The sequence below is a fragment of the Akebia trifoliata genome, chromosome 11 (genome assembly GCF_017979445.1).
Source record: "Akebia trifoliata isolate Shusen 1 chromosome 11, ASM1797944v1, whole genome shotgun sequence".
Classification (NCBI taxonomy): Eukaryota; Viridiplantae; Streptophyta; class Magnoliopsida; order Ranunculales; family Lardizabalaceae; genus Akebia; species Akebia trifoliata.
The window spans coordinates 19,894,802-20,038,980 of NC_141385.1; the positions used below are offsets into that span (position 1 = coordinate 19,894,802).

The 144,179-nt window shown below is 34.8% G+C and overlaps 1 protein-coding gene across 1 annotated transcript; it reads left to right on the forward strand.

Moving 5' to 3' along the window:
- The first annotated feature begins 64,314 nt into the window (after positions 1 to 64,314).
- On the forward strand, positions 64,315 to 67,508 carry LOC147391098 (1-aminocyclopropane-1-carboxylate synthase-like). Its single transcript, XM_086459347.1, has 4 exons — positions 64,315 to 64,693; positions 64,785 to 64,916; positions 65,799 to 65,959; positions 66,286 to 67,508. Exons 1-4 carry the CDS (start codon positions 64,526 to 64,528, stop codon positions 67,280 to 67,282), a joined length of 1,458 nt encoding a protein of 485 aa, XP_086315473.1. The 5' UTR covers positions 64,315 to 64,525; the 3' UTR covers positions 67,283 to 67,508.
- Positions 67,509 to 144,179: the final 76,671 nt, after the last annotated feature.

The following is a 144,179-nucleotide window of genomic DNA, read 5'->3' on the forward strand; positions in this document are numbered from 1 at the left end:
AGACTATTTTTTATTTGGGTCTCGGGATTTGTAGAAAGATTTCGCCATTCACAATTTATATACTTGCCAGCCAAGAGTTCTCGATTTTTTTTGTTTGCCCTTATTGCTCCTAGCACCAGTAACGGTTTTCACCAGATCTGATTTTTACATTTTTGCACATCGATGCCCTTTTGGATTTTTATCGTGCTGGTGGTTTTGATCTTGCCATAGTCTGATTGTTTTACTCATAGCATCCTTTCGAGTTTTTACTGTGCCATTTTAGACTATGCTTGTCATTTTTTAGATTTTTACATTACAATTATTGCTCGGAGTCTCTGTGTCTTTGTGGCTTGATGACTCAAATTGAGTTGCGAGATCGACGACTCTACTCTTGTAATGGTGCTCTTTCTTGAGTGATCGATCTAGATTCTCCTCTCGAATTTGCTGATGACTTCTCATGGTTTGACAACTCAAGTTGAGCCGTGAGATCTGTTACTCTACGCTTCAAGACATTCTTTTTTTTTTAATATTTGATCTGGATTCCCCTATCGAGTCTTCCAACGAATAATAAGACTTTGAGGTCCGGACCAAGTCGCAAGATCATTGGTGCTACCATTGTCATTATATTATCCTAGAACATTCCCTGATCAAAAATGACTTTTGGTGAGACGAAACGTTGGCTTAGGTAAATGGTAGTGGAAGGATACAAAAAGGTTAAGGTTTGGGTCTATTTAGAGTGGGTTAGACATAGGGTTTGTCTATTTTTATTTCAAAAAGGTGATCTATGTCTCTTTCTGGCGTCTTTCGAACTTGTTTAGGCTAGAGATTTGGGTCGAGCTCAAGATCAAGTGTCCGAGTCTTTTGACTTTTTTTATTTTTTTTATTTTTAGCCATTCACAGTTTATCCTCATACGGACCAAGAGTATTTTGATATTTTATTTTTTTTTGTTTTCCTCTTTCTTTTTTTCATTTCTTTTTTCTCTTTTTTTTTTTTTAGTTTTGTATTATTGACTGACCTAGTCTTAGGTTTAAGAAATGAACGTGATGGCTCAAAAGGGTTGACTAAGGTAAGATAGTTATTTTCAAGATAGCAAAGAGGACATTTCGTCATCTCAGGATCAGATCTCAGGTGCAGTATTTCTTGACGGTCAACATTGATCAATTGAGGGAAGACTTGTCTGTCCATTTCTTTAAGAATTAGAGCTCCTTCAATCATCACTTTTTGTACGACAAATGGTCCCTCGTAATTTGGTCGAAACATTCCTCTAGCATCTTCTTGGATTAACAAGATTTTCTTCAAGACAAGGTCTCTTGGTGAGAAATCTCTAGGTTTGACCTTTTTGTTGTAGGCATGAGTTATTCGTCATAAATAGATCTATCCGTGGTAAATAGTTGCAAGACGTTTCTCCTCTATTAGTGTAGACACCCCATTTTTGTACTCGCCTGATTAATCAACTCGTCAACTCGATCGCAATGATTCCCAATGATGGATGTGTATTCCATTGCTTTATTTTGTTACCAGATGTGTTTCAGAAATCCAGATGAGGTATCTCGAACTGACAAAACCTTAGAAACCACGCTACGCTAGAAAAATACGACCTAGAAACATAGAAATCATCATCTTGCAGACCAAAAAGAAACTTCACGATAAAAATACTAAAAAATGACAAAATTACCAAAATACCCCTAACCTCAAAACAACCCTAGAGCCTACATTACGCTTAGGAAAACTCTCTCGAACATATAAAATAACAAATCGAAACCAAATAAATCATTTCACCAATTTTAAAAGAATTCGACAAAATTACGAAAATGCCCCTCATAAAGTTCACAACCATTTCACACAAAAAACTTCATAAATGACACAAAATAATATTTCCATTGAATTCCTTACGAAAAATCGATTCTAAAACATGCTAGAACATTAAAAACCGACTTAAAACGTGAAAAGTCCTCTCCGGGGGCAAAACAGTAATTTCACAATTTTCATAATTAAAAAATTCGAAATTAATAAATAAAATATTAAATAATTAAAGTGAAACATTGATGAAATTAATTTAAAATTTTGAATCTAAAAAATCGATTAATCGGACTTTCGGATAAAATTGTTGAGGGTTCGTGGGATATTTCTTTAAGGACCCCTCCATTTGGGGGTCCAAAGAATTAAAGAAATAATGGAAGGGGGTTCTCCAAAATTAAAAGTAAATCAAGCAAGACTGAAGTCAAGGTATTAAAGTCAATAAAGTGAGACTGAAGTCAAAATTAAAGTCAATTAAGCAAGACTGAAGTCAAAATATTAAAAGTCAATCAATTAAGACTAAAGTCAAAACATTGAAAGTCAATCAAATAAGACCAAAAGTCATAATAGAATTATAATTGATTAATAACTCTATCTAATAGAGTTCTAACTTAAAAATAATTCTACCTAAAACAATTCTAATTAAAACACAATTCTACCTAAAACAAAGTCAAATTAAAACACAACTTTAATTAAAAGATCTCTAATTAAACACTAACTCTATCCAAATCAACCCCTAAAAACATCTATAAATAGAGGTGCTCACACCCTATTTTCGTATCAAATCATAAACCCTAAGAGAAGTAGGTCTAGAAGCTCCCCTAGCCCCCCATAAACCCTAGTTTTGGAGCCCCAACTCCTTACCTAACATCCCTCCTTCAATTTTAGTCTAGAAAACACATAAAATCCCTCCAAAAACACCCCCAAATCCGCAACAAACTTGAAGAGTTCAGATCAAAAAACAAAGAGATACCTTGATCTAGGAGATCCGAAGTCAAATCCGGAGACAGAAAGAAGCAAGGGAGTACAGTACAAGGAGCTCTTTTTGTCAGATCTGAGGGAACAAAATCCTTGCTATCGGAAAGGTATGTAATTTTTTTATTTTTATCTAGGTTTTTAGCAATGTGATATATTTGGGAAGTTAGTAGAGACCGGCTTTGGCCGGGCGGGGTTGGTACCTAACACCTTCCAACCCCGTAACATGATCCCCGAATTCAGATTTTTCATGGTAGATTAGTTCTTTTTATCCATGTTAGAGTCAGTTTGGTTCCTAGACCACAATAACTAGGTGGCGACTCCCAAACCTCAAGAGTCAAAAGCGGATCCGCGCACCCCGCGGATCGAGGGCGCTTTCAGTGGCGACTCCACTGGGGACTATTGAGGATCAGACTTGAAAAACCCCAAGTATCGGGACATTGCCAATGACCTAGTTTTATTTGTTTAGCTTATTTTATTTAATTTTTAGTTAGTTTCATGTTATTGTTTCTTTATTTTTTTATTCTTGTTGGTACGTCATTAATTGTTTGATTCTACTTGGAGCACTTTGATTTAACATATCATCTCTATGGTTTAATCAAGGGCCATTCGGAATGATCCTAAATAATATGAGATTTCAAAGGAATAATCTTATTGAGGATGGGATAAGGTTTTTAGACCATGATTTTTTTTACACGTGTAAGTATATTTCGATTAAAATTTAGGTACGTGCAAGCAATTTTTTTTAGCCTTTTAAATTTTTATTTTCTTTATGTATTAATTTGGTTGTTAATTTTTCAAAAAAAAATTTTAGTTTTTCTAGGCATGCTGCCCTTTTAACAGCAAGGAGAAATATAAAAAAATTTAAAAAAAAAAAAGAGGTTTTTGTGGGTTCTGTCAACAGCACAAGGTGCTGGAAGGATGGGGTGCCCCAAGTAAAAGGTGATTTTTATGATTTCCACACCGCATTAACAGTGCTGATATGAGTGGTGTGGTATAAGAAAAATTAATTTCTTATATACCCATATCGTCTTCTTAAAAGCACTGGTTCACTGTCGTTGAAGGAGATCGATTCATTCTCTCCATTCAGCCGGTTTGAATCGACTTAAAACGACTTGAAACTTCGCATAAATCGCAGATTTTTTCGATGGTTAAGCACAAAGCTACACATCAATGGCCCCTCAAGAGATCCACTCAAATCTCATTGTCTTCAATGGAGACCGACTGGTTTGAACCGGAAACCGATCGGTTCAACCACTCAAAACCGATCGATTTAAACGAGTATGATCCCAGCCTTCAAAGAAAACTCGAGTTTCTTTTCTGAAAATTTGGGATCATCAGCCCCTGTATAACCAACTCGACCTTGATCTCTTTGTGTTTCCTTAACATCATACATCGTTTTGATGCTCGGCAGTGGTTTTAAATCGGTTTTTGTTATTCAATCCATCGATAAGGTCCACGTTTTAGGCTGCAACTCTATTTTCTTCGGTTCTACTCTTCACCCCTTGCGTTGGATGCTTCTGATTTACCCATGGGTGGTGTAAAAGCATGATGAGTGGGTTCATTCGTTTGTTTTCCTTTGAATGGGATTCAATCAGCTGTTGTTCACTGAACCGCACCTAAAAACTGATCTCGATCTTATGGTGGTTGAGCTCGAATTGTCGTGATGGCAGTAGCATGTAGTTTTTTTCATAAAATCATTGTAATTGTTTTTTTTTTAAAAGGAGAGATGAAAAAAATAAAAGATTAAAAGGTTTTTTTAAAAAAAAATAATGAAGCAAATCATATTTTAAATGTTGCCGACAGCAACATATGGGTGGCCTTTGGTTGTGTTTTCTAAATTCCTTTTGATAGTGCTCAACCTTTTGTTTTAACAAAAAAAATAAAAAAATCAAAATAAGAACATCTTCTTTATCTCATCAATCACATTCGATATCCTTTAAAATTTTGGATTATTGTGGGTCACCCCAAAACAATCTTGATTGGACTATAAATTTTTTTGAAATCGTAGGCTTATTTCAATGATTCGGATCATATTGTTAAGTTATGTTGATTGCCTATCGAACATACCATAATCTTGCTTGAGATACATGATTGATGTTGATCGTAATGTCGATGTGCTTACGTGATTGGAATAGCATGATCTTGGTTGAATATCCATATGATTTGAATGGCCTTAGTTCTGATTAAATGTTTATGTAATCCAATGTATGATTGGCTTGATTGGACCCATGGGCCCATTTGTTTGAAAAAGGCCCCGGGCACACCCCACCCTGCTTTGCACACACCACATGCACGTTTACTGTTTTACTCACTTACACGTCCCATTTAGCCAACGTGGCACTAGTGCGTGGCCCGGTCTCTTCGGAGATGCGACGTCATTCATGAAACCCACAACTCCAGTCATGTACCTTAGGGTATATCAAACTGGGGGCATCAATACCGTCTGATCAGGTGATTCTGAGAAGTATGTTGATGCACCCAGGCTGGAGCGACCTAAGCCTTTGACCTATTGTAAGCCACACAGTCACATGTCTGCCAACGTAGTACTAGTACGTGGTCGGTCCCCTCGTGGGATGCCAAACCATTTATGAAAGCTACAACTCTTGACTCGTACCCGTAGGTATAAAAGATAGTCTAAGTATATCAATTGCACTTCTTGGTCAAAACCGGTGCCTAAGCAAGATCTTGCCCCGCTGTACCCTACTGTACGAGGGGGATAGACTACGTCTATTCTAGACGAGAGGTATTTAAGTGGGCCCTTGCTAAGCATTGTGCGCCACCTCTCAACTGGAGATCAAACTGGCTGTTTTTGGCTTCAGAGAAGTGAATTGAGGTTTTAGATTATCACCTATACGGTATATCAAACCAAGTTACCACGTATCGAAAGGTATATAGGTGTGCTTGGGCAAGGGTGGCCAGATAAAAACACATTGCACGTAGTAAGCTTAGAGTCTAGAAACCTTCCCAGTAGGTCACGACTCGAACTTATCGTGGGTGTTCCCGGGTTGTTCATTGAATGGAATCTTATGAGACTTTGTGATTGATATGAATGTATGTGAATGATGAGATCAGAATGCATGTGAATGTATGTAAGTGATGTGAATGATGAGATCCGAGTGCATAATTGATCTCAAGGATAAAAATGTTGCTTTTGAAAAGTAAAATGGGTGCACCGATCTAATAAAAAAATCCATTCTTTTACAATAATGACCCAGTCCATCCCGATCCAACAATCCTGATGGACTGGGCCATTTAAATCAAAATGGAAATCGAATTTTCAAAGAAGAAAAAGAAAGTATTTTCTAGGAAAAAATGTTTTTCAAAAGAAGTGTTTTCCAGAAAAGTGTTATTCTCTAGGAAAAATGTTTTCTAAGAAAAAATGTTTTCTAGAAAATATTTTCCATAAGAACAAGATTTTTCAAGAGAAAATGTTTTCCAAATAAAAACTATTTTTTAGAGAAAAAATGTTTTCCAGAAGAAAATATTTTCCAAAAAGAAAAGAAAATGAAGGAAAAATGATTTACAAAAGATATATATTGGTATGAAAAATTATTGAAATATGTTTGAAGTTGTTATTCAATGAAAATATTATTTGTCAATATTTTTCAAGAATGCAGTAAAATTATTTTTCTTCTGAATAATCATTAAATAGATGAACTTTTTAATGGATTGGTGCACAAAATTCAATAAAATCTCAGGGTTCATTTAAAATGTTATCAAAGGGGTGACACTGAAATTGGTTAAATTCACCTTCAAAGAGGTTTAAGGGTTATCATTGTATCTAAGCTCAATCGTCTAGGTAGGGTTGTAAATCCGATCAGTTAGAGTAAACGTCAATATCAAGTCAACAGTCAGAAATGACCTCGAAATTTCTCAACATCATTCAGTTGTTCTTTGAAGATCATAGTGCCTCAATCCTGTTGGTTGTAAGCAATGTCTCAGTCCTCAGTCCTAATCAAGCCTATTGTGGGTAGTTGTATTGAGTTTTCATGAGTTATTTGAGTTAGCTCGAGTCCAATTTTTCAATGTCATATTTTCTTTAGATCGAGTCTACTCTTTTCCTGTTGAGTCGAGTTAGTTTATTGAATTTATAGAGGTGTCTGTCGTCCCTTCTGAATTTGATTGAATAAAGAAAATTTTTGAATACCTCAAGCGCATTAAAGAATTAACTAATAATCTAGCTTCAAGGATATATTTTTCTCCTGAACAAGAAAGATAAGAGTCGGGCTCAAGAAAGCAAAGGTCATTGACCTCGGAACAGAAATAAATTCCTAAAGAAATTCAAATAGAAACCATCTTATCTCTAGAGGAACACAAGGGGATTATGAATTTTCTCAGAAATTTCAAAAGACTTGTTCGCGTGGGCCTATGAGGATATGTTAAGTGTAAGCTTGGGTGTTGTCTTACACGGATTAGATATTGAATTGATAAAATGATATCAAAGAAGATCTTACAAAATGTATCAGTGCTAGACTTTTCAACATGGAATAGATACTCGTCTATATCAATGGAATCAAAGAAAATGTTATAAAATGTATCAGCGTTATCCTCACTACATCTTGAGTTACAAATCACATATTATCAGTCGATATGGGGATACCTTTTGAACTGATAATGGGTCGTACTTCAAAGGATAAATCATTATTCTGTGTTTAAAGTTGAAGATTCGGAATCACAAATCATCCTCCTACTGTCCTTAGATCAATGGAACGGTTGAAGCAATCAATAAAATATCTCAAAACAATCGTCAAGGAAATGTGTCAATCACACCAGGATTAGTTAGAGAAGTTATCATTCACAATACAGTCTTCCACTGGAGCTATTCCCTACTTTCTAGTCTATGATATGGAAGTAATTTTATCAGGTGAAATGTAAATCCCGTATTTCAAGGCCTTCAAGGAAAGTCAATTGTCATAAGCAAATTGGATTTTTCAATGGTATGAAGAATTAAGTTTGATCGAAGAAAAACGACTAAGAGCTTTGTATCACGTGCAAGCTTATCAAAGAAGAGTCGCCCATGCGTTTGACAAAAAAAATCAAGGCTCGTCACTTACAAGTCGGGGATTTAGTACTCAAAGAGAATCGGGCACCTACTTTTGACCCTAGAGGGAAGTTCAAACCAAATTGGGGAGGTCCGTACATCATCAAGGAAATATTACCAGGAAATGCTGTCAGACTTCAAGATCATGATGGAATCGAATTACCGAAACCAATCAACCTTGACCAAATCAAACGGTACTACATTTAAGGAGGCTATTTTTGACCGAATCAATTTTCCTACTACCTAGTTCATTATTTCCTTTCTCAACCCCTTTGCAGCCTGTTCAAAAAGAGAAAAATATGCCTTTTACTTCTTAACCTGATTACCTAACCCAGGGGAGAGAAAAATTCGAACTACGTTTTGGTCTGATCCCAAAATTCTGGGGTACGTAGGCAACCTGAGAAGTTACTTCAGGCCCGACCACATCAATAAAAAAAATCTCTTTCCCCACATAATAATAAATGAAAAAATTCAAAAGAAAAAGAAATCCAAAATGGGGAAGAAAATTTAAGGAAAAAGAAAACAATTGAAAAGGAAATGCCACACAAGGGGCATTTTGGTTTTTGAGCCTCAAAATCCCTTTCTTTTTATACCCAGTCCCAAGCCTACCCATGAAAGTCCTCCTAAGTACCGTGCGAAAAGTCAAGGAAGATAGCAAAGCATGATCAGACAGTAACTCCAGAAGTGCAGAGGAGAAAAAGAAGATAAAGCCTGCTAAGTTGAAAACCCGAAAAGGGCAACTTAGGCAAAAATTAAGGCAAGCTCGCAAGGTTGAAAATCTGAAAGGACAACTTTGGCAACAATCAGAGCAAAGAAAAAAAAAGAGCTCGCTAGATCGAAAACCTGAAAAGGCGATCTAGGCAAAAACTAGAGCAAGCTCGCTAGATTGAAAACCTGAAAAGGCGATCTAGGCAAAAGTTAGAGCAACAAATAAAAATAGAAAAAGATCCCAAGCTGAGAGCGGTCCGAGCTGAAACATTAGAAGTCCGAATAACCAAGTTCAATACTTAGCTTAAGCCAGGCATAGACTCAGAAGCCACAAGTATCTTGTCTATGATTGATCTGAAAATGTTTACTTCCCCAAGTGAACCAAGGGAGATAAAGGTGAATTCTATGATGAGTCTCGAAAAGAAATAATTTTGTACTCTTGAGCCTGACTCAAAACCTTCAATAAAATTAATCAAAATTAAAAGTTGAGTCTTTATTGCGCTTGTGGTAATCAATTATTTCAAACCTTCATACAAGGGGCATTTTCTTTCTTTTTTAATGTAACTTTTCCCCCTTATACTAGGGCCATTTTTTTATGTGTTCAATTATTTTCAAGGCCATGGTCATTGTCAAACTAGAGGCATTTTGCTTTTGAGCAGTGAGATAATGAGAACCCCAAATTTAAGGTAACCCTCTTGATAACAGTTTTCCAAAAAACTCTTGAGGTTCGAAAGAAATAAAAATTCAGGTTTTAAATCTTTTTGATAAATCCTTGAGGTTCAAACAAAAGCATTTCGGATCTCACATAGGAGATATAACATTCTTTCAGTCTCCAGATTCTTTTCCAGATTCAATCATTCTTGGAATCAATCATTTCTCTTCCAGATTCATTATCTTCCAGATTTATTCGTTCTCCGGTTTGTTCTAATCAGTTTTCTCCAAAATTCATTCATTCCTCTACCAGTTTTGCTCAGTTGCCGCCAAGGGTTATCTTGGATTTTGCTCAGTTGCCGCCAAGGGTTATCTTGGATTTTGCTCAGTCTCCGCCAAGGGTTATCTTGGATTTTGCTCAGTTTCTGCCAAGGGTTATCTTGGATTTTGCTCAGTCTCCGCCAAGGGTTATCTTGGATTTTGCTCAGTTGCCGCCAAGGGTTATCTTGGATTTTACTCAGTTGCCGCCAAGGGTAATCTTGGATTTTACTCAGTTGCCGCCAAGGGTTATCTTGGATTTTGCTTAGTTTCTGCCAAGGGTTATCTTGGATTTTGCTCAGTTTCCGCCAAGGGTTATCTTGGATTTTGCTCAGTTTCTGCCAAGGGTTAACTTGGATTTTGCTCAGTTTCCGCCAAGGGTTATCTTGGATTTTGCTCAGTCTCCACCAAGGGTTATCTTGGATTTTGCTCAGTTGCCGCCAAGGGTTATCTTGGATTTTGCTCAGTTTTCACCAAGGGTTATCTTGGATTTTGCTCAGTTGCCGCCAAGGGTTATCTTGGATTTTGCTCAGTTGCCGCCAAGGGTTATCTTGGATTTTGCTCAGTTTCCGCCAAGGGTTAACTTGGATTTTGCTCAGTTGCCGCCATGGGTTATCTTGGATTTTGCTCAGTTGCCGCCAAGGGTTATCTTGGATTTTGCTCAGTCTCCGCCAAGGGTTATCTTGGATTTTGCTCAGTTTCCGCCAGGGGTTATCTTGGATTTTGCTCAGTTGCCGCCAAGGGTTATCTTGGATTTTGCTCAGTCTCCGCCAAGGGTTATCTTGGATTTTGCTCAGTTGCCGCCAAGGGTTATCTTGGATTTTGCTCAGTTTCCGCCAAGGGTTATCTTGGATTTTGCTCAGATGCCGCCAAGGGTTATCTTGGATTTTGCTCAGTTATCGTCGAGGGTTTTCTCGAAATTTTACTCAAATTATGCCCAGTTTATGCTCAGTTTATGCTCAATTTATGCTCAGGTTTTACTCAATTTTCACAGTACACACACTTGCACATTTTCACTTTTCAGTCAAGGAGAATTTTCTAAAACTCAAGGATCTGACACTGTCAGTGAGAGTTTGCGCTCAAGGACCTGACAACTTTTTGATTCGGGGAGAGCTTTACCCTCAAGGATCCGAACACCGTGACGAATTGCTAAATCAGGCTGCAAAATGAACTGTCACTAGCTTTGGCATTCAAATATCGCACTATCTACCAAAATAGATTTGCTATCTAGTTTGCTTCAAGCCTCTGCCAAAGAGGGGCATCTGTAAACACCCCATTTTTGCACTCGCCTGATTAATCAACTCGTCAACCCGATCACAATGATTCCCAATGATGGATGTGTATTCCATTGCTTTATTTTGTTACCAGATGTGTTTCAGAAATCCAGATGAGGTATCTCGAACTGACAAAACCTTAGAAACCACGCTACGCTAGGAAAATACGACCCAGAAACATAGAAATCATCATCTTGCAGACCAAAAAGAAACTTCACGATAAAAATACTAAAAAATGACAAAACTACCAAAATACCCATAACCTCAAAATAACCCTAGAGCCTACATTACGCTTAGGAAAACTCTCTCGAACATATAAAATAACAAATCGAAACCAAATAAATCATTTCACCAATTTTAAAAGAATTCGACAAAATTACGAAAATGCCCCTCATAAAGTTCACAACCATTTCACACAAAAAACTTCATAAATGACACAAAATAATATTTCCATTGAATTCCTTACGAAAAATCGATTCTAAAACATCCTAGAACATTAAAAACCGACTTAAAACGTGAAAAGTCCTCTCCGGGGGTAAAACAGTAATTTCATAATTTTCATAATTAAAAAATTCGAAATTAATAAATAAAATATTAAATAATTAAAGTGAAACATTGATGAAATTAATTTAAAATTTTGAACCTAAAAAATCTATCAATCGGACTTTCGGATAAAATTGTTGAGGGTTCGTGGGATATTTCTTTAAGGACCCCTCCATTTGGGGGTCCAAAGAATTAAAGAAATAATGGAAGGGGGTTCTCCAAAATTAAAAGTAAATCAAGCAAGACTGAAGTCAAGGTATTAAAGTCAATCAAGTGAGACTGAAGTCAAAATTAAAGTCAATTAAGCAAGACTGAAGTCAAAATATTAAAAGTCAATCAATTAAGACTAAAGTCAAAACATTGAAAGCCAATCAAATAAGACCAAAAGTCATAATAGAATTATAATTGATTAATAACTCTATCTAATAGAGTTCTAACTTAAAAATAATTCTACCTAAAACAATTCTAATTAAAACACAATTCTACCTAAAACAAAGTCAAATTAAAACACAACTTTAATTAAAAGATCTCTAATTAAACACTAACTCTATCCAAATCAACCCCTAAAAACATCTATAAATAGAGGTGCTCACACCCTATTTTCATATCAAATCATAAACCCTAAGAGAAGTAGGTCTAGAAGCTCCCCTAGCCCCCCATAAACCCTAGTTTTGGAGCCCCAACTCCTTACCTAACATCCCTCCTTCAATTTTAGTCTAGAAAACACATAAAATCCCTCCAAAAACACCCCCAAATCCGCAACAAACTTGAAGAGTTCAGATCAAAAAACAAAGAGATACCTTGATCTAGGAGATCCGAAGTCAAATCCGGAGACAGAAAGAAGCAAGGGAGTACAGTACAAGGAGCTCTTTTTGTCAGATCTGAGGGAACAAAATCCTTGCTATCGGAAAGGTATGTAATTTTTTTATTTTTATCTAGGTTTTTAGCAATGTGATATATTTGGGAAGTTAGTAGAGACCGGCTTTGGCCGGGCGGGGTTGGTGCCTAACACCTTCCAACCCCGTAACATGATCCCCGAATTCAGATTTTTCGTGGTAGATTAGTTCTTTTTATCCATGTTAGAGTCAGTTTGGTTCCTAGACCACAATAACTAGGTGGCGACTCCCAAACCTCAAGAGTCAAAAGCGGATCCGCGCACCCCGCTGATCAAGGGCGCTTTCAATTAGATTCAGTTGATCGAACCGAGCTTGAACTTATTCAACTTCATCCAACTCTACTTTTTTCAAGATTCGAAGGGAGGAGATCTGAACTTCTAGGGGCAACATTGCTTCCATTCTGTATACTAGTGAGTAAGGCATTACCCCAGTTGAAGTCCTGAATGAGGATCAATAGGTGTAAAGCGCAAAAGGAAACATATTGTACTAATCCTTGTATGTAACAGCCATCTTCTCGATAATCTTAATGTTCTTGCTGGCTGCCTCGACAGCTCCGTTCATTTTGGGTCTGTAGGATATCGAGCTGTGATGAGTGATCTGGAAGTTTTCGTACATCTTGATCATATCCTTGTTCTTAAAGTTTTTGACGTTATCAGTTACTATTTTACTGGGAAACCCATACCGACAGATGATGTTGCTCTTAACAAACTTCAGGACATTGCTTTTCGTGACGTTGCCATAGGATGCAGCTTATACCCACTTGATGAAGTAGTTGATAGCAACTAAGATGAAGCGATGCCTGCTTGCAGTTTTTGGTGAAATCTGCCCAATGACGTCCATGCCCCAGAGCGAGAAGGGCCAAGAGGTAGTCATGCTATGTAATTCTAAGGGCGGAGTATTAATCTTATTGGTATAAATCTGGCACATATGACATTTGTGAATATGTTAATAGTAGTCACTCTCATTGTTGACCAATAATATCCCATCTTCATGATCTTTTTGACTAGCATATGACCATTTATGTGGGGTCCACAGACTCTATCGTGCACAGTCTTGATTAATCATGTTTTCTTCTATTTCTGCTACACATCGGAGTAGGACTTCATGATGTGATTTCTTGTATAAAATACCATTGCTCAATAAGAATTGGCCTGCCAATTTCTTAATGGTCCTTCGATCATTTGGCGTTGCATCTGAGGGGACGGTTCAGTCTTCGAGGTATGCCTTGATGTTTGAATACCATGGCTTTTCTTCAGACTCTTCTATTTTGACGGGTAGACAATATACTGGCTCATCTTGAATTCTAATCTCAATAGGATCGATGATAAGGTCTTCTGAAATACTGATCATGGAAGCGAGTGTTGCTAGTGCATCTGCAAATTGATTCTTAGCTCTTGGCATATATGTGAATGAAATCATATTGAAGCTTGAGCTTAATTCTTCGAGATCTCATGGTAAGGGACTAATCTTTATTCTCGAGTCTTCCATTCTCCAGTCGTCTGATAGACTACCAGACTTGAATCTTCGAATACGTCAATTTCATCTACCTCGAGATCTAATGCTGCTTTCAACCCTGTTATGCACACTTCGTATTCCACCTTGTTATTAGAATATTAGAACTTCAATTTGATGGCAATTGACAAGTGGGATCCATCCAGTTTGATCAAGACTGCCCCTATTTTATTCCCTTTCTGATTAGCTACTCTGTCAAAATACATTTTCCAACCTGGTTCTTTGTCATCGTCCTCTATCTTAGTAAATAGTATGACTTCATCGTGGAAGTTTATCTTCAATGGCTCGTAGTCAGGCAACGGGTGCTCGGCTAAGTGATCAGCAATGGTTTGTCCTTTGATGGCCTTTTGGGTGACATAGGTGATGTCAAACTCAGATAACAATAATTATCATTTCACTGTGCGACCCATTAGCACTGATTTTTCAAAAAGATACTTCAGGGGGTTCATTCTGGCTACAAGCATAGTCGAGTAACTAAGCAAATAGTAGCGTAGTCATTGAGATGACCAGACTAATGCACAGCAAGTCTTTTTAAGCGTTGAATATTTTGCTTCGTACTCAATAAATTTCTGGCTGAGATAATAGATGGCCTGTTATTTTCATCCTGATTTATCATGTTGCCCTAGTACACACCCCATTGACATCTCTTGCACTGAGATATATATCGGTAGAAGTCGTCCTAGAATGGGAGGGACCAAGACTGGTGGATTGAGTAGATATTGCTTGATCTTGTCAAAAGCTTCTTGACAGTCCTTGTTCCACTTATTCGACGTATCCTTTCTGAGTAGCTTAAAATTGGCACACAAATAGGCGTGAGTTGGGCAATGAATCGATTGATATACTGTATTCTCCCCAAAAAGGCTCGAACATCTCTCTCCAAAATGGGTGCCTTCATTTCGAGGATATATTTGGTATTTGCCAGATCTATTTCAATGCCTCTTCTGTTGATGATGAACCCTAGTAGCTTGCCCGATATTGTCCCGAATACACATTTTACCAGGTTGAGCCTTAAACTATACTTCCTTAGTCTATCGAACAACTTCTTGAGATTTACCATATGATATTCTTCTATGCCCAGACTTAGCGATCATGTCGTTTACATAAACCTTCATTTCTTTATAGATCATGTCATGGAATAATGCGGTCATCGCTCGTTGATAAGTTGCCCTTGCGTTCTTTAACCCGAATGACATGACTTTGTAGTGGAAAATACCCCAAGGTGTGATGAATGTAGTATTTTCCTAGTGTTCTTCTACCATTTTTATCTGGTTATAGCTCGAGAAGTCATCCATGAACGAGAACATGCCATGCCATGTTATACTGTCGACCAAAGTATCAATGTGTGGTAGTTAAAAATCATCCTTAGGACAAACTTTGTTCAGGTCCCGATAGTCAACACAAATGTGTACCTTTTCATCTTTTTTAGGTACTGGAATGACGTTAGCTAGCCACTCGGGATACGTTGAACTACAAGGAATCCAATTTGGAACTGTTTCATGACCTCATCCTTGACCTTGAGGCTCCACTCTAGCTTCAGTCTTCTCAATTTTCACTTGATCAGCTTGCTTCCTGGAGTAATTGGTAGTTTGTGGATGAAAAGATCTGTATCTAACCCAAGCATGTCTCTGTATGACCATGTAAATACATCTTGATAATTGTGTAAGAGTTTAATCATTTCTTCATTTTGTTGTTGTGTCAATAAGACTCCGATTTTGACGATTCGTGGATCCTCTTTGGTACCAAGATTGATTGAATTTATATCCTCAATGTTTGGTTGAACACTTTTTTTGTGATGTTCTACCAAGTCTTTGATTTCTTTAGGTGGGTATTCCATTTCATCCTTAAACTCTTCTTCGATCCCCATGAGGTCAAAGTCGAGGTCAAGATCAAAATCATACTCGTCCCTTTCAAATTCTATTATACTTGGGTACTCATTTGATCAAGACAAATCTCTTTAAAAAAAATTTGGTTTTTGAAAAATATCTATTTTTTTTACAAATTTGAAAGATTTTTTATTTATTTTTATTTTTGAGGAATATTTATTTTCTTGTTGCTTTTTAAATATCTAAAATAAGAAGAACAGTCATGCAAATTCATTAGTAAGGATAGGGAGCTCTCAAAATAGTCTTTACCTAAGGACGAGGACTCATTATGGTCATTGAGCAAATTAGATTTATCTAACGTCATTTTTTTAGGCCCCCGTAGCCTCAAGGGTTAAAGGGAATTCTTCCCAATTGTATAGGACCTCTTCTTTTTTGATGGGGCGGATGAGGTGGGAAAATAGTGTCTTTTGTGGTTCGGAGATGACCATTATCATTGATTGATTAGGATCGGGTATAATTCCTCCCAGGCTTGGTAGGATGATGACTAATGCCCAGTTGATGCTGATGGGGAAAGTGATTCATTTTCTTTGCTCGTAATGATTTCCACTTTTCCAGGCTTTCAGGTTGTCTCTGGTAGACTCTCATTGGAATCCCCATTCAATAGGACATCAATGTCTTCCACGAGGGATAGTTGGGACTCAACAACTAAGTCTTGCTGAATGTGCTTGAGTTTGAAACTTATTGTTCTTGAGTTTCTGGATGGCTTTGTTGGCAGTTATTCTAATAGACTGTCGGATCTGACTTGAGATTTCAGAAGCTAACACTGATATGAGGAACCTTGCCCAAATTCAAAATATTTGGTTTACGATTTTGCTTTCTTGCTAGTCGAAGTTTTCTCTTCTTATCATTCATATCTGATATATCATTTTTCGTAAGTCTAAACCCCAAACCAAAATAAGGAGTGTGTTTCTTCGCTTCAACTGGTGTGGCTTTCCCTTTTCGTCTCGGTCCCAATCCTTGTCGGGGTCTATAACCTGCTTTCTTCAAGACCAGGCCAATCATCAGATTTGCCCTTGATAATTATGTTTTTACCTTCTCTTTCCCCTTTTCGACATGATTAACGGTAGCGAATTGGTAGGAATGGTATAGTGTCTAGTCCTTCATCATTTCTATGTCTATGAAAGGAACATTCGAAGCTCTCTCAGTCAGGATGAGGTTTTCTACTAAGACAAATATCATCCTTTGCCTCATTATAAACTTGATTCTTTGGTGCAAAAAGGAAGGTACTATTCCTGTAATTTGGATTCATGGCCTACCCAACAGCAAGTTGAATGTCATCGATATTTCCATGACCTTAAACGTTACCTCAAATGTAAAAGGGCTTATAGTGATCGATAAATCCACTTCTCCCAGATAATCCCTTCTTGAGCTATCAAAATCTCAAATGACCTTATTGTTGAGTTTGACATGCGACCAATCAATGTTGAACTTGTAGAAGGTTTTGAGAGGACAAACATTGAGAGCTAAGTCATTATCAATTAGTACTTTGGCAACTATCATGCCTTTGCTCATGACCATGATATTTAATGGTTCGATATGCCCCCTCCCTCTGGGATGAACTCGCTCTCTATGAAGATGATGGGATTGGGAGCCATGATCTTACCAACCGTTTGTTCTAGCTGTGCGAGTAAAGTTGTCGTAGGTACATGCAATTTTCCCAGAATTCTCAATAGTACTTCTTGATGTTCCTCTGATTTCTGTAGAAGACCCAGAATATTGATCTGAGCCATTGTTTATTTAGTTAGTCTACTATATTATGCTCACTCTTGCGAATAAGCTTAATGAAGTCTGTTGCCTCCTTATCTAATATTTTCCCCTTTTTTTCTTCCTTGTCATCTTCGTTCATTTTGCCTTTCCTTTTTTCTTTTCTTTTCTCTTCATCCTCTGTTCATTTTGTTATTTCTTTTATCTCTTCCTTGATGCTTACCCCTTTTACTGGTACTCTTTGGCATTTTCCTACTTTTGTCATGTGACCAATGTCAACTATTGTTGCCTTCTTCATTATCTTGACCCATGTTGATGTGGTGATAGTTGTCTTGTAGCTCCATGGGACTACTTGGTTAAAGTTATACGAGAATGGTTTAGGTGAGCGTATGGTCATTGAAGGTGAATCATGTTTTACATTGAGGATAAGGGGTGGTGGTTGTGATTTGGATGTCATGGTGGTGGGTGGAGTTACTTGAGGAGTCGATGAAGTATAAGGAATGATGAATAGTAGTCGTGAGGATGAGGTGTAAGGTATATGAAGGGGTGGTCAAGTTAAATTTTGAAGATTTGACGATGTACAAGGTATAATGAGAGGTGTTTAGGTAGTAGTATTGGGAATTTGATGAGTATGATGGATGGTGAGATCAGTTATTCTGAGTAGTAGTTGCGAGTTTTGAGGTGGGTTCGTTGTATACTAGAAAATAGTGCTAACTGTTAATGTCTCTGATTCCCTTGTTAAGTGGATTTTGATCTTTGTCCCGACAGGAGCTATCAAAGTTGATGGATTAAAATCTAATTATCCGAGAATGACATTTACTACATGCTCGTTTCCCCTTCCATGGTGGGTAGATAAGGGGTTTTAATTGATGTTCTACTATTGGGTGGGATTTACTGATCCATCCAATATGAGAGCTTTCTTGTCTATTAAGTTTTGTACCTAGTGTTTGAATTGCCAACACTAATCTATAGAGTGCCATGGTGCACCCATATGAAATTTACAAAACAAGCTAGGGTTGTACCCTGGTCCCTTTGTAGCCTCTAGATTTAGTGGTTGTTTCGTGAGGTACTCTCCCCTAAGTAGTATTGAGAGCAACTCTGATATTGTCATGGGTAAGCTGGTGAACACCCTATTAACTCTATTAGGTCGTGCTTGCTAACCCTGCCTGTACTGTGGTGCCTATTGTGCGATTGGTGGAGGGTTAGCTCGGAATGGGTTCTAAGGTACGGGAGTCTAGGTTAGTGAGGGCATCGGAGCCTAAAAGGTTGACGGAACTTGTGTCTTGGTACTGGTGTCAAGATGAAGAGGGGTTAGTTCGGTTGTACATTGTTAACTTGTGTTTCTTCCTTCCCACAGGTACCGATTTTGTTTGTAGGGATATCCCTGTCGCTGCACCTAGGCTTGTAAAGTCAAATATAAGACCCCCGTCTTTGACCCGATCTGCTACCTATATTAGATTTGAGAAAGTGCTTGTAGGGTGTCCTAACAAATGAGTATAAAAAGCGTGTCCTAATGTTGAGATGAACGTGGTGTTCATCTCTTGTTTAGTCATGGCTGGCCTCACTTGTGAAGCAGACTTTCACCACCTCTGAACGTACTCTTTCATCGTTTCTCTTTGTTTTCACGTCATCTTAGCCATGTCATTCCAGTCCAAACCCACATCTGTATTGAATCGGTAATTGTGCCAGAACATTTTCGTCAGGTCTTGCCAATTCTTGATGAGTGCATGGTCCAATCTTGAGAACTATTTGAGGGCCGGCCCTGTTAGGCTTCTTTGAAACAACTGTACCAGTAGTTTGTCATCTTCACCATACTGACACATAAATCCACAATACAACTTCAGATATGATAGAGGACACCCTACTCTATTATATTTCTCAAATTTCGGACACTTGAACTTGGCTGACAGTTGTGCATTAGGATAAAAACAAAGGTTTTTAAACTGAGTTCCGCTCATGGTGTTGAGGCTTCTGATTCTCCTCATTTCCTCTTGAAAAGCCTCAATTTGTTGGGCCATTTTTTCGCTTGTCATGTTTTTGGCCTCTAGGACCTTATACTCATACTCATCGTCAAGAATGACCACAGGGGGTGGCATATTCTATGGAATGTAGAGTAGGGACCCCTGGTATCCCAAAAGTGTGGGTGGCAGGGTGGTCTGTGGCCCTTGTGGAGGTTGCTCAAGTAGATCTTAGTTTGACCCTAATGCATGTTGTCGTACTGTCTGGGCATATATAAAGTTGGCATTCACTAACATGGCACTCAACATATTTTCTTACCTCTCAGTAGTTTTTAATAATGTTGCAATCCTTGCATCAACATCTGATGTTTCAGCCGTTGTAGGCTATGCTTCTTCAAATGTACTCATGGTAGTGATTGAAGATTTGAGAAAATATGAAGGCACCTCGGGCTATTTATATTTCTTTCGTTTGGCCACCTGTGGGTATAGAAGACCAAGCGTTGCCATCTTGTTTACAAAAAAAAAATGCATGATGTTTTATTAGGTCGGGTCATGTTATTTATTATAAAGTAAACGAGTTTTAAAGAAAAAGGGGTTTTTCGGCACGAAGTCGGCATCAACACGGAGTTAGCATCATCGCGAAGCTAGATTGTGTACTTTTGAAAATAATTACATCAACACGAAGCTAGAATCAACATGGAGTTGGCATCAATATGGAGTTGGATTGTATACTTTTGAAAATAATTACATCAGCACGGATCTGGCATCAACACGGAGTTGGCATCAACACGGAGCTAGATTGTATATTTTTGAAAATAATTACATCAGCACGGAGTTGGAATCAACACGGAGTTGGCATCAACACGAAACTGGATTTTAAAAGTAATTTCATCAGCACAGAGTTGTGTAACAGAATTGGTATCAGCCCAAAACTGGGTTTCGAAAATAATTTCATCAGTACAAAGCTGGCATCAACACGGAGTTGGCATCAGCATAGAGTTGGGTTTCAAAAATAATTTCATCATCACAAAGTTGGCATCAACACGAAGTTCGCATCAGCACGAAGATGGGTTGTGTACTTTTGAAAATAATTAGATCAACATGGAGCTGGTATCAACACGGATTTGGTATCAGCATAGAACTGGGTTTTGAAAATAATTTCATCAGTACGGAGCTAGCATCAACACGTAGTTGGCAAACATTTTGTAAAATCAAATTTTTGTGAAATTGAATTGGAAGAATACACGTTTTTTGTTAGCCTCTAATTCAGTAATGTAGACACCCCATTTTTGCAATCACCTGACTAATCAACTCGTCAACCCGATCGCAACGGTTCCAATTGATAGATGATCATTCTAAAGCTTATTTTGTTAGCAGATATGTTTTAGAAATCCGGATGAGGTATCTCGAACTAACAAAACTACAGAAATCACACTACGCTAGGAAAATATAACCTCAAAAACATAGATATCATCATATTGTAGACAAAAAGAAGCTTTACGATAAAAATCACTGAAAAATGACCAAATTACCGAAATAATACCCCTAACATCAAAATGTCCTTAAAGCCTACGTTACGCTTAGGAAAATCCATTGAAACACATAAAACAAAAAATCGAAATCAAATAAATAATTTCGTCAATTTTCACAAAATTTGATAAAATTACGAAAATGCCCTTCATAAAGTTCATGACCATTTCGCACAAAAAATTTCATAAATGACACAAATCAATATTCTCATTGAATTCCTTATGAAAAATCGATTCTAAAACATCCTAGAACATCAAAAACTGACTTAAAACGCAAAATGTCCTCTCCGAGGGTAAAATGGTAATTTTACAATTTTAATAATTAAAAATTTTAAATTAAAACATTTATTAAGGTATAATGAAATCCTAATTGAAATTAAAGTCAATCAAGTAAGACTAAAATTAAAATCTTAAAAGTCAATCAAGTAAGACTAAAGTCAAGATCTTAAAGTCAATCAATTAAGACTAAAGTCAAGAAATTAAAGTCAATCAATTAAGACTAAAGTCAAGATCTTAAAATCAATCAAGTAAGACCAAAGTCAAGATATTAAAGTCAATCAAGTAAGACTAAGGTCAAAATCTTAAAGTCAACCAAATAAGACTAAAGTCAAAATCTTAAAGTCAATCAAGTGAGACTAAAAGTCAAAACCCTAATAGAATTCTAATTAAAAAATAACTCTATTTAAAACAATCTTAATTAAATAATAACTCTTTTTAAAATAATTCTAATTAAAATATAACTCTACCTAAAACAATTCTAATTAAAATATAACTCTACCTAAAACAATTCTAATTAAAATCTAACTCTAACTAAAGGAATTATAATTAAACACTAATTATATCTAAACAAATACTTAAAAAATCTATAAATAGGGGTCCTCACAACCTATTTTTGTATGAAAAAATAAACCCTAGAAAAAATAAGTCAATGAGCCTCCCCAACCTCCCCAAAATCCTAATTTTGAAGTCATAACTCCTTACCTAACACCCATACCCCAACTTTAGCTCCAAAAACACTCAAAAACCCTTCTAAAATACCTTAAAATCCATTAAAAAAAAATCAGAAAACTCACAGATCCAAGAAGAAGATACCTCAACTTGGAGATCCGAAATCAGATCCGGCAATCGAAAGAAGTGAGAAATACTATACAAGGAGTTGTTCTATCAGATCTGAGGGAACAAAACCGTTGCGTTCGGAAAAGGTAACTATTTTTATTTTTTATTATTATTATTTAGGTTTTGTTAGCAATATAATTTTATTTGGGAATTAGTAGAGACCGACGTTTGCCGGGCGGAGTTGCTGCCTAACACCTTCCAACCCCGTAATTTGATCTCCGAACTCAGTTATTTTTTAAGTAGATTAGTTGTTATTTATCCGTTTAGAGTCGATATTCGGTTCCTAGACCATAATAACTAGGTGGTGACTCCCAAACCTCAAAAATCAAAAGCGGATCCGTACACCCCGCAGATCGAGGGTGCTTTTAGTGACGACTCCACTGGGAATTATTGAGGATCTGACTTGAAAAGTCCCAAGTGTGGGATGCATTGCCAATATGACCTTTTTTTATTTGATTTTTAGTTATTTGTTTATTTTATTTTTTTATCATTCTTTTTTATTTAATTATGGATCATTTGTTTGGATTCTGAATACTTTGTTTTGGCACATTTTCATGGGAATGACCCTAAATAATGCAGGATGTCAAGAGGATAATATTGTGAAAAAAATGGTTGTTGAACCATTCTCATTATTTGGTTTATTTTATATTTTTGGGTTGTATTATCTTTTCTGGGCATTATTTGGATTTTGGGTATGTCATTTTCGAGTATCACTTTTTATGATTCAATCTAGGGTCATTTTGGGATGACCCTAAATAATGATAGATTCAAATTGACATAAATTAAAGATGGAATGATGGTGGTTGGGATGTGAGTTACATAAATATATATATATTTTTAATTTTGGATGAATTATTTTTTAACACGTTACTAGGCATTAATTTTTTTGTAAAAATAAATTATTTGTGAGTGATGTGGTTGCAAATAAAAAAATTGTCTTTTTTAATGTTATTCGTGATAATAAGAGAATTCAAAAAAAAAACAAAACAAAACAAAACAAAAACAAAAAAAAGTAAAAAAAAATTAAAAAAAATGTTAATAAAAATTATTTAAAAAAATGTTAAAAAGTAAAAAAAACTAAAAAGAACGTTTAAATTTTAAAAAAACTTTTTTTTAAACGTTGAAAAAAAAAAGAAAAGAATTAAAAAATGTTAAAAAATAAAATAAAAAATATTATAAAAAAACATTAAAATTTTTTTTTAAAAAAGTTAAAAAGAAAAAAAAGAACGATCAAAATTTTTAAAAAAAAATTTAAAAAAAAACATAAAAAAATAAAATAAAATAAAAATTAAAACGTTAAAAAAAATAAAAGTTAAAAAAACGTTAAAAAAAGAGAAAATAAAAAAAAAACTTTAAATAGAAAAAAAAGATTAAAAAAATTAAAAAAAACCTTAAAAAAAGAAAAAAACGTAAAAAAATTTTAAAAATAAAACGTTAAAAAATAAAACATAAAAGAAAAATGTTAAAAAAAATTTAAAAGAAAATTAAAAATAAAATAAATTAAATTATAGAAAAAGATTAAAAAAAATTTTAAAAACGTTTAAATTTTTTTTAAAAAAATGTTAAAAAAAAACGTAAAAAATTAAAATAAATAAAATAAAATAAAATAAAAGTAAAAATAAAACGTTAAAAAAAAAGAGAAAATTAAAAAAAAAAACATAAAAAAATAAAATAAAATAAAAATTAAAACGTTAAAAAAAATAAAAGTTAAAAAAACGTTAAAAAAAAGAGAAAATTAAAAAAAAAACTTTAATAGAAAAAAAAGATTAAAAAAATTAAAAAAAACCTTAAAAAAAAAAAAAACGTAAAAAAATTTTAAAAATAAAACGTTAAAAAAAAACATAAAAGAAAAATGTTAAAAAAAATTTAAAAGAAATTAAAATAAAATAAATTAAATTATAGAAAAAGATTAAAAAAAATTTTAAAAACGTTTAAATTTTTTTTAAAAAAATGTTAAAAAAAAAACGTAAAAAAATTTAAAAAAAAATTTAAAAGAAATTAAAATAAAATAAAATAAAAGTAAAAATAAAACGTTAAAAAAACTTATAAAAAAACGTTAAAAAAAATAAAAGTTAAAAAAACGTTAAAAAATATTAAAAAAATGTTAAAAAAAAAACGTTTAAATTTTTTTTAAAAAAAGTTAAAAAATATTAAAAAAATGTTAAAAAATAAAAGAAAAACGTTAAAAAAACTTATAAAAAAACGTTAAAAAAGAAATAAAAATAAAAATAAAAAATAAAAAACGTTAAAAAAAAAGTAAATAAAAAAACCGTTTAAAAAAAAATAGAAAATAATAAAAAAGGTTATAACTTCTTATCTCTACAATTATCAATCTACCATCAATTTAATGTTCACATAAATCTCAAATTATTTTGAGTCACCCAAAATTATCCCCAATTGGACTATAAGGAAAACTTTTGTGCCTATCTCAATGATTGATATTATTGAAAACGTCATCGATCCGCGGGGTGCGCAGATCTGCTTTTGACCTTTGAGGTTTGGGAGTCGCCACCTAGTTATTACAGTCTAAGAAACGAATTTTAACTCAAAATGGATAAAAATAACTAATTTACTTTTTAAAAAAAATAATTGAGTTCGGGGATCAAGTTATGGGGTTGGAAGGTGTTAGGCACCAACCCCACCCGGCAAACGTCGGTCTCTACTAATTCTCAAATAAACTACATTGCTAAAAGACCTAAGTAATAAAAAAATTTAAGAAATTTATACCTTTCCGAAGACAACGGTCTTGTTCCCTCAGATCTAATAGAGCAGCTCCTTATACAGTACTCCTTACTTCGTTATGTCTCCAGATCTGATTTCTGATCTCCGAGGCAAGGTATCTCTTTCTTAGATCTGGATTCTTCGAATTTTTTTTATGAATTTTGGGGTGTTCTTGAAGAGTTTCTAGGTGTTTTTCAAGCTAAAATCAAAGTATGAGTGTTAGGTAAGAAGTTGGGGCTTCAAAATTAGGGTTTATGGGAGGCTAGGGAAGCTTTTTGACCTACTTCTCTTTGGATTTATTATTTGATACGAAAATAGGATATGGAGGCTCTTATTTATAGATTTTTAAGTGTTTGTTTAGATAGAATTAGTGTTTAATTATAATTCTTTTAGTTAGAGTTATATTTTAATTAGAATTATTTTAAGTGGAGTTATATTTTATTTAGAATTCTATTAAATAGAGTTATTATTTAATTAGGATTGTTAAATAGAATTTTTATTTAATTAGAACTCTATTAGGGTTTTGACTTTTGGTCTTATTTGATTGACTTTAAGATTTTGACTTTAGTCTTACTTCATTAACTTTAATATCTTGACTTTAGTCTTACTTGATTGACTTTAATATCTTGATTTTAGTCTTACTTGATTGACTTTAATTTTTTGGAGAACCCCTTTTATTAGATCTTTAAGTCTTTGGACCCCAAGATGGAAAGGCCCTTGAATAAATATCTTGGAACCATCAACAATTTTGCCTGAGAGCATGATTGATCGATTTTTTTGACTTAAATTTTTAAATTAATTTTATTAATGTTTCACTTTATATTATTTAATATTTTATTTATTAATTTCAAAATTTTAAAATTTTTTAATTGGAAAATTATCGTTTAGCCCCTGAAGAGAACTTTTGCGTTTCAAGTCGGTTTTTTATGTTCTACGATGTTTTAGAATCGATTTTTCGTAAGGAATTCAATGGGAATATTGATTTGTATCATTTATGAAGTTTTTTGTGCGGAATGGTCGTGTACTTTATGATGGGCATTTTCATAATTTTGTCGAATTTTGTGAAAATTGGCGAAATGATTTATTTGATTTTGATTTGTTGTTTTATGTGTTTAAATGAGTTTTCCTAAGCGTAACGTAGGCTCTAGGGATATTTTAAGGTTATGGATATCTTGATAATTTGATCATTTTTTAGTGATTTTTATCATAAAGCTTCTTTTTGTCTGCAAGATGATGATTTCTATGTTTCTAGGGTCATATTTTCCTAGTGTAGGATGGTTTCTACAGTTTTGTCAGTTCGAGATACCTCATCCGGATTTCTGAAACATATCTGGTAACAAAATAAAGTATTGGAATAAACATTCATCATTGGGAACCGTTGCAATCGGGTTGACGAGTTGATTAATCAGGCGAGTGCAAAAATGGGGTGTCTACAATTATTTCCATGCTATTCTAATTGATTGATCATCATTGCTCTTTGTTTCACTTCCCAGATTGATTGCTATTAGATATGCCATGATCTTGATTATTATACACTTTGATGTGTGTGTGTCTTGATGTGGATCTTGATGCTATGAAATTTCTAATATCCATATTTTAATGGTGTGATCAGGCCCATGGGCCCATTTGTTTGAAAAAGGCCCCGGACACACCCCACCCTGTATTGCACATACTACATGCACGTTTACTGCTTTGCACGCTTGTACGTCCCATATAGCCAGTGGCCGGTCTCTTCGGAAATGTGACGTCATTCATGAAAATCACAACTCCAGTCACGTACCTTAGGGTATATCAAATTGGAGCATCAGTACCGTCTGATCAGGTGACTCTGAAAGGTATATCGATGCACCCAGGCTAGAGCGACCTGAGCCTTTGACCTATTGTAAGCCACACAGTCACATTTTCCGTTTGCTAATGTAGTACTAGTACGTGGTCAGTCCCTTGTGGGATGTCAAACTATTTATGAAAGCTACAACTTTTGACTCGTACCTATAGAAATATCAAGGATAATCCAAGTACATCAATTGCACTTCTTGGTCAAAATTGGTGCCTAAGTGAGATCCTGCCCTGCTGTACCCTACTGTACGAGGGGGATAGACTACGTCTATTTTAGACGAGAGGTATTTAAGTGGGCCCTTGCTCAGCATCGCGCGCCACCTCTCAACTGGGGATCAAACTAACTGTTTTTTACTTCAGAGAAGTGAGTTGGAGTTTTAGATTATCACCTATACGGTATATCAAACCAAGTCACCACGTACCATCCGATTGAGTATGCTCGAGAGGTATATAGGTGTACTTGGGCAAGGGTGGCCAGATAAAAATGCATTGTAAGTAGTAAGCCTAAAGTCTAGAAACCTCCCTCATAGGACACGACCCGAACTTATCGAGGGTGTTCCAGGGTTGTTTATTGAATGGGACCTTGTGAATAATGAATGTCTATGAATGATGAATGTATGTGAATGATGATATCAAAATGTATGTGAATGTACGGTTTTGTCATCAAGGATCAAATCTTTTTGTTTAAACCCGATTTGAAACTACTGTATGACTGGGTGCACCGACCCAATAAAGAATCCATTCAAAATGTAGCAATAATTCATAATGACCCAGTCCATCTCGATCCAACGATCATGATGGGCCGGGCCATTTTTGCGTGAAATTTGAAAAATTACTAAAATATGTTTTTCTAAAGGAAAAAATTATTTAAATCAGGTATTTAATAATTCAGTAAGATTATTTTTCCTTTTGAAATGATCATTGCATAAATGAATTATTTAATGGCTTGGTGCACAAAATTCAATAAAATCTTAAGGTTCATTTAAAATGTTATCAAGGGGATAACACTGGAATTGATCAAATTCACATTTGATAGTGTCTCAAGGTTATCATTGCACTTAAGATCAATTGTTCATCTTTTGTTAGGGTTACTAGTCCGGTCAATTGGAACAAACATCAACGCCAAATCAATCTTTTAGAATATCTCAATATTTCCCAATTATTCCTTGAAGGTCACAATGTTTCAGTCTTGCCGGTTATAAGCAATGTCTCGAGTCCTCAGTCCATAATCAAGTCCGTTGTAGTTACTTGTCTTGAGTTTTCATGAGTCATTTGGGTTAGCTCGAGTCCATTTTTTTTATCAATCCAACAAGGTCATGTTTTCTTTAGATTGAGTCAACTCTTTTCTGTTGAGTCAGGTTAATTTGTCAAGTTTATAGAGGTATCTATCGCCCCATTTGAATAAATGAAATTTTTTAATACCTCGAGCGCATTAACAAATTAACCAATAATCTAACTTCAAGGATAGATTTCTTTCGTGATCAAGAAAGATAAAAATCGGGCTCAACTATTAATCAAGAAAGCAAATGTCATTGATCTCGGAACAGAAAATAATTCCTAAAGAGATTCAAATAGAAACCATCCTATCCCTAGAGGAACACAAGGGGATAATGAATTTTCTCAGAAATTTTAAAAGACTTGTTCGTGTGGGCCTATGAGGATATGTTAGGTGCAAGCTAGGGTGTTGTCTGACACAAAATAGATACTGGCTTGAGAAAATGAGATCAAGGAAGATGTTACAAAATGTATCAGTGCTACACTTCTCAAAATGGTAGAGCTCCCAGAATAGATTACCATTCTCAGACTAATGAAACAGTTGAAGCGGTAATTGATATCTGATAACGGGTCACACTTCAAAGCCGAGATTATTACTCTATGTTTAAGGTTTAAGATCCGACATCATCTATTTACCGTCTTCAGATTAATGGAAAGGTTGAAGCAGCCAATAAAATATCTCAAAACAATCATCAAGAAAATGGGTCAATCACACCAAGATTGGTTAGAGAAGTCACCATTTGCGCTATGGACATATCACACTTCAATTCGATCCTCTACTGGAGCTACTCCCTATTCCTTAGTGTATGGCATGGAAGCAATCTTACGAGTTGAAATGAAAATTCCGTCTCTCAGGGTCTTGTTGGAAAGTCAGTTGTCCGAAGCAAATTGGTTTCGTCAACGGTATGAAGAATTAAATCTGATCGAAGAAAAATGATTAAGAGTTTTGTACCACGTGCAGGCTTATCAAAGAAGAATCACCCGTGCGTTTGACAAAAAGATCAAGGCCCGTCACTTACAAGTTGAGGATTTAGTACTCAAGGATAATCGAGTACCTATCTTTGACCCTAGAGGGAAGTTCAAACCAAATTGGGGAAGCCCGTTCATCATCCAGAAAATATTACCAGGAAAAGTTGTCAGGCTTTAAGATCATGATGGAATCGAATTACCAGAACCAACCAACCTTGACCAGATCAAGTGGTACTACATTTAAGGAGGCCATCTTTGGTCGAATCAATTTTCGGTTACCCAGTTCAAAAGTTCAATATCTCCTTTTTCAGCCCTTTGTAGCCTTTTTCAAAAAATAAAGTTAAAAAAAAAATCTTTTTATTTCTCAGCCCGATCACTTAACCCAGAGGAGGGAAAAATTCGAACTACGTTTTGGTCTAATCCCAAAATTCTTGGGTACGTAGGCAACCTAAGAAGTTACTTCAGGCCCAACCACATCAAAATAAAAAATTTTATTTCCCCACACAAAAAATTAAAGAAAAAATCAAAAGAAAAAAAGAAATATCTTCAAAATGGGGAAGAAAATTCAAAGCAAAATAAAAGAATGCCACACAAGGGGCATTCGGATTTTTGAGCCTCAAAATCCCTTTCTTTTTATACCTAGTCCTAAGCTTACCCATGAAAGTCCTCCTAAATACCATGCGAAAAGGTAAGAAAGGTAGTAAAACATGATCAGACAGTAACTCCAGAAGTTTAGAAAGGAAGAAAAGAAAAAAAAAAAAAAGAAAGAGAGCTTGCTAGGTTGAAAATCTTAAAAGGGCAACTTAGGCAAAAATTAAAGCAAGCTCGCAAGGTTGAAAATCTGAAAGGGCGATCTTGACAACAATCAGAGCAAAGAAAAAAAGAAAAAGTTCGCTAGATCGAAAACCTGAAAAGGCGATGTAGGCAAAAGCTAGAACATGCTCGCTAGATCGAAAACCTGAAAAGGTGATCTAGGCAAAAGTTAGAGCAACAAAGAAAAATAGAAGAAAATCTCAGGAGGTTCGAGCCGAGACATTTGAAGTCAGAATAATTAAGTTCAACACTTAGCTTAAACCAGGCAGAGACTCAAAAGCCACAAGTATCTTGTCTACGATGGATCTGAAAATTTTCTACTTCTCTAAGTGAACCAAGGGGGAGAAGGGTGAATTCTATTATGAGTGTCAAAAGGAAATATTTTGTTCTCTTGAGCCTGACTCAAAATCTTTAATAAAATTAATCAAAATTAAAAGTTGGATCTTTATTGCACTTATGATAATCAAATATTTCAAACCTTCATACAAGGGACAGTTTCTTTCTTCTTTAATATGTAGTTTTTCCCGCTTATACTAGGGGCATTTTTTATTACATGATGTGTTCAATTATCTCCAATGCCATGTTTCCTGTCAAACTAGGGGCATTTTATTTTTAAGGTTGAGCAATATTAATCCTAAAAGATAAAAGGAATTCCAAACTTAAGGTTACCCTCTTGATAATAATTTTTCAAAAACCCTTAAAGTTCAAAAGAAATAAAAACTCAGGTTTTAAATTCATAAAACTTTTGAAAAAAAAAACCTTGCGGGTCAAACAAAAGCATTCCTGATCTCATATTTTGATTTTTGCCCAAAGAATAATTCATTTACCTAAAGTAGGAGATAGGGCATTCTTTCGTTCCCAGATTCATTAATCCTTTTTCAAATCTATTCATTCCTAGATTCAATCATTCTCTTCCAGATTCATTATCTTCCAGATTTATTTTTAATCATTCGTTCCCTGATTCAATCGTTATTCTCTAGATTCATTTTCAATCTCATCCAGATTCATTTTAATCATTCTTCTCCAGATTCATTCATTCTTTACCAAAATTCATTCATTCCTCAGCTAGTTTTGTTTAGTTACCGTCAAGAGTTATCTTAGATTTTGCTCAGTTGCCGCTAAGGGTTAACTTGGATTTTGCTTAGATATCGTCAAGGGTTAACTTGGATTTTGCTCAGTTGCCGCCAAGGGTTATCTTGGATTTTGCTCAGATATCGCCAAGGGTTAACTTGGATTTTGCTCAGTTGTCGCCAATGGTTATCTTGGATTTTGCTCAGATGCCGCCAAGGGTTAACTTGGATTTTGCTCAGTTGCCGCCAAGGGTTAATTTGGATTTTGCTCAATTGCCGCTAAGGGTTATCTTGGATTTTGCTCAGATGCTGCCAAGGGTTAACTTGGATTTTGCTCAGATGCCGCCGAGGGTTTTCTCGGATTTTGCTAGTTTATTACTCTTTCACCCTGAGTAGGTAAAGTAGAACTCCTAGAAAACAGTTCATTACTCTTTTACTCCGAGTAGGTAGAGTAGAACTTCCCAAAAAAAAAAAATTAATTCATCACTCTTTCACCCCGAGCAGGTAGAGTAGAACTTTCCAAAAAAAAATTGGTTCATTACTTTTTCACCCTGGGTAGGTAGAGTAGGACTCCCAAAAAACTTAGTTCATTACTCTTTCACTCAAAGTAGGTAGAGTAGAACTTCCCAAAAAAAAATTAGTTCATTACTCTTTCACCTCGAGCAGGTAGAGTAGAACTTCCCAAAAAAATTAGTTCATTACTCTTTTACCTTGGGTAGGTAGAGTAGGACTCTCAAAAAATTAGTTCATTACTCTTTCACCCTGGGCAGGTAGAATAGAACTTCCAAAAAAAAAAAATTAGTTCATTACTCTTTCACCCTGGGTAGGTAGAGTAGGACTTCAAAAAAAAATTAGTTCATTACTCTTTCACTCCGAATAGGTAGAGTAGAACTTCCCAAAAGACTTTGTTCATTACTCTTTCACCCTGAGCAGGTAGAGTAGAACTTCCCAAAAAAGATTAGTTCATTACTCTTTTACTTTGAGCAGGTAGAGTAGGACTCCCAAAAAAATTAGTTCATTACTCTTTTACTCTGAGTAGGTAGAGTAGAACTTCCCAAAAAGAAATTAGTTCATTAATCTTCCACCCTGGGCAGGTAGAGTAGGACTCCCAAAAAAATCAGTTCATTACTTTTTCATTCCAAGTAGGTAGAGTAAAACTTTCCAAAAAACAATTAGTTCATTACTCTTTCACCATGGGCAGATAGAGTAAGACTCCCAAAAAAATTAGTTCATTACTCTTTCACTCCGAGTAGGTAGAGTAGAACTTCTCAAAAAAATTAGTTCATTACTCTTTCACCTTGAGCAGGTAGAGTAGGACTCCCAAATGGCTTAATTTATTACTCTTTCACTTCGAGTAAGTATAGTAGAACTTTCCAAAAAAATTAGTTCATTACTCTTTCACCCTGGGTAGTTAGAGTAGAACTTCCCAAAAAGCTAAGTTCATTACTCTTTCACTCAGGATAGGTAGAGTAGGACAGTCAACTTTTGCTCGAATTTTTTTTAAATCTTATTTTTCTTTGTTCAAAGTCAAATTTTTTCTCAGGTTTTGCCCAAATTTCAAGTTTTACTTAGTCACCTTACTCAGTTTTTTCATGAATGCGTAAAATAGAAGCGCACTTTTCCAAAATTGGCATCACACCAATGCACACACGTGTACTTTTGTATTAGTCAGGGATAATTTTTTAAAATTCAAGGATCTGACACCGCCAATGAGAGCTCGCGCTCAAGGACCTGATATTTTTTTAGTTCGGGGAGAGTTTTACCCTCAAGTATCCGAATGCCTCGACGAATTGCTAAATCAAGCTGCAAAATGAACTGTCACTAGCTTTGGCATTCGGATATCGTACTATCTACCAAAATAGTTTACTATCTAGTTTACTTCAACCCTCTGTCAAAGAGGGGCATCTGTAGACACCCCATTTTTGCATTCGCCTGATTAATCAACTCGTCAACCCGATCGCAACGATTCCCAATGACGGATAATCATTCTAATGCTTATTTTGTTACCAGATATGTTTTAGAAATCTGGATGAGGTGTCTCAAACTAACAAAACTATAGAAACCACATTACGCTAGGAAAATATAACCTCAATAACATAGAAATCATCATCTTGCAGATAAAAAGAAACTTTACGATAAAAATCACTGAAAAATGACCAAATTATCGAAATAATACCCCTAACCTCAAAATGTCCTTCAAGCCTACGTTACGTTTAGAAAAATCCATTCAAACACATAAAACAACAAATCGAAACTAAATAAATCATTTCGCCAATTTTCACAAAATTCAACAAAATTACAAAAATGCCTTTCATAAAGTTCACGATCATTTCGAACAAAAAATTTCATAAATGATACAAACTAATATTCTCATTGAATTCATTATAAAAAATCTATTTTAAAACATCCTAGAACATCAAAAACTGACTTAAAACGCAAAAAATCCTCTCCGAGGGTAAAATGATAATTTTACAATTTTAATAATTAAAAATTCTGAATTAAAACATTAATTAAGGTATAGTGAAATCCTAATTGAAATTAAAGTAAATCAAGTAAGACTAAAGTTAAAATCTTAAAAGTCAATCAAGTAAGACTAAAATCAAGATCTTAAAGTCAATCAATTAAGACTAAAGTCAAGAAATTAAAGTCAATCAAGTAAGACTAAAGTCAAGATCTTAAAGTCAATCAAATAAGACTAAAGTCAAGAAATTAAAGTCAATCAAGTAAGACTAAAGTCAATCTTAAAGTCAATCAAGTAAGACTAAAGTCAAGATCTTAACATCAATCAAGTAATATCAAAGTCAAGATATTAAAGTTAATGAAGTAAGACTAAGGTCAAAATCTTAAAGTCAACCAAATAAGACTAAAGTCAAAATCTTAAAGTCAATCAAGTGAGACTAAAAGTCAAAATCCTAATAGAATTCTAATTAAATAATAACTCTATTTAAAATAATCCTAATTAAATAATAACTCTATTTAAAACAATTCTAATTAAAGTATAACTCTACCTAAAATAATTCTAATTAAAATATAACTCTAACTAAAGAAATTATAATTAAACACTAATTCTATCTAAACAAATACTTAAAAAATCTATAAATAAGGGTCCTCACAACTTATTTTCGTATGAAAAAATAAACCCTAGAAAAAGTAGGTCAAGAAGCCTCCCCAACCTCCCAAAACCCTAATTTTGAAGTCCTAACTCCTTACCTAACATCCATACCTCAACTTTAGCTCAAAAAATACTCAAAAACCCTTCTAAAATACTTTAGAATCCATAAAAAAAAAATCAGAAAACTCACAGATCCAAGAAAAATATACCTCAACTTGGAGATTCGAAATCAGATCCGACAAGAGAACGAAGTGAGGAATACTGTACAAGGAGTTGTTCTATCAAATCTGAGGGAACAAAACCATTGCATTCAGAAAAGGTAACTATTTTTATTTATTTTCATTATTATTTAGGTCTTGTTAGCAATGTAGTTTTATTTGAGAATTAGTAGAGATCGACGTTTGCCGGGCGGGGTTGGTGCCTAACACTTTCCAACCCCGTAATTTGATCCCCGAACTCAATTATTTTTTAAGTAGATTAGTTGTTTTTATCTGTTCAGAGTCGATATTCTGTTCCTAGACCGTAATAACTAGGTGGCGACTCCCAAACCTCAAAAATCAAAAGTGGATCCGTACACCCCGCGGATCGAGGGCGCTTTCATGTACTCTGAAACTAAGGTCAACCAATTAGATCCCTAAGGAAGAGGTGGTGCACGATGTTCTCGTAATAGCACTCTTAAATCACCTAATTTACTTAAATAGACGTAGTCTATTCCCTTCGTATCAACAAGGTAGGATCGTTTTTAGGCACCGACGTTGATCAAAAACTACAATTGGCGCCTTTGAAATTTTTTTTTTTTTGAAATATTTTATTAGAAAATGATTGAGTTCACTTGGTTTGTTAACATTATTGGGTCACATATGGATTCTAGACTCGGTTCAGGTCGAAATTGGATTGTGGACCCCATTCAAAATGGATAAGGGCCATGAACCTGATTTAGTATGGATTCGGGCCGTGGACCTGGTGGAATGGATACGATTCATAAACCCGATTTTAATGGATACGAGTCATGGACCCAGTTTAGTGTGAATTCGAGTCGTAGACCTGGTTTTGATAGATACGGGTCGTGGAGCCAATTTGGATGGATACGGGTAGTGGACCCATTTTGAATGGATACAGGTCGTGGATCGAGTTTAGTGTGGATTCAGGTCATGGACCCGGTTTGAATGGATATGGGTCATGGGCTCGATTTAAGTGGATGCGGGTCGTGGACCCGATTTGAATGGATAGGGTTCGTGGGCCCAATTCGAATGGATACGAGTCATGGACCCGATTTGAATAGATACAGGTTGTGGACCATGAGATTGATTTGATTTGAGTAAATCCACACATTTTTTTATGTTTATTTTTTTTTTTGTCTTTTTTAAAAATGGTCAATTTTTAAGGTACTAGATTGCACTTGTCCCCGAGTTTCGGTGTCGATTAGTTGGTGGGATGACTCCTCATGGTTGTATAGAGCGCAATGGGCCCGCTTGGGGTCCAAGGTCTCAAGCTATCTAAATTCCACCCGTCGACGGATGATTTGCTTTTTTTCCCCTTTTTTTGAAATTATTTTCTTTAGGGTGGCATTGATGTTTAAACCACAAGTGGGAATCCTAGTCTATGTCCATTCCATGTTCCAGATTCATATTGGTCCGTGTTTAGAGAACATATGAAATTGTCATTGTTTTATCCATGCTTTTAGCACGGATGAGGCTGTCATTGTTTTATTCGTGCTTTAAGAACAAATGAGACATTCATTGTTCTATCCGTGCTTCAAGCATGGATGAAAGACATTTTTGTCTATCTGTGTTATGAACATGGACTAGAAAGAAATCCAGTTCATAGAATCTGGATTCTTGGCCCTTATTTTGAATATCCCCCACCAGTTGTTGTTTTCCTTGTCACTCACTCATTGTTTTTTTTTTTTTTGAATATTATGTAATACACCCATTCCTCCCTTTTTACCTAAGGGGGAGGAAAAGGAGACTGAAAATAACCAACTAGCACCCTATAATACTCTTTACAAATATGCCTTCTTGGGCTTACAATTTGGGCTTCAAGGCCCGAAAACAATTTAAACAAATACAACTTTGTTCAGAGGCTGATATATTCTTGGACACTCGTATCCTAGATTTATCTAATCAAGCACATGCATGCGACTAATAGATGGGTTTATAGTTACCCAATCTTCAAACCTCGATGCATACCAGAATACACACGTCGTTGGTTGGTGATTAGATTTGATATATTCTTCCCCAACATTTGAAATAACGTTCTCAAGCCGTAGAACAACTAGGCATTGGGGCTAGATATATTGAAGGTGGGGTAGCTTGTGCAATGGGTTATGCTCGCAAGTACTTGTGCATTTGCTTAAAAAAAAATTCGAACCCCTTACAAACATGTAATGAACAAAAGTAAGTAAATATTACATGTTATGTGTAAAATAAAAAAACATAAACAACAAACAATGTTAGCTTGTAAATAAAAATATTTTGTATTTTTTTCAAAATGATCGAGTTGACACAAGGGTAAAACCTAGTCTCCCCAGCGAAGTCGCCAACTATAGATACGTGATTCTCAAATTTCCAAGATCACTTCTACTAAGGGTTGGAGTCGCCACCATTCATATCTGTAAAAGGGTATAAATGGTCACCCGATGTATATTTTTGGAAAAATTGACATTTTTGACATTTAGTGACTCGATGGGATAAGGTACTAATCAACTTGAGATCCGGGTAAGCGGTTCGATTGGAGAAAAGAAAAGGTGTTAAGCACCTTTTCTCCCTACCAAGTGGTGGTAACCTCAACTCAATTCGATCATTTTTTTATAAAAAGATAAAATAAAATAAAGTGTCAAGTATCGATAACTTGTGCCCTAAGGATTTACTGTCGGCTTTAGCTTATAAGGATCATCTCATCGATGGAGATGATGTGAATAAGCATTAGCCTTAATAATAACACATTTTTATAAAAAGTGTTGGCTTCGATAACGGGTCCATTCTCATAAGTCGAGAAGAACCCGAATGTCGAGTGCCTCAAAACAATTTAAAGGATTAAATTGATTTTGTTTTGAAAATAGTTACAACCCCTATACTTTCTACCAAATCGAGGTCCGATCTATCGAAGATTGGGAAGGGGAGCATTACATCTTAGAAGCTTTCTAATAAAAAAAATTAAAGAGAGAACGGGGATAGTAGAAGAGGGATATGGAGATGGTAGAGAAAAGGGGGTATGAATTCCTTTGACTCTACCTTTAGGCCTTAGCTTTTTTCCTTCTTTTTTTCTTCTTCTTCTTAAGTCCTTCTTGAGTCCTTAGTGAAGTATGAGAATATGAAATAGAGTAAAAGAGAGTTGAGAGTATAGAAATGAGTTGAGAATAGATTTTTTAGTTAGACTTGGGTACCCATTTTGAAAGGTGAGGGGTATTTATATGTGGTTAAAGGTTATTTTAGAAATATAATGAGGTAAATAAATGAAAGAGTAGATAATGGCATGGGTTTTGAAGGTGGGGGTATGAAATTTTGAGTTGGGATGAGGGTAATTGTGTAATGAGGGTAAATGGATAGTGTTTTAATCCAAATGATTTGGATCCTACCCAATCCATTTGGGTGGAGAGTTTGGTGAGATTAGATGAGTGATGTGAGATGGAGAGAATAGGAGATATAAGGGAGTGGTTTGTTGATTGAGTGTTAGGTAGGTTGAGGGGGATGGTGTTTAAGTCAGGAGAATGGGTTGTGTAAGGAGTTAGGTGTTTGAGTTTTTGGGAGGGTTAAAGAGATGATGACATGTATTAAAAGGAGATGGGGAAGTGAGGTGATTAGATGAGTTGATTGGTGAGAATGGGTGTTTGATTGGAGATGAGGGATGTGGGTTTAGTTTGTAAAAATGGGTTTGTAAGTGATGATGATGGTAGGTTAGAGAGGGGTATAGGTTGAGATGGGGGTAGATGATTTGTTTAGAGAAGAGATGATATGATAGGTTAGGGATGGATATAGGTTGAAATGATTTTAAAGAGAGGTGATGTGGGTAGATGGATTGTTAGATAAAGTTGATGGGGGTAAGTAGTTGGATGAAGGAGGTGAGTTGGGGGTGATGACATGTGTCCCTTTTGATGATCAAAGGGTGATTGGTTGATGTGGGTAGTGGTTTGTAGATTAGGGTTATGTGTTGGATGTGAATTTGATATGGATTTGGGCTTTGGAGTGTTAGGCTTGAGTTTTAGGAAAGATTTTGGAATTGGTTATGGTTATTTTGGAATGAGTTTTTTATAGTGAGAATGTTTTAGGGTTTAGGTGATGTGAGATTAAATTTAGGTTAGGGAGTTAGGTGAGAAATGCATTTTTGTGAATGGAAGGTTTGTGGGCTTTAAATGGACTTGGGGAATTTTTTATTTTGAAGGTGGAGCGGTGAAAGGTAGGGAAAGTAGGGTACGCCAAGTCTTTTTGGTGGGCCCACTAGACCCTTAGGGGGTCTTAGGGACCCTCGATTTGATAAAAATGACATGTTTTAGTGATTCGGGTTATTGAGGCCCGTTAACTGATCTTATTTGGAAAATTGATATTTTTGGGCCCTTTCAAGTATGAAGCTCATTGAAATTGGGGTGTCTACATAGTTTATTGGAGATAAGCCCCATAACATAAGCAAATGGGACACTTGAGTTTCCTTCAAACTTTGTATCTATTATAGGGTTACCAAGCACATATCCTTGGAACAAATTTTGGATACAATAATTTAGACACTGATTATAAGGCTCAAAACCTTGCTTTTCATTTTTCTATCTTTTTTTCCATGGGTGATCCTAATCTAACCATCTTGTTATGTTTATAATATAAGTCAAGATTTGTTATGGTGTGTATGCAACATCTACCACATATTGATAAACTTAAAAAATTAATTTCATGTACACTTTGAAGTATAATATGTTGACCTCCTCTATCATGATATGTGTTTCGAAGAATCACATACATACCTTAAGGTTCATGGTTGGTTTGTCCCCGACCTTGATTCCTGTAACATCATGAAATTAAACTTCAATAGAGGAGAAAAACTTAATGATATACTTGAAAGGCACTAATTATTCTTTAAGAAGATGGTTTTTTTGTTTATTAATTACGAAGGCAGATTTGTTTGTTTCTATATGGTTCATGCCTAAGCTAGCTAGTGATTGAGTTATCTGGATATAAAGGGCAATCAAATAAGAAATTACCAACCTAGAAAAGAGCCTCAAATTTGATCAAACATTTGATAAAAGAAATTGGATTGAGGGATTAATTACCATCTGATATATGTTGAACGATGACTGGAATAGTCTTGCCAGAATAGGAATTACCACCAATATAAAGAGGATTTGAGAGAAAAATAGCAAATTAAAATCAATCAACCATAGCTACTTATGAAAGACAAAAAATCAACAATAGCTAGATAGAACCCCCAGCCAGTCGGCCACCTTACATTGCAAGCAATCTGCCATTGATACCTGGAAGAAAAATCCATACATCCTAATAGGGTTAATATGGAAAATCATCATTGTAGGAAATCCATGAATCTCTGAAGCTGAAAAATGTTGAAATTATGACGAAAATATCAGATAAAAAACCAAAATCTTCAATCCAAATTCGAGGACATCAGATAAAAAATCCTAATACAATCTATATAAAGAAAAAAGAGGGATTAGAGAGAAACCTAGCTCGAAGTCGCGATTATCTTGGCTTCTCGCATGAGGTGATGCAACAGGTAACCGTGCCCTTGTGACCAATGTGATCGAGAGATGAAAGATCACTTCGAGATATTAGATACTGAAAGGGGGGAGATGAGATTTCTCAAGGAAAACAGATTGAGAGAGATCGATTGATCAGATAGAGGGGGATATAAGATCGATCGAGGGAGATAGAGAGAGATCGAGGGGTTGATCGAAAGAGACTATGAGAGAGGAATGAAGAGGTCGATCGAGAAACTATAGAGAGAAGTCAATTGAGAGAGACGAGATCGAGAGGTCGAGAGAGTGAGATCAGGTTGATCGAAAGAGACGAGATCGAGAGGCCGATCGAGGGAGAAACTGAGAGAGAGAGAGAGAGAGAGAGAGAGAAAGAGAGACTGAGAGAGTTCAGTTCGTTCCAAAAGAATGAGACGGGAATCTAGACGTTTAAAATAACGATTAAAATGGTTTTAAAATGTAAACCTATTTAATGCCATTTTTAAATAGAAATGGTTTAATGTCATTTTAAATGTCTGTTCCTATTTTGCAATTTTTTGTAGTGGTATTATTGTATTTAATCAACTTGGTAGTTTATATATCTATGTTATGATTTTAACCAATTCGACAATTATTGATACATGTTATGATTTTAACCAATTTAGTAATTATTGATACATGCTATGATTTTTCATCAATTCGACAATTATTGAAACATGTTATGACTTTTAACCGTTTTGGCAATATTTATGCATGTAATAGTATTTACCCATTTTGGTAATTATTCATGCAAGTGATTTTCATCCAATTTGATAATTATTTGTACTCACAAGGGTATTTGTCTAATTTGGTAATTATTGATGTTGCAGTATTTTTTTACACTAATTTGAAAATTATTCATTGCATGTGTAGAATATTTACCTATTTGAAAATTATGTGTGCATATGATATGATTACTGATTTGAAAATTTTATGCATTGATATGATTACTAATTTGATAATTTACTAATGCATGTGCTATTTTCACCGATTTGAAAATTTATTGATGTATGTGATATTTTTATCAATTTAAAAATTAATCTACACATGATGATACATTTATCAATTTAGACATAAATTTTCGTGTGATATTATTCTTACAAATTTGAAATTTTATTTGTGTACAGACCTTCATCACATCAATTATGCATAAGACTTGTTAATTGGATTCTACATTTTTCATAAGTCTTGCCATGTGAATATTAGGGCATCAAATATGATTTAGGCTTTTTCGAATTGTTCTTTCTCTCCTTGTATGCATAATTTGAGAAAATGTATAGTATTTGAGAAAATCATAGCCATAAGATTTATTTGGACAATCCAACATAAATTAATGATGATGATTGGACCTTAGCTTGACTATAGTCTTCCTCATTTTACCTATGGATTTTCTTGGATCGTAGTAGAGAACGATCACTTCAATCGAACGGGTCTGATGCCTAACATCTTCCGACATCCGTAATCTGATCCTTTACCCTAATCTCTTACTCGTGAACTACCTGATTCATTTTCGAAGTTATCTATAGTTACTATACCTAAACCAGGTAGTGACTCCTCATTTCCTAAAAATCCCCCAATTATCCATTGGATACTTTTTATTATTTATTAAAAAATGTCGAGACGCTTTCAAAGCAAAAGTAAATTACCACACCCCCTAGGCTCGTAGCTCAAGGTTGATCTCCTTCTTGTTCCTACAAAAAGTCTCAAATCTAAGAAGATTTCTAGATTAAATCGACGATTAAGTTAGTAGAAAAAGTAGAAGAGTTGAATTACAACACTAGAAAAAAGTCATTCACCTCTGTATTGATACTTATTATAATTTTTTAAAATCCTTTTTGCATAGGTAACTTTTTTCTTGACAATCCTGCATCTATTCTCATCTTATACTTGAATTAGGATCTTTGTATTTTTATCTTGTTAATTCCTTGTAGAATCACAATTCTTGCTTATGTTAATCTCCTTCAAAATTGGTTTAATAATCTCATTCTAATAAGAATCCTATAGTTCCTAGGAAATCTTCCACTAATTCTGTGATTTTTCCTCCATAGAACTAGCTCTTCAACCATGCTAAGCCAAGTACATCGAGTATTAACATGTATCACTTAGGCTAAGTCCCTTTAAGGAGTCAACTAAATTAAGGAATATGTGTCTTTGTTGAACCTCTCTCTTGTCGAATGATTCCTCCTACATCGAAGACAAGTCTCGTGTCACTTCTGATTTATCCTTACCTTGCATTCACTATGTGAAAATTGAAAATTTTAATAAGAAAATTCGATGGGCCAAAGACCACAAATTTTAAAATGTTAATTTTGACGTTCTATGGCCATTGAAATTTTTTATGATCTCCAATTCGACGGCTTAGAACTATCAAATTTTTCTCATCCTTTATTAATTTGTGATTTCGGCTTGTCAAATTTTTTTTTTTTTGATGTCCTAATCCATCAAATTTTATGAAATTCGATGACCTTAAACCATCAAATATAGGTTTTTTCCACGTTGTGACTAGTGATCCCTCCCCCCAAGTTGACTGATGCTCCCCCGCCCTAAGTTGACTGATCCGAGTCAAGTTCTTAAACTATGGGTTTGAATTTGAAAATTTAAGCTGATTGCATTGGAAGCTTCCACAAAGTCATGTCTCTTTGAAGAATGTTGGAGGCTGCAGGCATCCACGTGTCCAGATCATGATGTTTGACTTTGAAAAAGAATAGTTAGGGAAGATGATGACCTGACAAGAAAAGGCGGTCCAAATAGATACTCACACGTGGCTGACGAAGAAGCCACCATTATAATTGACCTGAATCTTAGACCTACGAGAAATACTTTAGTAGATCCGTTAGATTATTATCACGAAACTTCACACATTAGACTTTTGATGTACCCTTCTTATCATCGTACAATCTCTATTAGACCATCCGATCTCGTTGGATTATAATATTTTTCTTACAAGTAATAATAAATAAATAAAAACAGATACGGACAATAAAGTTATGAACTAGATCAGAATTATTCTCAAATATATACATAAGAAATGATTCAATTTTTTTTATTGTTTGAATTAGGAATGTGGTTAGACTGAATGGTTAGTGATGTCTAATAAATTTGACTTTTGGAACACCAAGAGGTTGTAGCCACTGATTTATTACATATCGGTAAGTTTTTTTATATTTTGTGGAGCGTATGGGTCAGACAACCTTTTAAAATATTTATCTAAATGTGCATATAACTATTTTGATATTTATCAATTTTTACTTAGAAAGGTATCTGCTTTTTGGACCACTCTTTCATTATTTTACTTTTGTGCTTTATTTTTCCCCAGGAATTAGTTTAAAGAGCTGTATTGGCACCACAACTTTAACTTATTACACCTCAATATCTTAAATTATTTATCACACCTAAATTAAAGATTAAAAACAATCTTACCACATTTCAAAGGTTTGGCTCAAATTATAATCTCAAATTAGAAATCGTTCAAATATTTTCAGTTGTTTACAATTATACTTAGGTTCATATAAAAGCTTAAATCCAAAAAAATAGAAATCTAGCAAAAAATAAAAATAAAACTTCTATTGGCACCCAAACTTTTATTTATTTTCAATGATTCACCTATTTTCTTTATTTTTTATTTGGATGTAATAAGTAAAATTTAGTTTATTTCTATGAAATATAAAATAGGGGTATAAAAATAAATTCAGTGAAAATGGCCCTTTAGTACGTTTTGATAAAAAAAAATGAAATAGCAAATTGGGTTTATGCCTTTTATGATAAATATTTTAGAAATGTGTATGGGCCAGTAATTCAGAGTTGTAGCCTTGTAGGTGCCCATTTTTGTACTTCTATGTGCTGTTTGGAACTACAGTTATATAAATAATAGGGTTACTTTCCATAAACATTCATAAAGGTATGTTTTGTAATATTATTGATGATCTTCATGTATTTTGTTCCACAAACAGGATATCTACATAAATAAACTATCAACAGCAATAATCCGATGTTTTCATGCAACAATGTCAAGAAATTCCAATTCTAGCTGACTGTTGGGATGAATCCATATATTATTTTATGGTGTATTTGGCTAGTGAGGAACCAAGTATTTTTTTTAAAATTCTAATTAAATATATTACTGATATAGTTAAGAGGTCTTAAAATGGTCGAAGCAGCTGAATGTTGTATGTATACCTCTCAAATCAAGTTCTCCATTGAAGAGGATCTTCGGGTGCAAGCATTGGGTATTGGCATCAAACATGTCTACACCTCAAAGGACGTTGATTACAGCGACGTGGTGCAAACATCCAGCTGGATGGATACAATTAAACGTTGATGGTGCAAGCAAACGAAATCCAGGAAGAATGAGAGGAGGATCTATTCTAAGAGGGAGTGATGTGGCGATTTTAAAAGGGTTGATAAGTTTGAATATTTTGCTCACAAAATCAAAATTGTAAATTAAGGGACTGATATCTTTGTATTTTTTTTTTCTGATTTTTTAATGGATTCTTTTGCTTACTTAGCAAAAAAAAATTAATCTTGAAGTTATACATCATGATTCAATTAATATTGCTCCTAAGTGGTTAAAAAAAGCATGCTACAGATTATTAAAATACTTAAGAGATACGTGATATTACATGAAAAAATGAGGTTATATTCGACCGATCTTGACGTTGAATTTACCCTTTTTTTCACATAAGGTGATATCCTCTATTTGAAAACATAATTTTCTTTTTTCAATACAAAATACCTGCTAAATGCATTTATTAAAATTTTCTTTTGTACCTTCAATGAATAGGTAGCATGTGCAAATGCACATATTTCAGAAAATGATTTTTTATACAAAGTTAATTTTTTTAATCATTTTCATTCAAAATTATTCATTGATATTTTTTTTATTTGTGATTTTGAATGAAATCCAAAAGCTGTGGTGTTGGATTAGATGGTCAATTTGTTAATCCATTTGAGCTCAACTATTCTTAGTAAGTTTTGAAATCCTATTGATTTAGTAAGCGAAGTGTTACTCTCTAATATATAAAAGAGAAACACGTTCCCTATTTACTTAGATTTCAAATCTTAATAAGTGGTTGTTGAACTTAAATGGGTTAAGAATTTACAATCCAACACCATGACACTCTAAATTTCATGGAAAAAACTCAGATTCAATAATAATAATAATAATAATAATAAAATATTAATAATAATTAAATCCTCTTCCCACGTCTCAGCACATGTCACATAAGCCACCATTCAAAGTAGTGGGATATCTCTTTTTTGAACTTGATTCAAGAAAATGATGTTTGGAGGCTTAATTCAAGGTTTTTGAAAATGAATTGTTATTGAACTAGCAAAGATCCCTCAAATTTAAAAGTTAAATTTAACAGTGGAAGATAACATTCTTAAGTAATTTTTTTTTCTTTTTAAAGTTCATAGATTTTTATCCTCAGTAACCCTGTGACATTGGATCATATTTTTGAATGAATTTCAAATATTACTAAGACTGATTAGACTTATTCCGTATAATATACGATACATCATTCAGTCCAGATTGTATGGAATCATGGTGGAGGGTTGAAATCCTCTTACCACACCTAAGCACATGTCACATAAGCCACTATCCAAGGTATTAATGCATCTTATATCTCCTTTTAAAAATATTGAATTATGGTTTAAGTTACATGTATTGAGGCATGGGAAGGTGCATAGGATTTGGACTTTACATCATTAATAAAATCTATAAAATCAATATAAATTTATCAGGTAATTCTATTCTTATTACGAGATTCCCATGAATATTTTACAACTCCAAAAGAATCTTACTTTATCAAATTGTTATTCAACAAAATTTGAACTAGATTCACATCATTTTTAAAATATTAAATACCTATAATACATCTAATTTTTTAAATCAATTAATATTTATTATATCATCTCACCTCTTAAATGTCAATTCTCCCTACTAAAATCATGGATAAAACTTCAAAATATTATATATATTTTTTAAATCCAAGTTTTACCATGAAATTTAGAGGGTTATATTACAGAGTTATATTAAATTAAATTTAATAATTTCCTAAGGTTTTAATAATTTTATTTTCACGTAATCTTAATTTAATAAAAATGAGATTTTCATTAACATAACTCTGACCAAACTTATATCAAATGAAAATTTTCATTATTATTTATGACGTTTTTACTAACACGACTCTCATTAATTGAATGTATTACTTATCTTGAGATATATATCACTATAAATCAATATACTTTAATACCATAAAGAGTTTCTCGTGAGAGTTTCTTTTATTAAAATCCTAATTTTTTCTTATTAAAAATTTTCAATCATAAAATGAGTTGTACATATTGAAACTTTGAAAAGTATTTTATACTTTTACTAAAATTTTAATTCTCTTTCATACAAAAAAAAAAAAAAAATTAATTTTTTTTCAAATATTTAGTATGTATTCATGTGCAAGGCACGTACATTTTACTGACGTATTATAAAAGTAAATTTGAACCAATAGTACTAGTTCAGTAGTACCAGATTAATTAATAATATTCATAACCCACCCATGGGTTGCCTAAGTGGTAAGGGCGAGCACGTGAAGTGTGGGTTAGGCGCACATCACGGGTTCGATCCCCTTCTTGGATTTTTTCTCATGATTTAACTGAGGGACCATGGCGGTGGGTTGCTGTGATAGTCCTCCCCGAGATTAGTTGTGGTGGGCGCAAGCTAGCCCGGACACTCGGTTAGCAAAAAAAAATATCTCTTTTATTTTAAATATTTAAATGAACGAAAATTTTGATTTCTCTTCTAACTTTTGCCCCTAGAGAAATTGCAACCAAAACTTTTCGTTAATGAATGTTAAAATAATATAAAGATGCCTTCATCATGCCGAATGATGAGATACATTGTATCATTCCTACTGAATGCGTGATGTGATGTGATGTGATGTTTTTACTACAAGGGTTTGGGTGATTGTTTGGGACAAATTGAAATCCTCATGCCTTAAATTCAAAGAAATGTTAATTTTCAATTTTTTTTTCTTTTCTTTATGTAAAATTGGAAACTTATCCACTTTCTACTCTCTCTCCAAACAAAAATTAGGACTGCAACTTACTCAATCTTACTGATAGGCGAGCCTAGGCCGAGTTACGTGGAATATGAATTTAGCATGGCTAGAATAACTCTATCCAACCTTAATTCGGGTTGAGTTCGAATTGTGCTCAATCTGGACTCAAGATTATAAAATAATATATAAATATTTTTTAGATTAACAATACATTTTATATTTTTTATTTAACCCATCCAAAACTACTTAGTTCGAGCTAATCCAAGTTCAATTCGAGTTTAGAAACTCATACTCGGGTTGAGCTTTGGATAGTGAACTCAGGCTCAATGTTGGGGTGTAGTTGAGCTTGGTCTACCCACCCACCACGCCTAAGTTGCAGCCATACATTTAATTTTAAAAGAAAAAAAAAAAAAAACTGTAATTGTAGATTTACCATCATCCTATATTCAAGTTATGCTTTGAAAAAACAATCAATAAATATTTAATGAAAAAAACATGATTTATGTGATTTGACCAAGTCTGGCCCAATAGATGAGAGATGAGCTAGTTTTATTTCATGTTGAGAATGAAAACAACCATATAACTTATATAATATAGGTTTCCTAATTCGAAACCATCTCTTGAAAGCAAAAATGTTAAGCATATCAACTTTGCACCCTGTGTGACATTATCAACTAGGACTTTACTTTGAGACATTTAATTCTAGATACATGTGGATTCTTAGCTACATTTTTATTGCCTTTTGGTGAAGTTGATTTTGACTCCTGTGATTTTTCTTTTGAGCTCAATTGTATTATTCAGGTTTATGTTATGGGTCATCCTTGATCGGTTGTATACCATTACGTAAAAATTGAAAAGAGAATTACAATGGTCTAGGGCCGTCAAAATTCTTCATGTTCCTCAGATTCAATGACTTAGAGCCAACAAATTTTTCCCATCTTTCATTAATTTGATAATTTCCATCCGTCGAAAAAATAATTTAACACCTTGATCCATTAAATTTTATGAAATTCAACTATCTTGGACCGTCAAATATAAATTTTTTTCATGTTCTGTAGATGTGAAGATGATAGTTCCTTGAAATCATTTATTAGACTCAATAATATCTATAGTCAAATCCCATGAATTAGATTATTAACTATGATCATCATTTTGATGTTTGAAATTTTTTTTTCCTTCAATTATTCACATAATTACTATGTTACCCTGCACGTTTTAGTGGTTTCTCTTCGCATTGATCCATCATGGAATCTTCGGGCTATGGTTGCTTTAACTATCATAATCATTTGATGTCTGAACATATATATACATATATATATATATATTGTTTTTTTTGCAATTATCCATATTCTTTCTGCGTTATCTTGCACCTTTACGTGGCTGCTTTACACATTGATCCATCATGGAATCTTTGGGCTATGGCCCATTTAATTATTGGCCTACCACTTGGACCATCCGGATTTGCCCAAATGTTTTGAAAAAGCATGGGCCAACTTTGAAGTTTACATGCCTCCCTTGTAATTATTTGAGTTACCCTTGTATTTTGAAACTAATTACATGCCTCCCTTAACTTATCTTTCTCTTGAAGAGAAATGGAAAATGATCAAAATACCCTGGCATTAAGCCCTAATAAAAACCCTTCATTTTTCTTTCCACAACTACTCATCCTCAATTAGGTAAAAATCTTTTAATCTTAAAATTTTGACATTTGAACCCTACAAATGGAGTTGCCAATGAAAGCATTGTATAGCCTAATAACTCAATCGAATAGCAGGTGTCAGTTAGCATAGTTGGTAAAGCCTATGGGTTATAATACCATAGACTTGGATTCAATTTCTGCCAACACCCAATTACTAATTGGAATAAAAATAGACTAATTGAACTATAAAGGAAAAAAAAATTCTTTGCCGTGAGTTTTTTAATTGGCTCAATGCATTTTCTAATTGACTCGGCTGAGTTTACAAGTTGTCTCCAATATTTGCCGAGTTGTTTCTATCAAGTTTAGGGGATAAGGTCACCTTGAAATCAAGTATAATCTTTGTTTATGTTTTTAGAACAACTCTGACCAAAGTCTTTAAATTTTTCTTCCAAATTGGCTTCTTTTCTAAATTTAGAGGAAATAATCACCTCTGAACCAATTTGAACTCCAACCGACCCCTTTAAAATACTATTCATTCACTTGAAAAAATTAAAAAGAGAAAAAATAAAAATGATATTTAAAATATGTTCAATAAATAAAATAAATAAATAAATAAAAAAGGTCAAAAATGATATTTATAGAAGAAAGGGGTAAAATGAGTATTTAAAAGACATGAATAATGATTTAGAGCGGCATTGTGGAATGATAAAACTGAGCTTCCAAAGGTCAGAATTGTAAATTAATCTGGGTTTTCCCCATGTATTTTTATTGTCTATTTAATCCATCTTTGCTTGCTTAGCAAAACAATGAATAGTAATTTAGATAGGCCCTCTAAAATTTCTCAAGATCTCAATATTTGTAACGTGAACAGTGATCCATTTTTTCAATATATATATATTTTAAATCGTGTTTTGTAACTATAACAATTAAAACAATAAAAACTCACCTTTAGAAAATAAAAATGGTTTTACCTTTAAAACACATTTTTTATGTTGTAAATGCCTTTTTACATTTTAAACACATTTTTAGTTCAAAATAAAAAATAATGGCAATAAAAACCTTTTTTTTTATAAATGCTATGGTTAATTTTTATAGCCTAATGGTTGTTTGTAATTTCATAAACTATTTTTTAAATTTGGGATTTGATGATAATGTCCAATGTTATGGTTTTTAAAACTTTCAAGTTCCTTGTTTTACTTGAAAGATACGTTGATTGTTACACTATTTTTAGCATCATAAATTGTATAATGTGTGAAAACATGTTATCAGGCATAGATATTTTATAGTATTTTTTTACTAAAAAAACATATTAGAAACTTAGAATAAATGTCTAATGTATTATATTTTGTTGTTTGCTAAGTTGTCTAATGTATTATATATATATATATATATATAGAGAGAGAGAGAGAGAGAGAGTTTATTTGTGCCTAGGACACACACATTCTCTTTCGTGTTAAAGGATGAAAGTAAAAAAGATAAAGTTGAAAGAGTATTAATATAAAATAAAAAATTGAGATTAAAAGGATAAAAGAGAAATATAATAAAGTTAGGGGAGGTGAAGAACAAATGAAATAAAGTGGTCCCAATAAACTATAGTTTGATAGAAGAGATATTATTAAAAAATAAGATTAAAGTGATAAGAGATAAAAAAATAAAAAAATAAATAAAGTATTTTAAAAGGGTAAAAGATAATATATATATAATAATAATAATGTTAGAGGAGGTTAGATTCTCTTTTGGGTTAAGGGATAAAAGTGAAACAAATTGAGTTGGAGGGATGTTATTAAAAAAATTAAAGACAAAATAAAGTGGATTAAACGGGTAAAAGAGAAAATATAGTAAATTAAAGGAGGTTAAAAATAAAGGAAATAAAGTGGATCCCATGAAATTATAACTTGATGGGAGGTTTAGCTCACAAAACTGTTATAAAAAATTTGAGATTAAAGGGGTAAAAGATGAAAAACAATAAAATGAATTAAAAGGGTAAAAGATACAATATAGTAAAGTTAGGGTACGTGAAGAATAAATGAAATAAAGTGAGTCCCAGGAAACTATATCTTGATGGAATGGGTATTATTAAAAAATTGAGAATAAAGGGATAAGAGATGAAAAATAATAAAGTGTATTAAATGGGAAAAAAAAGAAAATATAGTTAAGCTAGATGAGGGGGCATCCTCTTTCGGGTTAAGGGGGTAAAAGTAAAAAAAAATAGAGTTGGAAGGGAATTATTAAAAAACATTGAGATTAAAGATGTAAAAGATGCAAAATAATTAAATGAATTAAAGGGTAGAAGAGAAAATATAGTAAAATTAGAAAATGTGAAGAATAAAAGAAATAAAATGGGTCCCATAACACTATAGCTTGATAGGAGATTTGTGTCTCCCACAACACTGTAGTTGATTGGACGTTTATGTCACATGCAACTATTCCAACTCAGTTGTGTTTTATTATCTATATATATAGGGAGTTGTTCGGCACAAGTCTTAATATCAGACGTTTTAGCAAACGTCTTGGAGTCGTTAAATAAGACGCGGATGAACGGTGTAGATGAATTTTACGCTTAAGTTAAACGAAATCAATCGTTTTTACAATGCAATCCTTTATGTTTTACATATTTAGTGTTACCTTCCTAATGACTTAAAATCTAAAATAATAGAGATAGAGATTTTTCTCTTCTCCTTCACTGTCTTCCTACTCAACCCTCTTTCCCTTATTTGCTAAAAATCAACCTCTCTTTCACTCTCTCATTCTCTCTGGCTTTCACTACAACTCCTTCCTCTCGTTTTCGCTACAAAAATTCTCTCTCTCGCTTGCTGCAACTCGAACTCTCCTCCCTCTCCACTCTCAGTGAAGACATGTACTCTCTCTCTCTCTCTATCCTTCCATCACTCTTTTTATATTAATTTTGGGATCGACGATTTGATTTTCAATTTGATGAAGACAAAAATTCAAGAATTATTTAGGGTTTTATTTTTCGATTTGGTTTCCATTTTATTGATAATGAAACAATTTCACCAGGTGTTACTAATAATCTAGTCATTATACATTGAAGAAACCCTAATGAACCCTAACTTGTCGCTGGAACGTTGACTTTGAACGAAGACAGGTGTTATTTTTTTTCAATGAACTGCTAAAATTTTGAAATCATTTATCTTTGAATTAAAAAGGAATACCGAAATCCCAACACAACCTGATAGAACAATCATAGATAATAACACTATGAAGTGAACATACACGTGGCGGAATACTATATTAGACAATCTCAATTCAGAGTAGCGAAAGTTAAACAGTCATCAAGTAATTATATCAAAATCATAACATCATAACTATCTCCCAAGGGAAATGTTCAGCACCAAACATTTTGGCAAAACATTTTTCAAAATATGGGTTAGAAGTTTTGGAATTGGCTTATTTTTGGTGAGGATGATCTCTACGGTGAGGAGATCATCATCACCAAAAATCAGCCCATTCCAAAACTTTTAACCCCATCAAAAATGGTTTACAAAAAATGGACGATCCACGATTTTTCAACTTGTAAACATGGGGCTAGAAGTTTTGGAATGGGCTGATTTTTGGTGAGGATGATCTCCTCACCGTAGAGATCGTCCTCACCAAAAATCAGCCCATTCCAAAACTTCTAACCCATGTAGGATAAAAATGGTTGGCTAAAATATTGGCCAAAATGTTTGGTGCTGAACGGGACCCATCTCCCAAATATTACCTCTCAAAAAAGTATACATCAAGTTCTGCAAAATGAATTATAATACACTTACTGAACCACTAAGATAATCCTCAAACTGACGGAGGTTGCAGATCCTCAATTAACTCTCAACAGGGAACTCTTCGAATAACTCCTCATAGGTAAGGCTCCTAAAAAATTAAACAATCTGAAAAAGGGAAGGATAGGGTGAGTAATAGGAGAATGTTACTCAACAAGATGAACATCGTTCTAACAACGAGTCATACATGCACGAGTAATCATCTAAATAGTTAAATAATGTAGATTTTCATTATGCAACATACGATAAATGTCTAAACATACTAAAAAACAGTTATAAATAACTTCAATCTATCATTTATATTTTTTAAAGTAACATATACATCTTTTCAGTGGAAAACATCTATCAACATCACGAGATAAATAAAATACATAATAAGAACGCGACGGTGCAGTCGATAAGAGAGTAGAGGAACATGCCGATACAATGGCCTCGACATGGTAATTTGATATTCCAAACTTAACCTTCGATGTGGAATCCCATCATTAAAATATGATTTTGTAGTCGATCGGCATACCCCATTTTTGGGATCGTTTATGCAGTTCAGACTGACCGTTAGCCAAGAATCCAATATTGAGTTCACCTTACGGTGAGGCCTACCATTTGATGACTGCAGATTATCAATGATCACTAACTAACCCAAGAGACGAGGCCTCTACACACAACGATTCCCAAAAAAGAAGAAAAAATTTCCAGATCTTATAAGTTGTAGTATGCTTTAAGGCATCTCATACTACCAAAGAATATATGACATCTAGTGATGATCCTAGATTGACCCACCTCTTTCGGATATACAACAATGCATCACTCTTTGTAGGTTTTCCACGACTCTTCTCTAATAAACAAAATAATTTGTTTTATATATAATATATCATTTCTTTTTATCAAAAATACAAACAAGGTATGATAGTGTCCTCTAGTGACATCCATATGTCATTTTCATCAATCTATCTATCCATCATGTCTTACATAGTATGTCCATCATGTAGAATAGAGACACTGTCCCAACTATCAGTCGAAAACATACGTTTTCTCTATCCATGCATTAATCAATTGATCAATCCATCGTCTAACTTTCTACTTATCTATCAAAGTATTTTTATTTTTTATAATCATTCGAAATCCATAAGATGTAGAAATACTCAGAAAATGTGATAAAATCATTAGACGTAAAAATTTAAAAAGCTGTCAAAATTTGGCTAAGTATTGAAAAAAAGATTTTTCAAATTTGTCGGAATTGAAAACGGATTTCTGTAAATGAAAACCCTCGACAAAATGAGAAAGACCATGTAATTTTTATAACTTAATTAAAAGTAATACTAAAGATATCGCATTTTGAAAATCGAACGAAAACGTCAAAATTTACGTTTTGTTCTTTAAACCAAAAATTACATTTTGATATGATGAGATTTGGATCTCAAAACCATTTTCAAAATTCCCAAATGGGGGGTAAAACCTAAATTTTAATAAAGAACTTAAATTAAATAGATATTTACTTTAAGTTCTTAAATGAAAATTTTCATGTCTGACGGCGGTGCCGTCAACAATCAGGAGGTTCAAAACATTTTTCTTGTTTTCAAATTTTTTTCGTCGAAAAGTGTTCAAAATCACTAAAAAAAGGTATCGAATTGATCCTTAAACATTTTACCATTATAATATATTTAAAATACATCCAATGGGACAAAATCTATCGAAAACAATCAAGCAACCATGAATTAATCCATTTAAACATACATATGGTTAATGAAATGATCGATATTTGAAAAAACAATAGCAATCTAAATGATAACATAAAATTTTCTATGAACTTATTGTATAATTAAAATGTTGAAGGAAAGGCATCTTACCTTGAACTATATTCAACGGTTGAACGGAGTTTAAGATCGCCTCCGGCCAATCACATAAACTTTCTTCCGACGAAAATCATATTTTCTTATGTCCATACGTAACCCTTGACGAAGTCTACGATTTTTCTTTTTGCAGCAAGACTCGAATCGTTCTAGTTTGGTGTAAATCTAAGTTGTAAAGGTCAAGAAAAAATTAGGGCTAATATTTGTTTGGAGAGAAGAATGAGAAAAATTAGATTTTTCTTTAGAATTCAGATATTTATAACTTAAGTGGGACGTAAGCATCATTTCGGAAGTTATTTTTTCGAAATGTCGATTTGGACAATCTTATACTCTATTTCGGATGATTTTTCGACACAAACCTAATTGTATGATCAGATTCCTCAAATTACATCTCTAAATTATCATTTACCTACTTAGTAATTATTTGATGCGAAACTCGAGGATTTAATAACTTTTTTGTTCGAACTCGAATTTGAACGTGCTTACAAGCTAAAATATATTTTTCAACCATTTTGAATCCAATGGCAAAGTCAAATTTCTTTAAAAATTGACATAAAAAAATTTAAATATTTTACCTTAAGTCCCTCTCTTAGAATTTTCTCCAAATTTCACTATTTTATTTCCTTGAGAAACTAACTTGAATCCGGGGTATTATAGGGATTTCTTCCACTTTAATTGTGGAAATATTTCTTTGCTTCCGATTTTAGTATATTTCTGATTTCAATATCACTAGATGTTTTTTAAAAATTTTTGGTTTTTGAACTATGTAAGGATTTTTTATGGTTATAGATAAATTATATATTTCTAATTTGTAGGGTTTTTATTAGAGATTTTTTTGTGTTTCTAATTTTTAGGGTTAGGATTTTTTATTAAGGATTTTTGTTGTTTCTAATTTTAGGATTATGGTTTTTTATGGCTACAGATAGTTTATATATTTATAATTTATAGGATTTTTTATTACAAAAATTTTGGTTTCTGATTTTTAGGGTTAAATACAAATGGTTATTTAGGATATATAGGTTTCTAATTTGAAGGCTTAATTAAGGATAAATTGAGCAATATTTTACACGAGTTCTACGAATAAAACAGGAAAAAAAACATTGGTCACTAATATATTTAATTGACATGTCGGATGGCGTGCCCAATGGCCTACCCAATGGTCGAGAGGATGGCCTGTCCAATGGTCGAGAGGATGGCCTGTCCAATTGTTTTCAAGCATTTTTCATGATAGACTTTGAGAACAGCCATCTAAATTGTCACATTTTTTTGTTTTTATAGTTACGGACCCTAGAGTAGACTTTTAACAAATAGAGATTTCTCTTGATAGCATGGGTTAAGTTAACCCCTAGATTCAAAATCTCTAACCAATGAAATATTTCGATCAAGAAATATTACATGAAAATGATTTATTGATCTTGTTAAGTATGAAATATTCAATCCATTGAATTAAACTGGTTGATGTAAGGTGATTGGGACTATGTACCCATTTGAGTTTGGGCTGGTTCGACCCAATGGATCTGAATATTCCACTTGCATCATTTCATCCAGTATTTTTAAGCCAATTAGTTCAACTGATCCATATGTTGATCCATAAGATCCATTTACCAAATGGGCTAATTGGTTTAACTTGATATTAACCGGTATGTCTCATCAATTAAGTTTACTGGGTTGGACCGGTATTGCGGGTTGGATTGAAGTAGTGTGGATCGGTCCACCAACTTACCTTTTGGTTGGATTAAATAGAGCAACCTGGGAACACCCACGATAAGTTCGAGTCATGACCTATAGGGAGGTTTCTAGACTCTAGGTTCACTACGTGCAACGCAATTTTATCTGGCCACCCTTGCCCAAGTACACTTATATACCTCTCAAGCATACTCAATCAGATGGTACGTGGTGATTTGGTTTGATATACTGTATAGGTGATAATCTAAAACTTCAACTCACTTCTCTGAAGTCAAAATCAGCCAGTTTAATCCCTAAATCAGAGGTGGCGCGCGATGCTTGAGCAAAGGCACTCTTAAATCACCTCTTTTCTAGAATAAACGTAGTCTATCCTCTTAGTATCGTAGTACCTCGGAGCAGGATCTCGCTTAGGCATTGGTTTTGACCAAGAAGTGCAATTGATATACTTGGATCATCTTTGATATGCCTATGGGTACGAGTCAAGAGTTATAGCTTTCATAAATGGTTTGGCAACCCACAAGGGGACTGACCACGTACTAGTACTACGTTGGCAAACGGGACATGTGACTGTGCAGTTTACAATAGGTCAAAGGCTCAGGTCACTCCAGCCTGGGTGCATCGATATACCTTTCAGAGTCACCTGATCAGACGGTATTGATGCCTCAGTTTAATATATCCTAAGGTACATGATTGGAGTTGTGGTTTTCATGAATGACGTCGCATCTCTGAAGAGACCGTGCCACGCACTAGTGCCACATTGGCTATATGGGACATACAAGCGTGCAAAACAGTAAACATGCATGTGGTGTGTACAAAACAGGGTGGGGTGTGCCCGGGACCTTTTTCAAACAAATGGGCCCATGGGTCCTATTAAACCATATAAGCAAAGGTATACATTGATCAAGAAAGATTAAAACATATCCATATGGTTCAATTCAAAATTAAAACATGCACATCTCCTGCATACATAAATCATGGTAAATCAATAAATGAATATAGCATATGATAATTGATCAGATCCAATCACTCCAATAGGCACAACTTTTTTTAATATTTTTTACGGTCCAATCAAGGGTTACTTATGGGTGACCCCAAAATAAATCGAGATTCCAATAGATGTTACATTGATGATAAAATGATAATTGTTGAGATGAGGAGCGATGAACCCTTTTTATTTATTTTTTTAATTAGAAAAAAAACTAGAAACACATCCCAAAAGAAAATCAAAGAGAAAGATCCTATTGCCAAATGAGCTTGTTCTCACAAAATAAATCAGGAACATTAACTGTGCTAACATTAGATAAATTCAGATTTTCTGTGAATTAGAAAAATACAATCAGAACTTGCATCGATAATATCTAAGGCTCTTGATAAAGAAATCGAGAAAATTCAGGTTCTAAATTAATCTACTCGATAGGATCTACGTTTTATTAAAAGGTGCCCAGACCTAATTCTGACTAGAATGTTCTGTAACAATGTTTTAACATTGCTATCCCAACCTTCTTTCAACAACAATTCCAGATTTATAGATTAATCCGAACTTGCATCGATGATATCCAAGGTTCCCAATAATGAAATTGAGTGAATTCAGGTTCTAAATTAACCTATTCGATGAGATCTACATTTTATTAATAGGTGCCCAGACTTAATTCTTATTAGAATGTTCTGTAAAAATGTTTTAACATTGCTGTCCCAACCTTCATTCAACAACAATTCAGGATTTACAGATTAATCCGAACTTACATCGATGATATCCAAGGCTCCCGATAACGAAATTGAGTGAATTTAGGTTCTAAATTAATCTACTCGATGAGATCTACGTTTTATTAATAGGTGCCCAAACTTAATTCTCACTAGAATGTTTTATAAAAATATTTTAACATTACTATCCCAACCTTCATCATTCTATTCTTTTCATATGTCAATTTGAATCTTTCATTATTTAGGGGTCATAAAAAAGTGACCCTTAATTGGATAAAAAAATATATATAATATCCAAAATCATCCACAATCAAGTCACAAAAATAAATAAATAAATAAATAAATAAAATAAATCGAATTAAATAATATAAAAAAACTAGGTCATCCTGGCAATGCTCCCATACTTGGAGTTTTTCAAGTCTGATCCTCAATAATTCCCAGCGGAGTCGCCATTGAAAGCACCCTCGATCCGCGGCGTGCACGGATCAGCTTTTGACCTTTGAGGTTTGGGAGTCGCCACCTAATTATTACGGTCTAGGAACCGAACACTTACTCTGAAAGGTAAATAACACTAATCTACGAACAAAAAATACGGGTCCGGGGATCACATTACGAGGTTGGAAGGTGTAAGGCACCAACCCCTCCTAGCCAACACCGGTCTCTACTAATTTTCAAATAAATTACACTGCTAAAAGACCTAAATAATAATAAAAAAATAAAAATAGTCACCTTTTTTTAATACAACGGTTTTGTTCCCTCAGATCTGATAGAACAGCTCCTTGTACAGTGCTCCTCGCTTCGTTCTGTCACTAGATTCGCTTCAGACCTCCAAGGCGAAGTACCTCCTTCTTAGATCTGAATTTTTCTGATTTGTTTATGAATTTCTAGGTGTTTTTGAAGGACTTCTAGGTATTTTTTGAGTTAAAGTTGAGGTATGGGTGTTAGGTAAGGAGTTAGGGCTTCAAAATTAGGGTTTATGAGAGACTAGGAAAGTTTTTTGACCAACTTTTCTTAGGGTTTATTTTTTGATACGAAATTAGGGTGTAGAGACCCTTATTTATAGATTTTTTAGGTACTTTTTAAATAGAATTAGTGTTTAATTAGAATTGTAGAGTTAGTGTTTAATTAGAATTATTTTAAATAGAGTTATAGTTTAATTAGAATTGTTTTAAATAGAGTTATATTTTAATTAGAATTCTATTAGGGTTTTGACTTTTAGTCTCACTTGATTGACTTTAAGATTTTGACTTGAGTCTTACTTGATTGACTTTAATTAGAATTTCACTTTATATTAATTAATATTTTAATTATTAATTTCAGAATTTTTAATTATTAAAATTGTAAAATTTTCGTTTTACCCTCGGAGAGGATTTTTTGCGTTTTAAGTTGTTTTTCAATGTTCCAGGATGTTTTAGAATCGATTTTTCGTAAGGAATTCAACGGGATTATTGATTTGTATCATTTATGAAATTTTTTGTATGAAATGGTCGTGAACTTTATGAGGGGTATTTTGATAATTTTGTCAAATTTTGTGAAAATTGGCGAAATTATTTATTTGATTTCGATTTGTTGTTTTATGTGTTTGAAAGGATTTTTCTAAGTGTAATGTGGGCTCTAGGGATGTTTTGATGTTAAGGGTAATTTGGTAATTTGATAATTTTTTAGTGATTTTTACCATGAAGCTTCTTTTTGTTTGTGAGATGATAATTTTTATGTTTTTGGAGTTATATTTTCCTAGCGTAGCGTGGTTTCTACAGTTTTGTTAGTTCGAGATACTTTATCTGAATTTCTGAAACATATCTAGTAACGAATAAAGCCTTGGAATAATCATCCATCATTGGGAACCGTTGCAATCGGGTTGACGAGTTGATTAATCAGGCAAGTGCAAAAATGGGGTGTCTACAGTGACCCTAAGCAAGCCCCTCCTAAGATTACTCTCCGGGCCTACTGAGGGAATAAACCATTGATCATCGAACTTGCAGTTGCAGCAATGAAAGAGCTTATAAGAATGGCCCAACTAGGTGAATCGTTGTGGGTGCATAACCTTGATCATGCTTATGAGATCTTAAGTGAAGATGAGTACATGCAAACATTCCCGAGGGGAATAGGGCCAAAACCATTTGGATTGAAGTAAGAAGCTTCTCTAGAACTGCCATTGTTATCATGAATCACATTAATCTTGTTGAGATCCTCATGGATGTGAATCAATGGTCGAATATATTTTCTAAACATTATTTTAAGAGCTCGATATTGAGATGTCGAAGAAGGCCATCAGGTTGTTTAATCCAAGAAATGCCAATTGGTTACTCCAAGGTCATATGGGTCGAACATGTAGAAGTGGATGACAAAGCAGTTCATAGTATATATAGAACACTAGTTAACTCTGACCTTGGATTTGGAGCAAAACGATGGGTTGCTTCTTTAGATCGACAGTGCGAACGCCTTGCAAGTGTTACAGCTAGTAACATACCGGCCAGAGATATTGATGTGATAATGAATCAAGAAGGACGAAAGAGTATGTTGATATTGTAAGAGAATAGCATCGATGCAACAGGCTCTTTCGTAGTTTATGCTCCTATTGATATTGTTGCAATGAATGTGATTCTAAATGGGGGCGACTCAGACTATGTAGCCCTCCTACCTTTAGATCTTGGTTGATTCAATTCCAATAACAAAACTCTCTCTTGGATTTGTGGTAACTGTTAACAACCTTATTGCTTGCACAGTTGAAAGGATCACAGGCCTCATTACGAGGGACAATGCATGAATTGAGAAGGTTAACTTATGGTAGAAATAGAATAAGATCAACGAAAAAAAAAATCAAAAGAATTAAAAAAATCCTTTCGAGTTGCATTCAACTCTGATTTGTTAAAACACGACCAAAATTATCCAATTTCAAAACTTGTCAAATTTTCATCAAATCTGAAATCTTACATGAGCTCCGCGCTATCGAGATCAAGAAATTAATAAGGCAAAACTCTGTTAAACCCCGTGCTTGAGACGTCATTTTTCACAAAATTCATCAATTCAATCAGTAATCTAAAGTCGTGTTTTTACAAAGTTTTTCTAACCCGTACAAATAGGGGTTTAGTCTGTTCTTTGCAATTCTTTGCACGCAATTCCTGTACAGAAGGGCAGCTGTAGACACCTAAATTTGAACGGGCCCCCACTCAAAAGGGCCCAAAAGCAACAATCTTTCAATAAAATTGGCCAACGGGCCTTAAAAGCTCGAATCACTCAAATATAGCATTTTGATCGAACTGAGGCCCATGAGACCTCCTAGTGGTCTAGTAGGCCCACCAAAAGGACTTGACCTACCCTACACCTCTCCAACCTCCACCGTTCCACTCCCAAAGTAAAAATACTCGATTTTTCGAAAAATTCACCAACGGGCCTAAAAAGCCCGATTTGCCAACACGTGGCGTTTTGATCAATCCAATGATCACCAAAATCCCTAAAAGGATAAATAAATGCAAAATGAGACTTGGGATACTCACCACTTTCCACAATCTTCACCGCTCCGCTCTCGAATCAAATTATCCAAAATCCATCTAAAAACCCACGACCCTCAACACACACAAAATGCGTTTCTTACTTTAACCCCTAACCTAAATTTAATCCCACATCACCTAAAACATACCCACCCTTGAAAACCTAATCCAAAATGATTAACCAATTCTTAAAATCCAAAACCCTTCCTAAAACCCATCCCCAATACCCCTAAGCCCTTATCTATATCCATCCCATTTACCCTAACCCACAAACTACTACCCACATCAAACCAATCATTACTTTTTCATCAAAAATGACACATGTCATTATCTCATCTCACCTCAGTCATCAAACCACCAACTCCCATCTCCTTCTTTAAAAAATTAACTACCCCATTACTTTTTCTATAAAAAAATCACATCAACCCACACCCCCTAACCTACCATCATCACTCCCTACTAACCAACCATCACTTTCCTCTAATCTACCCTTATCATTACCTACAAACCCATCTCTACAACCTAAATCTACTCCCCTCCTCTCAAATCAAAAACTCATTCTCTCCCATCAATTAAATTTAAACCCCTAATCTTCATACATCTTGTCACGTGTCACCATCTCCCTCACCTTTCCAACTACCCTCTTACACCCTCCATTCTCTTAAACCAAACACCACTCAATTACAACCACCCTCTTAAACACCCATCATCTCACCTCACCAAACACTCCACCCAAATGATTTGGGTAAGATCCAAACCATTTGAATCAAAACACAACCCATGTACCTCCATTACATAATTACCCCTCTCCCAACTCCTAATTTCATACCCCCCACCCTCAAAACTCATGCCATTCTCTACTCTCCCAACATATCACCCCATCTTACCTCTAAACTAACTCCCAAACTCTATAAAACTCCCCTAATTCTCAACTCTCACTACCTAATGAAAATTTGAGAAAAATACTCTCTAAAAAAAAAACTCTCTACTCACCTCACTACTCTTAACTCTCAATCTCTCAACTCACCTCCATTACCTTCAACTCTCAACTCTCAACTCTCAACTTCTTCTCAAGTAAATCTAAGAAGGTCAAAAAGATTCACCAAGAAAAGTCGAAAAAAGTCAACAAAGGAGTAAGGTGGGTTTGGACAAGAGAACACCCCCTCCAACTCCCCTCTTCTACTCATCTCTTTCTACACACCTTCACACACACCACCATGGTTTGAACCATCAAAGGGACCCTTTTTCAATAAGGGTGCCCTCAATGGGTTGAACCAACATCAAAGCCCCTCATAGTTGAGGGCACATATCGGATTTTTTGATTCTTTTTCTTATTTTATTTTTATTTTCAAAATGGATCGAATTTGAGGTTACCACCATGGTGGATGGAGTAGGGTGCCTAACACCTTCCCTACTCCATAAAATGAGCCCCCTTACCTAAAATCAAAAGTTGGACTAAATGAGCCATATCCGTACGAGAGTCACCAAAATGCCAAAATTAACATATTTTTCAAAAAAATATAATCTGGATGACCATTCACACCCATTTCAAATATGAATAGTAGCGACTCAAAAATCTCCCAAAGTGGATCATATATTCAATTTTGAATAAATCATGTGTCTACACACCTTATTTTCGATCTCTAGATATTTTTAACATATCTAAATCTCAAACACCAGTTTACATTGGAACCAAATCAGGAACCGTAATTTTACTCTCATTTGGTGATGATTCTACTAAAAAATAATTTAAACTTATAACAAAAATGGTTTAAACCCTAAATAATTACATATTTTTCCACTTCAAATCAAAGCATACTTGCAATCTATAAAATGGAAACCAAATTGGAAAAAAAATCATTCCATACAAGAAAATTATATACCAGTAATTATTAAAGCCCTATTTTTGCTTCAAATATCCCAAAATTAATATAAAGAGAGTGATGGGAGGCGAGAGAGTACTTATCTTCGTTGAGTGAGAGAAAGTGTTAATTCGTCAACTACAAAAAGAGTTGCAGCGAGAGATAGTGTTGCAGCGAGCGAGAGAGAGAGAGAGAATTTTGCAGCTAGTTGCAACGAGAGAGATAGTGTTGTAGCGAGTGAGAGAGAGAGAGAGAGAGAGAGAGAGAAAAAAAAAAAGAGAGAGCGTTGCAGCGAAAGAGAGAAAAGGAAAGAGTTGCAGGGAGATTGTTTGTAGAGAGATTGAGAGAGAGAGAAAGAGTGGGTCGAGTTCAAAGCCATTCGAACAGGGATTCAACGAGAGCGAAAGAAAATGAGAGAGTTGTCTGTAGAACATAACTCTTTGTTCTTGTTATTTGGGTTTTAAGTTGAGGGGAGGTAACACTAAATATGTAAATCGTAAAGGATGGTGCTATAAATAACAGATAATTTGTAACTTAAACACAAGATCGACTAACTTTCAATCTGCACCGTCGATTTGCATCTTATCTAACGGCCTTATTTTGTTTGCTGAAACGTCTGGTATTTAAGCTAGTGCCGAACGGCTCCCATATTTATATATATGTATATAATTTTAATATATTTTTATATTTATCATTTTTTTCATTTTTTTTTTTTTGGAAGTTTTCCATACTCATATTTCAACTTGGTAATTATGATTTAGAGGGGGTTTCTGTAAAATAGAGATATGGGTTGGAATTAGGTTCAAATGTTTCTATCGGTAAATTTAAAGTTTTGGAGATCAGTTAGAGGAGTGCGGTTTTGGAGACCCGCATTTTGGGATTTCCCAATATTTCCCAAATTCCCATTGGTCAACATGTATTGAATGACATTCCAAGTTTATCAAAATACTCACATTCTTTCACTTTGGATGCTTTTTCACTAAACGTGGACGGATGGGAATTTGGGATCTCCAAAATGCAATTGGGGTTGGAGTTGCGCTTGAAGATCTAATATAGTATTGTCTTAGGATTTTAGTGATCCATGAACCAAGAAGAAGAAATTAAAGGAGTAATATGTACTTGGGTGGAGGGCTTATAATACTATGAATCCACAAAGTCGTTTGAGTCATGTTGGAGTGAGTCAAGATTGACCTCAATTCACACTTTGCCGACGTGGAGTGTGTATAGAATTATAGATTCTTTTGACTCATATCTTGATGAAAGCATCTACGGTTCTCTACACACCTCCATATCAACAAAGTGTGAATTGAGGTCACTCCACGAAAAGGAATTTGTTGGTTGAGAATTTTCTTTGGAATTTTAGTGTTTTTCAAAACAAGTGGCATCATGCCATTGGTTCACCACCTTAGTAAACAAAATTCTTGACAGTAAATTGGTACTCAGCATTGTTCAACCCCTTTTCATTTGGTAATAATGTATGACATGTGACCAATCAAAAAACTAATGTAAGAAATGGGACACATGTCATTTAATAGTGGTCCTGCCCTGGGGGTATTTAAGAATACTAATTTCTTTGTCATAAGCAGCCCCGATGAACAACCATACTCATGGAAGTCTACCCAACTAAAGCTATACAACAAAGGTTAAAAATAATAATATAAAAAAAAAAAAGTCAAAAAGCCGCCTACTAATCTATGGGTCAGCTACAAAATTCCTTCAAAATTACTTAATTTTAAAGGTGGTGGATTGCTTGACCCATCATATGAACCTTCATCTTGTACCAAATCTTCCACATTACAAGCAAAATTGAACAAACATGTTTCAGTTCTGAATTCTGAAACTCATGTTTTTAATGATCTTTGACTGACCAAACAAATTTTCCCTTCTTAGATGTAGTTCTTTGGTTCAACTTCGAAAACTTCCTCTGCTGCCTATATATCTCCTTGTTCCTCCATCTCCCTTGCCTATCTCTCATTGTTTCTCCTCCATCTCCCTTACCGATATATCTCTCATTGCTAGATCAGTAATCACTATTTACTTGTAACACTTGTACTGATTTTGAAGGATAATGGGTTTCATACTAAGAAATGGAGACCTTCTGTCTAAGATTGCAACCAGCACTGGACATGGTGAAGACTCACCATACTTCGATGGCTGGAAAGCCTACGATAACGATCCTTTTCACCTCTCCGAGAATCCTAATGGAGTTATCCAAATGGGTCTTGCGGAAAATCAGGTTTGATGAAAAACCCATTAATTGTGTTAATTTTGAAATTTTATTCGACAAAAAGGAATTAAACCGCGTGAAATGTTTGTTATACTTGCAGCTTTGTTTTGACTTGATTGAAGAGTGGACTATGATACATCCCCAGGCTTCGATTTGTACCACTGAAGGAGTTAACCAGTTCAAGGATATCGCCATCTTTCAGGACTATCATGGCTTGCGGACCTTTAGAAATGTACTAAACGCAGAGGCTTCTCCTCTCACTTTCATATTATTAGAGAGCTTATATTGCGACACCAACTTTTTTCTATTTATTTATCACATAAAAATATGAAGAAATTAAAACCAATAATTACCAATAAAAAATTACAGAAAATTAAACGACTTAAATTACTGTGGTGTCCAAGGCTTTAGTAACTGACAGCCCCAACACTTTATGTTGTTTTATGAATTTGAATAACAAAAATGCCAAAAGTCCTTGATATGTAGAGTCATGACATTTTCGGTGTTCTTATTTATGGTGGTAGAACGTTAAACGTTGCAAAGTCCAACTTTAATCGGGTTTTAGTCGATTTTAAAAGTTAGAGTTTTTAAAATAATAAAAAATTTAGCCCCTTAAAGAATGGTATGGGCATGCAGATAACTTACTTATTTATTTTTTTTATATAAATAATTAATATGAAATTTAGCCTTTAAAGTATGGTACGGGCATGGAGATAACCATTCTATATATATATATTTTAATATAATTAATAAGAAATTTAGCCTTTAAAGTATGGTATGGATATGGAGATAACCTTCCTATATTTTTAATGACTGTATCCCATTTCAATTTTCTTCTTCCATTTGGATGAAATTGAAGGTTGGGGTGTTATACATCACTAATTGGTTTGGTAATATAAGCTTTCCATAACTGTTATTTTTAGACAGCTTCTATTGCCACACCAACTTTTACTAAGAACACCACAGATGTATGCTACTTAATTCCTTTGTTGATATCCTATGAATTGGGGTATTCTTAGTAAAAGTTAGTGTGGCAATAGATTCTCTAATTTTATTCTAAGTTCTTTGGTCTGTGGTATTACTGTTGATACTAACGTTACGTATTAATCTCTAGGCCGTTGCAAGGTTTATGGGAAGAGTGAGAGGTGGTAAGGTCACATTCAATCCAGACCACATAGTTATGAGTGGTGGAGCGACTGGAGCGGCTGAGACGATTGCCTTTTGTCTGGCTGATCATGGTGATGCCTTCCTGGTTCCCTCACCTTATTATGCAGGGTAAGCATCGTTTACATTCCATAAAATTTTGCTTTAAAGTAAAGTTGGAAGTTGTAAATAATGTGATATTAGCTAAGAACATATTTAAATATGTTAAATAAATTGGGTTGGAAAAAAAAAAGAATTAAATGAAGTTAGCTTGGAAACATCTGTTTGTTACTAATTTCTTAACTAATATCATAGTTATTGAATTCCATATAGGGGAGCATCAGAGCATGAGATCCATCTTTTTCAATGAACCCTAACCCTATTGTGCCCTACATCTTCAATTTAGGAACTTATCTTGTCAGTTTTAATTTACTTATAAATTTGGAACTTTTTTGCAGATTCGATCGAGACTTCAAATGGCGAACAGGAGTGCAACTACTTCCTGTGGTCTGCCAGAGCTCTAACAATTTCAAGATCACAATAGCTGCATTAGAAGCGGCATATAATAAAGCACAAGAAGCCAACATCAAAGTAAAGGGTTTGGTCATCAACAATCCGTCAAACCCATTGGGAACTACCATAGATAGAGAGACACTAAAAGGCCTAGTGAGATTCATTAATGAAAAGAAAATCCATCTAGTCTGCGACGAGATATATGCCGCCACTGTCTTCAACCAGCCCAATTTCATAAGCATCTCTGAGATAATAGACGAAGAGAGAGACTGCAATAGAGATCTCATCCACATTTTGTACAGCCTCTCAAAGGATATGGGATTTCCAGGCTTCAGAGTTGGCATAATTTACTCCTATAACAAAACTGTAGTGAGTTGCGCTCGAAAGATGTCGAGTTTCGGACTAGTTTCTACGCAAACCCAACATCTAATTGCATCAATGCTTTCGGACGATGAGTTTGTTGATAGGTTCATTGTGGAGAGTGCAAGGAGGCTCGCAACAAGACATAAGGTTCTCACAACTCACCTTTCTCAAATAGGCATTGGAAGTTTAAAGAGCAATGCAGGTCTCTTTATCTGGATGGACTTGCGGCATCTTCTCAAAGACCCCACAATAGAAGCAGAGATGGAATTGTGGCGTGTTATAATTAAAGATGTCAAGCTCAATGTTTCACCTGGTTCGTCTTTCCGTTGCCTAGAGCCTGGTTGGTTTAGGGTTTGTTTTGCAAATATGGATCATGAGACCATGGAAGTTGCTCTTAGGAGGATTCAAAAATTTGTTCTTCAAGCCAAGGAGGAAAAGGTTCGTGAAAAGAACCAACGCTGGCAAAGAAATCTTCATCTCAGCTTCAACTCTCGACGATGTGAAGATGTGATCATGACACCGCGCATGTCGCCTCACTCTCCTCTTCCTCATTCACCCCTTGTTCGAGCAAGGACTTAAGTAGCATGCATGCAGCTACCACATCTTTTTTAAGAGAATAATGATGAATGCATTCGGTTGGGTACACGGTTGATGTGGTTGTTGATTAATTTATATATTCAAATCTCAACATGACTATTATTTTTTCCTATTAGAATCAATCAAACACATATCTCAAATAATCATTCATGAATAAAATCTAGTTCAAGTTATTGTTACTTATCTTGTGTCATCGCTAAACATTTAATCAAATGCTTTTGAAGATATTCTCTTTAATATCATTTTTCCTCGTGCTTTGTGAAATCTCAATCGGATTGATTTTTTTCTTCTAGACTCACCTTCTCCTTTTTCTCTATTTGGATTGGCTGAGTTTCTGTGATCGATGGATATCACTTCCTTTATCTTAACGTTTTCAACGTTTTGTGTCATTTCAACAATTCTAATATGAGGTTAGCCAAATCCCTTTTATAGATGAGGGTTGAGGACCTAAAATAATTCTATTAACAGGTTTCTTATTCATCAAGGTCTCCTACTAATTCGTTAAAGAATATAATTAAAATGTTATTAGGTTTCCATTTAAAATTAATATCTATTATATTATAGAATTCATAAGCAATTTAGAAATAAAAATCGTGGAGGTCAAAGATGCTGACGTCATATGGGTTCTAACATTCTCCCATTGGCCCATTAGATCGATTGTGCTAATAGTATATTCAAAATATTTAAAAAAATTGACTCAACTTTAAGATTTTATAATCGAAAACATTTTATACGTGATCACGATTTTTAAAATCATCAATATTCCAATATGTAATTAGATTCCTTAATGTCATATTTCGATTTAATATTAATGTGAGTCATGACGGTTATATGTCATCTATGCCATACTTTCTTTCATGTATCACGCCATCAATATACCCTATCTAATATAATATTTCATTGTGTCGCTTTCATTTTTTCTTGTCAAGACATTTCGTATATTACTTAAATCCAAATAAAATATGCATAATATAATTGGAAATAAGAAATAAGTTAAACAATCTTTATTTAGTACTAATGTTAATGTCAATTACATAACCACTTCAAAGTAATCTATTCCATATACATAAAAGATTTTCCCAAAATTCTATCCTGATAACATGTTCTTTGTAAACTTTTGGTGATGACTCTTTTGTTAATGGATCTGATATCATTTAGGTGGTACTAATATTTTCTAATGATACTAACTATTTCTGGATTCTTTCCCTAATTACTAAGTAATTGATTTCCATGTGTTTCGTACCATTCGAGTACTTTCCATTCTTAGAGAAAAACACATTTGCGGTATTATCACAATATATCTTCAACGACCTGACTATAGAATTGACAACCCCAAGTCTTGAGATAAAATTCCGCAACCAAAGTGTAGACACCCCAATTTGAATGGGCCCATACTCGAAAAGGGCCCATACTCGAAAAGGGCCCAAAACAACAGTTTTTCAACAAAATGTGCCAACGGGCCTCAAAGGCTCAAATCACAAAATTTTGGCATTTTGATCTAGTCGAGGCCCCTAAAACCTCCTAATGGTAATAGGCCCACATGGAAAGACTCGATATACTCTCATCTACCCCTCCAATCAAAATATCAATTTTTCGACAAAATTAGTCAACGGGCCTCATGGGCCCAAAACATTGAAAAATGGCATTTTGATTGAATCGAGGCCCTTAAGACCTCCCAATGGTTTAGGAGACCCACCAAAGGGGTTTGAATTACCCTACACCCTCCCAACCTTCACCGCTCCACTCTTGTACCTAAAAATATCATTTTTTTTAAAAATTCTCCAACGGGCCTAAAAAGCCCGATTTGCCTACACGTGCCATTTTTTTTTATCAAATCAATGATTTCAAAAATCTAAAAAAAATTAATAAATTAAAAAAAGTGAGACTTTGGATGCCTACCACTTCTTCAACCCCTACCATCCCACTTCCAAATCAACAAATACCCGAAACCCGTTTAAAGTCCATAAACCCTTAATTTTCCAAAAATCAACTTCCCACCTTACACCCCAACCTAAAATTAATCCCATATCACCTAAACCTTAAAACAAACCTACCCTCAAAAATCCAATCCAAAACAACCTACAACCCTCTTAAAACCTAAGCCCAATGCACTAAAAGCTCACAAGCCATTATCCATATCCAATCCACCTCCAATCCATAACCCATAACCCATTAACCACTAAGCACATCAACCAATCACCTTCTTCACATCAAAAGGTGACACATGTCCTCATCTCCTCACACATGTCCTCATCTAATCACCTACCCCTATCATCTTTCTTTAAACAACCTATCTAACTCCTCATCTCTCTTGAAAAATGACCTCAAACCATACCCTACCCTAACCTAACCTATTACTCTTTTCTAACATAATCAACAACCCACATCACAACCCATACCTTACCCTAACTTCTCACATTTCTCTAAATCAACCACCTACATCACAACCCATATCTCCTACACCCTAACCTATCACCATTTTCTAACACCATCAACCACCCACATCAGAACCCATATCTTCTACACCTCAACCTATCACTTTCTCTTAAAACACTCCAACAAAATCACCTCAACCCATACCTCCCACCATCATCACCAAACTAACTCATACCCTTCTCTCTAATCAAACAACCACCATCACCAATCAACCAATCTCATCACCTCCCCATTTGTCACATGTCATCACCCCCTCAATTCTCTCAAAATTCAAATAACCAACCTCTTACACAATCCATTATCATAATCTAATCACCTCACCTCCTCAACCAACCTAACACTCAATCAAATACCTAACACCTTACATCCCCATTCTCTCCATCAACCATCACTTATCTCATCTAACCAAACAATCTACCCAAATGGATTTAGGTAGTATCCAAACCATTTGGACCTAAACACCACCCATTTCCATTCATTACATAATGACCCTCCCTTTAATTCCAAATTTCATATCCTCCACCCCAAAAACCCATGCCATTATCCATTCTCCCAACTCTTCACCCCATTATACCCCTAAAATACCCTCTAAACATCTATAAATACCCCCTCCTCTTCCCAAAAGGGGTTACCAATTCTCCCTCACAAAAACTCTCTCTTACCAAGTCTTACCAATCATCTCTCCCAAATCTCACAAAAAATTATTACATTCCACTCAACTCTCTCATCATCTCTTCTTTACTCCTTCAATCATACAAAGAGTTACATTCTCATAACTCATTAAAGATTCAACTCAAGAAGACATAGAAGAAGAAGAAGGAAGGAAAGAAAAATAAAGAAAACTTGAAGCTTCAAGGTGGGTTCAACAAAACACCCCCCTCTCTCTCTCTACCCTCTCCGCTTCCCTCTTCTATTATCCCCTCATCTTTTTATTTTATTTTTAGATGGACTTAGGATGGATGCTCCCCCTCCCTTATCTCCGGTAGATCGGACCTTGGTTTGATTGAAAGTATAGGGGTTGTAATCCCTTTGAAAACAAAATCAATTTTAATCCCCAAATTATTTTTGAGGCAATTGGTATGGGGTTCATTCTCAACTCATGAGAATGAACCCTCAACCTTAGCCAATATTTTTCCAAATCATATGTAGTTCCTAAGGCAAAGGTTTATAAGAATCATTTCTATTGATGGGATGATCTTATAATCAAGCCGAGAGTAAATCCCTACTTAAGGTACAAACGCACAACATGTGACATTTTATTTTTTAATTTTTTTAATCGAATGATCGAGTTGTGTTGAGGTTACTACCACTTGGCGGGGAGAAAAGGGTGCCTAACACTTTCCCTTTTCTCCAATCGAGCCGCTTACCCTGATCTCTAGGTTGATCAATACTTTATCCATTGAGAGTCACTACGTGCCAAAAATGTCATTTTTTCTGAAAAATGTACATCGGGTGATCATTCACATCCACTTATAATATGAATGGTAGCGACTACAAATCTTAGTAACTGTGGCCATCGTAATCATGAAACCACGTATCTACACAAAGATTATGATTCATAACCTCAAAGCATGCCACAAATTCAATATCCATAGTGGATGAAACAGTAATGTTCTATTTCATGCTCCTCTATGAGATAGCTCCTCTTACTAGTAGAAATATAAAATTTGATGTAGATTTTCCACTATCAGAGCATCCGATAAAATTTGAATCCGAGTATCCGATTACCTCTAGATGATCTGATCTCTTGTAAGTTAGCATATAGTCCTTCGTCCCTTGTAGATACCTCATAATATTTTTTATAACTTTTCAATGATCTATTCTCCTTTGATATTTTCCTAACATTCCTACTACAAAACTGATATCTAATTTGGTATAGGTCTGAACATACATCAAACTCCCAATAACTGAAGTGTATGGAATATTCTTCATCTGCTCCCTTTTTAAATTATTCTTATAACTTTTCTAAGACAACCCCAAGAATCCTTAAGATTGATTCTTAGGGATTTCTATGCCAATGCTATATGTTGCTTCACCTATATCAACCATCCTAAAATTCTTAGTTAGATAATTCTTTGTTTCGCACAACAAGCCAAAATCACTAGTAGCTAACAAAAATATCATTTACATATAGAACTAATATAATAAACTTGCTCTCATTGATCTTTAGATATATATATTGGTTAACAATGTTTTCCTTAAATCCAAAAGAGGTAATGGTATCATTAATGTTTATGTACCATTACTTTGAAGCTTGTTTAAGTCTGTAAATGAATTTCTTAAGTCTATAGCCTAATTTCCTTTTTTTGTGAATCCTTCAAGTTGTTCCATATAGATTTCTTCATCTAAACTCTCATTTAAGATAGTTATTTTCACATCCATCTGGTATAACTCCAAATCATAATGAGCCACCAATGCCATAATAATTCTAAGTGAGTTTTTATTTGAAATTAGAGAAAAAATCTTAGTATAAGCAATGTTTTCCTTTTGAGTAAAATCTTTGGCAATAAGTCTGACTTTAAATCGTTCGATATTACCTTTTGCATCGTATTTGATTTTGAAAACTCACTTACAATCAACTTTCTTATATTTAGGAAACAATTCGACAAGATCTCAAACATAGTTCTAGTTCATACATTTTATTTTTTCTTTTGTGACATTTATCCTCTTGATAAAATCATCACTTTCCATTACTTGTGAAAATATAATTGACTATTTATTTATCCTAATATCAAAGTCAGATTCTTGTAGATACACCATATAATCATCTGAAATGACAGGTCTTCTTACTCTTAGAGATCTTCTCAAAACTACCGGTGGTGAATCTTTCATTACAATGGTTGAGTTTTGATGGAGTGGTGAACCAATTTGCTCAAACTATTGTCCATTCTCATCAAGTTGTTGAACATCTTGAGAGGTGGTATGATATCCACTCTTATTTCTTCGAAAGTTATTTTACGTGGTTCAATACTCCAACTAATCTTACCATTTTTAAGGAATCTGCATTTCTGGTGTCAACTATTCTCGTATTGTGGTTAGGACAATAGAATTTGTATCCTTTAGAATTTTCAAGATAACCAACAAAATATCTAGATATAGTTTTGGGATCTAATTTCCTTTCTTGTGGGTTATGGATTCTTGTTTCCGTTGGGTAGCTCCAAATATGTAAATGTCTTAAACCAAGTTTTCTATCGGTCCATAACTCGAATGGAGTTTTAAGAACTACTTTACAGGGAACTCTGTTTAAGATGTACATTACGATTTTTAATAATTTTCTCCATAAGAATTCTAAAATTGTTGAATCACTCAACATACTCCTAACCATGTCCATAAGTGTACGATTATACCATTCATCTACACTATTTTGTTGAGGTATTCCAGATATTGTATGCACAAATACTTAGCTTTTCTAAGAGTTTAGTAAAAGGGCCAGAGTTCTGATCTGATTCATTAAATCTACCATAATATTCACCTCTTTTATTTGACTTAACTATTTTAACCTTCCTGTTTAACTGTCTTTCTACCTCACTTATAAATATCTAGAGGATATCCACAAATTGAGATTTTTCATAAATTAGATAGATATAATCAAACCTAGAGAAATCATTTATATAGGTGATGAAATACCTTTCTCCACTCAAATATGTAGTAGGAAAATGTCCACAAATATTAGCGTGTATGATCTCAAAAAGTTATTTACTTCTTGTGGTTCTTTTCTTAGTATGTCTAGTTTGCTTTCCTTTAATGCAATTTATGCATACCGAGAAATTTGTGAAATCCAAATTGTCTAAAACTTTGTCTTTCATTAATCTTTCTATCCTAACTCTAAAGATGTGTCCCAACGTTTATGCCACAAGATTGAGAAATTTTTATTAATCAAGCCACATTTTAAATCATTATTTGAATACAAGGAAACTAAAAGATTGGACATAATCATAATTTAGATTTATTTTATATAAATCATTAATTAAAATCTCAAATCTAACTAAAACTAAATGAATAAACAACTTTAATTTTCTACATTTAGAAAAAACTGAATAATCCAAACTATTCAATCTATATAAGAGAAATTAAATTCCTAGATATGGTGGGAACATAAAAAGTACTCTCTAGATCCATTTGATGATTAATCTCCAATACCAAGCGATAGGTCCTTATAGCTAGCACTTGTACTCCGAGACTGTTTCTCATGAAGATAGATCTTTCACTTTGCATTGGTTTCCTACGTGAAAGGAATCCATACATCGAATTCATAATGTGAGTTGTGGCTCCAGAATCAATTCCCCAAGTGTTGAAAGCGCCCTCGATCCGCGGGGTGTGCGGATCCTCTTTTGACCTTTGAGGTTTGGGAGTCGCCACCTAGTTACTATGGTCTAGGAATCGAATTTTGACTCTAAAAGACAAATAAATTAATCTACGAAAGAAAAATACGGGTCCAAGGATCACGTTACGGGGTTGGAAGGTGTTAGGTACCAATCCCGCCCGGTAAACGTCGATCTTTACTAATTCCCAAATAAAACTACATTGCTAACAAGACCTAAATAATAATAAAAAAATAAAAATACTCACCTTTGAACGCAACGACTTTATCCCCTCAGATCTGATAGAATAGCTCCTTGTATAGTATTCCTCGCTTTGTTCTGTCTATGGATTTGATCTCTGAGCTCAGAGGCAATGTATCTCTTTCTTCGATCTGGATTCTTCGAATTTGTTATGGATTTTGGAGATTTTTGAAGGGTTTCTAAGTATTTTTTAAGCTAAAATCGAAGTATGGGTGTTAGGTAAGGAGTTGGGACTTCAAAATTAGGATTTATGGGAGGCTAGGGAAGCTTTTTGACCTACTTCTCTTAGGATTTATTATTTGATACGAAAATAGGGTGTGGAGGCTTCTATATATAAAGTTTTTTATAAGAATTAGGGTTTGATTAGGGTTTCTTTTAGGGTTTTAATTAGGATTTTAACTTTAGTCTTATGAGATTGACTTAGTCTTTAGGATTTTAATTTAGGGTTTTGACTTTAGTCTTATGAGATTGACTTGATTAGTTTTTTATTAGGGTTTTGACTTTAGTTGTATGAGATTGACTTTAATACTTTAACTTTAGTCTTTCTTGGTTGACTTTTAGTCTTACTTGATTGACTTTAGGATTGAATTTAGTCTTACTTGATTGACTTTAATTTTTGGAGAGCCCCCTTTTATTATATCTTTAATTCTTTGGGCCCCCAAATGGAGGGGTCTTTGAATAAATATCCTAACAACCATCAACAATTTTGCCTGAAAGCCTGATTGATCGATTTTTTGGTTTAAAATTTTAAATAAATTTTATTAATGTTTCACTTTACATTATTTAATATTTTATTTATTAATTTCAAAATTTTTAATTATTAAAATTGTAAAATTACTGTTTTGCCCTTGGAGAGGACTTTTTACGTTTTAAGTCATTTTTCAATGTTTCAGGATGTTTTAGAATCGATTTTTCATAAGGAATTCAATGAAAATATTGGTTTGTATCATTTATAAAAAATTTTGTGTGAAATGGTCGTGAACTTTATGAGGGGTATTTTCGTAATTTTATCGAATTATGTGAAAATTGGCAAAATAATTTATTTAGTTTCGATTTGTTATTTTATGTGTTTGAATGGGTTTTCCTAAGCGTAACGTAGGCTCTAGGGATGTTTTAAGATTAGGGGTATTTTGGTAATTTGATCATTTTTTAGTGATTTTTATCGTAAAGCTTCTTTTTGTCTGCAAGATGATGATTTCTATGTTTCTAGGGTCGTATTTTCCTAGCCTAGCGTGGTTTCTACAGCTTTGTTAGTTCGAGATACCTCATCCGGATTTTTGAAACACATCTAGTAACAAAATAAAGTAATGGAATAAACATCCATCATTGGGAATCGTTGCGATCGAGTTGAGGAGTTGATTAATCAGGCAAATGCAAAAATGGGGTGTCTACAGATGCCCCTCTTCGGCAGAGGGTTGACGCAAACTAGATAGCAAATCTATTTTGGTAGATAGTGCGATATCCGAATGCCAAAGCTAATGACAGTTCATTTTGCTGCCTGATTTAGCAATTCGTCAAGATGTTCAGATCCTTGAGCGTAAAACTTTCCCCGAACTAAAAAGTTGTCAAGTCATCGAACGAGAACTCTCATTGACAGTGTCAGATCCTTGAATTTAAAAAAATTCTCCTTGATTAATATGTGCAAGTGTGTACACTTGATCTGAGATAAATCTGAGAGGGTTTCAACAAAATCTGAGCATAAATTGAGTATAACTGAGCATAAATTTAGCATAATCTGAGCATAAAAAAGTTGAATGTCTTACTTTACCTACCCTGGGTGAAAGAGTAATGAATATTTTTTTTTTAGGGAGTCCTACTCTACCTACCCTGGGTGAAAGAGTAATGAACTAAGCTTTTTGGGAGTCCTACTCTACCTGTCCAAGGTGAAAGAGTAATGAACTAATTTTTTTTGGAAAGTTTTACTCTGCCTACTCGGAGTGAAAGAGTAATGAACTAATTTTTTGGGAGTCTTACTCTACTTGCCCATGGTGAAAGAGTAATGAACTAATTTTTTGAGAGTCTTACTCTACTTGCCCAGGGTGAAAGAGTAATGAACTAAGTTTTTTGGGAAGTTCTACTCTACTTACTCGGAGTGAAAGAGTAATGAACTAAGTTTTTTAGGAGTCCTACTTTACCTGCCCAGGGTGAAAGAGTAATGAACTAATTTTTTGGGAAGTTCTACTCTACCTACTCGGGGTGAAAGAGTAATGAACTATTTTTTCTAGGAGTCCTACTCTACCTGCCCAGGGTGAAAGAGTAATGAACTAATTTTTTGGGAAGTTCTACTCTACCTACTCGGGGTGAAAGAGTAATGAACTATTTTTTTTGGGAGTTCTACTCTACTTACTCGGGGTGAAAGAGTAATGGACTTATTTTCTAGGAGTTCTACTCTACCTACTCAGGGTAAAAGAGTAATGAACTATTTTTTCTGGGAGTCCTACTCTACATACTCGGGATGAAAGAGTAATGAACTATTTTCGGGAGTTCTACTCTACCTACTCGGGGTGAAAGAGTAATGAACTATTTTTTCTGGGAGTCCTACTCTACCTACTCACAGTGAAAGAGTAATGAACTTTTTTCTAGAGTTCTACTCTACTTACTCGGGGTAAAAGAGTAATGAACTATTTTTTCTAGGAGTCCTACTGTACCTACTCGGGGTGAAAGAGTAATGAACTTTTTTTGGGAGTTCTACTCTACCTACTTGGGGTGAAAGAGTAATGAACTATTTTTTCTGGGAATCCTACTCTACCTACTCAGGGTGAAAGAGTAATGAACTTTTTTCGGGAGTTCTACTCTACCTACTCAGGGTGAAAGAGTAATGAACTATTTTCGGGAGTTCTACTCTACCTACTCGGGGTGAAAGAGTAATGAACTATTTTTTCTGGGAGTTCTACTCTACATGCTCGGGGTGAAAGAGTAATGAACTATCTAAGTAAAATCTGAGAAAACCCTCAGCGGTATCTGGCTAAGCATAATCCGAGAAAGCCCTCGGTGGCAACTGGCTGAGCATTATCCGAAAAAATCCTTGGTGGCAATTGGTTGATCATAATCCGAGCAAACCCTTGGCGGCATATGGCTGAGCATAATCAGAGCAAACCCGCGGCGGCATCTGGCTGGGTATAATCCGAGCAAACCCTTGGCGACAACTAAGCAAAATCCAAGATAACCCTTGGTGGCAACTGAGCAAAATCCAAGTTAACCCTTGGCGGCAACTGAGCAAAATCAAAGATAACCCTTAGCGGCAACTTACCAAAATCAAAGTTAACCCTTGGCAGCAACTGACCAAAATCAAAGTTAACCCTTGGCGACAACTGAGCAAAATCCAAGATAACCCTTGGTGGCAGCTGAGCAAAATCCAAGTTAACCCTTGCCAGCAACTGAGAAAAATCCAAGATAACCCTTGGCGGCAACTGAGCAAAATTCAAGTTAACCCTTGGCGGCAATTGAACAAAACTGGTTGAGGAATGAATGACTTTTGGGAAAGAATGAATGAATTTGGAGAAGACTCATTAAAATGAATCAGGGGACGAACAAATCTGGAAGAATCTGGAAGAGAATGATCGAATCTAAGAATGAATGGATCTGAAAAAGAATCTGGGAATGAAAGAATGTCATATCTCCTAATGAGTTATTAGTTAATCTCTGGGCACAGTCAAATGTGAGATCCGAAGTGCTTTTGTCTTTTTACCTCAAGGTTTTATCCAAAAGTTTTTTTAAAACCCAAGTTTTTATTTCTTTTGAACCTCAAGGGTTTTTCAAAAAATTGTTATCACGAGGGTAACCTTAAGTTTGGAGTTCCCCTTATCTTTTAGGATTAACATTGCTCAAAAATAAAATGCCCCTAGTTTGACAATAAACATGGCATTGAAGATGATGCAAAAATTAAAAAAAGCCCTTAGTATAAAGGGGGAGACTACATATTTAGAGGAAAAAGAAAATGCCCCTTGTATGAAGGTTTGAAATATTTGATTACCACAAGCGCAATAAAGATCTAACTTTTAATTTTGATTAATTTTATTGAAGATTTTGAGTCAGGCTCAAGAGAACAAAATATTTCCTTTTGAGACTCATAATATAATTCACCTTTCTCTCCCTTGGTTTACTTGGAGAAGTAAAAAATTTCAGATCGATCGTAGACAAGATACTTGTGGCTTTTGAGTCTGTGCTTGATTTAAGCTAAGTATTGAACTTGATTATTCAAACTTCTGATGTTTCAGCTCGGACTGCTCTTAGTTTTTCTTTTGTTTTGCTTTGTTACTCTAACTTTTGCCTAGATTGCCTTTTCAGATTTTCAAACTAGCGGCATGCTCTAGCTTTTGCCTAGATTGCCTTTTCAGGTTTTCAATCTAGCGAGCTTTTTTACTTTCTCTTTGCTCTGATTGTTGCCAAGATCATCCTTTTAGATTTTCAACCTTGCGAGCTAGGCTTAGTTTTTGCCTAAGTCGTCCTTTTCGGGTTTTCAACCTAGTAGGCTTTTTTTTATTTTCTTTCTTATGGAATTGCTGTCTGATCATGCTTTGCTATCTTCCTTGACTTTTTTCGCACGGTACTTAGGAGGACTTTTATAGGTAGGCTTAAGACTGGGCATAAAAAGAAATGAATTTTGAAGCTCAAAAACCTAAATGCCCCTTGTGTGGCATTTCCTTTTAAATTATTTTCTTTTTTCTTGAATTTTCTTCCCCATTTTGGATGATATTTCTTTTTCTTTTGAATTTTTTTTCTTTTTAGATTTTTCTTTGTTAGTGAATCTATTTTTATTTTTATTTTGATGTGGTCGGGCTTGAAGTAACTTCCCAAGTTGCCTACGTAACCTAGACCAAAAACGTAGTTCGAATTTTTCCCTCCTTTGGGTTAGGTGATCGGGCTGAGAAAGAAAAAGGTAAAAAATATATATATATATATATATATATATATATATATATATATATATTTTAAATGGTTGCAAAGGGCTGAGAAATGAGATATTAAACTGGGTAGTAGGAAAATTGATTCGACCAAAGATGGCCTCCTTAAACATAGTACTTCTTGATCTGGTCAAGGTTGATTGGTTCTAGTAGTTCAATTATATCATGATTTTGAAGTCTGACGGCTTTTCAAGAATATTTTCTTTAATGATGAACGGATTTTCCCAATTAGGTTTGAACTTCCCTTTGGGGTTAAAAATAAAAGATAGGTGCTCGATTCTCTTTGAGTACCAAATCCCCGACTTGTAAGTGACGAGCCCTAACCTTCTTATCAAAAGTGAGAGTGACTCTTCTTTAATAAGTTTGCACGTGGCACAGAACTCTAAGTTGTTCCTTCAATTAAATTTAGTTCTTCGTATCCACGGACACAATCTACTTCTGACAACTGACTTTCCAACAAGACCTTGAGAGATAAGGTTTCCATTTTAACTGGCAAGACTACTTCCATATCATATATTAGAGAGTAGAGAATAGCTCCAGTGGAAGACTGCATTGAAGTATGATGTGCCCTTAGTGTGAATGAAAGCTTCTCTAACCATTCCCGGTGCAATCGACACATTTTCACGATAATTATTTTGAGACTCTTATTAGCTATTTGCTTCAACCATTCCATTAATCTGAGGACGGTAGGGAGATGATGCCGGATCTTGAAATTTGAACACAAAGTAATCCTTGACTTTGAAGTGTGACCCGTTATCAGATATCTATCCCAAAGGTACCCTGTATTGACTTATGATAGCTGCAGTGAGGACAACATTGAAACGTTTTGTAACATCTTCTTTGATTTCGTTGGTGTTTTCATTTCATCGAGCGAGTATATATTCCATGTCGGACAACACCCAAGCTTGCACCTAACATATCCTCACCAGACCACGTGAACAAGTCTTTTGAAATTTCTAAGTAAATTCATTATCCCTTCGTGTTCCTCTAGGGATAGGATGGTTTCTACTTGAATCTCTTTAGGACTTATTCTCTATTCCAAGGTTAATGACATTTGCTTTCTTGATTGAAAGTTGTTGAGTCCGACCCTTATCTTCTTGTTCAGGAGAAAAATATATCCTTGAAACCAGATTATTAGTTAATTCGTTAATGCGCTAGAGGTATTCAAAAATTTTCTTTATCCAATCAAATTCAGAAGGGGTGACAGACACCTTTATGACTCGACAAACTAACTCGACTCAACAGAAAAAAGAGTTGACTCAATCTAAAGAAAATATGACCTTGCTGGATTGATAAAAAAATAGACTCAAGCTAATCCAAATGACTCATGAAAACTCAAGACAAGTAACAACAACGGGCTAGATTGTAGACTGAGGACTCGAGACATTGCTTATAACCGGCAAAACTGAAACACTATGATCTTCAGGGAATAACTGTGTAATTTTGAGAAATTCTGAGATCATTTCTGACTGTTGACTTGATATTGACGTTTGTTCAACTGACTGGATTTACAACCCTAGTTAGACGATGGACGATTGAGTTTAGGTACAATGATAACCCTGAAATCTAATCAAATGTAGATTTAATCAACTTTAGTGTTACCCCCTTAATAACATTTTAAATGAACCCTAAGATTTTATTGAATTCTGTGCACCAATCCATAAAATAATTCATTCGTTCAATGATTATTCAGAAGGAAAATAATTTTATTGCACTCTTGAAAATTATTGGAAAAAATATTTTTATTATATAAAATTTTTCACAAATCTGATTATTTTTTGCAATTTATTTTGGTAACTTTTCAAGGCCCATTCAAAAATAGATTTTTTGTAAAAAACATATTTCAAAAATTTTCCATGCAAAAATAGATCTTTTGTAAATCATTTCCTTCATTTTCTTTTCTTTTGGAAAACATTTTTTCTTTGAAAAATATTTTTCATTTGGAAAACACTTTTTTTTAAAAACATTTTTCTCTTATTAAAATGGATTAAAACTCGAATTAGAAAAGAGTTTGAATTCCATTTTGATTCAAATGGATCGGCCCATAATAATCGTTGGATCGAGATGGATTGGGTCACTATGAATCATTGCAAAAAATGAATTATTTATTGGGTTGGTGCACTCATTTTAATCAAGTAAAACAAAACCTTAATCATTGAGGACAACAAAATATTTTGATCTCATACGTACATTTTGATCTCATCATTCACATCATCACATACATTTATCAATCACAAGTTCCCATTCAATAAATAACCTAGAAACACCCACGATAAGTTCCAATCGTGACCTATAGGGGAGGTTTATAGACTCTAAGCTTACTATATGCAATGCATTTTTATCTAGCCACCCTTGCCCAAGTACACCTATATACTAGACAGTACGTGGTGACTTGGTTTGATATACCGTATAGGTGATAATCTAAAACTTCAACTCACTTCTCTGAAGTCAAAAACAACCTGTTTGATCCCCAGTTGAGAGGTGGCGCACGATGCTGAGTAAGGACCCACTTAAATACCTCTCGTCTACAATAGATGATAAGGTCCCAATAATTTCATTTTGGGACCGTAATTTCACCAAAATTATCAAAAGTTTAAGTACTAGTTCCCTTAAAATAATAATAAATTTTATTAAATCCCAAATTAATGAGGCTAACAATACTTTGTTACTAATTTCAGGTGAAAATGGTATATTCGGAAACCAACAAACGGTGTAACAATTACTATTACAACATGCGAGCAAAAATGAAGCATCCGGCAAAATCTCGAGGATTTTGGGCGCCACGTCACCGCGCCGCGGCTAGCCAAGACCGCGTCGCTGTCATTTCGAGGAATTTGTCCTCAAGATTTTTATAGAAGCTTCGATGGTTGTAACTGATTGGGTCATTCGAATCGAATTATCCGTCAAATCACCCCGATTACCCGAATACGAACATTATAAATTGGGAGGTTGATTTCAAAGGAAGTGGCTCTTCTCTTCTTCCATAATTTTTTATTTTTTCTTCTTTTGATTCTCTGTAATTTTTCCTTTGGGTGAGCTTTTAAGTGTAGTGAGAACATCAAGAGTAAGCCATTGGCTCTATTGTAACTCTTTTGAGAGATCATCAAGAAAGGAATCAAGTTGCATTTCTATTTTACATTTTCTTTCCATCTATCATCTTTTTGCTTTTAGTATTGTTGCAATATGATCCTTGCGAGGATTGGCTAGATTCTCATTAGAGAAGTCAAGAGTGCCGGAGCAAGTTCACTCTATTAATGCTATTTTAATTCATTATTTCTGTTTTATATGTTAATTTTATGAATCTCTTCATGATAAGATCTTCCAATTTAGACTTCCATTTCAAGCTTTGATGAGTGTTACTTAGATAAGCTCAAGAACATTCATGCTCTGTGATGAATGGAAGCATAAGTCGGATAATCTTGCATAAACAAGAGACCTTCATGAAGACTTTTGGGTTCCAATCAATGGTTACACCGAATCATCTTCCGATCCACGAGCAATGACTTGCTACGTGGATTGAGTCATGGTTTAGAATTAATTAGCATTTTTGGGTAACTTGCAATGGTAAACTTGAATTTTCTAATCTCTCTTTCTTTTATCTTCAATCTTTATTTTCTGTTTTTAATTTCAATTGCAAGTAATTTTCTTTTCATTTGTGCAACAAATCAATTCTGTTTTAAAACCAATTTGTTTCTAACTTGTTTTTGGTTTCTAACCGAATGAATCTTTGAATCTTCATTGTCCCTGTGGAACGAATTCGACTTGCCCAAAGTCTTAGTTCATATCTTAATCTCTGCATTTATCTAGCAAGATTTACAATCGATCAAAATGGCGCCACTGCCGGGGACAGCGAATTAATTCATTTTCTAATTCAGAAAGTATCCGAAACAGAACTGAACGTGTTTTGCTTGAAACAGAAGCCAAACGAACAGAAAAAAAATTTGAAAAATTTTTCATTACAATCCTCAGGATATCAGAAATCATTTTCAATTTGAAAAATCGATTTTCATCAAAATTTTACCGCGTCGCGATTGCCCCTAGGTGCGCCGCGATGACGTGGCAATATTTTCTACTGATTTTTGTTGGACAAGTTTCTGACATCATGGACATTGTAATGGACATACTGGTTTTTCTGTAGCATTCTGATTGGAATAATTTTTGTTATTTTCAGGTGACGGACTTGACGGAAGTCGACAGAAATTGACGGAAGGTGACACGTGAAATTTTTATCCACTGAATTGATTCTATCACCAAGAAGATCAACAAATTCAATTTTTCTCTGCATTTTTTTTATTTTTTTCTTAGAAAACAACTTGTATTAGGAACTTGAACTTGTATTAAATTTTAATAGTATCCGAGAGGGCTCGGATTGTAATAGATTTAGGGACAGACGATAGTAGGACGAAACTATCTCAGCCCCTCGGGTTCGTACACCAAATTTGGTGTTGGTGGCCCGAGTCGACTCAACTTGATCATCCCCCGTCTAGAACGGGAGGTAAATTTCGAAACACTCATGCATCACTCACTAGTGAGTTTCTGTATTGCTTTTGAGTGACTAATCTGCACACATTGGATCGCACATAGTAATAAGGGCACCCTTACGAGGATGGCACCATAAGATAAGAATCGGAGTTCATTACCGATATCTTGCCCTTCTAGGAAAATCAAATTCACAGCAAATTAATTAATTAAAATTTGATTAGACTGGACTCCAGGTTCCATCGAGCTCATTAAGCAAAGCTAATCAAAAGTTGCACCAATTGCACTTCTTGATCGTGAACAGTGCCTAAGCGCAATCTTGCCCTGTAGTTCTACGTGAATTCAGGGGATAGACACACGTCTATTCAAGACGAGAGGTGATCTAAGAGTACCCTTGCTCAGCATTGTGCGCCACCTCTCCTCTGGAGATTAAACTAGCTGTTCCGATTTTAGAGATTTGGGTTGGAGGCTTTTGTTAATCCTCTGAACCAGTTAGGAGCTGTCTAGTAATAGGCACCCAGTTTTCACGTGTGAATTTCTCCCTCCTATTGTGTGCAATTTGGTAGTGTATGTTAGGTAGGAGATCGCAAAAAAATCCAATTATTTTTTATCCGGAGATCACAAGGTCTCACCCACTACCTAAGGTTAGACGAGAAAATAACACCGTTCTCACTCCACCAATCCCAGAAATGGATCCACATCCACTTCCACCTAATCACAACCATGATGATCAGCGAACTCTCAATGAGTTGTTCGCATCTATTACTGCCAACCCTCCATCATGTATAATTTTACCTGCTGCTAACGTGGCACAATTTGAAATTCGGGCAGTCACCTTCAATATGCTACCCAAATTTCATGGTTTCAAAAGCGAACAACCGTACAATCACCTCAATAAATTCTTGACCTTATGCCAGACATTCAAAAATGGTCACCTCGACGATAAGAATGTCAAGCTTAGATTATTTCCACTTTCTCTCAAAGACCATGCTGCAGCTTGGTTACACTCCTTGTCCTCCAACTCTATCACTACGTGGGATGAGTTGTCGAGAGTTCATGGCCAAATTCTTCCCTATGGCGAAGATGGAACAATTCAAAAATGCCATTCGGAACTTCAAGGGAAGACCGGATGAAGAATTCTCCCAGACTTGGGAAAGGTTCAATGACCTCCTTGTTAAGTGTCCGCACCGTGGGATAGACAAAGCCCAATTAGTTAATTTCTTTTATCGAGGTCTCCCAATAGCCTAACGTATTCTTCTCGATTCTGTGCATCAGGGTAACTTCATTAATCAAACTCCTAATCAAGCTTATGAATTCTTAGTCGAATTGGCTGAGAATGCTCAAAATTGGAGCAAAAACATAAGAGATTTCGATAGAGGAGATTTAGGAGTCAAAAAGCCGGACATGTATGAGGTTAAGTCTGATCCTGAACTCAAGAATGTCATGAATAGCCTGGTGAGTAGCTTACAAAGTCTTAACAAAAAGTTCGACGCTTTCAGTGTCAAAATCAACTTCCAAGAAGCCACTCCAATTCTTCAAGTCGCCACAGAGACATTTTCATCATGTCAGCTGTGTGAGAGTTTTAATTATTCTACGGAGAATTGTCCCACCTTGACTCTCTCGCAGTCAGAGCAAGCCAATGCTGTTGGAAATTACAGCACATATAGGAAACCCACTCCTAACTCCTATAGCCAGACGTACCATCCCGATAATAGGTTTCACCCCAATTTTTCATATCGACAAAGTGAACCTATCCAATCAGGAGGTCCTCCAGGGTTTCAAAAAAATTTCAATCGTCAAACTCATGCTAGTGCGAACCTATCTTTGGTTCCGTAGCCATCATATTCTTCACCTCAAAATTCTGATCAACGGACGATCATTGTTGACCCTATGACCAATTACTCTCCTCCTGTTGCTCAAACTAACTTAGCATTGGAATCAATGATGGCTGAGATATTAAAGCAACAACAGCAACAAATCCAAACTACTCAGAGCCAGTCTCAGACCAACCAGGTCACTGCACAGGCGATCAAAAATTTAGAGGTGCAGATGGGTCAGTTAGCTTCATCCATAGGAGAGAAAAACAAAGGCCAGTTTTCCAGTCAAACTGTGCCTAACCCAGCAGGAACTGTTCCAAGAGGACAGTATGAAATTAATAGTCAGGCAGGTCCCTCTAATTCTGTCCAAGTCTTCCACACCTTACAATCTGGTAAACTAGTGGACAATAAAGTTGAAATGCCTGAGGAGGTTCTATCCAAAGAAACAACCTCTAGAGCACCTGCCACAGAAAAATAAGACTAGTCTAAGGAAACACCTCCTCCTCTCAAGAGTTGAGTGATCGTTCCCAAAGCCCCGTTCCCTCATAGACTCATTGACAACAAAAAGGGAAAACAATTGGAAGGAATTCTAGAAGTGTTCAAAAACGTTCAAATCAATATTCCCTTCCTTGACGCAATTCGTCAAATTCCCTCGTATGCCAAATTTCTCAAGGATCTTACCACAGTGAAGAGAAAAACTCTTGTGCCAAGAGAAGCTGTGATGACAGCCCAGTCTTCTTGTCTGATTCAGCAGACAATTGTTCTAAAATTCAAGGACCTAGGCTGTTCTACAATTTCTGTGCACATTTGAGATACGATGATTGAGAAATGTCTATTAGATCTTGGGGCTAGTGTGGATCTTCTTCCTTTCTCAGTCTACCAGCAATTAGGTTTAGGAAAACTTAAACCTACGGATATCAATCTAACTCTAGCAGATAGATCGGTAAAGATTCCCAAGGGAATAATGGAGGATGTGATTATTAAAGTGAAGGATTTCTACTTTCCTGTCGACTTCGTAGTTCTTGACACTGAACCTGTCATTAACCAAAATTCTCATGTTTCAGTCATCTTAGGAAGACCTTTCTTAGCTACTTCTGATGCAGTCATCAAGTGTCGCAATGGTATCATGACCCTATCATTTGGGGACATGAAAGTTAAAATGAATGTCTTTCAAAATAAATTTCAATCTACTGACATGGATGATTTGGAAGAAGTCAACATGATCGACACCCTGGTCAGTAGCACTTTTGAGGAAGCGGAAAACAAGGATCCGTTCGAAGAGTATTTTGGCCAATTCGGCCTTGAGTTAGATATCGAGAAATCCATTAGAGAGGTGAATTCTCTTCTTGAATCTGTCCCTATGATGGATTGGCAGCCAAAAATTCAGAGTCTATCCTCTCTCTCGTCATCCCCAATAGTGGAAGAAATTCCAAAGTTTGAGTTAAAGTAATTGCCTGATACGCTGAAATACGCATTTTTGGGTAATGCTGAAACTTTTCCTGTCATTATCTCCCCTACTCTGGAAAAATCACAAGAAAATCGATTACTTGACGTTCTACACGAAAATCGAAAAGCTATTGGGTGGACCATAGCTGATATTAAAGGCATCAGTCCTTCTGTGGTCGTGCATCAAATTCATCTTGATGAAAATTTCAAACCATCGAGAGAACCACAGAGGCGACTCAATCCGGTGTTACAAGAGGTAGTCCGAAAAGAAGTCATCAAACTTTTAGATGCGGGTATTATATACCCCATCTCGGATAGTAAATGGGTTAGTCCAATTCAGGTTGTCCCCAAAAAGTCAGGTGTCACAGTTGTGACCAATCAAAACAATGAACTTATACCTACTCGAGTCCAAACCGGATGGAGAGTTTGTATAGACTACCGAAAACTGAATACGATGACACGTAAGGATCACTTCCCTCTCCTATTCATCAATAAGATGCTCGAACCTTTAGCCGGTCATGCCTATTATTATTTTCTTGATGGATATTCGGGATACAACCAGATCCCAATTACTCCTGAAGACCAAGAAAAAACAACGTTTACCTGTCCATTTGGGACCTTAGCCTATCGACGCATGCCCTTTGGGCTATGTAATGCTCCTGCCACCTTTCAAAGGTGCATGTTGAGTATATTTTCTGATATGATCGAAGACTTTCTTGAAGTCTTCATGGATGATTTTTCTGTATTTGGGTCGAGTTTTGATGACTATTTGGATCATTTGAAGCTAGTTTTGAAAAGATGTCGAGAGAAGCACCTCGTGCTAAATTAGGAGAAGTGTCATTTCATAGTCACATCTGGGATAGTTCTAGGGTATATTATTTCCCATAAAGGAATTGAGGTAGATAAAGGCAAGGTCGATCTTATAGAAAACTTGCCTCCACCTAGAATTGTGAAAGAAGTTCGTTCGTTCCTAGGGCATGCAAGATTTTACAGAAGGTTCATCAAAGACTTCGGAAAAATTCCAAAACCCCTGTGTGATTTGTTAGCCAAAGACATTTCTTTCAAGTTTTCTACCGCCTGCTTATCAGCCTTTGAGAAGCTGAAAACTGAGTTGACCTCAGCACCTATTATCCAACCACCCAATTGGGATCTCCCATTTGAGGTGATGTTTGATGCATCCGATTACGCTATAGGTGCTGTATTGGGACAACGAGTTGACAAACGCCCCTATGTCATCCAGTATGCCAGCAAGACACTTAATGATGCCCAGCTCAATTATTCCATCACAGAGAAGGAACTACTAACAGTAGTTTTTGCCTTAGATAAATTCCGTTCCTATCTTATAGGGTCCAAAGTAGTCATTTTCACTGACCACGCAGCGCTGAAATACCTTCTTGCCAAGAAGGATGCCAAAGCGAGGTTGATACGATGGATCCTTCTTCTTCAAGAGTTTGATCTCGAAATTCAAGACAAAAAGGGATGCGAGAATGTGGTTGCAGACCACCTATCTAGGCTAGTAGTTGAAACTCTTTCTGACTCTCTTCTAATTTTTGAAAATTTTCCTGACGAGCAAATCATGGCAATTTCCAATTCTGACACACCTTGGTACGCTGACATTGTCAACTACCTGGTGACAGGTCAAACTCCCATCTCTTGGAGTAAACAAAATCGTTTGCGTTTCCTTGCCCAAGCCAAATGGTTCTTTTGGGATGATCCGTATTTATTCAAATGCTGTCCAGACCAGATAATTCGTCGGTGTGTTGATGAGAGAGAACAGAGTGGGAGTCTCGAGTTCTGCCACAATCATGCTTGTGGTGGGCATTTTGGAGGAAAGAAAACAACAGCTAAAATCTTACAGTATGGTTTTTATTGGCCCACAATCTTTCATGACGCTCATCTCTTTGCTAAATCTTGTGATAGATGTCAACGTCTAGGAAAAATTAGTCGAAGAAATGAGATGCCCCAACAACCAATTTTGATCATCGAAATCTTCGATGTTTGGGGCATTGACTTCATGGGTCCCTTCCCTATTTCACACGGATTCTAATACATATTAGTCGCAGTCGACTACGTGTCAAAATGGGTTGAAGCCACAGCTTGTCGAACGAATGATCACAAGGTTGTTGTTCAATTTCTCAAAAATACTGTGTTTGCCCGATTCGGTACCCCTCGTGCTATCATTAGTGATGGAGGGAAACATTTCTGTAATCGAGTTTTCGAAAGTTTGATGCATAAATATTCAATCACTCATAAGGTAGCTACTCTGTATCACCCACAAACCAGTGGGCAGGTCGAAATTTTTAATCGTGAGATCAAAACCATTCTTGAAAAAATCGTCAATCCGACTTATAAAGATTGGTCCTTACGATTTATCTGATGCCTTGTGGGCCTACAGAACAACGTTCAAAACTCCTATAGGAATGTCCCCTTATCGATTAATCTTTGGTAGAGCTATCATCTGCCAGTCGAACTCGAGCATCGCGCTTATTGGGCAATAAAACATTTGAATTTTGATCTAGTGAAGGCTGAGGAGCTTAAAAAACTTCACCTCACTGAGTTGGAAGAATTAAGGAATGATGTTTACGATAGCGCAAAGCTATACAAAGATCGAACGAAAATTTGGCATGATAGGCACATTGAGAGAAAATCTTTTCACGTAGGGCAGAGAGTGCTCTTTTATAATTCTCGTTTTCATTTATTCCCAGGGAAGTTAAAGTCTCGTTGGACTGGACTGTAGACATGAGAATGTTCACTTTTGAACCTCAATGCTACGTGGTTTGGAGTCGCCACCATTCTTTTTTGGAAATGGGTGTGAATGGGCACCCGAATCAATTCTTTTGAAAATAATTTTTTCATGGCATTGTAGTGACTTTCAATCATGGAAAAGGTATGGTCTACCTAAGATCTAGGTAAGGGGATTCGGTTAGAGCATGGGGAAGGTGTTAAGCACCCCATTCTCTCCACCTAAGGTGGTTACCTTGAGAATTGGCCACTTTTTTAAAAGATTAACATAACAAAATTGCATGAAATGCATGGAACGGGTGTGTGCACTTAGTGAATATGTACCTCTTTGAAAGAAGATTTGATGTTAGTGTTGACATAAGAAATATCCTATGGAGAGGATATTCTATGGAGTCAACACACTTTTGCATGAGTTGAGATGTTGGTTTAAGATTTTAGAGAAATTCCATAGATGGAACTCCCTTAGATCCATAACCTTAATGTATGCATGCTTAGCTAGAAACTTAGTGTTTTAGCCCCATCAAGAGAGCCACACAATTATTTATCATGGCTAAAACATGTGTGATGTGTGTGCATAGTGTACATTATGAAGCATGCTATGAGAATGGGTTAAAAAAAGGGCTTCAACCTCCATCCTTTCGATCAAACCCCCTCAAGCATTCCATGCCCAAGGTTGAGGTTCAATCTACTCGGGATGAAGGAGGGTTCTCCATTACATCCTAAGGGTTTCTAAAAAGAAAAAAAAAGGGAGGGTTAGAGGAAGAAGATGCAAGTTAAAAAAATAAAAATAAATAAACAACTACTATCCCACCTTGTCCCCTAGGAGGTCTTGGATGATCTTGAGCTTGAGAAATGAATTTGAGAGTTGAAGGATATAGTTGAGGGTTGAGAGATGAGAGATGAGTAGAGATTTTGGTAGAGTTTTAGGTTGAAGGATGGGGGTTTTTGAGCATGAATTGTTCTTAGAAAATGAGGGTATTTATAGAGTTTTTGGAGGACTTTTGGGGATAAAGTGGTCCAACCCTAAAAATAATGAGAATGGACACAAGGTTTAGGTTATTTCTTTTTGGATTTTTCATTTGTATAAGGGAAAAGATGACAATTGTGAAGAAACCCAAAAAACATTCTTTGGTCCTTGGTTTTTTTGTAAATAGAGGTGAGAGAAGAAAAGTACTTTTAGGAGGGTGAATAAGGGAGTGACATGTGTAAAGGTGGAGTGGTAGGTAAAAAGTAGACCTTGGTTCATTTGTAAATAACACATAAAGCAAGGGTGGAAGTATATTTTTGAAATGGACCAATGGGAAAACAAAAGTACTTTTGGGAGGATGAGTAGAAGAATGACATGTGTAAAGGTGAAGTGGTAGGTGAAAAGTAGATCTTGGTTCATTTGTAAATAACAAATAAAGAAAGGGTGGAAGTATAATTTTGAAATTGACTAATAGGAGAACTCCATGTATGTACTTGAAGATTCCCACCTTTTAAGGGTATGATTGGAAGTTCTCTCAACTTTATGAATTATTACCAAAGACCCAAGAACCTTTTTAGTTTGACCAACCTTTTTGGGAAGGGCATTCTTGAATTTTCATAAGGAAGAGTTAACTCTCCAATTAGATGATGCATTGGGTATTAGGGGCTTATGAGGTATCAACATGTGTCATCTTGTGAAGGGATGAGAGAATGGAGTTAGAGAGGGCTTGGTGTTGGGCTTGGGTTTGGGTTAGGATATGGACTTGGGTTTTGGACTTGGAATGGACTTGGCTTTGGATATAGGATATGGATCTGGGTTTTGGACTTGGGTTGGACTTGCTTTGGATTTAGGATATGGACTTGGGTTTTGGACTTGGCTTTGGATTTAAGATATGGACTTGGGTTAGGTTGGAGGAGGAAATGAACCTTGGTTATGGTATGGGTGATGGAGCGGTGAATGGAGAATGGCTACGGGTTAGGGACAAGGTTGAACATGCAAACTATATGACATGATGTATGTATGCATGTATGCATGAATGATGATGCCAAGTGGCAATGCGGGTCCGTGATAGGCTTGAGTTCTTAGTTGGAATCAATTCGAGAAAATTTGAATTTTCCTACTGATTCGTGCAAATTGGGGTGTCTACATAGACCATTTCTGATCCACAATATTCACCCTCATGGAAACATCGAGGTGTTCAATCCAGCCAATGGAAATATTTTCCAAGTTAATGGCCAAAGGCTGAAGCCATTTCAGACTTTCCCTCATTCATCCGAAAAAGATTCATTTTTGAGTAATCCTGTGTACCAGGATTAGCTCTAGTTCCATGTCTAGCTGAAGACATTAAACTTAGCGCTATGTCGGGAGGCAACCCTTGATTTCTGTAAATATTCTGTAAATTCTTTATGTATTCACTCACTTTCTTTTAGGTGTACACCCTATGTAGTGTGCTTTTCACTTTTACACCCTGTATGGAACACTTCTTTTGGTTGTACCCACAACTTTTACAACGTAATGGCATCCATTTTCTGGTGTACTCTAAACCTCTACTCTTTAATTATTGAGGACAATGCTAAATTTAGGTTTGGGGGTGTGGGATAGCATATTTCAATTTCCAATTTTTGTACATTGTTTTCGGTACATTTTTAAAAATACCTTCATCAAAATTTTTATATGTACTGTCATCATACGAATTTTTAAACCAGACTCATGTCCAATTTGTTTATAAATTCTTATTCCTCAAAAACAAGATATTTTGAAAAACAAAATTCATGTCACTTCTGATTGTAGTGAAAAAGTTATTTTGGATTAAGAGTTGTCTTCTTCGCTGTCTAGAATGAGAGGGAAAGCTAGAAAAATACTGAACTTTGACATCATTGTCCTTTGGTTGGCTGAATAGAAGAAAAACAAAACTGTAGTTAATATTTTTGAGAAAGCAACCATAGGAATAGACTGGGTACCTTGAAAAGGGCTACCTGCTTTTTGAAAGAAAAAAGAATATTAAAAAAATGATAAAGCATGAAAAATGTTGAAAAGAAAAGCAGAAAGATGTGAAGGTTAGAACTGAAAAAGTGCAAATTGTGAAAAGAGTCCAATGAGACCAAAATAGTTCAGTAGGATGAAAGCCGTCAATGGTAAAAACGTGAGTACACTAGAATATCACAGATAAAGCCCCTTAGAGGTATTAAAGTGAACATCCATACTTCTCACAATCCCAGACAGGAGGGTCAGTTTCGAGTTAGAATTTAGGCAGACCCAAACATTTTAGTAGTTAAGAAGGGAAACCTTGTTCCGAAAAATATATGTTACAATTAGAAAAATTTGTGCACACACTTAGGATATCTCTAAAATGAGGAATAAAAAGAATTTTTGCTCAAATAGACCTTTGACTGGATTTTGAAAATTGGTGTGATGGCATTATATGCAATAATTTTGAAGTTGTTATCTTTCAAAATGTTAGAATTTTGTGGGTATATTCACTACAAAACCTCACGAGTCAAACTCGTCCACTAGGGGTAACCTAGGGGTAACCTAGGGGTTTAAGGGCTACTGCATAAGCTAAATGCAGTCGGGAACCTCACGAAAGAGGAGTTGTTTAGATTTAAGTTTTGCTCGGGACTAGCAAAATTGAGGTTTGGGGGTGTGATAAGGTCCCAATAATTTCATTTTGGGACCGTAATTTCACCAAAATTATCAAAAGTTTAAGTACTAGTTCCCTTAAAATAATAATAAATTTTATTAAATCCCAAATTAATGTGGCTAACAATAGTTAGTTACTAATTTCAGGTGAAAAGGGTATATTCGGAAACCAACAAACGGTGTAACAATTACTGTTATAACATGCGAGCAAAAATGAAGCATCCGGCAAAATCTCGAGGATTTTGGGCGCCACGTCACCGCGTCGCGGCTAGCCAAGACCGCGCCGCTGTCATTTCGAGGAATTTGTCCTCGAGATTTTTACATAAGCTTCTAGAAGCTTCGGTGATTGTAACTGATTGGGTCATTCGAATCAAATTATCCGCCAAATCACCCGATTACCCGAATACGAACATTACAAATTGGGAGGTTGATTTCAAAGGAAGTGGCTCTTCTCTTCTTCTCTTCTTCCATAATTTTTTATTTTTCCTTCTTTTGATTCTCTGTAATTTTTCCTTTGGGTGAGCTTTTGAGTGTAGTGAGAACATCAAGAGTAAGCCATTGACTCTATTGTAACTCCTTTTGAGAGATCATCAAGAAAGGAATCAAGTTGCATTTCTATTTTACATTTTCTTTCCATCTATCATCTTCTTGCTTTTAGTATTGTTGCAATATGATCCTTGCGATGATCGGCTAGATTCTCATTAGAGAAGTCAAGAATACCGGAGCAAGTTCACTCTATTAATGCTATTTTAATTCATTATTTCTATTTTATATGCTAATTTTATGAATCTCTTCATGATAAGATCTTCCAATTTAGACTTCCATTTCAAGCTTTGATGAGTGTTACTTAGATAAGCTCAAGAACATTCATGCTCTGTGATGAATGGAAGCATAAGTCGGATAATCTTGCATAAACAAGAGACCTTCATGAAGACTTTTGGGTTCCAATCAATGGTTACACCGAATCATCTTCCGATCCACGAGCAATGACTTGCTACGTGGATTGAGTCATGTTTTAGAATTAATTAGCATTTTTGGGTAACTTGCAATGGTAAACTTGAATTCTCTAATCTCTCTTTCTTTTATCTTCAATCTTTATTTTCTATTTTTAATTTCAATTGCAAGTAATTTTCATTTCATTTGTGCAACAAATCAATTCTGTTTTAAAATCAATTTGTTTCTAACTTGTTTTTGGTTTCTAACCGAATGAATCTTTGAATCTTCATTGTCCCTCTGGAACGAATTCGACTTGCCCAAAGTCTTAGTTCACATCTTAATCTCTGCATTTATTTAGCAAGATTTATAATCGATCAATAGACGTAGTCTATCCCCCTCGTACAATAGGGTACAGCGGGTCAGGATCTCGCTTAGGCACCGGTTATGACCAAAAAGTGCAATTAATGTACTTAGATTATCTTTGATATACCTATGGGTATGAGTCAAGAGTTGTAGTTTTCATAAATGGTTTGGCATCCCTCGAAGGGACCGACCACATACTAGTACTACGTTGGCAATAGGGACATGTGACTGTGTGGCTTACAATAGGTCAAAGGCTCAGGTCGCTCCAGCCTGGGTGCATCGATATACCTTTCAAAGTCACCTGATCAGACGGTACTGATGCCCCAGTTTGATATACCCTAAGGTACGTGACTGGAGTTGTGGTTTTCATGAATGACGTCGCATCTTTGAAGAGACCGGGCCACCCACTAGTGCCATATTGGCTATATGGGACGTGCAAGCATGTAAAGCAATAAACGTGCTAGTGGTGTATGCAAAACAGGGTGGGGTGTTCCCGGGGCCTTTTCCAAACATTGGGCCCATGGGCCTGATCATACCATCATAACATTGATACCACATAAATATGAATCAAAATAAACATTATTCCAATCACATTATTAAAGATACGCACATCAGACCTATCAAAATCATGGCGACGTTAGATAGGCAATTGAGACAACGAATAATAATTGGATCCAATCGTTGGCACAAGCTCATTATTTTTACTCCAAACCGAGGAGATTCTTTCTATGATCCAATCAAGGGTGGTTTTGGGTGACCCAAAATAAATCGAGGCTTCAATGAACATTAAATTGAAGATAGCATGATAGTTGTTGTGATTTGGAGTGATGAATCCCTTTTTTATTTTTATTTTTTTTTAACTTAAAAAAAAACTAATTGATTTTAAAGAAAAGAAATTCTTTTTTTTTTTTTGGGTTGCCAACACACAATTTTTTATTGCTGCCAAAACATCCAACATGGCGTCAGCACACACAACACTCATTTTTTTTTGTATATGTTGCTGCCTAGCAACACACAACAACAACAGCAACACACAACACGCAACAACAACACCCAACAGTAACAACAACACACAACAGCAACACCCAACAGTAACAACAACACAACAGCAACACCCAACAACAACAGCAACACACAACAGCAACACCCAACAGCACCAGCATATTTTTTTTTTTTGTTGCTGCCAACAACACACAACAACACTTTTTTTTTTAGAAGAAAGGAAAAGAAAATAAAATGCTTCAAAAGTCAAATCGACACGTACCTAATGAACAACCAATAAAATTTTCTTCTCTTATGTATACCATCAAGGAACAAATCGGCACACACCCAAAACTTTTTTTTTTATTTATAAAAAGGATAGATTATTCTATCATCAACAAAAATCACCTCTTTGCAATCTTGCATTATTTTGGGTCATCTTAAACGACTCTCAATTGAACCACAAAAATAATACTTGATTGAACCAAAATAATATGCTAAAAAAATACCGAGAGAATATAATACAAACCTAAAAAATAAATGAGTCAAATAAACTAAAAAAAATAAAAATTTAGGTCTAAATGGCAATGGTCCCATACTTGGGACTTTTCAAGTTTGATCCTTAAAAGTCTCCAGCGGAGTCGCCACTGAAAGCGTCCTCGATCCGCGGGGTGCACGGATCTGCTTTTGACCTTTGAGGTTTGGGAGTCGCCACCCAGTTATTATAGTCTAGGAACCAAATTTTGACTTTAAAAGACAAATAAACTAATCTACGAGTCCGGGGATCATGTTACGGGGTTGGAAGGTGTTAGGCACCAATCCCGTCCGGCAAACGCCGGTCTCTACTAATTCTCAAGTAAAATTACATTGCTAATAAGACCTAAATAATAATAAAAAAATAAAAATACTCACTTTTGAATGCAACGATTTTATCCCCTCAGATCTGATAGAATAGCTCCTCGTATAGTATTTCTCGCTTTGTTCTGTCTCCAGATCTGATCTCTGAGCTTCGAGGTAAGGTATCTTTTTCTTAGATCTGGATTCTTCGAATTTGTTATGGATTTTGAGGTGTTTTTGAAGGGTTTCTAAGTGTTTTTCAAGTTAAAATCGAAGTATGGGTGTTAGGTAAGGAGTTGGGATTTCAAAATTAAGGTTTATGGGAGGCTATGGAAGCTTTTTGACCTACTTCTCTTAGGGTTTATTATTTGATACGAAAATAAGGTGTGGAGACTCCTATTTATAAAGTTTTTTAGAAGAATTAAGATTTGATTAGGGTTTCTTTTAGGGTTTTAATTAGGGTTTTGAATTTAGTCTTATGAGATTGACTTAGTCTTTAGGGTTTTAATTTAGGGTTTTGACTTTAGTCTTATGAGATTGACTTGATTAGTTTAGATTAGGGTTTTGACTTTAGTCGTATGAGATTGACTTTAATATTTTGACTTTAGTCTTTCTTGGTTGACTTTTAATCTTACTTGATTGACTTTAATTTTTGGAGAGCCCCTTTTTATTATATCTTTATTTCTTTGGGCCCCCAGATGGAGGGGTCTTTAAATAAATATCCTGGCAACCATCAACAATTTTGCCTGAAAGCCTGATTGATCAATTTTTTGGTTTAAAATTTTAAATTAATTTTATTAATATTTTAATTTACATTATTTAATAATTTATTTATTAATTTCAAAATTTTTAATTATTAAAATTGTAAAATTACTGTTTTACCCTCGAAGAGGATTTTTTGCGTTTTAAGTCGTTTTTCAATGTTCCAGGATGTTTTAGAATCGATTTTTCGTAAGGAATTCAATGAAAATATTGTTTTGTATCATTTATAAAAAATTTTGTGTGGAATGGTCGTGAACTTTATGAGGGGCATTTTCGTAATTTTGTCGAGTTCTGTGAAAATTGGCGAAATGATTTATTTAGTTTTGATTTGTTGTTTTATGTGTTTGAATGGGTTTTCCTAAGCGTAACGTAGGTTCTAGGGATGTTTTAAGGTTAGGGGTATTTTGATAATTTGGTCATTTTTTTAGTGATTTTTATAGTAAAACTTTTTTTTGTCTGCAAGATGATGATTTCTATGTTTCTGGGGTCATGTTTTCCTAGCGTAGCGTGGTTTCTACAATTTTGTCAGATCAAGATACCTCATCCGGATTTCTGAAACACATCTGGTAACAAAATAAAACAATGAAATAAACATCCATCATTGAGAATTGTTGCGATCGAGTTGACGAGTTGATTAATCAGGCGAATGCAAAAATGGGGTGTCTACAAGTGTTAGAAGGTATTTCAGCTAAATTTGATTCATAACATACAAAAGAAAAATACATACTTTTTTTTTCGAACCAACTAATGAGTTTTACACAGTCTTTCTTTATGTGTCCCGTCTTACCACAAAAATAGTACTTGACACCATTGTCGTTCTTTCCTTTAGCCTGATTTGTATTTCTAGGCGCTTTATTTTTTCTTGATGAATTATTTTTCCATTTCCTTGATATTCCTCCATTCTTTTTTACTTCTTGAATCATCACATAAGCAGACTGCTTCCCTTCGTATCTTAATCTCATCTCCTCTTGAATACACATGTTAGTTATTTCGTTCACATTCCACTTATCTTTATTAGTGTTGTAGTAAATCTTAAAAGGTTTGACATGAGTCGAGAGAGAGTTAAGAATGAACTAAACTAAGAAGGAATCATTTACGCTCATTCCTAATGCTTTTAACTTTGTAATCTTGTTCGTTATGTTGTGGATATAGTCTTGTATTCCTTATGCGTCATCTTACTTCATAGTTGTCAACTAGCCATCAGTGTGTTCACAAGTGATTTATTAGTAGATTTAAATTTTTTTTCATGTTCTTCAAGTACTCTTACGCGCTATCAATCGAAGGTAAGGAGGTCTTGATGTTGTTAGCGATAGTCATCTTCATGAATATCAAACTATGCCTATTCAATCTTTCCCAAGCGAGAAACAATTTTTCTTATTCTATCGTGTTACTCTTAATTAGGCCTGCATGTCTTACAAGATGAGCGCTAGGTCAAGATCTTGAACTCCTAGAGTGAATTAGATGTGCTCATACCATTCTGAAAAATTTGATCCAATAAAGATTAAGACGATGGATGCATGAGAATACAACAAATTGGGAACTAAAATTTTATAAGGATAATGCTCTAATTAGTACTTTGAGTTATATTAAATAATGATGAACTCATTAATATCACTTAGATTTATCTTTTGAGTTAAATTAAATATATTCATTGTTCACTCATCTAAGGGTAAAGACTAATTTTATTCATCCTATAAAGCTAACATAATTTATATAATTTATTCAATCAGTTTTGTTAACTTTGGGTATCCAATCCTAGCTCTGTTAAATTATGTAGATTATATTACCTTACTCAGAGTTCAATTAGTTAAATGAAAATTTTTTTTTGGGCCAATCTCATTTTCCTAATTGAGTTTGTAATTGTAAACATTATTGTTTTTTAATGTCATCCCGATGACAAAATTTAATACAATTAGAAAATTCATAAATATTGCTAATTAAGGCCACTTTGACGGCTACAGAATTAAGAAATTTATGTTTATTTAAATTGTTTAATAATATTTACTAGATTGGTTAAATCAAACTTTAATGTTTCACTAATATGATATGACATAATATTTTTTTATAATAAAAGTCCAATGCCAAAACTAAAGTTCATTTGGTCAAGAATCTTAAAATAAAATATCAATTTATTTTATCTAAATCTTGTATCAAAATAAAACAATGCCAATAATCAAAATTGGAATTGTGTGCACATCACATCAAAATCCCAAAATTTAAATTAGTAACTTAACATACATATATTAACCGAATTGAAAATTAAACATACATGCATAAACCAAAATTGAAAATTATATATATATATATAAAACCAAAACTTAAAAATTAACATACATGTAAAACCAAAGTTAGAAATCAAATATACATGTAAAATCGAAATTGAAAATTAACATACATGTAAAATCAAATTTAGAAATTAGTTATATATGTAGAATCGAAATTAGAAATTAAAAATACATGTAAAACCGAATTGAAAATTAACATACATGTAAAATTGAAATTCCAATAACAATAATAAATTAAAAAAATTGAAAACATCCAAACAAATATCAAATTTAAATTTTAACTAATATTAAATCAGAAATTCAAATTGATATGTGATTGAATTCTAAAATAAAATAAAAATAAATTCATATATAAACATGTAAAAGAAAACTATGAAAAGTTCAATAATTATGGTTACATAGTAAGTCCAATAAATTGTCACAAGAATTTTATAAGTCATTGAAATCTTTTATTCATGAATGGTAGCCAAGATATAGAGAGTCAAAACCTATGCTCTAATACCACATGTTGATTATTTTATACATTCAAATCTTAACACGACTATTATTTTATTCTAATAGAATCAATCAATTACATATCTCAAACAATCATTCATGAACAAAATCTAGTTCAAGTTATTATTACATACATTATGCAAGTGTTAAACCTTTAATCCAATGCTTTTGAAGATGATACCTTTAATCTCCTATTTCCTCGTGTTTTGTAAAATCTCAATCGGATTGATTTTTTCTTCTAGACTCACCTTCTCCATTCTCTTTATTTTGATTGACTGAGTTTTTGTGATCGATGGATATCACTTTTTTAACCTCAACGTTTTTAACATTTCATGTCCTTTTAACAACTCTAATATGAGATTAACAAATCCCTTTTATAAAAGAATGTTGAGGGTCTAGATTAATTCTTTTAGTAGGTTTCCTATCCATCAAGATCTCCTACTAATTCCTTAAAGAATATAATTCTAATGATATTAGATTTTCATTTAAAATTGATATCTATTATATTATAGAATCCAAGTGCAATATAGAAATTAAAATCGTAGAGGTCAATGAGGCCAAAACTTCACATGGGTTCTAATAGTGGCAAGGGTAGAGAACCACACAATTTTTTTTGTATCCCATAAACACCTCATTTTTACACTTGCTTAATTAATCAACTCGTCAACTCAATTGCGATCGTTCTCAATGATGGATGAATATTTTAAACTTTTATTTGTTACTAGATGTGTTTTTTATTTTGGATTTTGATCATTTGAGATTTAGATTTTGAAACCATTCCCATTGTTTCGAAATGGGCGGTAAAACTTAAATTTCATTAAAGAACTTAAAGTAAATAGAAAGCAACAATTACTCAAATATTTTTAATGAAATAAAGGGTAGGAAAACACTTAGAAGGTGTGAGGAGAGCAACAAAAAAGTCAAAATTCATTTTTGATCAAAAAAGTTTTGACGGCAACGCCGTCAAGAAGCTCCAACTTGCTTGAAATTTTTGTTTTTTGACCAAATTTTTGGGTTTCTCCTCCGATCCATGAATCCGTCAAATTTATTGTTAAAACATTGATAAAAACACATCAAATATCTAATTCTAACATAAATTGAAAATCAAATAAAGGATTTCTACAATTTATAAATACAACACATATTCGATAAAAATTCCTAAATGCATGTTTCGAAATCTACAATTACCACTAGGAATTGAAAGTCCCCTACTGAAGATTGTGATTTTCAAAAGTTGGACAGCAAGAAACTCAAGGTTGGACTGATTTGGGTGCAACATGAACGGGGGTTTGCAAAGCTTTCGATGACAGCACTCTTCTTCTCTTTTAAAATGCAAGACGAGTCTCCTTCTAATGAGATGAAGTTCTGAGTTGGTGGTATCGAAATTCACTTATTATTTGTGATGAGATATGGAAAGAAAGAAAGGAAAGTGATGATCAAAGGTGGTGAGAATGTGGTGCTCGTCGATGCCGATGACTTTTTCTTCTTCGTCGACAATCAACTCGGACTCGTTAAGCGATAAATTTTGATGAGAATGGGTCGAAACCCTTGAGTTGAGAATGGGCTGGTATTTGATTCTTTGAAAAAAAAGAGAAAATAATAAAAAAAAAGCCAACTTTCTTTTATATACAAAAGGTTGAGGGCATCTTTTGTAATTTTTCCATTTGTTTCGATGGTTGATGATATCTCGACTTTTCAGACTCAAAAATTGACGAATGAATACTCTATCTTTAATAATTTTTCATTACGGACATATTGGTGTAATCGAATTTTATTAATTCTTGCTATAACAAAAATTCACCTTTTTAGGTTTTGCTTGACACGAAATTCAAGGAATTTATAACTTTTTCATCCGAACTCAATTTGAGTGTGCTTACAAGCTAAAGTATATTTTCAACCATTTTGAATCTAATGGTAAAGTCATTTTTCATTGAAAATGAACGTAACATGATCCGAGTATTTTATATTAAGTCTTTCTTTTAGAATTTTCTTAAAATTTCACTATTAGATTTTCTTGAGATACGAAATAAAAACTCAGGGTATTACACTTAATTTCCCATTGGAGCGTCAAGTTGTAGATACGTGAGCTTCGAAATCTTGTGAAAATTTTAGCTCATCTACTTAGATTTTGGAGTCGCCACCATTCAATTAAGGTATGAATGGGCACCATAAAAATTATTTTGAAATTAACCTTTTTTTGACTTGTAGTAACTCTCATATCCAAATGGATAAGGGGATTAAGTCTACTAGAGTTCTACGTAAGGGAGTTCTGTTGAAGGTCAAAGAAGGTGTTAGGCACTTTGTCCCTCCCATCCATTTATGGTTATCAATTTGACCATAAATGAAGCCTTTAAAAAAATTGGATTTTTGAAGATAAAGGGAGTTGTAAAGAGAATTAGAAAAAACTAACTATAGTTTATTTTGGAAAACGACTAAATTGGGATGATGAGGTAGCCAATACTAGAAGTAGGCACTTGTTGGATTTTTTTGTGAGCATGGGACTTTGATAAAAATCTACTTGAATTTCATTATTTTCAGTTCTAAAGCTTTGAAACTACTGTATGTGATCCATTAGGATACTTTATTTGTTAGTTGGGTCCTTAACTGATGTTCATGGGTTGAAGAAAATCAAGTTGAGCCAAACCTTATGCAAGAAGTTTTTGTCTATTTTTTGGATTATTTTTGTTGGCTCTAAAGGTTGAATATAGATCTATAGGAACCTACACTCTTTCTTGGAGCCATTTTTATAAGTGGGTATGTACAAATTATATACATGTGATGGACTCATCAAGAGAACATTACCTCCTAAGAAGGTTTACTCTCTAACTCTATTGTCATCAAAGAACAAGAAGTAAAGCACCATTATTCTAGAATTGAAATCGCATTAAAGTAAATCAAAATAAAAACAAAAACATCCTATGTATGAATTTAAATTGCATGAAAAATAAATGAAAGTAAAAAAATCTAATATAATGCTCTCAGGGAGCTTATGGAGGACTTATTGGGGAAGATAACCTCTATGAGGGATTACTCTCTCTCTCTCTCTCACTCTCTCACCAAGCCTATAACTAAGAGATTTAATGAACTACATTATTAAACTATAAAGCAAGTAAATAAAGGAGAGATTGCTTAAAATAAATAAAGGGTAGATTAGATGGGAAAAATGGAGGCTTTAACCCCAACTAAGTCTTCTTCTTCTTCTCTCCTTTTGTTGTTCTTCTTCTTGATTTTGGATTCTTGAGATAATAAGTGGCTATTTTGACAGAATTTTGTGAAGACTTAAGAGCTTTGAAAAAGAATTTTAAAACTCTAATATTTTTTCCCTTTTTGTCTTAGATAGGTCTCTTATTTATAGGATTTTGGGAGGCTATTTAGGATAGTTTGGTCACAAAAACTAGATCTCTCAATATTTTCACTAAAACCTTGATAAAATAACATAATTATCTCTCCTCTCTTGGGCCTTGATGGTCTTTCACTCACTTATGGATCTCACCAATCAAGATAATCAAGGGATAAGTTAGTAAAAGCCAATAGTTTCTAGATAATTCTTTTAAGAGGGTAAAGTGGTCCTAAACCTTAGGCTTTGAGTCAATTATGAGAGAACCAAACCAAACAGAATGTAATTTGGTGGTAGGTTTTTATCCTCTTTAGTCACTTTCCTTGAGGGAGTCTCCAACAAATAAAGAGAAGGTTGGTAATTAGGTAGAAATTCTAGAAAATTCTCTAAGGTAAACAAAAGGGTCATAGGCTTTGGAAAGTAGTCAATTTACATGGAATGTCATGGATTCTCTTTGGGCTTTAAAGAAGAATGAAACATTTGAAAGGGGAATCTACTCTAATGAGTCATAATAAACTTAGCTTAGAGGAGGTAATTATCCTTGAATAGGGACCAAATAAGACTTAAAGTCAAGTTTAGGAGATTGATTAGATTACAAAAAAAAATCCTTAGTGGGTGTGACGCCCCGCCAAACGCTAACACAAATCCCAAGGCTACCTCAAAAATTTAGACATGGCTCCCCCTATTTATGTTAGCGTTCCATGGAACTCGAAAACATTGTAATCTAATATACCACAAATTCTGACAATATATAAAGGCAACATGGGAATAATAGCGGAAGACTGAAAATATCTAACACATATATATATCAGAGCGCGAAAGTTTACAATATACAGGATTACAAAAATACTCTCACTCTAACATAGACCTAAACTCTCAATCCAAAGACTACATACATCTTGGATTAAACTGACAATACTACGGGATGTAGCCCTAGTGCTCACCATGCAATAGACTCTGATCATCGATCTGACCGACTAGATACTCCTCACTTAACGACTTTGCACCTGTCTCGGTAATTGCAAGTGTTAAAACTAAAAAAAATAGGAAGGAAAGGGTGAGTAACAATGGTTACCCAATAAGTCCACAACCAATTCCTACTAATAACTTCCCCTAAACATGGTCGAGTAAGCATACTGAACTGTTTAATATATGCAAAGTTTTACAAGAAAAAAATACGATTAACTGGTACATATAGCCAGGGATGAGCAGCTAAACAATATAAAAGTTTACATCACATCAATCATCAGTACTCATTATACATTTTCATTTTTATATAAATCTAAATAACAACATTTGAACAGTAAACATGCTTTTCAGTTTATAACTCAAAATAAAACAACAGGTACATAATACAAGTGGTTGAGTATTGGAATTAAAGAGTTAGGATTCACGATTGGATCGCTCCTAGTCGGGACATAATATTCCTCAATAAATTATAGTTCCTGATTTTGTGACTGGTCGCTGTTTACCACGCTTGCGGGATCATTTATCCGGCTCAGACTAGCACTTTGACGTGACCGTAAGTAATGGGTCTCTTTTCGATGTGTCAAAACGTTTGACTACTACTAGATTGTTAGTGATCACTGACTAATTATCTTCGTCTATGCCTATCAGGCGTACATGTAATTCCCAAAATAAACACTCCATTCGTATACGACCACCTTTACAATACAAGTTTACTGATAAAGATAAGAAAGAAATGGACCTGGATTCCAGTTGTGACTCCACTCTCATATGCGTCCCATACCACGTATGAGCTTGGTGGTCCCTAACGTACATCCCAAGATAGTACATCCCTCTGGCTGATGTGACGGTGAAAACGTCCTCGATCCGCGGGGTGCGCGGATCCGTTTTTGACCCTTGAGGTTTGGGAGTCGCCACCTAGTTATTTACGATCTAGGAACCGATCAAAGACTCTAAACAGATAAAGGACTAATATAGAACAGAAAAAATTGAATTCGGGGATCATGTTACGGGGTTGGAAGGTGTTAGGCACCAACCCCACCCGGTCAAAGCCGGTCTCTACTAATTTCCTAAATAAGTTACATTGCTAAAAAAACCTAGATAATAATAAAATAAAAATAAGAAGTTATACATTTCCGATAGCAAAGACTTTTGTTCCCTCAGATCCGACAAAAATTACTCCTTATACCATACTTCTTGTTTCTTTGTCTCCGGATTTGATTTTCGATCTTCGAGGCAAGGTATCTCTTCTTTCTTGGATCTGAATTCTTCGAGTTTGTTAATGAATTTTGGGGTGTTCTTGAAGGGCTTTTAAGTGTTTTTTAGGCTAAAATCGAAGAAGGGATGTTAGGTAAGGAGTTGGGGCTCCAAAACTAGGGTTTATGGGAGCCTAGGGGGACTTTTAGACCTACTTTTCTTAAGGTTTATGATTTGATACGAAAATAGAGTGTGAGCACCCCTATTTATAGATTTTTTAGGGGTTGATTTTGATGGAATTAGTGTTTAATTAGAGTTCTTTTAATTAGAATTGTGTTTTAATTATACTTGTTTTAGGTAGAGTTGTGTTTTAATTAGAATTATTTTTGGTGGAGTTGTATTTTAGTTAGAACTTTATTAAATAGAGTTATTATTTAATTAGAACTCTATTAGGGTTTTGAATTTTGATCTTATTTGATTGATTTTTAATATTTTGACTTTAGTCTTAATTGATTGACTTTTAATATCTTGACTTTAGTCTTGCTTAATTGACTTTAATTTTGATTTTAGTCTTACTTGATTGACTTTAATACCTTGACTTTAGTCTTGCTTGATTAACTTTAAATTTTTGGAGAACCCCCCTCTATTATATCTTTAATTCTTTGGACCCCCTAATGGAGGGGACCTTAAAGAAATATCTCACGAACCCTCAACAATTTTTCATGAGAGTCCAATTAATCGATTTTTTTAGTTCAAATTTTTAAATTAATTTCATTAATGTTTCACTTTAATTATTTAATGTTTTATTTATTAATTTCAAAATTTTTAATTATGAAAATTATGAAATTACCGTTTTGCCCCCGAAGAGGACTTTTCATGTTTTAAGTCGATTTTTAATGTTCTAGGATGTTTTAGAATCTATTTTTCGTAAGGAATTCAATGGAAATATTAGTTTGTGTCATTTATAAAATTTTTTGTGTGAAATAGTCATGAACTTTATGAGGGGTATTTTCGTAATTTTATCAAATTCTGTGAAAATTGGAAAAATGATTTATTTGGTTTCGATTTGTTATTTTATGTGTTCGAAAGGGTTTTCCTAATCGTAACGTAGGCTCTAGGGTTGTTTTGATGTTAGGGATATTTTGGTAATTTGATAACTTTTTAGTGATTTTTATCGTGAAACTTCTTTTTGGGTCTGCAAGATGATGATTTCTATGTTTCTGGAGTCATATTTTCCTAGCGTAGCGTGGTTTATAAGGTTTTGTCAGTTCGAGATACCTCATCCGGATTTCTGAAACACATCTAGTAACAAAATAAAGCAATGGAATACACATCTATCATTGGGAATCATTACGATCGGGTTGACGAGTTGATTAATCAGGCGAGTGCAAAAATATGGTGTCTACAGATGCCCCTCTTTGCCAGAGGGTTGAAGCAAACCAGATAGCAAATCTATTTTGATAGATAGTGCGATATCTGAATGCTAAAGCTAGTGACAGTTCATTTTGCAGCCTGATTTAGCCATTCGTCGGGGTGTTCGGATCCTTGAGGGTAAAGCTCTCCTCGAATTAAAAGATTGTCAGGTCCTTGAGCGCAAACTCTCACTAACGGTGTCAGATCCTTGAATTTTAGAAAATTCTCCTTGACTGATGTAACAACTATGCAAGTGTGTGATTTAAAATCAAAGAGTTTAAGTTGGAACTGAGTAAAAATTTAGCATAAACTGAGCATAATTTGAATATGAACTGAGCATAATTCCAAGAAAACCCTCGGCGGCATCTGAGCATAATTCCGAGAAAACCCTCGGCGGTACCTAAGCGTAATTCCGAGAAAACCGTCGACGGCATCTGAGCATAACTCCAAGAAAACCCTCGGCGGTAACTGAGCATAGCTCCGAGAAAACCCTCAGCGGCATCTGAGCATAATTCTGAGAAGACCCTCGGCGGTAACTGAGCATAGTTCCGAGAAAACCCTCGGCAGTAACTGAGCATAGTTCCGAGAAAACCTCGGCGGCATCTGAGCATAATTCCTAGAAAACCCTCGGCGGCATCTGAGCATAATTCCGAGAAAACCCTCGGTGGCATCTGAGCATAATTCCGAGAAAACCCTCGGCGGCATCTGAGCATAGTTTCGAGAAAACCTTCGGCGGCATCTGAGCATAATTTCGAGAAAACCCTCGGCGACATCTGAGCATAGTTCCGAGAAAACCCTCGGCAGCATCTGAGCATAGTTCCGAGAAAATCCTCGGCGGTAACTGAGCAAAATTCTGAGAAAACCCTCGGCGGCATCTGAGCATTATTCCGAGAAAACCTTAGGCGGTAACTGAGCATAATTCCGATAAAATCCTCGGCGGTAACTGAGCATAGTTCCGAGAAAACCCTCGGCGGTAACTGACTGAGTAAAACTGAGACTAAAGGAATAAATCTGGGAAAGAGCGATTGAAAATGAATCTGGAAAAGAGGGGTTGGATCTTTAAATGAAGAGATCTGAGACAGAATGAATGTCCTATCTCCTACGTGAGATCCAAAATGCTTTTGTTTGAACCTCGAGGTTTTACCCCAAAAGTTTTATGAATTTAAAACCCAAGTTTAAAAGTTTTTCGAAAATTGTTATCAAGAGGGTAACCTTAAGTTCGGGGTTCTAATTATCATTGTTCACAAACAAAATGCCCCTAGTTTGACAATGAACATGGCATTGAAGATAATTGGACACATCATGCAAAAATTTAAAAAAATGCCCCGGGTATAAGGGGGAAAAGTTATATTAAATAAGAAAGAAAATGCCTCTTTTATGAAGGTTTGAAATATTTGATTACCACAAGCGCAATAAAGATCCAACTTTTAATTTTGATTAATTTTATTGAAGGTTTTGAGTCAGGCTCAAGAGAACAAAATTATTTCCTTTCGAGACTCATCATAGAATTCACCCTTATCTTCCTTGGTTAACTTGGGGAAGTAAGAATTTTCAGATTGATCGTAGACAAGATACTTGTGACTTCTGAGTCTATGCCTGATTTAAGCTAAGTATTGAACTTGATTATTCGGACTTCTGATGTTTCAGCTCGGACAGCTCTCATCTTAGGATTTTCTTCTATTTTTCTTTGTTGCTCTAACTTTTGCCTAGATCGCTTTTTCAGGTTTTCAATCTATCGAGCTTGTTCTAGCTTTTGCCTAGATCACCTTTTCAGGTTTTCGATCTAGCGAGCTTTCAATTTTTTCTCTTTTCTTTTATCTAATTGTTGCCAAGGTCGTCCTTTCGGATTTTCACCCTTGCGAGCTTGTCTTAATTTTTGCCTAAGTTGCCCTTTTCAGGTTTTCAACCTAGCAGGTATTTTTTCTTTTTTTTTTCTTCCCTTCTGAACTTCTGGAGTGACTGTCTAATCATGCTTTCCTACCTTCCTTGACTTTTCACACAGTACTTAGGAGGACTTTTATAGGTAGGCTTAGGACTTGGCATAAAAAGAAAGGAATTTTGAGGCTCAAAAACCCAAATGCCCCTTGTGTGGCATTTCTTTTAAAAAATTTCTTTTTTTTTTTTTTGAATTTTCTTCCCTGCTTTGGATTTCTTTTTTTCCTTTGAATTTTTTTTCCTTTTAGATTTTTTCTTTGTCGGGGAATCTATTTTTTTTTATTTTGATGTGGTCAGGCCTGAAGTAACTTCTCAAGTTGCCTACATACCCCAGAATTTTGGGATCAGACCAAAATATAGTTCGAATCTTCCCTCCCCTAGGTTAGGTGATCGGGCTGAGAAAGAAAAAAAGGCTTCATTTTTTTGTTGAAAAAACTGCAAAGGGCTGAGAAAGGAGATATTGAACTAGGTAAGAGGAAAATTGATTCGACCAAAGATGACCTCCTTAAATGCAGTACCGTTTGATCTGGTCAAGGTTGGTTGACTCTGGTAGTTCAATCATGATCTTGAAATCTGACAGCTTTTCCTGGTAATATTTCCTTGATGATGAACGGACCTCCCCAATTTGATTTGAACTTCCCTCTAGGGTCAAAGATAGGTGCTCGATTTTTTTTGAAATCTGATGGTTTTCCAAAGTAGTATTTTCTTGTTGATAGATGAATTTCTCCAATTAAGTTCAGACTTCCTCCTATGGTCGAGGAGGAGTACTTAGTTTTCTTTGAAGTCTAATGGTTAAATCCTTGACTTGTAAGTAGCGAACTTTAACCTTTGAGTTATTTTTCTTCAATCAAGTTTAGCTCTTCGTACCCAATGACGAACCTAGTCTGCTTCTGACAACTGACTTTCTAACAAGACCCCGAGGAATGGAATTTCCATTTCAACTGGCAAGACTGCTTCCATGCCATACACTAGAAAGTAGGGAATAACGCTAGCGGAAGACTGCATTGAAGTATGATGTGCCCCTAGTGTGAATGATAACTTCTTTAACTAATCCTGGTGTGATTGATACATTGTCTTGGTGATTGTTTTGAGATTTTTTACTAGCTACTTCAACCTTTTCATTAGTTTGAGAACATAGGGAGATGATTTGTGTTGTCGGATCCTGAACTTTGAATATAGAGTAACAACTTAAGCTTTGATGTACGACCCATTATCAAAGATTAATACCGCTTCTACTATTTCATTAGTCTGAGAATGTAATCTATTTTGGGAGCTCTACCATGTTGAGAAGTCTAGCACTGATACATTTTGTAAGATCTTTCTTGATCTCATTTTCTTAAGCCAGTATCTATCCTGTGTCAGATAACACCCAAGCTTGCACTTAACATATCCTCATAGGCCCACACGAACAAGTCTTTTGAAATTTCTGAGAAAATTCATTATCCCCTTGTGTTCCTCTATGGATAGGATGGTTTTTATTTGAATCTCTTTAGGAATTATTTTATATTCCGAGCCTGACTTTTATCTTCTTATCCTTGAAGCTAGATTATTAGTTAATTCGTTAATGCGCTCGAGGTATTCAGAAATTTCCTTTGTCCGATCAATTTCAGATGGGGTGACAGACACCTCTATAGACTTGATAAACTAACTCGACTCAACAGGAAAAAAGTAGACTCGATCTAAAGAAAACATGATATTGTTGAAAAAAAAGGACTCGAGCTAACCCAAATGACTCATGAAAACTCAAGACTATCTACAACGGGCTTGATTAAGACTGAGGACTGAGACATTACTTACAACTGGCATGACGGAGGCACTATGATCTTCAAAGAACAACTGGAAAATGTTGAGATATTCTAAAGGATTTCTAATGATTGATTTGGTGTTGACATTCGTTCTAACTGACTGGACTAGTAATCCTAACAAAACGATGAACGATTGAGCTTAGGTACAATGATAACCTTGAGACCCCATCAAATGTGAATCTGATCAATTCCATCATTACCCCCTTGATAATATTTTAAATGAACCCTTAGATTTTATTGAATTATGTACACCAATCCATTAAACAATTCATCCATAAAAGGAAAATAATTTTATTGCACTCTTGAAAATTATTGTAAAATAATATTTTAATTGAGTAATAATTTTCACAAACATTTTTCAATAATTTTTCATGCAAAAATAGATCTTCTATAAATCATTTTTTTCTTTGAAAAATACTTTTCTTCCTTTTCTTTTTTTTTTGGAAAACATTTTATTTTAGAAAACTTTTTTTTGGGAAAGCATATTCTTTTGAAAAATCTTATTCTTCTGGAAAACATTTTACTTTTGGAAAGTATTTCTTTTCTGGAAAATATTTTTCTTCTTTTAAAATAGGTTAAAAATCCAAATTAGAAAAAAGTTTGAATTTCATTTTGATTCAAATGGCTCGGTCCATAATGATCGTTGGATCGAGATGGACTGGGTCAAGTTTAAAATGGATTTTTTATTGGGTTGGTGTACCCAGTGATACTGTAATTTCAAATCAGGTTAAACAACAAAAAATTTATCCTTGAGGACAAATCCGCACATTCCTGATCTCATCATTCATATACATTCATCTCATCATTCACATGCATTCTGATTTCATCATTCACATACATTCATCATTCACAATGTCTCATTCAATGAACAACCCGGGAACACCCACGATAAGTTTGAGTCGTGACCTACAGGGAAGATTTCTAGACTCTAAGCTTACTACGTGCAATGCATTTTTATCTGGCCACCCTTGCCCAAGCACACCTATATACTTCTCGATACGTGGTGATTTTGTTTGATATACCGTATAGGTGATAATCTAAAATCTCAACTCACTTCTCTGAAGTCAAAAACAACCAGTTTGATCCCTAGTTGAGAGGTGGCGCACAATGCTGAGCAAGGGCCCACTTAAATACCTCTCGTCTAGAATAGACGTAGTCTATCCCCCTCGTACAGTAGGGTACAACGGGGCAGGATCTCGCTTAGGCACTGGTTTTGACCAAGAAGTGCAATTGATATACTTGGATCATCTTTTATATGCCTACGGGTACGAGTCAAGAGTTGTAGCTTTCATAAATGGTTTGGCATCCCACGAGGGGACCGACCACGTACTAGTACTACATTGGCAATCGAGACATGTGACTGTGTGGCTCACAATAGGTCAAAGGCTCAGGTCGCTCCAGCCTGGGTGCATCAATATACCTCTCAGAATCACCTGATCAGACAGTATTGATGTCCTAGTTTGATATACCCTAAGGTACGTGACTGGAGTTGTGATTTTCATGAATGACGTCGCATCTCCGAAGAGACCGAGTCACGCACTAGTGCCACGTCGGTTATATGGGATGTGCAAGCGTGTAAAACAGTAAACGTGCATGTGGTGTGTGCAAAATAGGGTGGGGTGTGCCCGGGGCCTTTTCAAACAAATGGACCCATGGGCCTAATTAAACCATACAAGCAAAGGTCTTATACCACACAGGTAAAGGCATACATTGATCATAAACATATTCATATGGTTCAATTTAAGATTTAAACATGCACATCTCTAGCATTCATCAATTATAACAAATCAATTAATGAATAATGGCCTATAATAATTAATTAGATCCAATCGTCGCAATAGACTCAAATTTTGTAATTTTCATGGTCCAATCAAAAGTTATTTTAGGTGGCCCGAAATAATTTAGATTTTCCAAGGATGTTAAATTGAAAATATAATGATTTTTGAGGATGGGGAGATATATATATATATTTTTTTTATAAAAAACACTAAAAGAAAAAGTCTAATATAATAATAATAATAATAATAATAATAATAATAAAAAATAAATAATAAAAAAAATACGTAACCAACAAATGATTCGTTATTGCTGTAGCACCTTTTATTAAGGTCACACCATTTCATAGTTTGCGATCATAAACAACATTAGTCAATAATTAAATATGGTGTACTATATGTAAAAGTTGGTGTGACAATAGCGACTTGGGGAGGAAAAAAAAAATGAGTAACCCATCTGTTTACCAATGAAATAAATAAATCACTAGAATAAACAAGTAAGTCTCCCTAATTCAATTTTATCCAATTTAATAGTTTGGGCGCCAAAACCCCCAACTGCAGATTCCGAATCTCATTCAAATGATGTCTCCCCACTTGAGTTAACTCAATGTATTATAAAGTGGTTGTTATCTGTCATCAAAATAGAGAAAAAAATTCATTTTTTAAGGATCACCGACTCAGATCCGTAGATGTAACAGCAAGAACTTGGTCTGAACTGATCGAGATGAACAAGCCGATTTAATCCTTCCCCGATTCGTTTTGAAAATCAGCGAAATTCCTGATTTCAATTAACGTTTTAACCCGATAGATCCAGCAAATCAAACCACGATTCACTCATTCTAAGATTAGATTCAGACGTGGCATCATCAAATCCACTTTAAGATAGTAAGGATGATCAGAATTAACTCATAAATCTGGGTTTATCTGTGTGTGCGCGACAGTGCGATTTGATGTACCTCAATTTACACCGTTGTTTGTTATTAGAGATACACAACAAACCCATCGCAAGGATCGATCAACGATCTAGATCACCATGAAAGAACGAAGAGATAGAACGAAATAGAGAGTTGGTAGTTCGGTTCTTTGATCCACAATTTGATAGCCGAAATCAAAATCACATTCAAAGATAGGAAATTGAAAAGAGTATAGAGAGAGAGAGAGAGAACATTTTCTCCTCTTTGCTGTTTCATCTTTCTCTTTTAAGAAGGAGATAGGAAATAGAAAAGTGTTCTTCTGCTATCGGCACACCAATCACTACGTTAAATCATTGTTGATTAAAAGCGAGATTCTACTAGCGGCACCCCACCCTATAATCGATTTAAAACAAAGGGTAAGTGCTGTTCACGTTTACAGTACCCTTAAAAAAAAAAAATTTTGATTTTTATTTGCTGTCAACGGACAGCATAACCTGCTTAAAAAAATAAACTATACATATAAAAAGGACAAATAAAAAAACATTGATAATTAACAAATCAAACATATATATATATATATATAATATATATATATATATATATATATATATATATATATATATATATGGTTTTTTTTTTCGTTAATTTTCTCCTTGCTGGCAATGGACAGCACACTAAATTTTTTTTTTTTTTAAACAAATATAAAAAATGTTATCGCAATTTTAAACAAAAAAAATAAAATAAAATTATTATTATTATTTTTATGTTTAAACAACCATGCTTAAAACTAGAATCCTAAAACAAAAAGAAAAGAAAAGAAAACTAAAACTTCAACATTCATTAATCTTAAAAACAAATATAAAAATTTTTGTTGAAGGATGCATCGCACAAAAATTTTATTTTTTTATTTTTTTAAACAACGATGCTTAAAAATAGAATCCTAAAACAAAAAAACTTCAACATTCATTAATCATCATTCTCTCCTCAATTAACCTCATGATCTCTTTAATTACTTAGGGTCATTCTAAATAACCCTCGATTGAGCCATAATAATAACATAAAATAAACAAAAATAATGCGAACATGCAAGAATAGAATATTCATAATCCAAACATACGATCAATGATTGGACCAAAAAAGATGATAAAAATAAAATAAAAATAGGTAAACTAACAACGAAAAACAATCTAGGTTATTCGAGCAATGCACCCTTACTTGGGGTTTTTCAAGTTTGATCCTCGAAGGTCCCCAGCGGAGTCGCCACCTAGTTATTACGATCTAGGAACCGATCAAAGACTCTAAACAGATAAAGGACTAATCTAGAACAAAAAAAACTGAATTCGGGGATCATGTTACGGGATTGGAAGGTGTTAGGCACCAACCCCGCCCGGCCAAAGCTGGTCTCTACTAATTTCCCAAATAAGTTACATTGCTAAAAAAACCTAAATAATAATAAAATAAAAATAAGAAGTTATACCTTTCCGATAACAAAGACTTTTGTTCCCTCAGATTCGACAAAAATTACTCCTTGTATCGTACTTCTTGCTTTTTTCTGTCTCCGGATTTGATTTTCGATCTCCGAGGTAAGGTATTTCTTCTTTCTTGGATATGAATTCTTCGAGTTTGTTAATGGATTTTGGGTGTTCTTGAAGGGCTTTTAGGTATTTTTTAGGCTAAAATCAAAGAAGGGATGTTATGTAAGGAGTTGGGGCTCCAAAACTAGGGTTTATGGGAGCCTAGGGGGCTTTTAGACCTACTTCTCTTAGGGTTTATGATTTGATACGAAAATAGGGTGTGAACACCCCTATTTATAGATTTTTTAGGGGTTGATTTTGATGGAGTTAGTGTTTAATTAGAGTTCTTTTAATTAGAATTGTGTTTTAATTAGACTTATTTTAGGTAGAGTTGTATTTTAATTAGAATTATTTTTAATGGAGTTGTATTTTAGTTAAAACTTTATTAAATAGAGTTATTATTTAATTAGAACTCTATTAGGGTTTTGACTTTTGGTCTTATTTGATTGACTTTTAATATTTTGACTTTAGTCTTAATTGATTGACTTTTAATAGCTTGACTTTAGTCTTGCTTAATTGACTTTAATTTTGACTTTAGTCTTACTTGATTGACTTTAATACCTTGACTTTAGTCTTGTTTGATTGACTTTAAATTTTTGGAGAACCCCCCTCTATTATATCTTTAATTCTTTGGACCCCCAAATGGAGGGGTCCTTAAAGAAATATCTCACGAACCCTCAACAATTTTTCATGAGAGCCCGATTGATCGATTTATTTAGTTCAAAATTTTAAATTAATTTCATTAATGTTTCACTTTAATTATTTAATATTTTATTTATTAATTTCAAAATTTTTAATTATGAAAATTATGAAATTACCATTTTACCCCCGAAGAGGATTTTTCATGTTTTAAGTCGGTTTTCAATGTTCTAGGATGTTTTAAAATCGATTTTTCGTAAGGAATTCAATGAAAATATTAGTTTGTATCATTTATAAAAAATTTTGTGTGAAATAATCATGAACTTTATGAGGGGCATTTTCGTAATTTTATCAAATTCTATGAAAATTGGAAAAATGATTTATTTGGTTTCGATTTGTTATTTTATGTGTTCGAAAGGATTTTCCTAATCGTAACGTAGGCTCTAGGGTTGTTTTGATGTTAGGGATATTTTGGTAATTTGATAACTTTTTAGTGATTTTTATCGTGAAACTTCTTTTTGGGTCTGCAAGATGATGATTTCTATATTTCTGGAGTCATATTTTCCTAGCGTAGCGTGGTTTCTAAGGTTTTGTCAGTTCGAGATACCTCATCCGGATTTCTGAAACACATTTGATAACAAAATAAAGCAATGGAATATACATCCATCATTGGGAATCATTGCGATCGGGTTGACGAGTTGATTAATCAGGCGAGTGCAAAAATGGGGTGTCTACAGATGCATTATCCCTTCAAGCATTCACAGACCCTTTAATAGCTCATAAAATAGCTACATACATATATATATATATAGATATAGATATATATATATATATTGTTTTTCATTTAAAACAAAAGAGAAATTAACAGAACATGGTTGAGAATGGATATCCAGTTCCTACCATGCAACTGTGGCCACCAGACCTAAAATAAACAACAGTACTCGGAGCCTCTGCGCCAACATAAATTTAAATAAACATGCAACCCTTTCATTAATAACCTAGATATCATTTCACCAACCTACATACAACATACAATGTAAAATGCAGACATCACCAATCGGGTGTGACTTTGACATTTTATCGATTCATCCATTTTTCCATTCTCTCGACATTCTTACTTTTCGTCTCTTCAAATCAAATCATTCATTTTCAATCTTTCAAAGTCATTTTTGATCTTTCCATCGAAAACCATCAAGATTTATTCAAAATGGAGGTCCCAACAGGTATGCGAAAGCAAATTGTCAAAACTGAAAAAATTGGTGAAAATTTGGCTTAGTGTCGGAAACTTGATTTTTCAAAGTTGTCGAAATTCAAAATGGATTTTCATAAATGAAGGCCCTCGACAATATAAGAAGATTCATGTAGTTTTGTAACCTAATTCAAAGTAATGCAAAAGATATCACGCGAATACTTAAAACATTCCCGTCGTGACAAAAATTTGTTTATTTTTTTCCCGCTTCGTTTTAAGGAGTTACAAGAGTCATAAGTAGTCGTTTTGGCATATTAAAAGCATAAGGAATCCAAAATAAATATAAAAAAAAAAAATTTGGGCACTTTTTGATTTTCACAGTGGCACCGTGAATAGTACACGGTGGCTTACGATGGCATCGTGACTAGAGCAAGGTGGCACTGTCAGAACGCTAGAAATTCACTAATTTTTCTATTTTTTCTTCGTTTTTCACTCGTTTTTTATTCTAATAACCCACCCACGAATTAAATATCCAAACTATGATAAAACACATCAAACATAACGATTTCTAGCATGAATTTAAAATAATTTAAGCGATATTCTATAAATTTAAATATACACAAGTTTCGAAACATCCCTAAATGTAATTTTTCTAAAATCTACGATTATTAATAAGAATCGAGAGTCCCTTACCCTTGTGATTGTTGGACACAATAAGCTAGCTTAGAAATAAAGAAGTGACGGTCCGAAACATCGAATTTGGTGGAACTTAAATGCCAAACGAATCGGTTTGGTTGCGAAACCCTCGATGGAGGTATCCCTCCTCCCTCAACAACGATGGATCACTCTTCTTCAAATTAGGTGAAACTCCAAGTGGGTAAAATCAAAATCCCTATTGCTGGTTTTAGTGGGAGCCTAAGAGAAAGAAAGGGAAATGGAGGTTGGATGGGGTGAAAACGTGGAGCTCGACAACGCCGACGATTTTTCCTTCTTCGTCAAGGTTCAATTCGGACTCGTTTGCGATAGATCTTGAGGAGAAGGGTTGAAACCCTAGGTTTGGAGAATGGACTGACCTTTTGTGAGTTGGAGAGTAGAAAGTGAATAAAAGAAATGAGTTGTTTATATTTATAACAAAAGTTGGAAGGCATTTTTGTGTTTTTCTACTTATTTCTATTTTCAACGAAATCCTGACCATTCGAACCCGAAAAATAACATGTGAGTATTCCATTTCAAATAATTTTTCGTTGTGTAACTAATGGTGAACTTGATTTTTCCTGATTCTCACCCTTGCAAAATTTCACTGTTTTGGATCCCACTTAATGCTAAATTCTAGGATTTAATAACTTTTTCCTCCGAACTCGAATTCGAACTTGCTTGCAAGCTAAAGTATATATTTCGACCTCTTTAAATCCAATGGTGGAGTCGATTTTAGTTAAAATGATCAGAATAATATCCGAGTGTTTTACTCTAGTTTTCTTCTTCGGCATTTTCCTCAAAATATCACCATTTGGCTTCTTCGAGATACGAGTTAAAAATCCGGGGTATTACAGTGGGGATCTTGGAAATTTAAAGCATGGGTAGAGATGGAATTAAGAAGGGATTATAAGAGGGAAAATCTAACTCAAGAGGGTGGGTGAGGTCGTTTTCCAATAAGAATCTCGTACACACATGGGTTCTTTAACTACCTAATTGAATTGGATGTATACTAGGTACATCCAGAAGGAATTATGTCTAGCCTTATTTGAGGTAAGGCCCATACAAATTTAAGCCTGCACATCACAAAGGTAAAGTTAGAACAAAAAATATCCTAATCATATGAACCAAACGGCCAGGTTATTTCTTATGCATGGTCGTTTGGTTTTTATGGCCAAATAAAACCAAAATTTTTCATGATTTTTGAGTGGTTTGATTTGGACCCACTTGATTAATCAAAATTCTCTTAATTTGAAATTCGACATTGGATTTGAATGAAGTCTTGGGCTTGTTCAATCAAATTGAGGTGTCAATCAACTACAACTTAAAAACACAAATCCGCCTCTACCCCATTTGCGAAAAAGATTATTTATAAATGTCTACTGCTTCGTATACTTCGATTCTCACTATATTCTTTTTCCTTCATTATGACTATGCATCCATGTGTGGTTTTCATAACTGCACTTTCAACTAAACACTTACAACGTAAGGAGTCCAACTTGCCATGTAATAATGGATTCTTTTCCATTTTTCGAACGAAGGCCATACCATCCAAAATGCAGATCACTTCATCAAACATTTTGATCTTTATCATACATTTTCTTTAACATCACAAACAGATCCATCACCCAATGAAATAACATTTTTGCTCTCTTTGAACGTATCAAAATAATCTTTCCTAGAACACATGTAAACAGAACAACCTGAATATAATGTCCACTCGTCATTAGAGAAAATGTGCATACCTTTTACCTTTGGATATTGAGATAACATTTTCATAGTAATAATCGTGTTACCATAACTATCCTTACTTTCTTCATTTAATTTTTTGCATGAATCAAACAATCCCTTTTAATGTGACCATATTCCTTTTAGTATTAGTATTGTATTTTTTTTCCATTTCCCTTCGATTTGGATCTACTCTTATAATTTTTATATCTCCTATCTGAAGTCATTCCTCATTAATTCCCTCTACGAACAATCAACCATTGACCATTTCCTTTAAGATTATACATTCTCATAATATCATTTGATAGGAGTGTTGTTTTGACTTAATTCCAACTTCACTTATATCTTTCCTATATAGAAACATTGTTACCAAATTTTTGTAGGAATCTAAAATGAGGTAAGAAACATAAGGACATTGTCTTCTTCCTCCAACTTAACATCAATTTTGTGGAATTGATCGAAGATCTAATTGAACACATTCATATCCATAAGATTCACACCATCTGCCATATTAAAAGTATATAATTGTTTTTTCATCAATAACTTATTGGTCAAGCTCTTATCCATATATAAATTTTTCTTCAAATTTTTCGTGTCGATTCTTCCTACATAACGTTAAACAACACGATAACTGCAAGACATAGTAGAATCGTACTAACCATTCTTGCATCGATGCTTTCCAATCTACATTCGTGATTTCCTCTAGTTTACCAAACTTTCCTTTCAACGCCCTAGCCATGTCTTGTTGAACCAAGATATTTTTCACCCTTCTTTGCTAGTGATTTAAACTACTACTCTTGTCAAATTTGTCGACCTCAAACTTCGTGTTCAAACTCTTCATTGTCATCATATTAAATCTCAAAATAAAAAAATATATATGATCTCCCAAACATAGTGGATCTGTATTAGTTCTTCATACAAAACTGATTTCTTTGATAAAAATTGTTGTGAATTTGGAGATACTTGTTCAATATGATTAAGAAAAAAATAAAGAACACCAAGATTTGCGTGGTTCGGTAACGATGCCTATGTTCACAAATAGATCCAATATACTTTACTAAGAAATCAAAAAATAACAATACAAGAAATAAGCACTCAATGTTTTAATCCCAAACACAAACACTAGAATCCTTGTACACCTCTCTTCCTATCTCTCTCAAACCCTAGAATAAGAAAACCCTAATTTTTTTAAAATATTCCATGACATTATATATATAGGTTTCCAACAAAAATAACTCATCCCAACCATTGAATTAAAACCTAATCCAACAACTGATATAAAAGACACATAAATGTAAGACTACCTCTATTGATGCTTGAAAATAACTTCCTCAAACTTTGATTTTAATTTTTTGATTATGTTAACTATAATCTTATATCTTCAGGGAATTTGAATCTTTCTTAGTATACAATTAATGGCAATTTTTTAATCAGAAACTATTATAAGTTTGGCAAAATTTCTTTCTTGTAAGAATTCTAGTTCATCGAGGATAACAAATAATTGTACTTCATTAATATTTTTATTTTTGTACTTGCTCCATAAGTTGCTATGTAAGTCCTCCCTTGATGATCTCAAACTATCCAACCATATCCACCTTTAATGTCTTATATGATTCCATTGTTTGTTGATGGTGTAACACCCCGAATTTTTAATTCGTATCTCGAGGAAAAAATAAATAGTGAAATTTTAAGAAAATCTTGAAAGTGGGATTTAGGAGTAAAACTTTAGGATGTTTTTAATCATTTTAATGGAATCTGACCTCACCATTAGATTCAAAATGATCGAAAAACATAGTTTAGCCTGTAAGCACGCTCAAATGCGAGTCCGAATATAAAAGTTGCAAAATCCTCGATTACCGGGTCGGACCAGGCTAAAACAGTGACTTTTTGTTAGAAGAATAATTTTTAAAATTCGATCATACCATTGGGTTCATAACGAAAAATTATTCAACATAGACTATTTATTTGTCATTTTTGGAGATCAGGAAGTCGAATTATCGCCAAAAATGAAAACGACATCAAGTTTAGGGGTCATGTCAGGCCAAAAATGTAAATTTTTGATGGAGACATAATTTGTAGAAATTGACTATACCATTAGATCCGGAACGAAAAATTAGGCGAAAGAGTATATTCGTTTGTCAGTTTTGGAGACCGAATGACCAAGTTATCGTCGATCAAAACAATAGGCGAAATACCGATTTCGTCCTAACTTTTATATAAAAAAAAAAAATTTAATATTTTTTTTATATAACTCATCTTCCCCAACGCGTCATATGGCCGAGACATATAAAACGAAAATTTGCTTTTTTTCTCCGATTTTTCCACTTCAGATCTCTCGCAAACGGTCCATTTTCGACGATCGCCGCAGAAGAGAAAAAGGTCCGCAGCTACGTTCTCTACAAAACCCACCCAACCTTTCTTCATTTCACTTTCTATTTCATCAAATATCATCAAAAATCAGCCATATTTGGATACGAAAATTTCGAAATTTTGACCTCGGATTTCGTCCGTTTCGGGGTCAAACCGTCTTTCGACGAAGAAGGGAGAAATGCCCGCAGCCTCATTCTCTACATAACCCAACCAAATTCCTTCCGTTTTCTCGTATTTTTCACCCTGTATAGTCAAAAATCAGCCGTATTTTTATACGGAGATTTTCGTAACTTCGACCTCGATTTTCATCGGTTTCGGGGTCAAACCGCCTTTCGCCGTAGAAGGGAGAAGAGACGAGCACATCGAGATCTTCAAAACCACCAGGTCAATTTCAAAAATCAGCCGCTTCGAAGTTCGATCCGTCTCGATTTCCGCGCTGATCGCCTCGATTTCGTGCACACGCTTTGATCCTTTCGCCTAGAGATTGTAAGGAACTCTCAATTTCTATTAATAATCATAGATTGTGAAAATTGCATTTAGGATTTTATTGGAAAAATTTGGATGTATTTTCGAAATATAGAATTCTTTGTTTATTTCAAAATTCACGCCAGAAATTGCATGTTTGATATGTTTAATTGTATTTTTAACAAATTATACGTGGGTAGAGTATTATAACGGGTTATTTCCATAAATTGGGTCTTGTGCACTGTTCGGACCCCGTTTTGATATAAAAATTGTATTCTTTTTCAATATTATTGATAGAAATAAATTCTATAGTTGGAAAATGTGATTTAATATTCAATTAACTCATGTTGAGTTGATAAATATCAGAAAATAGATATTTTATGAAGAGATTGAAAACTGTAAAAGTCGAAAAAAGGGAAAAAGGGTATGAAACGGTAAAATGTCAGAGTCACACTCGAGGGGTGATGTCTGCATTTTACGTTGTTGTGTTGTATGCAGGTTGGTGAACGGATATCCAGGGATAATGTTACTGGTTGCATGTTTATTTACTTTCTGTTAGCGCGAGGCGCTCTGTTATGTTATTTATTTTAGGCCGGGTGGCCACACTTGCATGGTAGGAAACTGGATATCTATTCTCAACCTTGTATTGTTAATTTCTCTTTTGTTTTCAAATGAAAATAATATATATATGTAGCTATTTTGTGAGCTGTTAAAGAGTTTGTGAATGCCTGAAGGGATAGTGCGTCATATCATCCGGAGTGGTGTACTATCCTGGGATGTACGGTAGGGACCACCAAACTCATACGTGGTATGGGACGCGTATGAGAGTGGAGTCACAACTGGAATCCGGGTTTATTCCTCTCTATCTTTACCAGTGAACTTGTAATGTAAAGGTGGTCGTATACGAATGGTTTGTATATTTGGGAATCACATGTACGCCTGATAGGCATAGACGAAGATGATTGGTCAGTGATCACTAACAATCTATAGTAGTCGAACGTTCTGACACATCGAAAAGAGACCCATTGCTTACGGTCACGTCAAACGGCCAGCCTGAGCCGGATAAATGGTCAACCAAACGTGGTAAGGGCAGCGACCGGCCACAAAATCAGGAACTAAAAGCCAGAAAGGAATTGTAACATCATGTCCCGACTGGGAGCGATCCAGTCGTGAATCCCAACTTTCTAATTCCAATACTCCACCATCGTGTATTATGTATCTGTTGTTTATTTTGATATATAAAATGAAATGCATGTTTATTGTTTCCATTTGATCAATTAGATTTGTATAAAAAGAGAATGTTATAGTGAGTACTGCTGATCGATGTAATGTGAGTTTTAAAATGTTTAGTTGCTCATCCCTGGCTATATGTACCAGTTAATCGTAGTTTTCTTCTGTAAAACTTTGTTTATTTTAAAATGATTCAGTATGTTTATTCGTTCATGTTAGGAGAGGTTATTGGCAGAAATTGTTGTTTCCTTACTGGGTAACCATTGTTACTCACCCTTTCCTCCTCCATTTTTTTTTAATTTCAGATCTGAAGCTTGGCGAAACAAGTGTAGAACAAGAGCAATGATCATCTGGTTGGTCAGATAGACAACCAGAGTCCGTCACCTGGTAAGTATTAGGGCTATACCCCCTAGTGGTGTCAGTTTCTCCAGGTAGTCTTATGGATTCTGTCTTGAGTGTTAGGAATTATGTTAGAGTGAGGAATTTTGTATAATCCTGTATATAATTTTTTTTCTTCCGCACTCTGATCTATCGGACATTATTAGACGTATATAGGCTTCCGCTAGTATTATATTTTGTTTGTTATATGCAGGATTGTATGTCGTTTATCAGGTGCAGGTTGAATTGCCTTGGAATGCTAACATAAACAGAGGAGACCATGCCGAAATTTCGAGGTGCCACCTCGTACCTTGAAATCTGACATGGGGATTTGTGTTAGTGTTCGGCGGGGCGCCACAGATGGAGAGCCAATTGAGGAGTCTCAAACGTGGATTGATGTTAGCGTTGTTGGAATTTAGAGGGTTGAATTGGAAAACCCTTTAATATTCAATTAGTTTTAACCATATGGTAAATCAATCTATTAACCATAGGGTATTTCAATCCCATGTTTGCTTTATGCTTTATGTTTTTTACTTTATTGCTTTAAGTTTAGTTGATAGTTTTATTTTTCCATTGAGTAATTTTAATCCCACATCGACTAGGAGAAGAATTGATTTGCAATTCTTAAATAGTTGTGCTTCTAATAGCTTTAAAGTGGATAAAAGTAGTGGCCGGGCTCACGCGCGCACACGGGGACCTAAGAGGAAAACCCAAGGTTCCAATTGGAATTTGGATGCACCGGTCCGAAAACCTTAATGCGTGTACGCACGTGGGTGCGCGCAAAAGCCCATTTTTGCTTTAATTATCAAGGCCCAAGCCCAATTTTATTTAAAAAATTGTAGACATTTTTTTTTATTCTATTTTGAAATTCTAAACCAACACAATGTGTCTGTTCGGAATAGGTTTGTGACTATTCTAAATAATCACTTTCTCTTTAATTTATATCTAATATTTATTCGATTTAAACACACTTGATTTCTTTGCTATTTTATATTTCGACTATCAGTACATTTTTACTCTTCGTTGTGAGAGCACACAACATCATCAAGTTCGAAGTTACATTCCAATTTAGAGTACCCTTTTGGATACGTGGGTTGTTGAATCCTGCAGAACGAACGCTTATAGATTGTGGTACCGTAGCAGGGGCGAATTTCGTTTTAGGACAGTGTTTTGTGCACGTCTCAACAATTTCTTTTTTAAGTAATATTTTTCTATTACATGCAATTTCAAAATCAAGATTTGTTCTAACTTACCATAAGAAATCAGTATTCAGTAACAACAATCTAAAACGAAATTCTTTTTTTTATTACTGATTTCTATGAAGACAGTCTCTAATTCCGTACACAGTAAAAAACCCGATAAATTCGATGGAAAGAATTTTAAATTCTAACAACATTATATTTGGCTCATATCATCACTCAAGAACCAGTTTCTTTAGATGATGATGAGGAGGACCAAATCAAAAGAATCGAATATCGAAAATGGGAACATTCCAATTTCATGTGCCAGAATTATATCCTAAATGGATTAAGTACTGTTCTTTATAAGGCGTATTCCTCTATTGAGTTTGCCAAGACATTGTGGAAAATTCTTGAAAAGAAATATACTTTAGAAGATGCCGGCACAAAGAAATTTGTTGTTAGGTGTTTTCTAGATTTTAAGATAGTAGACTCTAAGTCAGTTGTATCACAATTCGAAGAGTTTCAAATCCTTATTCATGAGATTTATGCTGAAGGCATGAGTATAAGTGAAGGATTCCAAGTTGGATCAATAATTAAAAAATTATCACCATCTTGGAAAGACTTCAAAAATAATTTGAAATATAAAATAAAGGAAATAGGACTCGGGGATCTAGTGATAAAACTTAGAATTGAAGAGGATAATCAAAAGAATGAGAAGAAGAGTGAAACAAATTCTATGATTTCTAAAGCGAATGTAGTGGAAGAAGAATCTTCAAAATTCACTAGAAAGTTCAAACCTAGATTCTAGAAAAAATATGTAAAAAAAAACTTGCATGGTCCAAAAGCCAATATCTAGAAGATCAAGGGAAATTGCTATTTTTGCAATAAACCTGGACACCAGGCTAAGGACTATCGTAAAAAAAAATCAGCAACACCATCAGAAACATGAACAAGCCAATGCGACTGAAACTCATAACCTATCAACGGTTGTTTCAGAAGTGAATCTGATAGGAAATACTAATGATTGGTGGATTGATACGGGAGCCACCAAACACATATGCTCTGAGAGAGGTATGTTTTCCTCTTACAACAATGTTGGAGATGAAAAGTTATTCATGGGAAATTCTTCCAGATCCGCTATGATCGAAAAAGGAAAAATGAATGTGAATTTCACATTTGGCAAAATTCTGACTCTTAATGACGTATTTCATGTTCCAGACATTCAAAGAAATCTGATTTTATGTTCTCTTTTAAGTAAGAGAGGCTTCAAAATAGTGTTTGAGTCTGATAAATGTATAATTACAAAGAATGAAATGTTTGTGGGCAAGGGTTATCTATGTGATGGATTATTAAACTCAATGTAATTTCTAATTTTATTAATAATATTAATTCTTTTGCTTATGTTTCTGAGTATTCTAATATTTGGCATGCTGTATTAGGCCATGTTAATAATAAATCAGGTATCAATTTAATGAATAGTGGTATGATTCCTAAAATGCATATTGATACATCTAAAAAATGTGAAATTTGTCTTGAATCAAAATTTGCTAAAAAACCTTTTAAAAATATTGAAAGATGTACAAAACCTTTAGAATTAATACATTTTAATTTGTGTGATCTCAAATACGTTCAATCTAGAGGCGGTAAAAAATATTTCATAACTTTTATTGACGATTGCACTAGATTTTGTATGATATATCTTTTAAGTAGTAAAGATGAAATATTAGAAATGTTTAAAATTTATAAATCTGAAGTTGAAAATCAACTTGAAAAGAAAATAAACATTTTAAGATCTGACCGAGGAGGAGAATATGAATCTAATCCTCTAACTATATTTTGTTAAAAAAATGGAATAATATACCAAACTACTGTTCCTTATTCTCCTCAATAGAATGGTGTACCAGAGAAGAAAAATAAACTTTAAAAGACATGGTAAACTCTTTACTTATTAGTTCAGGTGTACCTTTAAATTTATGGGCAGAAGCCCTTTTAACATCTTATTATATTTTAAATAAAATTCCATTAAAGAATTCTGAAAAATCACCTTATGAACTTTGGAAAAGTAGAACACCTAATTTTAAATACATGAAAGTATGGGGGTGTTTAACCAAAGTGGATATACCTTTACCTAAAAGAACAAAATTAGGTCATAAAACTATAGATTGTATTTTTATTGGATATGCAATAGTAGTGCGTACAGATTTCTTGTATATAAATCTGATATAAATGATATTAATCATAACACTATAATTGAATTCAGGGAAACTGAATTTTTTGATGATGTATATCCTTGTAAGGATAAAATTGAAAAGTCATTAAAAAGATCTCACATCGAATTATCTAATAATGAACTTAGAGAACAAGAATCTGATATAGAACCTAGGAGAAGCAAGAGAACTAGAACATCAACATCCTTTGAACCTGATTTTATTAGTTTTCTCTTAGAAAGAGATCCTCAAACTTTTAAAGATGCAATTGCAACACCTGAGGCTCTATTTTGGAAAGAAGCTATAAATAGTGAAATGGATTCAATTATGAGTAATAACACTTGGGAATTAGTTAATCTACCTCTTGGTAATAAAATAATTGGTTGTAAATGGATTTTTACAAGAAAATTAAAATCTGATGGAACTGTAAATAAGTATAAAGCCAGATTAGTGGTTAAAGGGTATAAGCAAAAAGAAGGCATTGACTTTTTGACACTTATTCTCCTATTACTATGATTACTTCTATTAGAATTCTTATTGCTATAGCTTCCATTTATAAATTAGAAATTCATCAAATATATGTAAAAACTATTTTTTTAAATAGAGAACTTGATGAAGAAATATATATGAATCAACCAGAAGAATTTGTAATTAAAAGACATGAAAATAAAGTTTGTAGATTAATTAAATCCTTATATGGTTTAAAACAAGCTCCAAAATAATAGCATGAAAATTTTGATAATGTAATTATATCAAATGGATTTAGAATCAACGAAGCTGATAAGTGTGTTTATTATAAAATTATCGTTGATTCTTATGTGATTATTTGGCTATATGTAGATGACATGCTAATTTTGGGATCTAATATAAATGTTGTAAATCAAACTAAGAAATTATTGTCTAGAAATTTTGACATGAAAGACTTAGGTCCTACTGATTTAATTCTTGGAATAAGAATTTTTAAAAATAATAATGGATTTGATTTATCACAATCTCACTATATTGAAAATGTTCTGAAACGTTTTAATCAGTTTGATTGTATTCCTGCAAAAATACCTTTTGATCCAAATTGTAAATTGATGAAAAAATATTGGTAAATGTGTCTCTCAATTAGAATATTCTCAAGTTATTGGTTGTTTAATGTATATTATGAACTGTATTAGGCCTGATATTGCGTATTCAGTCAATAGATTAAGCAGATACACTAGCAACCCATGACATGATCACTAGGAAGCTTTGGTGAGGATCATGAGATACTTAAAGTATAACATGAGTTACAGGCTGCATTATAATAGGTATTCTGCCGTATTAGAAGGATACAGTGATGCCAATTGGATATCAGACTCAGAAGAGTCGAAATCTACTAGTGGCTATATTTTTACACTTGGAGGTGCAGTAATCTCGTGGAAATACACTAAGCAAAGGTGCATAGCTCGTTCCACTATGGAATCTGAGTTTATTGCCATGGACAAGACTGGTGAAGAAGCTGAGTGGCTAAGAAATTTTCTTGTTAACATTCCTATTTGGCCTAAACCAGTATCTGCAATATCTATTCACTGTGACAACTAAGATGCCATTGAAAGAGCCAAAAATAATGTATATAATGACAAGTCAAGGTATATTAAATGGAGACACAACTCTGTAAAACAACTACTCTCTAATGGAATTATTTTCATTGACTTTGTAAAATCTAAGGAAAATTTGGCAGATCCTCTAACAAAAGAATTATCTAGAGAGTTAGTTGCATCGACTTCGAGGGGAATGGGCCTAAAGCCTATTAATTAAAAATTACTTCAATGGAAATCCAACTTAATTGATTGGAGATCCCAAAAAATAGGTTCAATGGGAAAACTAGTTGAATATAATTTAAAAGAAAATACTAATGGAACAAAGTGTTGTAAGTCCATTCCTATGAAGTATTTAGTGTTGCCTGTAAAGAAGAAAAGTTGAATTATAATTCTTAATGTTGCCTATACTTGTAAAAGTGGAGTTTATTAGGGTACTGCTCATACGCACACCTAAATGAGTGTAGAATTGGGTCGATTCTATGAGAGATTAGGCTAAGCTCTCTAAAATACTCATGATACCAGGATATGTTCAGGGCCAAAATGAACACCATCAATAGAACTTGATAGTTGATTGAGTAACCTCTGGCGCTCTGCCAAACGCTAACACAAATTTCCATGTCAGATCTCAAGGTACTAGGTGGCACCTCAAAATTTCGGCATGGTCTCCTCTGTTTATGTTAGCATTCCAAGGCGTTCAACCTGCACCTGATAAACGACATACAATCATGCATATATACAAACAAAATATAATACTAGCGGAAGCCTATATACATCTAATAACGTACGATATATCAGAGTACGAAAGAAGAAAATTTATATACAGGATTATACAAAGATTCCTCACTCTAATAAAATTCCTAACACTTAAAATAATATCTATAATACTCATGGATAAATTGACACCACTAGGGGGTAATAACCTCAATACTTACCAGGTGACGAACTCTGGTTGTCTATCTGACCCACCAGATGATCTTCACTCGTACTCTATACCTGCCTCGCCAAGCTCTGAATCTAAAATTAAAAAAATGGAGAAGAAAATGGTGAGTAACAATAGTTACCCAGTAGGGAAGCCAACAATTTATGTCAATAACCTCTCCTAATATGAACGAAGAAACGTACTGAATCATTTTAAAATAAGCAAAGTTTTACAGAAGAAATTACGATTAACTGGTACATATAGCCAGGGATGAGCAACTAAACATTTTAAAACTCACATTACATCAATTAGCAGTACTTACTATAACATTTTCTTTATATACAAATCTAATAGACCAATTAGAAACATTAAACATACATTTCATTTTATATATCAAAGTAAAGCAACAGATACATAATACACAATGGTGGAGTATTAGAATTAGAGAGTTGGGATTCACGACTGGACTGCTCCTAGTCGGGACATGATATTACAATTCTTCTCTAGTTTTTAATTCTTGATTTTGTGACTGGTCGCTGCACTTACCACATTTGGTTGACCATTTATCCAACTCAGGCTGGCCGTTTGACGTGACCGTAAGCAATGGGTCTCTTTTCGATATGTCAGAATGTTCGACTACTATAGATTGTTAGTGATCACTGCCTAATCATCTTCGTCTAAATCTATTAGGCGTACATGTGATTCCCAAATATACAAACCATTCGTATACAACCACCTTTACAGTACAAGTTCACTAGTAAAGATATAGAGGAATAAACCCGGATTCCAGTTATGACTCCACTCTCATACGCGTCCCATACCATGTATGAGCTTGATGGTCCCTACCGTACATCTCAAGATAGTACACCACTCTGGATGATATGATGCACTATCCATTCAGGCATTCACAAACTCTTTAACTGCTCACAAAATAGCTACATATATATATATATATATATATATATATATATATATATATATATATATATATATATATATATATATATATATATTATTTCCATTTTAAAAAAAAGAGAAATTAACAATACAAGATTGAAAATGGATATCCAGTTTCCTACCATGCAAGTGTGGCCAATTGGCCTAAAATAAATAACAGAACGGAAAAGTAAACAACGCCTCACGCTAATATAAAGTAAATAAACATGCAACCAATAACATTATCCCTGGATATCCATTCATCAACCTACACACAACACAACAATGTAAAATGCAGACTTCACCCCTCGGGTGTGACTCTGGCATTTTACCGATTCATACACTTTTTCTCTTTTTTCGATATTTACCATTTTCAATCTTTCAAACAAAATATCCACTTTCTGATATTCATCAACTCAATTTGAGTTCATTGAATATTAAAATTATTTTTTCAACAATGAAATTCAGTTTTTTATCAATAACATTGAAAAAAATATAAAAATTTAGATCAAAACGGGGTCCGAGTGGTGCACATGACCCAACTGATAGAAATAACCTGGTGAAATATCCTACCCATGTATAATTTGTTATAAAATACAGTTAAACATATCAAATATGTAAGTTCTGATGTGAATTTGAAATAACAAATTGAATTCAATATTTTTGGAAACTCATCACAAATTTTTAATAAAATCCTAAATGCAATTTTCACAATCTACGATTATTAATAGAAATTGAGAGTTCCTTACTATCTCTATGCGAAATAATCGAAGCGTGTGCGCGAAAATCGAGACGAACGGTGCAAAAATCAAAATGAGCTGAACTTCGAGGTGGCTGATTTTTGAATCTGACCTGGTGATTTCGAAGATCTCGATGCCGTCGTTTTTTCTCCTTTCTACAACGGATGACGGCTTGACCCCAAAACAGGCGAAATCCGAAGTTGAAGTTTCGAAACCCCCGTATATATATACAGCTAATTTTTGATGATACAGGGTGAAAGAGAAGATGAAACAAAGAGATCTTGGGTGAGTTTTGTAGATGTCGAGGCTGCGTACCTTTCTCCCTTCTACGTCGGAAATCGACGGGGGTGATTTGCATCGAATCCGAGGTTGAAAATCAAAGAAAAAATGAAATTTAAAAAAAAAAATGGGTTGACTGATTTTGGGTCATTTAAAACGAAAGTGAATAGTGAAAAAGATTAAAAAAATTTATTTATATATATCTTGGGACGAAATCGGTATTTTGCCTATTGTTTCGATCGACGATAACTTGACCGTCCGGACTCCAAAATTGATAAATGGATATTCTATTTTATTTAATTTTTCGTTCCGAATCTAATGGTATGGTCAATTTCTATAAATTTTGTTTCTCACAAAAATTTACATTTTTACCCTGAGGTGATCCCTAAAATTGACGTCATTTTCATTTCTAACGATAATTCAACTTTTTGGACTCCGAAATTGACATGTAAATAGTCCATATTCAATAATTTTTCATTATGAATCCAATGATGTAATCGAATCTTAATAGTTCTTGCTCTAAAAGTAACTCTTTTAGCTTGGTCCGACTTAATAATCGAGGATTTTACAACTTTTATATTCGGACTCGCATTTGAGCGTGCTTACAGACTAAAGTATGTTTTTCGATCATTTTGAATCTAATGGTGAGCTCTGCTTTCCTTAAAAATGATCAGAAATATTCTAAATTTTTACCCCTAAGTCCCACTTTCAAGATTTTCTCAAAATTCCACTATTTATTTTTCCTCGAGATATAAATTGAAAACTCAAGATTTTACATTCTCCCCCCTTAATAAAAATTTCGTCATCAAAATTAAAATCATTCCTTATCGACCTTTGTCGCGATTCTATTAACATGACATGTATAATAAACAACACTTATTTTCGATTATCTTTTATTTTTAGACCCAAGCCAATTTCATTTATAACTCGTAGACTTACGTCTCCCATATTCTGTCAACCCAACACATTCATTAATTAATCACTCTAATTCAAACTCATACTCCAACTAATCCATTATTTGTATAACCCTAAGATAACAATCAATTCAACCTTGTATCACTTCCCCACCAATGTCTATCAACAACAATCCCTTTTACATCTTCTCTATTCTTTATCTTCATTTCTCTCATCAATTACACCATCTATTATGTTTTACTCATACTTACTATCAATATTATTCCTCAATGCATAATCTTACCGTAAACACACCACTATCTTTATATTCAATTCAATATTACATTTTCTACTTATTGTGATATTTTCTCAAAATCTCTATCATAACCTTTATAATTTAAAATCTTACTCGAGGAGATAAATCGTACATCTATTTTCTCACAATTCCATTAAGTCATTAATGCAACATTGCCACAAGTTATTCTTTCTCACATTTTACATCGACCCACCTCCTAATTTACACTCTACTAAATCTCTTTTCTTTTACATACCACATGCTCTTTCAAAATTGTACGATACCTTTTCCAAATTTCACCAGTTCCTCAACTCAACCATATATAGTATTAGTTATTGCCTATATCTTCACTTGCTATATAGTCACATTACTAGTCATATAAATCGCACTCTCCTTCTCACACTTTACAACCATCCTTATACCTAAAACGTACCTATCAATATCAAAACGCAGTCTAGTTGGTTCACGATTAGTTTTTTTTTGTTTTATAAGCTTGTACCTTGTCATTCTAGTTCCGAATTAGTTTTATTCCTTCACCCCCTTATTATTAGTTGAGTAGTTTCTACTCTGCCAATTTCCAGAAGCTTCGCAGTTCCAAATTATAATAAATATCAAATCGCTAGAAAAGAGTAAGGTTAAAGCTGAGGATGGGATGATAGCATAGAAAGTAGAAAGTAGTAGGAGAAATGTTGGTTGTTTCGTCCATTCCAAATATTATATTAGAATAATGAATAGTGGGAAGAATAGCTCTAGCAAGTATGCAAACTTTCAGCATAATTATATGATCTAGAAGAAACAGTATTGAATAGAATTCCAATTTCTAAAATTATAATTAGAAATCATACTTTCCAAAACTTCGTCGGAGATAGGTACTTTCTCTTGGGTCATAACCCTTGGTCGCGCCTGTGATATAGGACATTATCTCTTGATATGTCCCAACTGATCACACGCGTAATATGTCAACGATTTTGTCTTCGTAGATCTCTATGGAATAGACAGTTGGTAGACTAGGGTCCGTAGTGTAACACCCCGGATTTTCAACTCATATCTCGAGGAAAGTAAATGGTGAGATTTGGAGGGAAATATCGAATGAGAGACTTAGAGTAAAATACTCGAAGATTACTATGATTAATTTTGAGGAAAATCGACTTCGCCATTAGATTCAAAAGGATCGAAATATATACATTAGCCTGTAAGCAAGTCCGAATTCGAATTCGGATAGAGAAGTTATAGAATCCTCGAATTTCGTGTTAGTGGGACCCAAAATAGTAGAATTTCGTTAGAGTAAGAATCGAAAAGATTTGATGACACCATTAGATCCGAATCGAAAAATTATTCGAAATGGTATATTTGTTTGTCGTTTTCCGAGTCCGAATAGTTAAGTTACGATCGAAACTAGAAATAAGGGGAAAATTACAAGTATGCCCTCAGCTTTATTATAAAAGAAATCTTATTTCTTTTATTTCATTTCATTTCTATTCTTCTCCAAGGAAACCAAACGGCAGCCACTTCTCAACCCAAGGGTTTCAACCCATTCTCTTCAAGTTCTAGCCCGAACGAGGTCGAGTTGAACCTCGACGAAGAAGACAAAGTTGTCGGCCACGTCGAGAGCTACAACTTCACCATCTTTACTTACCCGTTCTTGTTCGTTTTCTCCATCCTCCATCAAAATCAGCCGGGTAGCTCGAGTAAACCTCAACACATTCCATCCGAGGGCTTCATCGAGTTAGGAGCTAGGTATATACTTCATTGTAGAAGCAAAGGAGAACGTCATTATCGGATACCTTTCAAACCCTCGCTCGTTTCGCATCCAAGTCAGCCCAACCTCGACTCTTGAGCCATCCAACCTTGAGTTGTAGTGCTAGCTTGTATCCTTGGCGTCCACAACCAAGTAAGGGACTTCCAATTCTTATTGGTAGCTTTAGATTTCTCAAATGTGCATTTAGGGTTTTGAAACAAAACTTATTGTTTGCATTTAAATCGTAGAAATTGATGTTTGATTTCAAATTCATGGTAGAAGTAGGTGTTTTGGTTATGCTTTATCGAATTTTGATAACAAAATCGTGGGTGGGTCGAATGGTTCGAAGAATGGAAGAAGAAATCGGAAAAGGGATTGAAAAACCCAAAAATCGCGAGTGAGGTTCAGGCTGTAGGTGGGAAGGGTCGGTGCCACCGGCACCTACCGAAGGCATTCTGTCGGTCCCACCGACATCTGCCGATGACCAATCTGTCGGTTCCACCGACAGAATCCTGGTTCTGCCACCGACAGCACTGTTCTGAGTCAGAAACAGACTCTGACTCTTGGCCTGACTTCCTAACACCTTATACACTATTTCTCACCCTTCATTTCATTAAAAACATTTAAGTAAATGTCCTCTTTAATTTTTACTTTCCATTTACTTTAAGTTCTTTAATGAAATTAAGGTTTTACCCCCCATTTCGGAACAATGGGAATGATTTTAAGATCCAAATCTCAAAGGATCAAAATCCGAATTTTGGTTTAAAGAACAAAACGTAATTTTCGACGTTTTCGGCAAGTTTTCAAAATGAAATAACTTTCGCGTTTCTTTGAATTAGATTACAAAAACTATATGGTGTCGAATCTCATGATGGAGACTTCCATTTCGAAAAACCCGTTTTCAATTTCGAGAACTTTGAAAAATTGAGTTTCTGACACTTAGCCAAATTTTCACCAGCTTTCTCTATTTTTAACAGCTTTGGTCTCGAGCATCGCTGGGACCTTGTTTTTGAATAAACTTTGATGAATTTCAATGGAAAGACCAAAAGAATGACTTTGAAAGATTTAAAATGAATGGTTGATTTGAAATGATGAAAAATGAGAATGTTGAGAGAATGGGAAAAGGGAATGAACGGTAAAATGTCAGAATCACACCCGAGGGGTGATGTCTGCCTTTTACATTGTATGTTGTGTGTAGGTTGGTGAAAGGATATCCAGGTTATTAATGAAAGGGTTGCATGTTTATTTCCGATTATGTTAGCGCGTGCGCTGAGTACTGTTATTTATTTTAGGCCGGGTGGCCACGGTTGCATGGTAGGAACTGGATATCCGTTCTCAACCCTGTTCTGTTAATTTCTCTTTTGTTTTAAATGAAAAATCATATATGTACGTAGCTATTTTGTGAGCTGTTAAAGGGTTTGTGAATGCCTGAAGGGATAGTGTGTCACATCATCCGGAGGGGTACACTATCCTGGGATGTACGGTAGGGACCACCAAACTCATACGTGGTATGGGACGCGTATGAGAGTGGAGTCACAACTGGAATCCGGGTCCATTCCTTTCTTATCTTTACCAGTGAACGTGTTTTGTAAAGGTGGTCGTATACGAGTGGAGTGTCTTTTTGGAATCACATGCACGCCTGATAGGCATAGACGAAGATGATTAGTCAGTGATCACTAACAATCTAGTAGTAGTCGAACGTTCTGACACATCGAAAAGAGACCCATTGCTTACGGTCACGTCAAACGGCCAGCCTGAGCCGGATAAATGGTTCCGCAAGCGTGGTAGACACGACCAGCCACAAAATCAGGAACTACGATGTTACTGGGGAATATCATGTCCTGACTGGGAGCGATCCAGTCAGTCCATCCCCAACTCTTTAATTCCAATACTCCACCATTTGTATTATGTATATGTTGTTATATTTCGAATTATAAACTGAGAAGCATGTCTATTATTTCAATGTTGTCAACATTATTTGCATAAAATGGAGAATGTATAATGAGTATGGATAATTGATGTTATGTGTAATTTTTAAACTGTTTAGTTGCTATCCATGGCTATATGTACCAGTTGATCGTTATTTTATCTTGTAAAACCTTGCATGTATTAAAAATATTCAGTATGCTTTATTCGATCATGCTTAGGAAGGGTTATTGGTAGGAATTGGCTGTGGACTTGCTGGGTAACTTTCGTTACTCACCCTTTCCTTCCTATTTTTTTAGTTTCAGCACTTGCAGCTGTCGAGGCAGGCGTAGAGGCAGTAATTGAGGAGTATCTGGTCGATCAGATCGACGATCAGATTTTATTGCCTGGTGAGCACTAGGGCCACATCCCTTAGTGTTGTCAGTTTCATCCAGGATGTATGTAATTTTTGGATTTGAGAGTTTAGGCCTCTGTTAGAGTGAGAGTGTTTTGGTAAGCCTGTATATTGATAAATCTTCTGCACTCTGATCTACTTACATGTTAGATGTATTTAGTCTTCCGCTGTTATTTTCCTGTATCTACATTTTTATATACAGGTTTTGTTATAAATTGGTTTATCAGGTTTGAGTTCCGTGAAACGCTAACATAAACAGAGGAGACCATGCCGAAATTTCGAGGTGCCACCTAGTACCTTGGGATTTGGCCTTGGGATTTGTGTTAGCGTTTGGCGGGGCGTCACAGATGGTATCAGAGCACAATATTAGATCCGTATGGGATACAGATCTGTTATGCTTTGGAGAATAGACTGATACCACAGGCATTAGAGATAATTATAGAGCGTCATTAGGAATCCGAAATCCGAGCTCTTCAGTAGTTCCGTATTGGGATTGCGAGCTCTTCCGCGTCTAGAAGTCTATAGAACCTACTAAGCCTAAGATAAGATCCTAGGTTCATTCTATAGTGATGAAAATTGTGTTCATTACTAGATTCCTTATTATGATAGTAGTTAATGCTTCCGTAAGGATGATGTTGGCGTAGTTCGGAGAAGTGTCTTGCTTCTGATAAATAGAAATTTCTGAACTTGCAGGCTAGGAAAAGAGGCAAGAAAACAGAGTTACAACTGGACCCATGACAAGGAGTCAAACTGGTGGGGAAGGCCTACCTGGGTCAAGTCAACTCACCAAGATAGAACAATTGATAGAAGCAGTTTTGGGGTTATCCCAGAGTCAGACACGCATGGAAAGGAGACAATTGGAGATGTTTGAGGCTCAAATGATCATGGTGGGTCAATTAACGAAAAGACTAGAAAGAATAGAAGAAAAACTCGACCACCATCTTAACGATGAATCCCATAAGGACCCTAAGGTAGATATCCCAGCACAGGGAGGACTACGAGAAGAAATAGGGATATTACAATCATCGCCTCCAAGCCTATTTGAAGAAGGACAGCTGGGATCCAACAAGAGGCAAACAATTACGAAACTAGCAGGGTCACGGGGAAAACGACTATACATGAGTAGCGAGACGATAGAATTATCTGTTCAAGAAATTGAGGAGTTTTGTAGGAAGCAACAACATATAATACTAAATCGATCGAAAGAAAAAGTGATAGCGTGTTATGAATGTGGTAAGTTGGGACACACAGGGGTGCAATGCTCAGGTCCACGTCGACCGATTAAAGATGCGTGGCTCAGAAGGATGTTAGATGGGCAAGTTCAAGGAACAATAAGGTCACCGGATTTTAACAAGATCGATGACATGTTTATACCATCACAAGCAGACCGAACTAATGGTCGCAAACGGGAAGGGATGGAATTACAGATGTGTCAGGGACAGACCAGTCAACCCTCGACCTCTCATCTTTCCAGATTAGACCCAGCCAAGAGACCAATGTATTCGAGGCCAATCTCCCCTGGATCAGTTTACCCACAGTATAGAGCTACTCAACCACCGAGTTGTGGGGTTCTCTCATCACCAAGTCATAGAGCTGTTGGAATTCCAACGAGGCCAATAGGGCCAAGAGTACCAACGAGACAGACCCAGAGAATTCAGACTCCAGTTTGCCAACTGCTCACTCTACAGAAATCTACGAAGACGAAGTCATTAACATGTTATGGGTGTGGTCAAGTGGGACATATTAGGAGAGAGTGCCATCTATCACAGTCACAAGCAGGGATTGTGACCCATGAGGAACCAACTGTCTCCGACAATGTCTTAGAAGGTATGATTTTTAATTATGATGTTAGAAATTGGAGTTCTATTCAATATTGATTCCTTTGGAGCATATATTGTTGCTAAGATTTTTCACATTTATTGGAGCTAGAAATTTATGGAGACAGATCGAGTAAAAACTAGTTACACACACTATCGAAAAAGTTGAGAACTATGGGGTAAATAATGTTAGTGAGATAGGCACAGTTAGGTAAGGTAGGAAGGAGTATTATGAGTAGAAATGTATGTTGTGATATAAGTGTAGTCATAACATGATAATAATATGGTGTTGAGTATGGGTGAATCAAGGCTAAAAGTAAATGTTAGAAAGTGAGATTGGAATGATGCTTTGTAAAGGAAAAATGAGGTTCTTTGAAGATTAAGTAGGAACCTACAAAAGAAAAATTATTAGGTATGGAATCGAAAATTGAAAATTTTGTGGATGACAAAAATGAACGAGTATTTTGAAGTAAAACTTGATGTGTGAAAGATGCGCTTCATTAGGAGAAGTAAGAAATAATTTATGAATGGGGGAGCATGTTGAATTTGACGATTGTATAAGTGAATAGTATTGTTAAAACGATTGGAATGACGGTAGGAAAGAGTTAGGTAGAAAAACGTAATTTTGAAAACAAGGTAGATCAATATAAGATACGAGGAAGAATAATGTTATGATAAGGTTGCATTTATGGTGACTTAGGGAATTGTGAGAAGATAGATGAAGAAGGTAAGACAACGATACTGTTTACGAATTGAAATTCACGAGAGATAGCTGCGAGATTTGTCAGGGCTAATCATGGTACTATCAGTATTGGGTGATAAGTGGAGATATGTATGATCTAGGAAAAATATATAGTTACATGAATAAGAATTAATTGATAATTAAACAGTAGCCGGTCAATACTGTGATTTTGGGAGTAGGGAAAGTAAACATGTGACTTGCGACTTATGGTACCGTTTAAAATAGTTGAATAGATCTTGGGCAAGTTCACTGCGTGTTCTACGTGCTATGCCGAAGAAGTGTTTTTCATACCCTTCACGTGTGATTTAATTTTGAAACAATTTGTTTGATGTAAGAGTTACCCTCATGATTAAGATTTTTAAATCACGAAGATTATGACAAATGCCTTGAGGAAATATCACGATAAGCAAAACTTGGAATATGGATTCGAATGTAGAAATATTGGTGTATTGGGAATAAAGATTTGATGTGATTTGCGAAGTAGTGTTAGTATAGTGGTGTTTGTAGTAAAACAACATATTAAAGAGTGATTTTCATTGTAGGTGCAAGTGCGCATCCTAGGCGATATAGTCGGCAAGGAAAACAATGATAAAAGATAGAGGAGGTATGAAGGAATTATCGATAGAAATTGGTGGGGAATTGATATAACGTGAGTTGAGTGTATTTGAGGATTATACAAATGATAAATTAATTGGGGCATGAGAATGATTTGGAGTGATTAATAGATGGATGTATCGCATTGATGAAAAATAGACGACATAAGATTTAGAAATTGGAAATGAGATTCGCTTAGAACCGAGGGTAGAAGATAATGGAAGATAAGTATCGCTAGTTATATATGACGAAAAAGTTCGATAAGATATGATTCAAATTTCGAGGACGAAATTTTTATTAAGGGGGGGGGGAGAATGTAACACCCCGGATTTTCAACTCATATCTCGAGGAAAGTAAATGGTGAGATTTGGAGGAAAATATCGAATGAGAGACTTAGAGTAAAATACTCGAAGATTACTATGATTAATTTTGAGGAAAATCGACTTCGCCATTAGATTCAAAAGGATCGAAATATATACATTAGCCTGTAAGCAAGTCCGAATTCGAATTCGGATAGAGAAGTTATAGAATCATCGAATTTCGTGTTAAGTGGGACCCAAAATAGTAGAATTTCGTTAGAGCAAGAATCGAAAAGATTTGATGACACCATTAGATCCGAATCGAAAAATTATTCGAAATGGTATATTTGTTTGTCGTTTTCCGAGTCCGAATAGTTAAGTTACGATCGAAACTAGAAATAAGGGGAAAATTACAAGTATGCCCTCAGCTTTATTATAAAAGAAATCTCTATTTCTTTTATTTCATTCATTTCTATTCTTCTCCAAGGAAACCAAAACGGCAGCCACTTCTCAACCCAAGGGTTTCAACCCATTCTCTTCAAGTTCTAGCCCGAACGAGGTCGAGTTGAACCTCGACGAAGAAGACAAAGTTGTCGGCCACGTCGAGAGCTACAACTTCACCATCTTTACTTACCCATTCTTGTTCGTTTTCTCCATCCTCCATCAAAATCAGCCGGGTAGCTCGAGTAAACCTCAACACATTCCATCCATCCGAGGGCTTCATCGAGTTAGGAGCTAGGTATATACTTCATTGTAGAAGCAAGGAGAACGTCATTGTCGGATACCTTTCAAACCCTCGCTCGTTTCGCATCCAAGTCAGCCCAACCTCGACTCTTGAGCCATCCAACCTTGAGTTGTAGTGCTAGCTTGTATCCTTGGCGTCCACAACCAAGTAAGGGATTTCCAATTCTTATTGGTAGCTTTAGATTTCTCAAATGTGCATTTAGGGTTTTGAAAAAAACTTATTGTTTGCATTTAAATCGTAAAAATTGATGTTTGATTTCAAATTCATGGTAGAAGTAGGTGTTTTGGTTATGCTTTATCGAATTTTGATAACAAAATCGTGGGTGGGTCGAATGGTTCGAAGAATGGAAGAAGAAATCGGAAAAGAGATCGAAAAACCCAAAAAATCGAGTGAGGTTCAGGCTGTAGGTGGGAAGGGTCGGTGCCACCGGCACCTACCGAAGGCATTCTGTCGGTCCCACCGACAGAATGAGGTTTCTCTGCCACCGACGAAACCAAATAACGCGAGAAAATTTTGTTCTGTCGGCAGGACCGTCGGTCCCACCGACATCTGCCGATGACCATCTGTCGGTTCCACCGACAGAATCCTGGTTCTGCCACCGACAGCACTGTTCTGAGTCAGAAACAGACTCTGACTCTTGGCCTGACTTCCTAACACCTTATACACTATTTCTCACCCTTCATTTCATTAAAAACATTTAAGTACATGTCCTCTTTAATTTTTACTGAAATAACTTTTTACGTTTTGTTCCATTTACTTTAAGTTCTTTAATGAAATTAAGGTTTTACCCCCCATTTCGGAACAATGGGAATGGTTTTAAGATCCAAATCTCAAAGGATCAAAATCCGAATTTTGGTTTAAAGAACAAAACGTAATTTTCGACGTTTTCGGCAAGTTTTCAAAATGAAATAACTTTCGCGTTTCTTTGAATTAGATTACAAAAACTATATGGTGTCGAATCTCATGATGAGACTTCCATTTCGAAAAACCCGTTTTCAATTTCAGAGAACTTTGAAAAATTGAGTTTCTGACACTTAGCCAAATTTTCACACCAGCTTTCTCTATTTTTAACAGCTTGGTCCTCGAGCATCGCTGGGACCTTGTTTTTGAATAAACTTTGATGAATTTCAATGGAAAGACCAAAAGAATGACTTTGAAAGATTGAAAAAATGAATGGTTGATTTGAAATGATGAAAAATGAGAATGTTGAGAGAATGGGAAAAGGGAATGAACGGTAAAATGTCAGAATCACACCCGAGGGGTGATGTCTGCCTTTTACATTGTATGTTGTGTGTAGGTTGGTGAAAGGATATCCAGGTTATTAATGAAAGGGTTGCATGTTTATTTCCGATTATGTTAGCGCGTGCGCTGAGTACTGTTATTTATTTTAGGCCGGGTGGCCACGGTTGCATGGTAGGAACTGGATATCCGTTCTCAACCCTGTTCTGTTAATTTCTCTTTTGTTTTAAATGAAAAATCATATATGTACGTAGCTATTTTGTGAGCTGTTAAAGGGTTTGTGAATGCCTGAAGGGATAGTGTGTCACATCATCCGGAGGGGTACACTATCCTGGGATGTACGGTAGGGACCACCAAACTCATACGTGGTATGGGACGCGTATGAGAGTGGAGTCACAACTGGAATCCGGGTCCATTCCTTTCTTATCTTTACCAGTGAACGTGTTTTGTAAAGGTGGTCGTATACGAGTGGAGTGTCTTTGGGAATCACATGCACGCCTGATAGGCATAGACGAAGATGATTAGTCAGTGATCACTAACAATCTAGTAGTAGTCGAACGTTCTGACACATCGAAAAGAGACCCATTGCTTACGGTCACGTCAAACGGCCAGCCTGAGCCGGATAAATGGTTCCGCAAGCGTGGTAGACACGACCAGCCACAAAATCAGGAACTACGATGTTACTGGGGAATATCATGTCCTGACTGGGAGCGATCCAGTCGTGATCCCAACTCTTTAATTCCAATACTCCACCATTTGTATTATGTATATGTTGTTATATTTCGAATTATAAACTGAGAAGCATGTCTATTATTTCAATGTTGTCAACATTATTTGCATAAAATGGAGAATGTATAATGAGTATGGATAATTGATGTTATGTGTAATTTTTAAACTGTTTAGTTGCTCATCCATGGCTATATGTACCAGTTGATCGTATTTTATCTTGTAAAACCTTGCATGTATTAAAAATATTCAGTATGCTTTATTCGATCATGCTTAGGAAGGGTTATTGGTAGGAATTGGCTGTGGACTTGCTGGGTAACTTTCGTTACTCACCCTTTCCTTCCTATTTTTTTAGTTTCAGCACTTGCAGCTGTCGAGGCAGGCGTAGAGGCAGTAATTGAGGAGTATCTGGTCGATCAGATCGACGATCAGATTTTATTGCCTGGTGAGCACTAGGGCCACATCCCTTAGTGTTGTCAGTTTCATCCAGGATGTATGTATTTTTGGATTTGAGAGTTTAGGCCTCTGTTAGAGTGAGAGTGTTTTGGTAAGCCTGTATATTGATAAATCTTCTGCACTCTGATCTACTTACATGTTAGATGTATTTAGTCTTCCGCTGTTATTTTCCTGTATCTACATTTTTATATACAGGTTTTGTTATAAATTGGTTTATCAGGTTTGAGTTCCGTGAAACGCTAACATAAACAGAGGAGACCATGCCGAAATTTCGAGGTGCCACCTAGTACCTTGGGATTTGGCCTTGGGATTTGTGTTAGCGTTTGGCGGGGCGTCACACGTAGGCTCTGAACCTACCTTGTTGATTCCTTTCGCCCTATTGGCATCATTGGAGCTCCAACTACTCTCTAACTCAGTGATGGAAAACTCTACAACTTAGTAGTGGAGGAGTTCTATAATATGGATACACTGATCCGGAGGAGATTAGCCTCGAATACATTGATCTCTTGCCCAAATCTGATTTGGGAGGAAAAGAAGTCTAAGGTCGACTAATTTTCCTTTGGAGGTCTATAACTCCATCTCTCATCGTTCTACCCTCTAAGTTCAATTCATCGTATCTCTATAATTGGTAGTCTCAATCATTGACCTCCTAGCCCTTAGGTAGGGTTATAGTCCTCTAAAAAATTTACAGTCTTCTAAAGATCTGTGAGGAAAAGCTCTGGCATATATTGTGATAACCAAGTGAACATCATATCTCAGCCTCTATACATGGATAGATTACCCTGTATTAATCTCAAAAACTCCTACTACTTGATTTCTCGAGCAATCTCATATATAAATCTATTGAGAAATATCCTTTCAAAGTCTACCGACTCAAACGATCCATCTCCCAATACATTCATCTCAAAACATTACTAATGACTG

Bases quoted from the DNA above. Each gene is read 5' to 3' on its own strand.
- LOC147391098 (XM_086459347.1), top strand. From the start codon at position 64,526: ATGGGTTTCATACTAAGAAATGGAGACCTTCTGTCTAAGATTGCAACC. The intron at 64,694-64,784 runs GTTTGATGAAAA...TTATACTTGCAG, and splicing joins TGGGTCTTGCGGAAAATCAG to CTTTGTTTTGACTTGATTGA. The intron at 64,917-65,798 runs GTACTAAACGCA...ATTAATCTCTAG, and splicing joins GCTTGCGGACCTTTAGAAAT to GCCGTTGCAAGGTTTATGGG.